At 39.7% G+C, this 125,471-nt stretch overlaps 6 protein-coding genes and 3 pseudogenes across 6 annotated transcripts; all 9 read right to left on the minus strand.

Moving 5' to 3' along the window:
- Positions 1-7,694: 7,694 nt before the first annotated feature.
- odad1 (outer dynein arm docking complex subunit 1) lies at positions 7,695-13,353 on the minus strand. Its single transcript, XM_063474543.1, has 14 exons — positions 13,287-13,353; positions 13,103-13,199; positions 12,830-13,019; positions 12,625-12,750; positions 12,398-12,511; positions 12,192-12,259; positions 11,914-12,101; positions 10,410-10,544; positions 10,075-10,157; positions 9,623-9,791; positions 9,145-9,308; positions 8,977-9,062; positions 7,923-8,013; positions 7,695-7,805 (listed from the first exon to the last, which is right to left on the minus strand). The coding sequence occupies exons 1-14, from the start codon at positions 13,351-13,353 to the stop codon at positions 7,695-7,697; spliced, it is 1,689 nt and encodes a 562-aa protein (XP_063330613.1).
- Positions 13,354-15,220: 1,867 nt separating this feature from the next.
- Positions 15,221-19,079, minus strand: LOC134627999 (taste receptor type 1 member 3-like; annotated as a pseudogene).
- A 5,190-nt stretch (positions 19,080-24,269) lies between these two features.
- On the minus strand, positions 24,270-28,592 carry LOC134628001 (taste receptor type 1 member 3-like). Its single transcript, XM_063474569.1, has 8 exons — positions 28,390-28,592; positions 27,979-28,279; positions 27,350-27,706; positions 26,835-27,251; positions 26,540-26,743; positions 26,311-26,431; positions 25,289-25,659; positions 24,270-24,872 (listed from the first exon to the last, which is right to left on the minus strand). Exons 1-8 carry the CDS (start codon positions 28,590-28,592, stop codon positions 24,270-24,272), a joined length of 2,577 nt encoding a protein of 858 aa, XP_063330639.1.
- Positions 28,593-35,393: 6,801 nt separating this feature from the next.
- Positions 35,394-40,558, minus strand: LOC134627068 (taste receptor type 1 member 3-like). The gene is made up of 8 exons (XM_063472992.1): positions 40,356-40,558; positions 39,944-40,244; positions 39,466-39,822; positions 38,952-39,368; positions 38,660-38,863; positions 38,429-38,549; positions 36,791-37,161; positions 35,394-35,996 (listed from the first exon to the last, which is right to left on the minus strand). Exons 1-8 carry the CDS (start codon positions 40,556-40,558, stop codon positions 35,394-35,396), a joined length of 2,577 nt encoding a protein of 858 aa, XP_063329062.1.
- Positions 40,559-46,874: 6,316 nt separating this feature from the next.
- On the minus strand, positions 46,875-48,100 carry LOC134628002 (general transcription factor II-I repeat domain-containing protein 2-like; annotated as a pseudogene).
- A 1,097-nt stretch (positions 48,101-49,197) lies between these two features.
- Positions 49,198-54,776, minus strand: LOC134627069 (taste receptor type 1 member 3-like). Its single transcript, XM_063472993.1, has 8 exons — positions 54,574-54,776; positions 54,162-54,462; positions 53,670-54,026; positions 53,156-53,572; positions 52,864-53,067; positions 52,633-52,753; positions 50,671-51,041; positions 49,198-49,800 (listed from the first exon to the last, which is right to left on the minus strand). Exons 1-8 carry the CDS (start codon positions 54,774-54,776, stop codon positions 49,198-49,200), a joined length of 2,577 nt encoding a protein of 858 aa, XP_063329063.1.
- Positions 54,777-66,881: 12,105 nt separating this feature from the next.
- Positions 66,882-71,166, minus strand: LOC134628006 (taste receptor type 1 member 3-like; annotated as a pseudogene).
- Positions 71,167-76,205: 5,039 nt separating this feature from the next.
- LOC134627070 (taste receptor type 1 member 3-like) lies at positions 76,206-88,133 on the minus strand. Its single transcript, XM_063472994.1, has 8 exons — positions 87,931-88,133; positions 85,780-86,080; positions 85,159-85,515; positions 84,649-85,065; positions 84,356-84,559; positions 82,401-82,521; positions 79,617-79,987; positions 76,206-76,808 (listed from the first exon to the last, which is right to left on the minus strand). The coding sequence occupies exons 1-8, from the start codon at positions 88,131-88,133 to the stop codon at positions 76,206-76,208; spliced, it is 2,577 nt and encodes an 858-aa protein (XP_063329064.1).
- A 5,086-nt stretch (positions 88,134-93,219) lies between these two features.
- Positions 93,220-97,722, minus strand: LOC134627072 (taste receptor type 1 member 3-like). Its single transcript, XM_063472995.1, has 8 exons — positions 97,520-97,722; positions 97,119-97,419; positions 96,504-96,860; positions 95,989-96,405; positions 95,677-95,880; positions 95,453-95,573; positions 94,277-94,647; positions 93,220-93,822 (listed from the first exon to the last, which is right to left on the minus strand). Exons 1-8 carry the CDS (start codon positions 97,720-97,722, stop codon positions 93,220-93,222), a joined length of 2,577 nt encoding a protein of 858 aa, XP_063329065.1.
- Between the last annotated feature and the right edge of the window lie 27,749 nt (positions 97,723-125,471).

Genomic DNA, 125,471 nt, shown 5'->3' on the forward strand with positions numbered 1-125,471 from the left:
TTAATGTGTGAAAGATGGACATTTAGATGGTATAAATATTAAACAAGGTATCGGATGATTGCATTGATAGAGCATTAATTTTTACGACGAGGTTGAAAATTCATGCGCAAAGCTGCAAAAAAAAAAGAAGAAAAAAAAAAGGCATTCATCACACCAGTGTCCTTGGATTTGGGAAATGAATGACCACGGAGAAGAGAATCCAGCGCACTGAAGCAGGAATCCACAATGTAATGAGCTCAGTGTGTGCAAAAGCTAGTGTGAATCCATGGCAGGAACAGTGGAGCAGACTGAAAAGCAGCAGAAGGCATTACTCACTCTGTTTCTGCAACTGGAAAATGGGAGCAATCAGAGAGAGGGGAGGTGTTTGTGAGATCATTTCCTGTCTTTTTTTTTTTCCTCATTTGCCTACCCCGACATGTTTCCATGTGCCAACAATATGCTAGAGAGAGAAAAAAAAAATCTATCTATGGGTAGCTTGTGCTTTCTGCAGGTAAAAGAAAAGACCAGCCTGGAGCTCAAAGAGGACAGTCAGGCATAAAACTAAAACAGAGATGCAGTAATTTTCATAAACCTCTTATTTGCCATGAACGGTGTTTACCATACTTTCCACAGGCGCAGGAAAACTTTTTATGGCACTGAAAATTATTGAGACCACAGAAAGTAATACTGCATAAAAGCTTCTTTGTGTTCACTGTGACTCATGTTTGAAAATAAATTAGATATTTTGCACCCGTTCAGCCTTGCCTGGGGAAACATTCGTTCGAGTGCTAAGCTGTTACCTGCTGGGGTTGGAGGTTGTAAGATAAAAGATGGGAAGTCGCCCAGGTTAATTCAGGTTAGTTCAGCCCGGTAATTTTGTGTGGACAAAGGACAGACCTGACTTGTGGAATGTCAGCACTTGAGAGAAGAACAAACTGGGGTTCATCATGGAGCAGAGCTCAGGATCAGGCGGGGGGAAGGGTCCTGATAATTGGAGAAATTGGTGGGGGCAAACTGAGCTCTTTTGTTTTGTGTCCCGCATGGGCTGGCTGCTGATTTCTGATTCTCGGGCAAGTCTTGCAGAATATAGAGACAACATAAAGTTGACTTCTCACTGGGAGTCAAGTGCCCAGTCATGGAACAAGTGTGAGAAAATGTGGTCTTTAATTAACAGCATATACACTGACCACTGACAAAAATAACAACCTGTACACTTGTAGTTTTGCCAAAAGATTTCTGGAAACTATCTCTCATCGGTGGTGCATAGGCCACTGACAACACTCCTCCAGCACACTCATCTCCGATCTTCTCCTAAAATCCACACAGGGGCGTCTGCTCTGGATTTTGGTTTTAGCACCTTACACCATATATTCTCTTTCTCTCTTCACCTGTGCATTCCAGGTTAAAGCCCGCCTAGTGATGTTATTGATAGGCTTCCTAAGGGTGTGGCGAAACCAGCTCCACATTCTTCTCAGGATATGTGTGGCTGTTGGTTCCTGCTTTGTTCTCGTCCACAGTTTGTCATTGGTAATCCTCTCTGGTCACTGGATAAGACGGTACAAGCTGTAGTTGTCTTGGATGTCAGAAAGCGGGTCAGCTTTGTAACTTCCATGAGGCGTTCGCTGCAACATGTCATACTCCATTACAGGAAAAATCCTTCCACGCCCAAATCTATTTGTTTTGAGTTTGCGATCAGTGTTTCTGAAACAGTTGTGCTTTTCCAGTATAATATGTTCTCTTTACCCGTTCACCTGTGAGCATGGGCGTCCCTAACAGAAGCTAATGTTCCCTGTAGTATAGGTCTCTGAGTTATTGAAGCACCAGCCAGCACACCGTGATTAGAGATGGACCAAGTGGTGGAAAAACTCATACTGTATTTTGTAATAATAACTGCAGGCATCCTTCTTAAGTAGCTACTGTCTAAGCCACAGTTGAGGACTGTAACCTGTATGATAACATCTGTCAAGTAGCCTTACCCAAAGATACTTGACATACAGGTTAGGGGAGACAGGAATTAAACCCCACTACAATAATGTTTTTTATTGTAGCAATACCTTAACATCCAGTGCAGTGTGTATTAATAAATGTCTAAAAAAACCAGAGCTTACAATCAGTTTGCTCTAAGTACAGAATAATTATATGAAAGCTGGGGCACAGAAAAGCCAGAGCTTCAGCTGGATATTCTCAGGGTTCTCTTTATTTATTTCTTTTTGCATTAGTCTGTGGAGACTTCAAACATTTGGAAAAAGGCAGATGTAGAGTTTTTTTTTTCTTTGGTCTTTCATGTGAAGCAGTGTTTGTCATTAATTCAACATAATTCAGATAATGAATGTCTCCATCCCTTTGTGTGATGATTATGATGCAGTGATGTTCTGCTATTAAAAAAACCCCCACTTCATGTTACAAACACTGTTGCTATTGAAATAATATGTAATGAAAAACTGTGCAGTACATGAAATAAGAATTAGGTTCTCCTAAACTGAGGCACACATTTTTATTGTTCAGTAAAAGGTGTCTTATCCCATTCAGGTGAGGGGAAAAACAGCTACCACAGAGAGGATTAAATGGTTTAGAGGCTCATTATTAATGAATGAGATTAGGAAATACTGTGATCAGACATTTGGGCAAAATAAGCCCTCAAAGAGGTGGTAACTACTGTTAAAAGAGTGTACTGTAAACAGAACCATGATTGTTTCTTTAAACCTAATCAGCTAGTTTTGTTGTTGCATGGCCTGAAAGTAAAACCAGAGAACTACATCTCCCAGCTAGCACGGCTGGTGAACGTGCTTAAGAAAGCTGATGGGCAAAAAAAGATCACCTGGGGTACGCTAATGGTTATGGTGTGCATCTGACGCCTAAAAGCACTCAAAAAATCAATGAGTGAACAAATGTACGACTAATATGATGTGCAGATGTACTGTAATAATGGTACAGAGGCCAGGACACTGTGCTCTGTTTATCAGGAACTCGTCATGTAAGTCATCTGTCTGCAAACATGTCTCTGTTTGCTGTGTAATCGTCCACAGTTTCCTGTTGCTTTCTTTTCCAAATAATTATCAGAAACTGAACATAGGAGCCATTTTTGAGAAATTACTATTCCAGTGAAGAAGCAGCAGGACATGCTGGCACATTTTCTCTCAGTGCAGTACTAAACAAAAAGGATGCATGACAGAACAAGCATTATAAGAAAGAATGCAAACATCTGTTTACATCTGTTATGAGATCGTACACATAAAACAGGAAACCGTGCTGCAGGTTAAGTTAAAACAACTGAGAGCACTGGTATACGATGAAGATCTACAAAAATGCATATTGGGCTTCCTAAACATAACATCTAACAGTGGAAGGTGGAGGACATGCTTTCCTCCAGCCTCACCACTTGAGTTTAACTCATACTCTTCTACCTTATTTATTTCACCTCTGTAGCTCCACCCATGTAACTGTCGCCAGAGAAAAGTGGAAATTTCCAGTAATTCCTGCTGCTTTGCAAGTAATGCTCCTCCTCCTTCTAGTTTCCCGCCTTTTACTCTACCTGCTCTTTACTGCTTCACACTGGCCTCGAGACCTCATGGCTCTGTTGCTCAACCTTGCGGTGCCCGGCAGTTTAAAAAAATTTTTTTTTCTTTGCACACTGAACAACTTGGCGATTTCTTGCACAGATTTTGTTTTATACTTCTGGTGTAACCTGCATCCAATACAATGCTTTACATTATCATTATAGATACCTCATGTTTCTCTAAAGATGTCAAAGATTAGAATGGTTAATCTCCTTTTTATTCTGAGGGATTAGCAGATTAGCAGTTGAAAAATCCCTTTTCAAAGGTGCTGTTTGCACTTATCTTTCTGTGAGAGCTTGCCCCACTGTTTCTTAGTTTACTCTTCTGAAAACAAAGTATCTTATTGTCTCTATATTACTGGTAAAAACCGTGTGTAACTATTACATTAGGTCTTGAGTGATGAACACGGGGTAGTTTGGGATCACAGAGCAGATGGTAGATTTGCATTTCTATTTCTCTGGCTGATCTGATATTCTGGTGTCTGGTTTGTCTCAGAGATCCTCCAAAAGCAAGCACGACTAAAACTGACACGTCATTTAAGATTCATCAAATGTGAGGAGCACTATGGTGATTACATAGAGGACCTCGGTGTAGTGCAGTTACAGCAAACGAGATCATAACGGCTCACGTGTTCGCAGACTGGGATGTCCATGCTATCTCTAAGCTACATGTGTGGTTTTATGACTTCCTCTTTATTAAAGAACACAATATAACAGTTTACATGATGATGTGTGCTAGAAAATCAGCTCGGACGAACTGCAAATAAAGCCACGAGACAGCTGGAGTGAAGAAGTTTTGAGTGTGTGGATGGCAAGAAGCACACTGACCTTAGACCCATTGTAAAGCACCAACAAAGAGCCATCTGCACGGCAACCAAAGCTGAGATGAGGGACTTGCACACAGGGGGACAGGAAGGGGGGGCTGGAGAGTAATAAAAGGCAAAACAAATCAGTGATAACGAGAAAAAAAATTAGACTTGATCAGTTGAATGATGTGTAAAACATTAAAACAGCCAGAGGTTTGCACACATGGGGAACAAGAAACACAGATCTCTCCACTGCTGGTAAAGTGGAAGACGAGAGCTGCAGGCCTAATCACTCAAGAGCACATTTCCTGCCTTCTGCATGATGAGATGAAGCCAACTGAAACTGTCAAAGGCTAATATTTAACCCGAAGCTCATTCATTTTCAGCAGAAAACACGCAGGGTTTATCTGCACACACATCCGAACTGCAACAATATCCCGGCCTGGCGGGTTAAAATCTCGGATGTTGAGCAGCTCTTTATTGTGCGGTTATAGGTGTGCTTTGCAAAAATGGTGATAACAAAGACAAAATGGTGTCAGGGACATCTGTAAAAAAAAGAAAAAAAAAAAGAAATCACAAATGTTTCACAGGTAAGGTATGAGAATCAGGATTGCTTAGCAACAGCAGTACAAAAAAAAAAAAAGACTCGCTCATGTGTGGTAAGCAGAGAACCGGCCGTGCTGCCACCTAGCGGTGGCCTGACGGCACTTGCAGGAGGGGCACCGGCACTTAAAAGCTCAGTCCTCAGAGGCATACATGCGCAGTAAGAAGAAGCTGCAGCTATCGTGCAACGTGTGAACCACGTGAATGAAGAAGGGCTTTATTTTAAAAGGTGATATCATCTTCGTTTCCTCGACGCTTTGAAATATAGGCTCAAGTGATTTGATTGGCTAGAAAATGCACCGGCTCTCATGGTGGCTGGTTGCTTAGCAACGTCACTGGTGGGGAGGGGAGGGTGAGTGAGAAGGGTGCTTCGATGGGGGAGGGAGTATTGTGGGTGCAGACAGACTGACTGACTGGGGAAATACCTGGCAAAGTTCCCAAATAAACAAATAAGAGCGAAAAGGAGAAGGAGGTGGAGGGCAGAGCGCAGACAGAGTACAGGGGTATTTTCTGGTCCAGATAACAGTCCCGTAATAGTCGGCGGGAACAAGGCATTGTACTTCCAACACAGTTTGCCCCCAGAGCAAGAGTGAGGTCAGCGAGTAAGAGCAGATTTTTAAAGAAAAGTTCAGTCTTTTGTGATATGAAAGTTGACCAGAACTTAAAATCCCGGTTTCTTTAAACAGTGTTTTTTGTTTTATTATTAAGAGGAACTGAGAGGAACACAATTACTGCCATAAGAGGACATCAGCTGCTGTAGACGAGGAACAGATAAAGATGGGGCCCTGGACACATACTGAAGACAGAGAAGCACGTAGCTGCCAGATGCAACTTTGGATAAATAGCACATGTACCTGCATGTTCTCGTTTGCATGACTGTGGGTGTTGTAGGTGTTTCTAGGAACAGATCTTTGAATCCAACTGAAGTTGAGTTGAATTGAATAAAATAGCCTCAACCAAAGAGTGCAAAAAAAAAAGGAAAAAAATGGAGTAAAAAAAAAGAAAAGGAGAGATGAAGAAAAATGTAAAGACCTATAAAATGGCAGTTGAGCTAAAGGAGAAGAAAAGGTGGAAAATGTGCTTATAAAGAGAGGAGGGGTAAAAAAAGAAAAAAAAAGGGAGGGCTGCGGCTGGTAGGTTGAGATCTGAAGGAGGAGGTGGGCTTTGGAAATGGCTGATGCAGGGCGGTCTCTACAGGCAATGAGGACTCTTTGTCAGGAGCAGGAAATGAGGTTTCTGTTGTGATTAAAAGGAAGGTTTCTATGGCAATGCAGAGAGCCGTGTGCACAGAGAATTTCTTGGCAGCGGAGGGGGCTAAGTGAGAGTTGAATGTCAAAGAAAGCAGCCTTCCTCCATCTCATCTCCCACCACCCCTCTGCTTTGCCACAGCACCACTTTTTATCTCTGATAATCTGTTTTCATAGACACAGTTGAGACTGCACCAGGGGGATTATCTTGAGCAAACCGAGTCACTGGTTGATCAGTCATTTATGTTTACGGAGTAACAGTTTCACTTCACCAAATCGCTACTGTCAAATTAAATAAGGAAAGAAAGGTTTAGCTGAGAGGCTAATTAAAGCAAACAAAGAAAACAAACCCCACAAAACTGAAGATGATTAACATAATGACCTGATTGTGTCTTTTCTTGTTTGTACAGACAGGTACACTTTTCTTCACTTACCCCCCTTTGCCTTGTTCAGCCCACGAAGTAAAAAAAACACAGTGCCATCAGTGTGACCTTTAAAATCTAAATATAGTAAAAAGCTTTGTTTATTGTTTCACTGAGTTAAAATATATTTCTTTAAATAAATCCCACATCCTGATTTTCTATTTTCTCCGCTGGAGGAAGTTGCTCTTTGCAGTACGTGCCATATTTGCCCCGAACACAGACTTGATGCAGGATGTTTGGATAAGGAGACATTTCAAACTCCTGGGGATCAAAGAGATTTTTTTTAATGCTGTTGATATTACCGACTCACGTGAAAATAATATGTTAATGTACCTGGTCTCCCTTCACTTCCAAACAGACTGAGTGGAAAAAGGGACTGATGTTAAATGGTTGATATGTGCGACAACAGAAAAAAAGCTAAAGAAGTCAGAGCTCAGAGTTTATTTGATGTTCTTCTGACTAATGATATCTATCTAATTTGCGCCCCCCTTCCCCTGGTTAACAAAAACATCCAGTTACCTGCATATTCTTCTCAATGATCATCATTTGTAAAATAAACAAAATAATATCTGAAAATAAACATTGTGTTTCTGTTCAAAAGAATGTATTCAAAATCCCAAAGTACATAGACGCCTTAAAAGGTCCTATAAAAAAATCACCTTTTTTATTCTCAGCATGTCAATTAGAATTACAAAGGTTCTGCTGCCCCCAACCTTTTTGTCTGAGCATGGCAGCAAGTATCATGTAATAAAGCGCTGCCAGGGAGGGAGGGCTGTGCTGGAACCGGATTGTATAGTCAAAGCCAGATGGCAAGTAACACATCAAAAGGACAGCTGGTTACTAGAGACTTTATAGCTCCTAAGCTAATTAGTCCCGACTAAGCAAATCAGAGCTACGTACAATACAGCAGACCATGCCAATGATTCATCATAAAAGATGGCAAACATACAACATAATTAGGCTTTGAAATGTTACATGTGGTAGCTGGTTCCATCAGCTATCACGGCCTTCGCTGATCTGTATTACAGTAAATGACAATGATCCTGTTTTTAAAATGTGCATCTTTACTGGACTGGTTGGGTTAGTGTTTCAGATTACTGCCTCTTCCGGTGGGTGTGATCTGACTCTGAACTGCAGACTGATCTTTGATGGTCTTGTTGCTGCCTGTCGTGCAGAACTCTTTCTCCAGAACCTGGAAATCAAATAATCCCCCCCCCAAAAAACCCCTAGATGAGCTTCAAAAACTGACCAGTGCATATATCCCAAATTATCATGTTGGGGTACATCTGGGACTTATTACTGCACTCACTCCCTTCATTATCCTTTGGCGAAGTTCCCCTTGTGAGAGTGGCCGTTCTTCTTCATCAGTAACAGGAGACTCTTCTGCATCATACGCCACGCTAATGGATCTAAGTTAGATGCACACATTCATCAACCCAATGCATTGCATTTATTTATTTGCAAATACACAGTTCTAACCCAAGGACTACAGCAAAAGTAAAAGGAAAGATTTACAAGACAGCAGAGAGACCTGCTTTGATGTATGGTTTGGAGATGGTTGCACTGATAAAAAGATAGGAGGCGCAAGAGCCGAAGATGTCAAGGTCTTCAATGAGAGTGACCAGGATGGACATGAAGAAATGAATAAGGGACAGCTCAGGGTGAGCGGTTTGGAGACAGAGTTAAAGAGGCATGGCTTAGATCAGGGGTCTCAAACTCCAGTCCTCGAGTGCCGGTGTCCTGAAATTTTTCCATGTGTCCCTGTTGCAACACACCTGAATAAAATTAGTTGGTCATTAGCAAGATCATAGAACTTGACTGCATGCTGAAGTGGCAATCCCTAACCCTACTCAAGTAAATTTAAGTAAATGTAAATGTTTGGAAAAATATATACTTCTAAAAGTACTTTTATTGCACCTTTTATTCATGAGCTGCTGTAACATGAATCAAATAGCTGAACTGCCACCTCAGTGTGCAGTCAAGTTCTATAGTCTTGCTAATGACCTACTAATTATATTCAGGTGTGTTGCAACAGGGTAACATGGAAAAGTTTCAGGACACCAGCCCTCGAGGACTGAAGTTTGAGACCCCTGGCTTAGATGGTTTGAGCATGTGCAGAGGAGGGATAGTGAATATACTGGAAAAAGGGTACTGAACATGGATCTGCCAGGGAGGAGGAAGATAACAGAGAGGATTTGTGGACGTTGAGAAGGGTTGGTGTGACCAAGGAGGATGCTAGGGATAGAGTGAGAAGGAAGCAGATGATCTGCTTCTCCTAAATGGGGAAGCTGAAAGAGAGAAGGAGGAGGAGGAGGAAGAAGTAGAAATACACAGTTTTCAAAATGAACAGATAAACAGCTGACCTGTTGACTGCAGGTTGGATGCTGATATTCTGCTGAAGTAGTTTTGGATTCTGACCCAAAGGGAAGCTCGCCGGGTCTTCTAGATCCTGTAAGAGTTTTAAATGCAGAATCTTTGTATCACAGGAAAGAAAACAATATATACATATGTTAAAAGGCCAGCCTGATTACTTTAGTACTGAGGAAAGCCTGCACAGTGAGCAGTTCGTTGGTCTTCTGCTCCACTAAGCTGAGGTAGGACATTATGTTGTTCTCAGTGATCCCACTGGAGGAGCCCAGCATATCTTCTATCGCTGAGCGGTCGCACTCTACTTTAGTGAAGATGTTGTTTACACCTGCGATAAGGAAGAGAAACCATGAACTGTTTAATTCATTTTTTTATAAATATCCAGGTGACAGCAGTAGCATGTTTTAGCTTTTTGTTTTTTAAAAAAAATTAAATACATGTATTACTACGTTATTCATTCGAACAGTCTTCATGATAGTCACTGAATTATGTGATTGCTTGTAGAGCTTTGATAATTTGCATGATTATTGGGACCTTCACTGCAAAAAAAGCCTTAAGGATGTATGGAGTTATGAGAAATTACTAGTTGTAATGATAACATTTAAATATTTAGTAAAACAGTAACTGCAAAATAAATCAAACCCGTTTTAGTCTTGTCCAGGATCTCGCTTATGATGCTGGCTCGGTTCTCGTTGGCCTTTCTTTGAGATAAAACTCCCTCTAGTTGCTTATCAATATCTTGCAACAAAGATCGGTGCTCTCGTTCCTGCTGTAAACCTTTAACCCGAAACTGCTCCATGTCTTGTTTGATCTGCCGAGAGGCAAATTCCAGCACAAACAGACATATATATACAGTGCACGTTAAAAACATAAATGAACAAACCTCCCCACCCAGCACACCCTGACACTTCCTAAACTTCATCATTAGCTTTGATCTAATTTCCTAATATTTCTTCTTCTTCCAGAGTTTTTTTTTGTTGTTGTTGTTTTTGGCTTATTTGTAAATTGTATAACAAAAGTTTGTGCATACTGCATAAATGCACTGGGAAACAATATGTCATTTTTGTGATTTAAAGGGGGAAAAACACACTTACCTTGCTAATTTCTTCCTTCAGTGCCTCAGCCTCATTGGTTTGCTCATTAACAAAATTGAAAAGTGCAAAGTTCCGGTCTTCAACTGAAGAGCAAAACAGCAACACAGCAGTGAGACACTGAGTCCAATTATCCCTGTTTTCCAAGTGGGATCTTACATATATTGAATTTTACTGTATGTAGACAATGTAAGCTAAAGTAAAAACAAAAAACACAGAGCTAAAAAAACTAATAAAATAAATAGATAGATTTGTTATAGAGCTAAAAACAACTATAAGAACTGCTAGCTTTGTCTACAGAAAACTATGTAATCTTCTGACTGGTTTGTTAGACTTACCCTGAATGTACCTGGTGACCAGCTGGTCCAGGTTCTCCTCCCCTGTAGCAATCCGAATCCTTTCAAACGCCTCCTCTAGAGCATCCAGTGACTCTTCTCCAGAGTCCATCCTGGACTGCTCTTTCGGCTCCAAAGCTATGAAACACAAAGCCCACCCCCCACCTTGTCAGTATGGACCAAACTTGTTCCTCATTTATTTAACCAAAATTAATCAACAGTGACAATCTGTACTTAACACTGTTACACCATAAATGTCCCCAAGAAATTTACACACAGTTTTCTTTTCCTTTTGAACAGTTAAGTCACTAACCAGAAATGTAACAGCGATCCTTTTGAGATCTATATTAAAGCAGCCAGGGACACACTGGCAAGACTGACTGTGCCTTCCCATTTTTACTGGTTTCTAAGCTAACAGCAAACCTGTTTTACTGAATTTTCTGCTTTGTTGCTGCACTTTTAAATATGTTATTCTATATTAACATTTAACAATTTGTTAATATTTTTGCTGCAGGAAAAATTAAATTGGCATCCATCCCAGTGTTTTGGGGACCAAAAAAAACACTGAAAAGGATTTGCCAATTTACAGGTCATAGCCATGGAGATGGAGAAGACCACATAAACATACACTATTTGGACAAAAGCAATAGGCCACACTGATTCATCTTTGAATTTAGGTGTTCTCAATCCCATTTCCATAGGTATATAAAATATACCAGTGGCAATTACTGTATAAAAGTCATTAATCCTCAGTAATGCTTAGGAAGCTTCAACCTTTCTCTTAACATCAGCACAAAAACTGTGCACCGGGAGTTTCATGGCATGGGTTTCCATTGCTAAGCAGCTCCTATAGATGTAATGTGTAGGTGTCCCAGTACTTAAGCCTGTATAGTATACTTTATCATTTGAAACATTCTTAATATTCATATTTAAGTACCATCTGTAATGTTGCTAGAGCACAGTTTCCAACTTAATAGTAAAAAAAAAGACAGCCTAAATGTATATCTCAGTTGGCTTCTCATGGTTTTTTTTTGGTGTGTTTATGGTTCAAGCCAATTCCTGTGTTGTTTTGTAATTTCTGGTCACTTCTGGTTACATTCCTGTGAGTTTATTTCCCCTCTACTCTTCTGTTTCCCAGATTACTTCAGTACAAACTACCATCAAGCTTTCTTGTATCCTTTGTGAGAATGACGCTGTGTTACGCTTACATTTTAGCTACATGTAGACTGGGTTACATACAGCACTGTACTGTACATTACTTATCTTTGTCTGAAAACTTGTTAAGCATAAGTTTAAAGTGGTCTAGTTCTATTATTATCATCAACTCTGTCACAACATACATAACATGTATTATTGATGGTTCTTTACCTTACAATAATAAGAGCCTTGAGGCAACTGCTATTGTGGTTTGGCAATATATAAATAAAACTGAATTTCATTGAATAACTTGATTAATATCATTAATATAAACAGACATAGCAGCTACAACACACTGGTTGCCTCTTACATTGTCCAGGTCCCATTTCATGCTCGTCGTCCTGCCTGCCTGCATCACTGCACTTGACGATCATGAACGTTTTCAGGGTGGACTCATGCGCAATAACCCTCTCCAGCTCCTTCAACTCAGCGCTGTACTGGTCACGGTCCTTCAGTGCCTTCTCTTTTATCATTGTCGCCTTGGAGTGAGCCTCCACCCTAAGGTGCAGATAACAATTATTGTTTTTTAAACTGAATAACATGCAGACATTTTTTTGCCCTTCATAGAAACTGAATCTCAAATTTCACCTTGTGTCATAAGCAGCAGAGGACTGGTTGATTACTTCTCCAATTTTCTTGTGTACTTCCTGCAGTTCCTATAACACAAATGTTCATGTGGAGACATGTTTTCAGTTTGCACCTGCTATTTAAGTGTAAAGAAACCCGAGTAAATAAATGCCAAATAGCAAAAATATTTGCCTCCAGATCATATTAAATGTGACGTGACCTCTGACCTTGCTTAGCCTGTTGTGTAGTTGCTGAAAACGAACACGCTCAATATAAAGAGTATGCAGCTCCTCTCTCACTTGGCTGTTTTTGGTCAACTGCTTATTTAAGCGAGTCAAGGCCTTGACAAAGAACACATGCAAACATTAATAAAATTTTGTATAACACACACCATGATATTTAACATTTAGTTCATTTTTCTGGGTATTTGGCTGTAACGTGCTTCGCGACTCACTCTGTTCAGTTTGTATTCCATAGTGCGTATGGACTTTTGGATTCGCTGTTCTGGGGAACTTTGAGCATTACTATTACTAACGGCTCCATTTCTCAACTCTGCTAGCTTCAACTCCATGCTGGAGATCTAAAAACAGCACATAAAAATCGTGGTAAGCATGAAACAATACGAGGAAGTATCAAATAATATGAAAGCTCAAATTAACCTCCTTCTGCAGCTCTTGCTGGCATTCTTTGCCTTTCTGCAGCTCTTCTTCCAGCATTTCTCTCTGCTCAAGCAGGACCTGAATAGTCTGGATGTCCTTGTTTTCCTGCTGTTGACGGGCCAAGCTGTTACAGGCACCGAGGTTTCGTTGCAGTTCCTCCTGCTCCTTCTGCAGCACCTCTATCTCCTGCCTTTATCCACATGACACAAGAGACTGAAGAGAAAAAAATACACAGACTCCTAACTATGTTGTATAGGTGTAGCTTTTACTCACTGTTGTTTGCGGATCTGTTTCCGGGTCTGCATGTTGTAGGCCTGCAGATCTCCTTCCATGATCCTGAACTGTCTCTGCAATTTGGCGATCTCTTCTACTTAAGAACAATATCATGTGCACATGATGTTACAGCTGTTTCAATCGATATATGAACAGTTAATAATACCAACACAGAAAACCTTACCTGCTCCATCAACATCAACCTCACTGTTATCTGAGCGTGCGCTTACGGCTGATCTTCCTCGAGGCATGGCTGCAATGAACTTTAGAACATCCCTGACTAATTATTTGAGGAAAAAGCATTACATTTATTATTGTATTACATCTTCTCCATGCTGTTTAGTTTCACATTCTGCTTTTAAACTTCGATTAGACGCTGAATATTTGTTCAAATAAGTCAAAACTTTAAGCAGCTTTAGCCTAAATCTTAGAGACATATGAGTCATTTTTTCTCTAATTATTTATTTACTGTTTTTTATATCATGTGGTTTGTGCACTTTGAATGACACAGTTACAGTGCGTTTACAATAAACAATAAATATATCTTCATAACTCTTGCTGTAGTTTTCTGTAACCGCAGGCTAAGTTAACAGGTTACCAAAAACACCTGCGTGTTTCATGCCAGCTGTTGTGTAATATATATAATATGTTGAGTTTAGATATTATTAGCTTGCCCCCGAATGCTACGCGAGAAGAGTGCTATGTTATTAATGACAAATACCATCTTATCTTACCTGCTGTAACGATGAGGGCCACCGAGCCCTTCACCACCTTCCGTAACAGAGGCCTGAGTTGTTAGCAACCGTTACTAGGTGTTTTGGGACAAACAGTCCCTGGGCTTAGTCTTTCAGACAGCAGGCTCTCGCCAATGAGTTGTATATAATGAGTTTATCATTTATTAAAAATTTAAAAAATTAAACACATGATCAAACAATTCTTTCATTCTTATTCAACAGTGGTTGTGGGTTTTATAAAATCTACAAATTTAGAGAAATGTATTCATATATTTTGTTTTTCCATCTTGTGTATAAAAGAAACACTCTTGAAAGCAGCTGTGATTAAATTATTTAAACAATATATAGTTGTGGATTTTCATCACACCAAAAAAAAAAAAGAAAAAAAAAAAAAGTATATACGTTTTTAAAATTATTAACATACTTTGTATTTGTGTATTATGGTGCTTACTCTGTCCCCCAGCCACAAACCTCCCTATAACAACTATTGCTCTGATCACCAAGTACACAGAAAAACTCCTAGAATTTGCATTTTGCATAGATTTACCCCTCTGATTTCCGTAGTATATTTAGTAATATACAATACTTAAATTTTATGATCTTGTACTGTATTTTCAGTTCTATTCTTGACCCCAACATAAGTATTGTATTGTAGTTCACACTCTAGTCATTAATCTGACAGCTTGCAGGTTCTGGTACAAACAAGAAAAACAGAATACAAAAAAGCAAGGTTAGAACTCCATGTTTACCAGTTTAAAAAATTAAACTCATAAAAACAATAATAAGATTCCAATAATGTCGCGTGTATTACTCTGAGGCATAACCTTATAACATAAAACACAAGTCATACCTTAAATTAACAAAACATTACACAGAACACTGTTTCATTGCATTTTAATTCACTTAATGCTGTGACTCTCAAAAGGATAAGTGAAACAACAATCCTGAAAGATAATTCTTTTTTTTAAAAAATCACGTTTTAAATCAAGTATGAATATAGTGTTGTAACAAGTAGTAAAATATTACATGCTACTACTGTATCTATACACACTGTACTCTTGTGTTATATGATGTATTTGTTACATTGAGAAAAATGCTTATATGCTTATACTTATCCCAATCTAATCTAGTGCATTTTATAGTCTACTGAACTATATGTATATATATATATATATATATATATATATATATATATATATATATATATATATATATATATATATATATATATATATATATATATATATATATTCCTTCACTTTCACAAACTGTCTAATAAATACATGTCGGTCTGTAATTCCTGTAAGTATGGATAAGAATATAATTTAAACACTGCATACTTTCTATCTGCACACTGCCATTGTGTGGCAGTGTTTCACCAGTCTTAACTCACCTGTAGTGACATGGACAGGATAATGGAGAGGGTGACAGTTTGGAAAATGGAAGTGCAGGGCAGCTGAAGACAACACACCACATTCCCTGGGCTCCCCCAGGAAGAGCAGCAGACTGAGGCAGGCTCCCATCAGGCCGAGCACAGCCACACAACTTAAGGTTCCCCCAGAAGCCTTTAACAGGGGGTTCCTCGATGCATCAGAAACATGACACCCACTGCACCCTGACATATCAGCAGCAGCATCCCGACCAGCATCATTATCACAGCATCCTGGCTGTCCCAGGTGTACAACCTAAAGATGGGGTCAGTGCAGTTCGTGCTGTGATTGTGGGACCACTGGTGGTTGGGACATTTAGTGCACTGGATGTCATATATCGGAGACAATGGTGGAAAACCACATTACCCTTATTTGCCTGGTAGGTGCCTACAGTTAAAATAGCAGGAATGGACACCTTTGACTCTGTGGTCCTGGCCTTTGCCACACATTGCTGAACAGGCAGACTCAGGAACCTGCAACTTTTGCTGTAAAAAATCTAAGAAGTCAAATAAACTGGACATTAAAGCTTTTATACAATATAAGTTGATGTACATAGTTTCAAAAGCTACCTGTTTAGTGTGCCATTGAAGGAGAGACTTATTGAGGAACAATTTTTGTTCAGTATATTCTAGCACATTTCTAAAGTCCACTCGAGATGATTTTGTCCAAACCCACTGAATCACATTGTATCCTATGTTTGGGTTGCCGTCTTTGTCAAAGTCTAGATGTGTGCCATTTATGTCAACAGAAGTGTTCTTTAAAACCTGCAACAGCTGCAAAATTCATTAATGTTATTATTGGCACCGTTGTTTGCAAATTGTGTGCAGTCATCTACAGTTAGGTCATTAATTTGTTGTAGTGTTGCCCGTGTACACAAACCACTGCCGACCAATCAGTCGATCAATATATGATCGATGTGTAAACTTTCAGGTTTAATTCCAGGAGAAAAAAAACTGCCTTTAGAAAAAATTGTATTAACTGCTTATGAATTAAAGACATTTTTATTCATGTTCCCCCACATTTAAAGGCTCAAAATTAATTGGAAATTTGTCTAACCAGCAGTTTCATGGCTGTATTTGTCATGATCTGTGTGCGCAAATGGTGTATTTGAAGAGAGGACCCAAAAGCAGACAAAACTAATCTTAAGAAAAGGCAAGCCATCTATTTAAGGCTGCACGAAATACAAAAAAGGCCAAAAGAAGAATAAGACTTTACTAACAAAAAACTAAACTGGCCAAAACTAAATGCTAAACTGGCGTTCCAACGAGGGACAAATGGGAACAGACACAATATATACACATGAAGGTGATTAAGAAAAGTGGAGACACAAATCAGGCATAATGAGACAGGGGAAGTGAAACTGAACACAATGCGAATGACACGAGGGACTGTCAAAATAAAATAGAAAGACAAGGACACCCAGCCCTGACAAAGACGGAGATACACAAACATGGAAACACACGACAGACTGGGGGAGACGAAGGATGAAACACAGGAAGAAGAACATGGAGACAGAGCACAGGGAGAGAGAGAGGGCAAGAGATATGACAGAGAGGAGGGAACGCCAAGGAACAAAACACAGAGAACAGACCAAAGGAGCGGGAACATAAACTGATAACCCTAGATTAACTTAAAACTAACCTAGAGACTTCTAAATAATATAGAAGGAAAATTACCAGGGATTACCAAACAATACAATTTCTAGTCCTCTGAATTAAACAAGAAAACCCAACATAATAAAATCTAGAAACTAGGTTCGCTTCTCAAATTCGAAATTAATTTAACAAGACTCAAAAGTGCAAAGCACAGAACATTGGGTCATGATCCCAGTTCCATAAAAAGATAAATCCTGTTCCCATAAGAAATGAACCATAATATTTGATATTCATTCTGTGTTAAATTTGAATTTTATAGTGTTTCACTGTAATTTTCATGGAAGGAAATACAGAGGGGCTTAGAACAAGGTGTAAAGAAGTGGTTATTGGATTTTCATCCAAGTATAAGTATGATAGTTTAATATAAGTATGATATTTAAAATTGTTAGTTTAATTACTTGTTAATTACTTGAACCTCTTAAAATGGCTAACTATATTTGAAAAGGAGCTTTAGGAATTTGTATTAGAATTAATGAATTGTCCTAATGATGAGAAAAAGCTGACAATCTGCATCTCGCGCACATCTTAATTGTTTGATTTAAAATACAAAATGCAGTGATGCACAAAGGCAAAATTAAATGCCTATTAAGAATTGTATTTTTGGCCTGCAAATTAAAGACCTAACTATATGTACTGGGTGAAAAAAAAATCACCTTCCAGGAATAGATTTTGCTTCCAGATCCCCACTTACAGGCAGTTGAATTGCACTCCAGCAGGTTATCCAGTGCCTGTGCTACACTGTAAACAGCAGCATACACACTGAAAGCACTGCAGGTGCTTCCACTATGCTAATGTTGTCTGGTAACAAATTCCAGCATTGTGGGCAGGGATTGTTTGGATTGTCAAGATTTGTAGTTGGAGTGGATGTCTTTGTCCGCTCTTCACTGACTTTCTTGAAGAGCCCCATTGCATAATCGGTGAACAGGCCGAGGGTGTCTGTTTTGTCAACAAATGCAATGATCGTGCCAACTGTTTTAATGATGGGCAGAGAAGTCACTCGAGTATGGATTGCCCAACTTGTGCTGCCAATCCACACAACTGTTAAATTACTCCTGATAACCTGGAAAAAATGAAATGGTTTACCGGTACTGAACAAACTCCATCCACTAATAGATAATAATAAATTTCTTAGTTGCTTTAAACTTCTGTATTAGCTTTATCATGACATCCACTTGCCATTTATCACTGGGCACCGTACGAAAGAATGACGGGTAGAGAAGTTTATCACTGAACTTGTCGTTGGTGGCCCCATAGCTAATCTGGTGTGAAAATTAAAAACAGAAAATCAGAGATACTTACCTCTACTCACTGTTGACATATAAGACCTCATTTGTGTTTATCAGGGTTAAAAAAGGTTAAATTAACTGCTGAACAAAACCAAAAACAAAAGAACAAGTTAATTTTTCTGTGATATAACCTGGCACCAATACATGGACTTTTTAAAGATTTATTTTTACATTTGAAATATTTATTGCATAATGTGTCAAATCTTTCTATCAGGGGAAACTATGCTGCAGATCTTAAAATGTATGTGTATTCAAACCTGTGGTAGCATAAAAAATCCCAGGAGTTTTCCAATAACTGACACCATTTCTGAGACAAAAGGACCAATCACTGCAACTATACTGGTCTCATAGTCGGTGTAATTACACTGCACAGATAGTTCTTGGTTGGATTTTTCAGTGAGGAAGGACAGAGTAGGGTTTATAATAATTAAAGATTGTCTGCATGTGTCATAGATTTCATAACCTAACTTGATGCCAGGGAGGAGAGTCTGATTTCCGTTGATTTCATCCGCTACATATTTCATGGCTATAGCAAGTCCCAGTGTGCGTAGATTTAAACTGTTCAGCCACAAGCAGAAAACAGTAGAAGTCGTTGTAAGTCAGGGTTAGCATACACAGTTATTTTGAATCTCATATTATTAAGAAATGGTTGTTCATAACCATCCTTAGCTTTTAGAGCTTATCTGGTTGGTCTCTGTTATGTCACTGAGATTACTGGTGACATCGTTAATGGGAAAGAGCCCTCCGAGCATAATGTCCCCAGACAAACTGAAGAGGTTGGTAGAAATGTTGCTGACCCATTCAGGCAAACTCTCACTGCAGCTCAGTCTAAAGAAACAGCACAAAACCAGCAGAGTGAGACGTGAAGCCATATCGCCAGTAAGCCACAGCAATAACAGCAGTATATTTATATACCAGTGCATAATGATAGGTTGTTTTATGCAAATTCGCCTGTACGTTGTCATGCCCTCCCTCTTCTGGCCACCCAAACCTGACACTTCAGTAAGAGCATATCATAAAGAAAACAAATAAACAAAAAATACATGTGTAGTATAAACTTTTTAAAATCACATTAAACAAATTTTGACTACTGTTTGTGAGGATTTATTGACACAGTCTCATTTAATGTTCTTGATGGTTTTCTGAGAAAAAACATTCTCTTTGCACCTTGTGTGTATGTTTGGGTCTATGCTGTGTTGGTGGTGTTCATATTTCCGGAGTATTTTCATAGAATTTGTTTGTGGTTTGAAATTTGTTTGCCTTTGGTGTAACTATCAATGATGAGTGTAATGATTCCTGGTTTCGTCACTGAGTTTTGAGTTGCTTTGGACTCCTGTTAAGAGTTTTCTATTCTCTCTGTTGTTCTAGTATTTTTGATTATTCTTTGGTTAAGTTTTTTATTCCTGTTTAGATTTCATAATCATTCTGATATCCTAGGGTTCTTGTGGTATTTGAGTTCGAGTAGTGTTTATGAAGTTTAGGATTCATGTTTTGATTTGTTCATTAATCTAAAAGTCAGGTTGATTTCTCGCTCTCTTTTATTCAGATTAGTTACATTTTATTTGTATAGCACAAAATCACAAGGTAATACTATCCAGAGTAAGAATATGGTTAGTCAGGCAAAGTACAATAACCATGGTTTTATCTGAATTTTATCAAGATCTTTATGTTTTTAAGACATTCTTGCAGTTTAACTAATTGATGTGAGTCATCTGGCTTCATGGATAGATAAAGCTGGGTATCATCTGCATAGCAATGAAAATGTTTGCAATGCCTTCTAATGATACTGCCTAAGGGAAGCATCTATAATCTAAATAGAACTGGTCCTAGCATGGAACCCTGTGGAACTCCACGATTAATCTTAATGTGTGAAGAAGACTCTCCATTTACATAAACAAATTGGAGACAGTTAGATAGATATCATTCAAACCAGTGAAACACAGTACCTTTAATACCATGGCATGTTCTACTCTCTGTAAAAAAAAAAAAAAAAAAGCTTAAATACAGCTATATAATACAGCTTAAAGGCCTGTGGTACGTAACCCATTACCATAGATAGATTCATTTCATTTAGGATTGAAGCATTAATTAATGTTAGGACTTCTTTGAGGAGTCTGATAGGAATGGGGTTTTAAAGACACGTTGATGGTTTGGAGGAAGTGATTGGTAAAGTTGACTCAGAAGTACAACATGGATACAAAAGAATAGTCAGCTCAACAGACCTCTGACTGTTTGTTAGCCTAGCTACAGTGCTGGGGTTGAGAAATCTGGGGTTGTTCTTTTACTTCAAGGTTTTTGTTGTTGAGCTTTAGATTTGTTGTATTATGGAAGCTCTCGTCGTCACGGAGGTCTGGATTCCTGTTTAGTTTTCATGATATTTTCTCTGTCTTAAGCGTTACTTCGAGTTTTTGAGTTCCTGTTCAGTATTTATGAAGTTTTAATGCCTTTGAAAAAGACTTATTGTTCTCGTGTTTGGTTTAGATTCTTTGGTCTGTATTCCGCTTCAGGTTAGCTTTTCAGCTTGTTTTTTGCAAAGGTGTATTTTCCTCAGTGTTTCACTGCCAGTTCTTTCAGCAGTCTCTTCTTTCACCCTTATCTCTTATCTCTGTCTTCACATTTAGTGTAAGACTTGATATACCCATGTTTAGTTTTTTGTCTTTGGGATCTTTTTATTGTTTTATTTTGACAATTGGTTGCTTTTTGGTTGAGTTTTGCTTCCATTCAGTTTCCTCTTTTTCTGCACTTGTGTCCCATTCAACCAGCTGTCCTTTATCCCTAATCAGCCTTCTGTGTGTACATACTTCAGTCATCCTTGTGTGTCTATTGTTTGTCTATGTCATGAGTCCTCTGGGCTCCCTTGCATGTGTTTCCTGATTACGCCTTGCTTTTGGATGATAGTTTTGTTGTTTTATGTTTAGTTTAGGTCTTCAATCAGCCACAATAATGGGTCACTTTTTGTTTAGTATTCTGCCTGCAGTGTTCCACATTTGATTCCTCCCCTGTAAAATCCACACACTAACCATGGCAATGAAATGAACTCGTACAGTAAATTGCTGTGTCTGTTTGCTGAGATGATATGAAACCAAAACCTTGTATCTTGAGTGTTTTGCTTAACTTGCCATTTTTGTGAAAACCTATGCCCCTTTTTTTTTATCTGTTAACCCATGAGAAGTATTAATAGCCTGACAATGATCATATTGATAACAATATTAATGGTAATCATTTTAATGCACACTTTAAAGCACTGGTACAATGCTTTGAATAAAACATACATTAATGAATTTTACAAACACACAGTCAAACATACAGTCATCCATTTGCTCATACGTAACTCATATTACATTATATGTGAACTATAGCCTGAAATATTGGGTGAAATATTAAGGAATAGCTAATCTTTAAAAATTAGCTTTCAGCAGCTGTTTAAAACAAAACACAGATTCAGTCAACCTGAGAGACTGAAGAAGATTTCCTGAGTTTCAGTGCAACAACCTAAAAAGAGTGGTCCCTTTTGAATTTAAAGTAAGAATGTGGAACAGTTAAAAGACCCCCATTAGATGACTGGAGAAGCGGATTCAGGTGTGATATGTAAACAAGGGCTTGGCCATGTATAGGTTTAAAGTAATTGATGAATTAACAAAATCTTTAAATGAATTTCGCTAGTTTTTGTGCATTCTGGTTCAGCTGAAGATAAGTTACAGAAGACTGAGAGATATGTGTGAAAAGTGAGTTACAATAATTGAGGTGAGACAAAGTTCTACATTTATAGAATTTTTAGGACATTACATCTAAAAATTCTTTGTCTCAAAGAAAATTTGAGTCAAAAGGAAATTACTAAAAATAATGAAGCATTCACTGAGGTAAGAGACTTTTGAGGTTTGTTAGGCTTACCTGAAAAGTACAGCTGTGAATTGTCTGCAATGCAAGGACATGACTTTAAAGCTGTTTAGTAGATAACTCAGCAGATAACATATATAGGGAAAACGTATATACATTATATACATTTGTATTAAGATCTATGTTTATCCATTTTAACTTTTATGTTTTGTATTCACCTCACTGATGGTTTTGCATGTTTATTTGCATGTAATGTTGCTCATGCACAAAAGCAAATTTAGATATTTCCTCCCAAGATATTTGCATAAAACTACAGCAGGCATGCAAGTAAGCTCTTTTTAAATATTAATTTAAACACATTTTATATCAGCTTTGAATTTTTTGTTCATATTTGCATATTTTGGATTCATATTTTCAAACAATATGAATATTTTCATGTTCATATAAATATGAAAATCTTTTGGGGAAATCTTTAGTAACAGGAGTTTGAAAAACATGTAGCCATTTAAAAAAAAATCTATATGTATCGCTTAAATATCTTATAACTACTTACAACTACTGTATGAAATGGTTGAAAAGAGAAAATTGATATTTGGTGTGCCTGATTAAATGCATTAAAAACACAGACATATTTCCAGTTGTTAAGCTGATATCTATACCAATAAAAACTTTCTGGCCACTTGATATGCCTCCTTTAATTTCCATGTAAAGCCAGTGTGAATTCAAATGAAACTAAAATGAGGTGATAGGGTGATTACTGTTCTGCTTACTGTTTATTTGAATTATTAAAATTATGACAAGCAGTAAGGCGTTGAGTTAAAAATGAAAAAGCAGCAACAACAACAAAAATACATTTGTTGAATTGATACATTCTTTAATTCTTTCTTTTAACTTAACTGGCTGCAGGTTTATTTATTTCTCTGTGATCAGGATCATAGGACCTTGAACTGTTCTTAAATGTTAAGCTGGAGTGTCGGAGTCATGTTACTTCAAGGACTCATACAGCCCAATTTGATCTCAAGTGGGTCAGATCATTAAAGCCATTTCATAATGAACTGTCAGTGTTCCTGTCTCTCCACTCTCTGCTCTCTCTTTCTCTTCTCTGTTTGTGTGCATGAGGGCGTGTGAGTGCATAATTCTGCTTCAGCATTTCAAAGGTGGAGTCTCGTTCTGGTTCCTGCTTGTTTCCCCTGCCTGTGGCACCTGGAAGCAGTCAATTACTCACCCACCCACACACACACACACACACACACACACACACACACACACACACACACACACACACACACACACACACACACACACACACACACACAATTCATGCTACAATTATTGGTAAATTTGTGTGCTAAGTAGTACATTTAGTCAAAAATAGCCTCCAGGTTTTATTGTACTAAGCATGTCAAAAACTTTGGACTCCTGTTTTAATGTATTTAGAATCCATATACAATTCAAGTACTAGTACTAAAAGAGTTATACAGCAGTAATTTGCAATACAATATTTACCAGATAAAAGGTCAAACCCAAAATTAGTCAGTGACTCAATAATAAAATTTAAATAATTTAATGTTTATTATTCTGAAGCAAAACTGTCTGCATGACGTGAGCACTGAGAGTGAGGTTATTCTCAAGCAAAATGCCATTAAATCTCTAATAGTAGGTTTCTAAACTACAACCAATAATGTTAGAGTAAAAATTTCACACTACATTGTTTAATTACAGCATTACTTTAATTCAGTAAATACTTTTGTCACCAACATCAACACAAACAAAATATGAACCTGAAAAATAATAATTTCTTAGACAAATAATCTATTATAGATTGCATGTTACTAAATAAAAATAACTTTTTTTTTTTTATTTTTTGGCATTTTTATTTGATAGGGACAGTAAAGATTGACAGGAAAGTTGAGGGAGAGAGGGGAAGACATGCAGCAAAGGGGAGGTCGGATTCAAACCTGGGCTGGCAGCCACTCGGCATATGGTTGCCTTCTCATCCCACTGAGCTAAACTGGCACCTGCAACATATTCTTTCTACACTATTTGCTGTATAATTTACATAATTGTGGCGTGATTGAGAAACAATGATTATTATATCATTATTGTATCTAATCTAGTGTATTTTGTAGAGTACAGTCTCATGGTATACATTACACAACTATTGCTGTCCTCATAGAAAGGAAATAAGTTTTCACATTCTTTGATTTACTTTATGAACAGTTTGTTTATTGCCCTTCCTGTGCTTTTGGCTGTGGCTCCTCTTCTGTTTGAGTTGGTGGGACGCCCTCTAAGAAGGTACAGAAGTACTTTGGTTTGTTTAATTCAGGTTTCCTTAACAAGAAGTAGCATTTTGGAATGTAGTAGGCTGCCAGCAGTCCAAAGTTGCTTGCCAGACTGAAATAAACATGGACAATTGACCTGTTCTTGTTATTATCTCTGTTGTTGCCTACGTAGATTGGAACAAAGATCACCCAAATGACACAGTAGATCAGGGTGGAAAAGGTGATGTCCCTGGCTAAGTTATACTGATGAAGAGGCTTCACTGCCATGAAGGTGCACATGAAGGATGCAAGGGCCATTGCATAATTGAAACCTTGCATTAAGGCAAATACAATCAAAGGTGAAACAGGACACGAGAGGAATGATTCTACAAAGTCTATTGTCATATTTGCCACATATTCAGACAACAAAGGTCCTTCTTGAAGAAACCAGCCACAGAGACCAGCCTGCACAATGCAGCAGATCAGCACAAACAGCCAGCTCACAGGGCCTCTTAACAAATGCAGGTGAGAGGCAGCCATCTCTGGGAACTCTGTCACATAGAGTATCTGTTTGAAAAGAAAGGTTGGATTCTAAGCATGCGTAAGATCTTATGGAAAGGCCTAAAATAATGTAATAAAGTTAGACATATTTAACCAACAAATGAGATTCTTATAGATCAATAGTTCATTCATGTCAGCTGTTTGTTTCAAAGTTGAATACTGCTGCAATTAAGGTACAAAATTTAAAGTACAATAGAAACTGGTCAATAAATACATACGATGTCTCTAATTGGATGTGCCATAAGCAATTATCAAAATATTTTTTCAAACTAACTTAAAAAAGGCGGGAAAGCTGAGAGAAGAATTAAAGCACTGCATGCTTTCTTTCTGCTTTCAAAAAAGCTCAAACCTTTTTTTCTAACTGATTCTGCAGTTTCTGCACACTGCCATTGTGGGGCAGTGTTTCACCATTCTTAACTCACCTGTAGTGAGATGGACAGAATAACGGAGAGGATGACAGTCTGGAAAATAGAAGTGAAGGGCAGCTGAAGACGACACACCACATCCCCTGGCTCCCCCAGGAAGAGCAGTAGACTAAGATTGGCTCCCATCAGGCCGAGCACAACCACAAAACTCAAGGGTCCCCCTGAGGCCATTACCAGGGGGGTTTCTTGGTGCATCAGGAACACGATACCCACTGACCCCTGACATACCAAAAGAACGGTACCAACCAGCACCATTATCACAGCATCCTGGCTGTCCCAGGTGAAAAACTTAAAGATGGGGTCAGTGCAGTTCATGCTGCGATCTTGGGACCACTGGCGGTAAGGACAGTTAGTACACTGGTTGTCGTCTATGACCGAGAAAGCACAAAAAATTTGGTTCCATTAAAAACGAAAAATCAACCAACCAAACAAACAACATACACACACCATTTAGGGATCCTACCACACATCAGTGACATGTTATGGATTATGCTGATTTGCAGATAAAGACAAGAAAATGATACAACTTTCTCATTTGTGTTTTTAATCTGGTATTACAGGTCACTGATTTAGCTAAATACTGCAAAGAAGATGCATTAATTGCCTGAATACAGTGAGTCTTGAAAGTCTCCTTTCAGCACAAAAAATATAATGCCTGCACATCTACTAAATACTATTTTAACTCTGTGATTATCACAGATTAAAACTAGTTACCGCATTTTAATTGTGAATTTTTACAGGTGTGACAGGTAGATTTTGTATTTGTTAGGACAGTGAAAGGCTCTTTATGTTTACCTGTTTTTATTCTATTTTAAATGAATCTGTTGACATTTATATGCTTAGATATGAGCAAGAATCTTGAATTTTGAAATGAAAATGAATTTAATCCATTCTGGAATAAGGCTGTCACATAGCAACATATTAAAGAAGCGTACCGTTGTGGATTCTTACTAGATGCACTGAATATCTTGACAAGGAAGCAAATAAGCAACATCAGATATCTGAGACTACCACATTACCCTTATTTGCCTGGTAGGTGCCTGCCAAACAGTCAATACAGTCAAAACAGCAGGAGTAGAAGCCTTTGACTCTGTGGACCTGGCCTTTGCCACACATTGCTGAACAGGTGGAGTCGGGAACCTGCAAAGTTTGTGGTAAAAAAAAATCCAAGATCTCAAACTGGATCGTGACCTGGATATTAAAGTTTTTACATAAGTTGTACATATTTTTCTGAGTTACAAAAGTTACCTGATTAGTGTGCCATTGAAAGAGGGACTTATTGAGGAACAGCTTTTGTTCAGTAAATTCTCCCACATTTCTAAAGTCCACTTGAGATGAGTTTGTCCAGATCCACTGAATCACACCATATCCTATGTTCGGGTTACCATATTGGTCAAACTCTATACGTGTGCCATTTATGTTAACAGAAGTGTTCCTTAAAGCCTCAGACAGCTGTAAAAAAAATGTAATTTAACTCCTTTTGTTATTGTTGATAAGCTTGATTCTAAATACAATGGTCTATAAATTAGAAAAAATAAATCACCTTCCAGGGATAGATTTTGCTTCCAGATCCCCACTTACAGGCAGTTGAATTGCATTCTAGCAGGTTATGCAGTGCCTGTGCTACACTGTAAACTGCAGCATACACACTAAAACTTGATGTCTGCACGGCTGGTGCTTCCACTATGCTAATGTTGTCTGGTGACAAATTCAAGCATTGTGGGCAGCGATCATTTGGATTGTCAGGATTTATAGTTGGAGTGGATGTCTTTGCCCGCTCTTCACTGACTTTCTTGAAGAGCTCCATTGCATAATCGGTGAACAGGCCGAGGATGTCTGTTTTGTCAACAAATCCAATGACGGTTCCAATTGTTTCAATGTTGGGCAGAGAAGTCACTTGACTATTGATGGCCCAACTTGTGCTGCCAATCCACACAACCGTTAAATTACTCCTGATAACCTGGAAAAAATTAAACGATTGACTGGTACTGAACAAATTCCTTGCACTAATAGAAATTAATACAGTTCTTAGCTGCTTTAAATCTCTGATTCACCAACCTCTTTAAAAAAGATTTCACTTTGATCTGGAAGAGAAAACACCACTACCACTCCAACATTGGTCATTTGTATATTGTTTATGATGGTTTTGATTGTTGGTTCGGGGTCAGTGTACACTGGAATCAGGCCCTGATAGGCCACACAGACAGATGTGTTTTCTGCCAATTTGGTGAACATCTGCACACCTTGTTGCCCGTATGCCTCGTCACTGCCCACAATTGCAACCCAGTTCCACCCAAATTCCTCTATTAGCTTTATCATGACATCCACTTGCCATTTGTCACTGGCCACAGTACGAAAGAATGACGGGTAGAGAAGATTATCACTGAACTTGTCACTGGTGGCCCCATAGCTAATCTGGTGTGAAAATTAAAAACAGAAAATCAGAGATAACTCTAATCACTGTTGACATGTAAGACCTAATATATCATTTTCAAGGTAAAATTAAAAAAAATATATTATCTAAAGATCAGGCAATAAAAGAACAAGTTAATTTTTCTGTGATATAACCTGGCACAAATCCTTTGATCGACTTGTAAGAGTTACCTTTACATTTGAAATATTTATTGTCAAATCTTTGCATTAATAGAAACTATGTTTCAAATCTTAAGATGGATGTGTATTCAAACCTGTGGCATCAAAAAGAATCCCAGGAGTTTTCCAATGACTGACACCATTTCTGAGCTAAGAGGACCAATCACTGCAACTGTATTGGTCTCATAGTCGGTGTAATTACACTGCACAGGTAGTTCTTGGTTGGATTTTTCATTTAGGAAAGACAGAGTGGGGTTTATAATAATTAAAGATTGTGTGCAAGTGTCATAGATTTCATAACCTAACTTGATGCCAGGGAGGAGAGTCTGATTTCCATTGATTTCATCCACTGCGTATTTCATGGCTATAGCAAGTCCCAGTCCAAGGTTATTTACACTGTTTACCCACAAGCAGAAAACAGTAAATAAGTAAGTAAGTCAGGGTTAGCATACACGATTATCTAGAGTCTCATATTATTATTAAGGGTTGTTCACAACCATCCTTACCTTTCACATCTTATCTGGTTGGGCTCTGTTATGCCACTGAGGTTGCTGGTGACATCGTTAATGGGAAAGAGCCCTCCGAGCATAATGTCCCCAGACAAACTGAAGAGGTTGGTAGAAATGTTGCTGACCCATTCAGGCAAACTCTCACTGCAGCTCAGTCTAAAGAAACAGCACAAAACCAGCAGAGTGAGACATGAAGCCATGACACTGATAAGCAAGCGAATGAAGCCACAGCAATGACAGCAGTGTATTTTTATGTCAGTGCATCATGTAGGTGGTTTTATGCAAATTCACCTGTGTTCTCCCACTTCTGGCCATCACACAGACATATTTAAAACCTTGATGGTTTTCTGAGAAAAAAGATTCACTTTGCACTTTTGTGTGTTTGTGTGTATGCTGTGTCTGCAGTGTTCATCTTTCCGGAGTATTTTCATAGAATTTGTTTGTGGTTTGAAATTTGTTTGTCTTTGGCATAACTATCTATCATGAGTATCATGATTCCTGGTTTGGATCTCTGAGTTTTGAGTTGCTTTGGACTTTTAGGGCTCCCATTAAGAGATTTCTATTCTCTCTGCTGTTCTAGTGCTTTTTAATTTTTGCTTTTTTTTAGATTTCATAATCATTCTGGTATTCTAGAGTTCTTGTGGTATTTGGTTTGGGTAGTATTTATTAAATTTAGGATTCTTATTTGAATTTCTTTAATATTCTAAAAGTGAGACTTATTTCTCGTGCTATTGCTGAACTCTGTTTTTATTTCAAGGTTTTCTGTTGAGCTTTTTTACTGTTGTATTGTGTGAGTTCTGGTCTTTGTGGAGCTCTTGATGCGTGCTCAATCATCCAGGTAAGTAAATCTCCAAAAGTTGATTCTTTTCATCTGGACGTGACTTCTTCAGTCTCAGCTGACTGCAGGTTTCCCCAATCTTATAAACAGTACATTTGCATAATGACTGAAACCAGCCCAGCAATCACAGCATTGTACAATGGCGAAAGATGTACCCTTAGGCCCCCTCCCCGATTTAGAGATGGTCTTTCCCTTTTCACGTAAATGGTCTCCTTGACTCCGCGCTCAAACCAGCGTTCCTCCCTGTCCAGGATGTGTACATCCTCATCATTGAAAGAGTGTCCACTCGCCTGTAGGTGTGAATAGACTGCAGAGTCCTGGCCTGACGAGGTGGCTCTTCTGTGTTGTGCCATCTGCTTCGCCAGAGGTTGTTTGGTTTCCCCGATGTATAAATTCTGGCAATCCTCCTGGCACTTAACAGCGTACACTGTTACTCTGTTTGTGTTGGGGGACTCGATCCTGGGGTGGACCAATTTATGGCGCAGCATGTTTTGGGGTTTAAAAGCCACAGAGACGCGGTGTTTAGAAAAAATGCGTCTCAACTGTTCCAATACTCCTGACACATACGGGATCACTACAGGTTTTCGCTTAGGCAGCGGTTGTCCTTCTCTCCTGGATCGGCTGGAGCTTTCTTTTGGTGCCTTCCCAGCTTTGACAAATGTCCAGCTGGAACAGCTGCATCTAAATGACAAAGGTCACTCTTTCGAGGATGCCAATGTTCACATTTTGGACAGAGAAGACAGATGGTTTGAAAGAGGAGTGAAAGAAGCCATTTATGTCCACTGTGAGCATCCATCTTTGAACAGAGGTGGTGGCTTACGACACCAACTGTCTGCCATCTATAATCCAGTTTTGAGATCCCTTCCCAGACGCCTTAACGCCCACTCACACCCTGGGCCATCTGACCTCAGGAAATCACATGATAGGGTGGGGCTCGGTTTCACAATGAGCTCACCCAAAACCCTGGCTGATTGTGACCCACACCTGTTTTCACACCTTGGCTCATGTGATTAGGTAGAGGATCATCAGGGGGTCCTTTTGTCCCTCTTTGGGGGGATACTCCCACGGGGTTTAAATCTGGGACTCTCCACCATTTGACTCTTTGAACTGAAGAAGCTTCTCGGATGAGAGGTGAAACGTCTTCAAGCAACTTAAAGAAGTCCAGACACTTTTCTTTCCAAGCTCCTTAGACTACGATGACCTGGATGACTGAGAACCTTCACAGACATATTCCTCTTTCAGTGTTTATGTCTTCCTTATCTCCGTCTTCATTTTCATGTAAGACTTCTTACAGTCATATTTCCTGTTTTACTTTAATGGTAGGTACTTGGTAGGTGGTTGCTTTTATGCTGAGTTTACCTTCCTTTCAGTTTCCTCTTTGTCTGCACCTGTGGTTCATCCCCCCAGCTATCCTTTATCCTTAATCAGCCTTGTTTGTGTACATACTGCAGTCATCCTTGTGTCCAATGCCATGTTGTCTGTTATGCTCCCCTTTCATTTGAAAAGGTCTGGGACTTTTTGTTAAGTATTCTGCCTGCAGTGTTCAGAATTTTGGTTTTCCCCTCTTCAATCCACATACAAACAATGACACTTAAACAATCTCACACATTAAATTCCATTATGCCTCCTTGCTAAGACGCTATTAAACCAAAACCTTGTATCTTGAGTGTTTTTGATTAACTTTTCAGTTTTTTCAACCCCTGAAAACCTGACTATCCAGAGTTGGGTCCAGTAAGCAGAGTTGCAGTCTTACCCACCTCTCTGGAGGTTCTCTCCTCCTCTCACCGCTGAACCCAAACCCCTAGTCATACTAACTGTCAATATCCTCAAATCACAGGCAAAGTAGAAATCTTTCACTCCAGCTTATTAATCAGCAGTAGACCCAGAATTTTAATTAATTTGAAAGTTTTAGCCTTTTAAACCCTAATTGAACTTTAGGGTATACAACCATTCCTTTGAAAGTGCTCAAAGAAGTTCTACCATTAATTACTGTTTCACTTACTAAAAAGGCATCACTTGTCCCAGCTGCCTTAGCTTATTGTAGGCCAATCTCCAACCTTCTTTTAATCTCAAAAATGCTTGATAGAGTAGTTGTAAAACAGGTAACTGACCATCTGCAGAGGTAGGGTTTTTGAAGAGTCAGTCAGGTTTTAGAACTCATCACAGTACAGAAACAGAAGGTTACAAATAAGCTTCGTATGACCTCTGAAAGTGGATTAATCTCTATGCTTGTCCTGCTAGACCTCAGTGAAGTGTTCAGTTCTGTTAACCACAATATTTTATTACAGAGATTAGAGCGTAATGTAGAAAGTAAATGTACTATGCTGCAGTGGTTTGAATCAAATCTATCCAACTCCAATTTGTTCATGTAAATGGGAAGTCTTCTTTACACACAAAGATTAATTATGGAGTTCCACAGGGTCCCGTTCTATTACCATTTCTGGTTATATCATACATGCTTCCGTTAGACAGTATCATTTAAAGGCAGATCATACATTTTCATTGCTATGCAGATGATACCCAGCTCAATTTGTCAATGAAGCCAGATGACACACACTCTTATTTAAACTGCAGGAATAAAGATATAAAAACCAGGATGACCTATAATTTCCTGCTTCTAAATACAGATACAACTGAGATTATAATAATTGGCCCTAAAAATCTTAGAAATGTGGTGTCAAACCAGATACTCTGGATGGCATTGCCTTTGCCCCCAGTAACATTGTGAGGAATCTTGAAGTCATTATTGACCAGGATATATCCTTCAGTACAGATTCTTTCTGTTTTCATGATTAGACTTAAACATGTTCTTTTTGATAAAGCATATCGTTAGGGCTGAATCAGGTGACCCTGAATCCTCCCTTTATTATGCTGCAAAAGCCTTAGGCTGCTAGGGGAATGTTTCTACTTCATTCACCTTTTTCACTCACAGTGTTTCAATATGTGCTTGAGGTGACTGTTGTTGTAAGTTGGTGTTATATAAATATACAACATATAAATAATATTTTTATGAATTGAATTAACATATATAGTGAAAACTTTTATAAAGATCTATTTTTTCACATTGTTTTGAAATATCATGTCATATATTTCCCTCACTGTTGGCTTGGGATGTTTATTTGCATGCAATGTTGCTCATCCACAAAGCAAATTAAATATTTCCTACCAAGATATTTGCATAAACCTTCAGCAGACTTACAAAGTAAGCTCCTTTTAAATGTCCATTTAAACACATTTTAAATCAGCTTTGAAGTTTTTTTTTTTCTTTTTTGCCTTCTTTTACTATTACAGGAAATCTTTGGTAACAGGGGTTTGAAAAAACACAAGCCATTGTTTTTTATCATAAGGTATCTCATAAAGAACTTATAACTACTTACAAGTGCTAAATGAAAAGGTGTAAATCAGAAAAGCAATATTCGGTAATTAAACGCATTGAACACCACAGCCATAATTTTAGTTGTTAAGCTGATATCTATTACAACATCATTCAAGAATTCAAATTACACTATGGGCCTACAGAAAGATGGGCATTGCGTGACTACCAAAACTAGCAATTAGGACATGGAATGTTACCTCTCTTGTGGGGAAGGAGGCTGAGTTAGTGCTTAAGGTTGAGAGTTACCGGCTAGATATAGTTGGGCTCACCTCAAAGCACAGCTTGGGCACTGCAACCAGAGGGTTTGTTCCCAGCACCTTTGGGTCAGGGAATGTGTCCTGTCTGTCTTCTGTGCTTATGCACTGAACAACGTTCAGAGTACCCAGCCTTCTTGGAGTCCATAGGCGGGGTGGTTGAGGGTGCTCTGGGAACACCTGGCAGAGGCCCTGGTCTGAGAGATCTTCAACTCACACCTCCGGCAGAGCTTCAAGAGCATTCCAAAGGAGACTGGGAACACTGGGTCCGAATGGTACCTGTCCTGGTGGTAACCCCCAAACCAAATGGTGGACACCAGGGGTGAAGGGAGCCACCAGGGTAAAGAAGGAGTCCTATCAGGCTTGGTTAGCCTGTGGTACTCCTTGGTGGTAGGGCCCCTTGGGTGGATGCGGTTCGCCCTGAGTTCCTTAAGGAGGCTTTCTTGGTTGACACGCCTCTACAATGTTGTGTAGAGATCAGGGGCAGTACCTCTGGATTGGCAGACCGGGGTGGTGGACTGAAGCATGTGTTCTAACTATAGGGGGATCACACTCCTCAGCCTCCGTGGGAAAGTCTATACCAGGGCGCTGGAAAGCAGAGCCGGTCAGTTAGTTTAACCTCAGATACAGGAGGAACAATGCGGTTTTCGACCTGGTTGAGAAACACTGGACCAGCTCTCTATCCTCTTGAGGATACTTGAGAGTGGGAGTTTTCCCAAGCAGTCTACATGTGCTTTGTGGACTTGGAGAAGGTATTGACTGTGTCCCTTGGAGTGTCCTGTGGGAGGTGCTTCTGGAGTATGGGGTGTCTGGACCATTGCTAAGGCCATTTGATCCTTATAGAACTGTTGCAAGAGCTTGGTCTGCATAGCCGGCAATAAGTTGGACTTATTGGACTCCGCCTGGGCTGCCCTTCATCACCGATTCTGTTCGTAATTTTTATGGACAGAATTTCTAGGCATAGCCAAGTGGCGGAGGGCTTTCACTTGGATGGTCTCAGAGTTTCATCTCTGATTTTCACATATGATGTGGTTCTGTTGGCTTCATTGGGGGATGCCCTCCAGCTTGCACTGAAACGGTTTGCAGGCAAGTGTGAAGCGGTGGAAATGAGAATCAGAACCTTCTAATCTGAGGTCATGGTCCTCAGTTGGAAAAGAGTGGAGTACCCACTCCAGGTCAGGAACGAGTTCCTGCCCCAAGTGGAAGAGTTTAAGTATCTTGGGGTCTTGTTCACAAGTGATGGGAGCGGGAGACTGACAGACAGATTGGCGCTGCGGCTGCAGTAATGCAGATGCTGTACCGCCTTTACGTGATGTTGACTCCTCAGTCTACAGCCATAGCACTGCCATGGATGAGCAGTCACATGATATCACACATTGAAGGGATTACAAAATGTAGTATAATACACAAATATATGTTTCTAATAAATATATTGAGAATATTAATATAGATAATGACAATTAGTTTTCCTTGGTCAGTGATACAGATGGAAGCTTGAGTGTGAGAAGTGTTTAGGCTAAGTACAACTCAGCATTGCGGATCTTGTGGATATATGTTTGAAAGTTATGGCCTCAAAGCTTTTCTTGCCTGTGGCACCTGGAAGTGGTTGGATACACACTTACTCACCTGTGTGCACTCTGATGACTATTCAGCCATGATATGACACTGCAGAGTTCCTCAGTTTCTCCCTCTGTGGTCTTAAAGATTTGCTTCTCATGCACACACACGCACACACACACACACACACACACACACACACACACACACACACACACACACACACACACACACACACACACACACACACACACACACACACACAAAATATGGCAGCTACATTTAGTCATAAATAGCCCTCAGGTTTTGTTGTACTGAGCATGTCAAATACTTTTGACTAGTATTTTAATGTATTTAAGATGAAAATACACTGCAAGTACAATAGTGTACAACACATTCTATATTATTTATGAAGTTTACCAGTGAAAAGATTAAACCCAAACTTAGTCAGTGTATCAAGATTTTGATAATTTAATGTGTATTACTCTGAGGCAGAATTGTGTGCATAACAATTTTACTTTTAGATAACTTGAGAGTATTTTAAAGAGAAAAGCAATTATTATATTTTTAAACTACAAACATTGTAGGTTAAAAATCCAGTGTTAGAGATAAAAAACTGACACAGTACAGTATGTCTAATTGCTTCATTATTTTCATCCAGTTCATGCAACTGCACTAACACAAACAAAAGAAATATAAAAAACATTCTTGAATAAAATAGTCTACAGGTACAAATCTATTTTAAACTCTTTTTGCAGACTACACGTTATTATATAAATGCAATGCACTTTCTGTGTTATTTGCTGTATGTATTACGTGATTGTAGAGTAATTCAGAAACAACGATTTTTATAATATTGTCTAGTTTCTTTTGTGGTGTACTGAACTATGCTGCAAATTACTCAATCATTCCTATCCTTGTAGAAAGCAAAAGCTGTGGAATTTTGAGATTCTTTGATTTTCTTAATAAGAAGCTTTTATTGCCCTTCCTCTGCTTTTGGCTGTTGCTCTTCCTGAGTTTGAGTTATTGGGACGCCCTCTAAGAAGGTACAGAAGTACTTTGCTGTGTTTAAGTCAGGCTTCCTTAACAACAAATAGCATTTTGGAAAGTAGTAGGCTGCCAACAGTCCAAAGTTGCTTGCCAGGCTGAAATAAACATGGACAATTGACCGGATCTTGTTATTATCACTGTTGTTGCCTACGTAGATAGGAATAAAGATCACCCAAATGACACAGTAGATCAGGGTGGAAAAGGTGATGTCCCTGGCTAAGTTATACTGATGAAGAGGCTCCACTGCCATGAAGGTGCACATGAATGATGCAAGTGCCATTGCACCATTGAAAACTTGCATTAAAGCAAATCCAGTCAAAGGTGAAACAGGACACGAGAGGAAGAATTCTACAAAGTCTATTGTCATATTTGCCACATATTCAGACAATGAAGGTCCTTCTTGAAGAAACCAGCCACAGAGACCAGCCTGCACAATGCAGCAGATCAGCACAAACAGCCAGCTCACAGGGCCTCTTAACATATGCAGGTGAGAGGCAGCCATCTCTGGGAACTCTGTCACGCAAATTATCTGTTAAAATAAAAAAAGTTATCATCCTGATTATATGTTTACTTTTTATTTTTCTTGCATTACATCATGTGTTTTGTCCGAAAACGCTTGTGCTTTTATGCGTTTTCACTAAAAACAACTTCTGAATTTTTTTGAGAAATCTAAAGTAGATTACACTTGTATGCCTCCACAAACATGTCAAGTTACAGTTTACGCTGAAAATAAGGTAAAAATTCTAAAATGTAGAAACAGTGCAATGACCTTTTATATGTAAAATGCCACCTTTTTACAATTTATGATCATTTTTTTGCTGTTGGTGTATTATTTGTAAAGTTCTTACTGAAATACCTTTTCTTGACACCACAGTGATCATGATTGAAGTTTTTACTATGTTTTACACAATTTGGTGGGGTTTTATTTAAACTGCATGTATTAAATTGAAAATGTAGATTTTCTTTTATTGATGGGAGTATATACATATTAATAGCTCTTGAACTGTTTTGTTTCTGTGTCATGCTAAATATCTGGTCTGTCTTGCAAAAGTAAAAGTTCCTTGAAAACTGGCCAATAAATACATGTGATATCTCTAATTTGTGTAAGTATGTGTCAGTAGCAATTATCAAATTAAAGTAAAAAAAAAAAAACTTATTGAAGACTGGAAAGCTTAGGGAAGACGGAAAATTAACACACTGCATATCTTCTATCTGTATATTATTGAGCCTCCTAGGTGGGAAAGCTCAAGCCTGTTCTTTAACTGATTCTGTAGTTTCTGCACACTGCCATTGTGGGGCAGTATTTCACCAGTCTTTCCTCACCTGTAGTGACATGGACAGGATAACGGAGAGGGTGACAGTCTGGAAAATAGAAGTGAAGGGCAGCTGAAGACGGCAGACCACATCCCTGGGCTCCCCCAGGAAGAGCAGCAGACTGAGACATGCTCCCATCAGGCCGAGCACAGCCACAAAACTCAAGGGTCCCCCAGAAGCCTTAACCAGGGGGGTTCCTCGGTGCATCAGGAACATTACACCCACCGACCCCTGACATATCAGCAGCAGCACACCAACCAGCATCATTATTACAGCATCCTGGCTGTCCCAGGTGAAAAACCTAAAGATGGGGTCAGTGCAGTTCGTGCTGCGGTGCTGGGACCACTGACCGCCGGGACATTTAGTACACTGGTTGTCATCTATGATTGAGAAAGCACAAAAATATGGCTTAATTAAAAAGCAAAATAAAACATCACAACAGTACACACACACACCATTTAGAGATCCTATCTTGCACGGGCTACATGTATGACTTACTTACCTTCTTACACAGAAAGAGATAAGAAAATCGTTCCCCTGATTTGAACAGGAGAAATTTATTGCCCTAATTAATAAAACTTAATGCAGCTCAAGTTTTTCCAATTATAAAATGAAAAATAAAATAAAAATATAACACACAACACTTTTTGCCATAGCACTCAAATTTGAGCTCAGGTACATCCTGTTTCAACTGATCACCTGTCAGATGTTTCTACAGCTTGATTGGAGTCTACCTGTGGTAAATTCAGTTGATTGGCCATGATTTGGAAAGGCACACATCTGTCTATATAAGGTTCCATAGTTGCAGTGTATGTGAGAGCAACAACCATGCCTACAACACTTCACCGATCAGGCTTGAAGGGTAGACTCGCAAGAGAGAAGCCACTCCACAAGAATAGGCACATAGCAGCCTGCCTGGAGTTTCTCAAAAAGGTACTTGAAGAACTCTCAGACCACGAGAAACAAAATTCTCTGGTCTGATAAAACAAAGATTGAACTGTTTGACATTAATTCCAAGTGTCATGTCTGGAGGCAACCAGTGCTCTGGATCTCTGATTCATCAGGTTCAGGTTCAGGTTCATCTTCTAAAAGAACAACAACCCTAAGCACACAGGCATCATAACAAAGGAGTGGCTTCGGGACCACTCTGAATATCCTTAATGGGCCTAGCCAAAGCCCACACTTGAATCCAATTGAATATTTCTGGAGAGATCTGAAAATGGGTGTGCACTTACACTCTCCATCAAACCCGATGGAGTTTCAGAGGTTCTGCAAGGAAGAATGGGAGAAACTGCCCAAAACCAGGAATGCCAAGAATGTAGCATCATACTGGCTGTAATTGCTACCAAAGGTGCTTTAACAAAATATGGAGCAAAGGCTGTGAACACTTCTGTACAGTTTATATTTATTTTATAGAATTAAGAATGTCAAACATAGATTTTTTTCACTTTACCAACATGAAGTATTATGTGTAAAAGTTTGAGGTGAAAATGAATTTAATCCATTCTGGATGGGCTATCACATAATAAAATATTGAAGAAGTGAAACACTGTGGATTCTTACTGGTTGCTCTGTATGAGCATGAATCTCATAAGTCTCTTGACAAGAATGCAAACAAGCAACGTCACATATCTGAGACAACATCACCTTCATTTGCCTGATAGGTGCCTGCCAAACAGTCGATGCAGTCAAAACAGCAGGAATAGAAGCCTTTGACTCTGAGGACCTGGCCTTTGTCACATTTTGCTGAACAGGTGGACACAGGAATCTGTGAAGGTTGCGGTACAAAATTTAAGATCTTAAAATAGATCATGAACTGGACATGAAAGCTTTTACATGCTATAAGTTGTAATGATTTTTCTGAGTTACAAGCGTTACCTGTTTAGTGTGCCACTGAAAGAGGGACTTGTTGAGGAACAGCTTTTGTTCAGTATATTCTCCCACATTTCTAAAGTCCACTTGAGATGAGTTTGTCCAGATCCACTGAATCACATTGTATCCTATGTTCGGATTGCCATCATTGTCAAAGTCTAGATGTGTGCCATTTATGTTAACAGAAGTGTTCTTTAAAACCTGCAAGAGCTGCAAAATGCAATTATTGTTGTTACTGATAAGCTCGATTCCAAACTTTGTATATCGTCTCATATAGTAGAAAAATAAAATAAATCACCTTCCAGGGATAGATTTTGCTTCCAGATCCCCACTTACAGGCAGTTGAATTGCACTCCAGCAGGTTATCCAGTGCCTGTGCTACACTGTAAACGGCAGCATACACACTGAAAGCTGCTGTCTGGACTGCAGGTGCTTCCACTATGCTAATGTTGTCTGGTGACAAATTCCAGCATTGTGGGCAGGGATTGTTTGGACTGTCAGGATTTATGGTTGGAGTGGATGTCTTTGTCCGCTCTTCACTGAGTTTCTTGAAAAGCTCCATTGCATAATCTGTGAACAGGCCGAGGGTGTCTGTTTTGTCAAGGAATGCAATGATTGTGCCAACTGTTTCAATGTTGGGCAGAGAAGTCACTAGATAGTGGGTTGCCCAACTTGTGCAACCAATCCACACAGCTGTTAAATTACTCCTGATAACCTGGAATAAATTGCATTGGTTGACTGGTACTGAACAAACTGTCCATTAGCAGAAAATAATACATTTGTGAATCACTTTAAATCTCTGTTTCACTAACCTCTCTAAAAAGGTATTCAGCTTGCTCTGCGAGAGAAAACACCACTACCACTCTGACATTGGTCGTTTGGATATTGTTTATGATGGTTTTGATCGCTGGTTTAGGGTCAGTGTACACTGGAATCAGGCCCTGATAGGCCACACAGACAGATGTGTTTACTGTCATTTTAGTGAACAGCTGCACACCTTGTTGCCCGTATGCCTCGTCACTGCCCACAATTGCCACCCAGTTCCAGCCAAATTCCTGTATTAGCTTTATCATGACATCCACTTGCCATTTATCACTTGGCACAGTACGAAAGAATGACGGGTAGAGAAGTTTATCACTGAATTTGTCGCTGGTGGCCCCATAGCTAATCTGGTGTGAAAATGTAAAACAGAAATGATTTACTTTTACATTTAAAATATTTTTGCACGTCTCAAATTTGTAAATCAAGAGAAAAAATTTTGATAACTACAAAATGTATGTGTATTCAAACCTGTGGTAGCATAAAAAATCCCAGGAGTTTTCCAATAACTGACACCATTTCTGATTCAAAAGGACCAATCACTGCAACTATACTGGGCTCATAGTCGGTGTAATTACACTGCACAGGTAGTTCTTGGCTGGATTTTTCAGTTAGGAGAGACAGAATAGGGTTTATAATTACTGAAGACTGTCTGCATGTGTCATAGATTTCATAACCTAACTTGATGCCAGGGAGGAGAGTCTGGTTTCCATTTATTTCATCCACTGCGTATTTCATTGCTATAGCAAGTCCCAGTACACGTTTGTTTACACTGTTCAGCAGCAAGCAGAAAACAGTAGAAGTCATGGTAAGTCAGGGTTAGCATACACGGTTATTTTGAATCTCATGTTGTCAAGAAAGGGTTGTTCATAACCATCCTTACCTTTCACATCTTATCTGGTTGGGCTCTGTTATGTCACTGAGGCTGCTGGTGACATCGTTAATGGGAAAGAGCCCTCCGAGCATAATGTCCCCAGATAAACTGAAGAGGTTGGTAGAAATGTTGCTGACCCATTCAGGCAAACTCTCACTGCAGCTCAGTCTAAAGAAACAGCAGAAAGCCATCAGAGTGAAACATGAAGCCATAACGCCAATAAGAGGGAGACTGAAGCCACAGCAATAAGAGCAGAGTGCTTATGTCAGTGTTTCGGAAATTATTGTTTTATACAAATTCACCTGGAAGTCCTCATCATGCCTTCCCTCACTTGGCCAACCAAACCTGACACATTAACAAAGCAAATGCAAATCATACACATAACAAATCGAATTTGAATACACGTGAACCTTTTGACATGATTAATCTTTTTTTTCAATCATACCAAAAAGATTTTTTAATTTGGAATATCGTGGGAGCAAGAAATGATGCAGTCTCCTCTACCTTAATGTTTTTCACATGGTTAGGATAATGTATTTATAACATGTTGCTCGAGCAACGACTCGCTTCGCACACTGTGTACAGATATGTTTGCTTATGCTGTTCCAGTGGTGTTATCTAACCAGGGTAATTTCCTGAAATTTGTTGATATTTGTTTGTGGTGTGAAATTTGTTTCTCTTTCGTCTAACTATATCTCATAAGTGTCATGATTCGTGGTTTCTCGTGTTTGAATTGTGTTGGAGTATGTGGGTTCTCATTATGTGTTTTCTGTGTATTCTCACTTTTATTCTACTAAATTGCGGACAGATCATACTGTGGCGGAGAAGGGTGGAGTGCCCACTCCAGGTCATGGACAAGTTGCTAAGTTACTGATATTGTTACACTACTGATATTATTACTCCTGCTCTGCCTGTAGCCCCTAATTCTTCAAATGAAGACTTTCTTTCTAGAAAAAATTAGTAATGTAAGAAAACTTTTTTCCCCATCAGCATCTGCATTGTCAGTTCCTACTTCAGCTCAGCCTGTTATTTTAGATAGTTTTTCACCAGTTTCACTACCCGAGCTGGTAAAATTAGTTAATTCAATGAAATCATCCTCCTGTTGACTCAAGGCAGGGTCTACAATAATGCAGGTGTTGTACTGGTTTATTGTGGAGAAGAGAGAGATCAGTGTAAAATGGCTGTGTAGCTTCTTAGTCATCCCGGTTATGGTAATATAAGGAGTTGAAAAGAAAAGTGACTGGACTTCTTTAAGTTTCTTGAAGTGGTTTCACTTCTCATCTGAGAAGTGTCACGGTACTGGGTCGTGTGACCCAGCTTGTGGGTTTTAATGTATCATTTTGTATTCATTTGTGTTCTAGTTTCAGTTTAGCTCATCTAGTTGATTTATAGGTTGCTGTTTAGTCCTTTGTTTCTTAGTTCCTTTTATCACCTTCCCCTGTACTAAGCCTCCCTGGTTCGTGTGTCTACCTGTCATGTTTCATGTCTGTGTGGTTCTTGTTGTCCAGTTTCTGTCATGTCTAAGTCTCCATGTTTCCTGTTTTAGTTTGAAAGATTCCGGTGTTCCTTGTTCATTGTATTTAGTTTCATTTCCCCTGTTCATGTAGGTTCATGTGTGTCAGCTATTCTCCCTCATGTGTTTCCACTTCCCCTAATCATCCCTGTGGGTATTTAGTCTCTGTGTTTCATTCAGTCTGTGTCGCGTCGTCTGGGTAACCTTCCCAATTATGTCTCGCCATAGTCGTCGCAGTTCTCATAATCACAGTCATAGAATTAGTCTTCAAAGTGTCATAGCTTTATCATAGTTTCATAGTCTGGTATAGTGTTCAGTATCATAGGTTTTCATAGTCTGTTTTCCAGTTTAGTTGTCTAAACTGGAAAAGTCTTGGAAAACAAGTTTTCCAAGACTATAACATTTATTGGCACAGATCATTGTTAGAACAAAGAAATAATCAACCAAAAACAAATGTACTTTTTGTGCCAAGTTTTTATGAAACCATACCGTAGTGGTTCACAGCCAAGAATGAAAGATGGGGATGAAAATTAGCACCTCCAAGTCTGAGGCTATGGTTCTCAGCCAGAAAAGGGTGGAGTGCCCACTCCAGGTCATGGACAAGTTGCTAAGTTACTGATATTGTTACACTACTGATATTATTACTCCTGCTCTGCCTGTAGCCCCTAATTCTTCAAATGAAGACTTTCTTTCTAGAAAAAATTAGTAATGTAAGAAAATTTTTTTCCCCATCAGCATCTGCATTGTCAGTTCCTACTTCAGCTCAGCCTGTTATTTTAGATAGTTTTTCACCAGTTTCACTACCCGAGCTGGTAAAATTAGTTAATTCAATGAAATCATCCTCCTGTTGACTTTTTACCTGCATCGTTACTCAAAAATGTCTTCCAGTCTATTGGTCCCTGTGTGCTCACCATAATTAACACTTCACTGGTGTCTTCACTGGTCCCTGCTTATTTTGAAAATGCTGCTATACACCCTCCTTTAAAAAAAAAAACCCAAGTTAGACCCTTCTCTTACTAGCAGGTACAGGCCAATCTCAAAATTACCATTAATTTCAAAGATTTTAGAAAAGGCTGTGGCTAAGCAGCTTACAGCAGTTTTGTACAAACACATCCTTCATGGCAATTTTCAGACTGGCTTTCGTAGAGCTCATTCTACTGAAACAGCCCTTCTCAGAGTATCCAGTGACATTCTGATGCACAACAATGCAGGAAAATGTTCTGTTCTGCTAATTTTGGTCTTCGCGTCAGCCTTTGATACAGTTGACCACATTCTGCTTGAAAGGCTGAAATATTGGGTTGGTGTATCTGGATCTGCCTTGGAGTAGTTCTCCTCATATTTGTATGAACGAGGTTTTTGTGATAGTTTCTAAGAACAAGGCTCTGTATTGGGGTCATTATTGTTTTTAATATATCTACTTTCTCTCCAGCATATTTTGAGCCCCTTTGAGGACATTTGCTATCACATCCAGTTATACATTTTTTTTAAGCCCCAAGATATTTCTAAGCTGCAAATTCTGAATGAGTGCTTAGAATCCGTTAAAGGTTGGATGGCTGACAACTTCCTCCAACTTAATGAAGGAAAAACTGAAGTCCTTGTATGTGCTCCTGACAGATTTGTACCTAAGATAATGAATGCTCTTGGTCTTCTTTCGACATTTGTGAAATCGTCTATCAGGAACCGAGGGGTAACTTTTGACCCGGCTCTCACATTGGATGCTCATGTCAAATCTCTGGTTCGGTCTTGCTTTTATCACTTAAGAAACATTGCTAAATCAAGCCCTACCGTATCTCGCACTGAACTGGAGATTGTTATACATGCATTCATTTCATCACGGTTGGACGATTATAATTCACTGTTTACATGTCTAAGCAAATACTCCTTGGAACTTCTGGAGGCTGTTCAAAACGCTGCAGCAAGGCTTCTGACCAAATCCTCAAAGTACTCACATGTGACAGCATTGCTAATACAGTTGCATGGGCTCCTAACTGAATTTAGAGTCCATTTTAAGATTCTGGTTCTGACTTTTAGAGCTCTTCATGGACAAGCACCGGCTTACATTATTGAACTTCTACAGCACTATGTCCCTAGCACAGGGGTGGGCAACTCCAGGCCTTGAGGGCCGGTGTCCTGCACTGTTTTAGATGTGTCCTTGATCCGACACAGCTGATTCAAATGGCTAAATGTCCTCCTCAACATGTCCTGAAGTTCTCCAGAGGCTTGGTAACAAACTAATCATGTGATTCAGGTGTGTTGACCCAGGGTGATATCTAAAACCTGCAGGACACCAGCCCTCAAGGCCTGGAGTTACCCACCCCTGCCCTAGCAGATCCCTGAGGTCATGTGATCAGGGCCTACTTGTTATACAGCATACAAAGCTGAGAACTAAGGGAGACAGATCTTTTGCCACTGTGGCCACCAGACTGTGGAGCTCTCTCCCTCTGAGCTTAAGATCTGTGGACTCAGAAGTCTCTTTTAAAAAACAACTAAAAACTCATCTTTTTAGAATTGCATTTGGTTAACTTTTTGTCTGTTTTTGTTTTATACCTTATTATCTCAGTATCTTACTTACTCAGTGAAGAAGTTGAAGCATTCTGGAGACTTTTTCCCAAGTCAGGGGAGGGAGAAATTGACAGATAAATTCAGGCAGGGTCTACAATAATGCAGGTGTTGTACTGGTTTATTGTGGAGAAGAGAGAGATCAGTGTAAAATGGCTGTGTAGCTTCTTAGTCATCCCGGTTATGGTAATATAAGGAGTTGAAAAGAAAAGTGACTGGACTTCTTTAAGTTTCTTGAAGTGGTTTCACTTCTCATCTGAGAAGTGTCACGGTACTGGGTCGTGTGACCCAGCTTGTGGGTTTTAATGTATCATTTTGTATTCATTTGTGTTCTAGTTTCAGTTTAGCTCATCTAGTTGATTTATAGGTTGCTGTTTAGTCCTTTGTTTCTTAGTTCCTTTTATCACCTTCCCCTGTACTAAGCCTCCCTGGTTCGTGTGTCTACCTGTCATGTTTCATGTCTGTGTGGTTCTTGTTGTCCAGTTTCTGTCATGTCTAAGTCTCCATGTTTCCTGTTTTAGTTTGAAAGATTCCGGTGTTCCTTGTTCATTGTATTTAGTTTCATTTCCCCTGTTCATGTAGGTTCATGTGTGTCAGCTATTCTCCCTCATGTGTTTCCACTTCCCCTAATCATCCCTGTGGGTATTTAGTCTCTGTGTTTCATTCAGTCTGTGTCGCGTCGTCTGGGTAACCTTCCCAATTATGTCTCGCCATAGTCGTCGCAGTTCTCATAATCACAGTCATAGAATTAGTCTTCAAAGTGTCATAGCTTTATCATAGTTTCATAGTCTGGTATAGTGTTCAGTATCATAGGTTTTCATAGTCTGTTTTCCAGTTTAGTTGTCTTGCCTGCACTCGTCTTAGCTCTTGTTTTGCCTTCTGTCATCAGCCATAATAAAGGCTTGCTTTTTGTTAAAGTCACGTCACGTTAAAGCACCCAGGAAGGGATCTCAAAACAACATTGTAACTGACAGACAGCTGGTGTTGTAAGGCACCCCCTCTGTTCAAGGATGGTCGTTCACAGTGGACATAGATGGCTTCTTTCAGTCCTCTTTCAAACCATCTCCCTTCTCTGTCCAAAATGTGAACATTGGCATTCTTGAAAGAGTGACCATTATCCTTTAGATGCAGTTGTACAGCTGAGTCTTCTCCTGTCGAGGTGGCTCTTCTATGTTGTGCCATGCATTTATAGAGTGGCTGTTTGGTTTCTCCAAATGTAGAGGTCTGACAACTCCTCACTCCACTGCACAATTGAGAGCCCAATTGGGATAACCACGTGTTTTAAGAGTTTTCTTTACGTGTGTTCCTTTTCTTTTCTTTTCTTTCTAGCTTAGAGTTATCGTTTTTAGTTGCAGGGTCCTGATTACTCCAAGTTTGTGTTCCAGAGGGTGGTGGGAGTCTTCCCTAATCAAATGAATGTATCTATCCACCGAGTTGATATGAACAGTGAAGGCTTCTACTTCTTGGGCTTTGATTTTGACCCTGGTGTCATTTATGTATCTGTACCAGTGGCTGGGTGCTGTCCCTTTGAAAGAGCCAAGAGCTTTACTTTACACTTCCTACATGTAGAGGCTGGCTACAATGGGTGAAACTGGGGAGCCCAATCGCACATCCTTGTTTCTGCCTTTAGAAACCCTTGCTGTATTTAAAATATGTGGCAGAGGTCTAACATTGTGCAAATCTGATCAGGGGTAAAGCTGGTTCTGTTTCCTAAGAAGCTGTCCTGCTGTAGTATTTTTTGACCATTTCCACAGCCTGTATTATAGGTATGCAAGTGAAGAGTGAGACTACATCAACGGATCCTGTGGTTTCATCTGGATCCAGTTTAAGTTTCTGCACCTTGTTGGTGAAGTCAGTAGAGTTTAGGGATGGGTATTGATAAGATTTTCACGATTCCGATTCCATTTTCGATTCTGTATAACGATTCGATTCTTTATCGATTCTCTTATCGATTCCTTTTTTTTTTTTTTTTTTTTTAAAAGGAGAACACTAAGGTCGATTAGCTTAGAACTTTGTTTTATATCTTCTCTTTGAACAAGATAGAAATTTAGGTGTAACATGGCCTTACAAACCCAACAGTGAGATCTTAAGAGATCCACAGCCTATGGCTCTTCAATGGGGTGTCACAGGGTCCCCGGGGAAAAAATTGTAAATGTAAAATAAAATAAATATTCTTCTGTAGCAATAACAAAGTATAACATAAATTATTCTGTAGCAATTACACAAGAATATCCAGTAATCTCCCTGCCTACAATTAAACACATTCACTTACCGAAAATCGGGGGCATCTGGTCTGGCAAATGCCTTTTAACAGTTAACTTTTTCCACAGGCTAATAATAAATGTAAAAATAAAATAAAAAATAAACCAATTAACTAATAAAAGTATCATTGAACGTGAAACCATTCAAGCCCATGTCTGGGAGTGGTAAGAAAAAGTTAATTATAGCTCAGTTTGCTACACACTGATACCATCTGTGATGATACGCTCCCGTCCCTGAAGCTGCAGGTTCAGCGCATCGAGATGGCTCATGATGTCACACAAAAAGGCCAGCTGACACAGAGACTCTTGCTTCCTGAGCTCAGCTGTGTCTTGCCCTTTGCTTTCCAGAAACTGAAATATTTCCTCACTTAGCTCAAAACACCTGTTCAGTACTTTTCCTCGGCTTAACCATCTCACCTCTGTGTAATACGGCACGTCTGCGTATTCCGAACCACACTCCTCAAGAAAAGATTTGAACTGGCGGTGATTCAGACCTTTGGCTCTTATAAAGTTAACCACTCGTGTTACTGCGGTCATAACATGTTCCATCTTTAGGGCTTTGCCACGCAGTGATTCTTGATGTATGATGCAGTGATAAACAGTTAGCTCACCTGCACAGTTCTCCGCTCGCATCTTCTCCCGTACCCTGCCCACCAGTCCACTCCTTTGACCGCACATCGCTGGTGCATCATCTGTCGTCAACCCCACAAGTTTTTCCCATGGCAACTTCATTTCAGTAAGACATTTGGAAACCTCTTCAAATATTTCCTTCCCTGTGGTTGTGCCATGCATTGATTTTAATCCTAGAAGTTCCTCCGTAACACAGAGATTTGAGTAAACCACACGGATGAAGACTGAAAGCTGGGCAGTATCAGAGGCGTCGCTGCTCTCATCCATAGCGAGGGAGGATGCAACGAAATTGTTTCCCTTCTCCATCAGCTGGTTATATAGATTGGTGGCAAGTTCACATGTGCGATCAGCTACTGTGTTTCTACTCAGGCTGACATTTGAAAATGCTTGCTTTTTCTCTGGGCACACAACATCGCAAACTTTGATCATACGCCTTTTCACAAACTCTCCCTCACTAAAGGGCCAGGCTGATTTTGCGACCTCTGCTGCCACAATAAAACTAGGCTTTACAGCAGCCTCACTTTGTGATATGGCTTTTTTTTAAACATAGTCTGTTGTGAAACAAAACTTCTTTTCATCTCTTCTGCTTTCCGACACCTTTGAATCATGTCCAGGTCCTTGTACTTCTCTTGGTGTTTCGTTTCATAGTGTCGTCTAATGTTGTACTCCTTGGTTATAGCCACATTAGCTCCACATACAAGACAAATAGGTCTGTCTTTTACATAAGTAAACAGATATTCTGTCTCCCACCTTTCCAGAAAGCTCCTGTGTTCTGCCTTTCTTTTCGCCATTTTGGGAGAGGTAGCATGGCAGTATTCGCACGGTTGCTATGACTATGGTCAACAGAGGAGAGGGCGTTAATGGGTCGTGACTGATGCGCCAAAACACCAACAGAGCATTCTGGGATTTGTAGTATTAGCGGTACATGCGCTGTATAATACCGGCGGGCCAGCTCTAATAGTAATTTGCTATGGCTTCGCAGGCCAAATGTAATTAGGCTGCGGGCCAAATTTGGCCCGCGGGCCAGAGTTTGACACCTATGCTTTGCATATATGAACTTCCGAAGATCCACAAAGGAGGAGGACCACTCAGACCCATTGTTAGCAGTATAAACAGCCACCTACAACATTTCCAAGCATCTCGCCATCATTCTAGCTCCCCATGTGGGGAATATACCTCAACACATCAAAAACTCTACTGACTGATGAGTCTTCATGTGAGCTTGTGCAACGTAATTTCCTTCCACATTGCGTCTTTGAGGTAGTGCTAAATGAAAAATAAAGCAAATTAAATCTTCTCTGAAGGATGACTGGCCTTTAGGAATAGGATTTTCCCCCAGATGAGCTAGAGGAAGAGGAAGTGACTGGGACGCGGGAGGTCTAGGCAACTGGGATACTGAGGTTGTTGATCCAACAACCCAGATGTGAATAAGTGGCAGAAAATGGATAGATGGATGCACGGAGTGCAGAATTTCTATTTCTAACGATTTTCTATTTCTAACACTGTCAAAATATATACGTATCATATATTCAAATAAAATACCTCACAGTACACTTTTGTCACACCGTATGTTTAATTGCATCATTATTTTTATTCAGTTCATGCTGTTGTGACCAACATTACCATAAACAAAACAACATTCCTGACAAATAATTCTTTCATAAAGCTCATGTACAAGTAAGAACGTATTGTAGACTACATGTTGCTAAATAAACACACAGTATTCTTATATACAGTTATTTGCTGTATGTATTACATGATTGCAGAGTAACTGAGAAACAGTGATTATTATAATCTAGTGCATTTTGTAGAGTACAGGCCCATGATCTACATTACACAACCAATGTTTTTCAGATTCTTTGATTTTCTTAATAAACGGTTTGATTGTCTATTGCCCTTCCTGTGCTTTTGGCTGTGGTTCCTCTTCTGTTTGAGTTGGTGGGACGCCCTCTAAGAAGGTACAGAAGTACTTTGGTGTGTTTACGTCAGGCTTCCTTAACAACAAATAACATTTTGGAAAGTAGTAGGCTGCCAGTAGTCCAAAGTTGCTTGCCAGGCTGAAATAAACATGGACAATTGACCTGATCTTGTTATTTTCACTGTTGCTGCCAATGTAGATAGGAATAAAGGTCACCCAAATGACACAGTAGATCAGGGTGGAAAAGGTGATGTCCCTGGCTAAGTTATACTGATGAAGAGGCTCCACTGCCATGAAGGTGCACATGAATGATGCAAGTGCCATTGCACCATTGAAAACTTGCATTAAAGCAAATCCAGTCAAAGGTGAAACAGGACACGAGAGGAAGAATTCTACAAAGTCTATTGTCATATTTGCCACATATTCAGACAATGAAGGTCCTTCTTGAACAAACCAGCCACAGAGACCAGCCTGCACAGCACAGCAGATCAGCACAACCAGCCAGCTCACAGGGCCTCTTAACAAATGCAGGTGAGAGGCAGCCATGTCTGGGAACTCTGTCACGCAAATTATCTGTTAAAATAAAAAAGGTTATCATCCTAATTATATGTTAATTTTTTATTTTTCTTGCATTACATCATGTGTTTTGTCCGACAATGCTTGTGTTTTTATGCATTGTCATTAAAAACAACTTCTGAATTTTTTTGAGAAATCTAAAGTAGAATTAAGCCCTTACACTTGTATGCCTCCACAAACCTGTCAAGTTACAGTTCATGCTGAAAATAAGGTACAAATTCTAAAATGTGGAAACACCGCACCGAATATGAAGCTGAGCATCTAGCCAAATGGTTACAACTGCCTCGTAGATATTAGACAGAAAAATGTTTTTCCAAAATACTGAGATGTAGAAGTTGACCTTTGACCTTTTATATGTAAAATGCCACCTTTTTACAAGTAATTTAATTATTTACGCCACAGTGATCATGATTGATCTTTTTACTTGATTTAAATGATTTGGTGTTTCTTTTTTTTTTTAAAACTGCATGTATTAAATTGAAATTTTTTACTTTTTTATTGATGGGAGTATATACATATTAATAGCTCTTGAACTGTTTTGTTTCTGTGTCATGCTAAATATCTGGTCTGTCTTGCAAAAGTAAAAGTTCCTTGAAAACTGGCCAATAAATGCATGCGATATCTCTAATTTGTGTAAGTATGTGTCAGTAGTAATAATCAAAATAAAGTAAAAAACAAAAACAAAAAAAAAACAACCTTTTTGAAGACTGGAAACCTTAGGGAAGACAGAAAATTAACACACTGCATATCTTCTATCTGTATTTTATTGAGCCTCCTAGGTGGGAAAGCTCAAGCCTGTTCTTTAACTGATTCTGTAGTTTCTGCACACTGTCATTGTGGGGCAGTATTTCACCAGTCTTTCCTCACCTGTAGTGACATGGACAGGATAACGGAGAGGGTGACAGTCTGGAAAATGGAAGTGAAGGGCAGCTGAAGACGGCAGACCACATCCCCGGGCTCCCCCAGGAAGAGCAGCAGACTGAGACATGCTCCCATCAGGCCGAGCACAGCCACAAAACTCAAGGGTCCCCCAGAAGCCTTTACCAGGGGGGTTTCTTGGTGCATCAGGAACACGACACCCACCGACCCCTGACATACTACCAGCAGCACACCAACCAGCATCATTATCACAGCATCCTGGCTGTCCCAGGTGAAAAACCTAAAGATGGGGTCAGTGCAGTTCGTGCTGCGATGCTGGGACCATTGGCGGTCGGGACACTTAGTACACTGGGTGTCGTCTATGATTGAGAAAGCACAAAAATGTGACTTTATTAAAAAGCAAAATAAAACATCACAACAGTACACACACACACCATTTAGAGATCCTATCTTGCACAGGCTACAAGTTATGTATGACTTACTTCATTTTTATGCCTTCTTACACAGAAAGAGATAAGAAAATCCTTCCCCTGATTTGAAGAGGAGAAGAAGATTTGAACAGGAGAAATTTATTGCCCTAATTAATGAAACTTAATGCAGCTCAAGTTTTTCAAATATAAAACACAAAATAAATTAAAATTGTAACACACAAGTCTTTTGCCATAGCATTCAAATTTGAGCTCAGGTACATCCTGTTTCCACTGATCACCTGTCAGATGTTTCTACAGCTTGATTGGAGTCTACCTGTGGTAAATTCCGTTAATTGGCCATGATTTGGAAAGGCACACATCTGTCTATATAAGGTTCCATAGTTGCAGTGTATGTGAGAGCAACAACCATGCCATGAAGTCGAAGGGATTTTTTGCAGACCTCTGAGACAGGATTGTTTTGAGGCACAAGACTGGAGAAGGGTACATAAAGATTTCTGCAGCATTAAAGTTCCCAGTGAGCACAGTGGCCTTGTTTATCTGTAAATGGATGAAATTTGTAACCACTGTTAGTCTTCCTAGAGATGGCTGCCAGGCCAACCTGAGCAATCGGGGTAGAAAAGCCTTAGTCAGGGTGGAGACCACTCTGATGGACCTCAAGTGTTGCTCACTGGAGAGAGGAGAACCTTCCTGAAGGACAACCATGCCTACAACACTTCACCAATCAGGCTTGAAGGGTAGACTCACAAGACAGAAGCCACTCCACAAGAATAGGCACATAGCAGCCTGCCTGGAGTTTCTCAAAAAGGTACTTGAAGGACTCTCAGACCACGAGAAACAAAATTCTCTGGTCTGATAAAACAAAGATTGAACTGTTTGACATTAATTCCAAGTGTCATGTCTAGAGGCAACCAGTGCTCTGGACCTCTGATTCATCAGGTTCAGGTTCAGGTTCATCTTCTAAAAGAACAACAACCCTAAGCACACAGGCATCATAACAAAGGAGTGGCTTCGGGACCACTCTGAATATCCTTAATGGGCCTAGCCAAAGCCCACACTTGAATCCAATTGAATATTTCTGGAGAGATATGAAAATGGCCGTGCAATTACACTCTCCATCAAACCTGATGGAATTTTTAGAGGTTCTGCAAGGAAGAATGGGAGAAACTGCCCAAAAACAGGAATGTCAAGAATGTAGCATCATACTGGCTGTAATTGCTACCAAAGGTGCTTTAACAAAGTATTGAGCAAAGGCTGTGAACACTTATGTACAGTTTATATTTATTTTGTAGAATTAAGAATGTCAAACACATTTTTTTCACTTTGCCAACATGAAGTATTCTGTGTAAAATTTTGAGGTGAAAATGAATTTAATCCATTCTGGAATAAGGCGGTCACATAACAAACTAATTAGAGGTGAAACACTGTGGATTCTTACTGGTTGCTCTGTATGAGCATGAATCTCATAAGTCTCTTGACAAGAATGCAAACAAGCAACGTCACATATCTGAGACAACATCACCTTCATTTGCCTGGTAGGTGCCTGCCAAACAGTCGATGCAGTCAAAACAGCAGGAATAGAAGCCTTTGACTCTGTGGACCTGGCCTTTGTCACATTTTGCTGAACAGGTGGACACAGGAATCTGTGAAGATTGCGGTACAAAATTTAAGATCTTAAAATAGATCATGAACTGGACATTAAAGCTTTTACATGCTATACGTTGTAAAGATTTTTCTGAGTTACAAGCGTTACCTGTTTAGTGTGCCACTGAAAGAGGGACTTGTTGAGGAACAGCTTTTGTTCAGTATATTCTCCCACATTTCTAAAGTCCACTTGAGATGAGTTTGTCCAGATCCACTGAATCACATTGTATCCTATGTTCGGATTGCCATCATTGTCAAAGTCTAGATGTGTGCCATTTATGTTAACAGAAGTGTTCTTTAAAACCTGCAAGAGCTGCAAAATGCAATTATTGTTGTTACTGATAAGCTCGATTCCAAACTTTGTATATCGTCTCATATACTAGAAAAATAAAATAAATCACCTTCCAGGGATAGATTTTGCTTCCAGATCCCCACTTACAGGCAGTTGAATTGCACTCCAGCAGGTAATGCAGTGCCTGTGCTACACTGTAAACGGCAGCATACACACTGAAAGCTGCTGTCTGCACTGCAGGTGCTTCCACTATGCTAATGTTGTCTGGTGACAAATTCCAGCATTTTGGGCAGGGATTGTTTGGACTGTCAGGACTTGTGGTTGGAGTGGATGTCTTTGTCCGCTCTTCACTGAGTTTCTTGAAGAGCTCCATTGCATAATCTGTGAACAGGCCGAGGGTGTCTGTTTTGTCAAGGAATGCAATGATTGTGCCAACTGTTTCAATGTTGGGCAGAGAAGTCACTAGATAGTGGGTTGCCCAACTTGTGCAACCAATCCACACAGCTGTTAAATTACTCTTGATAACCTGGAATAAATTGCATTGGTTGACTGGTACTGAACAAACTGTCCATTAGTAGAAAATAATACATTTGTGAATCACTTTAAATCTCTGCTTCACCAACCTCTTTAAAAAAGTATTCAGCTTGCTCTGCGACAGAAAACACCACTACCACTCTGACATTGGTCGTTTGGATATTGTTTATGATGGTTTTGATCGCTGGTTCGGGGTCAGTGTACACTGGAATCAGGCCCTGATAGGCCACACAGACAGATGTGTTTACTGTCATTTTAGTGAACAGCTGCACACCTTGTTGCCCGTACTCCTCATCGCTGCCCACAATTGCCACCCAGTTCCAGCCAAATTCCTGTATTAGCTTTATCATGACATCCACTTGCCATTTATCACTGGGCACCGTACGAAAGAATGACGGGTAGAGAACTTTATCACTGAATTTGTCGCTGGTGGCCCCATAGCTAATCTGGTGTGAAAATTAAAAACAGAAATTATTTACTTTGAAGATTTACTTTTACATTTAAAATATTTTTGCAAGTCTCAAATTTGTAAATCAAAAGAAAAAAATTTTGATAACTACAAAATGTATGTGTATTCAAACCTGTGGTAGCATAAAAAATCCCAGGAGTTTTCCAATAACTGACACCATTTCTGAGGCAAAAGGACCAATCACTGCAACTATACTGGTCTCATAGTCGGTGTAATTACACTGCACAGGTAGTTCTTGGCTGGATTTTTCAGTGAGGAAAGACAGAGTAGGGTTTATAATAATTGAAGACTGTCTGCATGTGTCATAGATTTCATAACCTAACTTGATGCCAGGGAGGAGAGTCTGGTTTCCGTTGATTTCATCCACTGCGTATTTCATTGCTATAGCAAGTCCCAGTACACGTTCATTTACACTGTTCAGCAGCAAGCAGAAAACAGTAGAAGTCATGGTAAGTCAGGGTTAGCATACATGGTTATTTTGAATCTCATGTTGTCAAGAAAGGGTTGTTCATAACCATCCTTACCTTTCACATCTTATCTGGTTGGGCTCCGTTATGTCACTGAGGCTGCTGGTGACATCGTTAATGGGAAAGAGCCCTCCGAGCATAATGTCCCCAGACAAACTGAAGAGGTTGGTAGAAATGTTGCTGACCCATTCAGGCAAACTCTCACTGCAGCTCAGTCTAAAGAAACAGCAGAAAGCCATCAGAGTGAAACATGAAGCCATAACGCCAATAAGAGGGAGACTGAAGCCACAGCAATAAGAGCAGGGTGCTTATGTCAGTGTTTCGGAAATTATTGTTTTATACAAATTCACCTGGAAGTCCTCATCATGCCTTCCCTCACTTGGCCAACCAAACCTGACACATTAACAAAAGCAAATGCAAATCATACACATAACAAATTGAATTTGAATACACGTGAACCTTTTCACATGATTAATCTTTTTTTCAATCATACCAAAAAGATTTTTTAATTTGGAATATCGTGGGAGCAAGAAATGATGCAGTCTCCTATACCTTAATGTTTTTCACATGGTTAGGATAATGTATTTATAACATGTTGCTCGAGCAACGACTCACTTCGCACACTGTGTACAGATATGTTTGCTTATGCTGTTCCAGTGGTGTTATCTAACCAGGGTAATTTCCTGAAATTTGTTGATATTTGTTTGTGGTGTGAAATTTGTTTCTCTTTCGTCTAACTATATCTCATAAGTGTCATGATTGGTGGTTTCTCGTGTTTGAATTGTGTTGGAGTATGTGGGTTCTCATTATGTGTTTTCTGTGTATTCTTACTTTTATTCTACTAAATTGCAGACAGATCATACTGTGGTGGAGTTTTGTCTACGGCTCTTCTGCAGAGGAAGGGTGGTGCAATAGATTCAAAAGCTCGAGAGTGGAAATCACTGTAAATAAAAGATCACTTGCCTGCAATGCTGTCTGTGTGTCTTGCTGGGGTCCCAGAACTGGTGTGTGTCACAGAAATCCAGCCCAGGCATGTTGGAGACACAGCCTGCACAGCCAGTCTTATTGCTGGTGCATATGGTGGTGAAAGTTGTGGTATATCAGCAAGATATATGTGGCAATGTGGCAAGTGCAACTGGAGAACCTTTAGGACCAGGCTGAGCGCCTGACATAGGTTATGTAGAGACTGGTTCCTCACTGGTGCCTCCGCTACACTCTTTGTGCCCGATGCTGAGGCTGGACTGGATGTGGGTGGAGACCATCCTCAGGCCTTCCTAGAGATGTTCAAAGTGACAGCAAAGGATTGCCATTGGCACATACAGTAAACATGAACAGGAATATGAATAAAGCCTTTATTTGTCACTTGAAGTTGCCTACCAGCGAAATTTATGGAAGGCCGGTTCCGCCACTAAAAAAAAAAAAGGTATCCATAACTTGAAATTTTGAGTTACTGTTCTCGAAAAAAACCCTCAAAATTTCAAGTTAGCACTGCCAATCAGTAATCTACGTGAATGATGTCAATTCCTCATTCCTTGTGGGGTTTTGCACAGCTGTAACCGCTTTTCTTCTATTTCCGATAAGACAGGGCCAAGCCAGCTCCGATCAGCAAGAACCCCATTATCATGGTTCCAAATAGGTAGATGTCTTCGATGTCCTCAATAGGCCCAGATGGTGGCAGTGCTGCCAGTGTTGTGAGGATGCTTTGCCAAAATCTCCAAGGTATGTGAAATTTAATACATCCTGGACCTGAGACCAAAGCTACACACATTGGGAAGGTTATCACGGGATAATTTGCTCCAGACTCAGGAATATCAACTATATACTTGAATATCTTCTTTGGCAAGGTGAACACATCTTTTTCACTCCCTCATCTTTCCTGCTTGGCTCTTTGTCTACTATCGTCTAATTCTTACCCTCAAAGACTCTCTCAGTCTTGTTCTCTAAAATCTAAGGAATTATGGATTTGATCAATTGGTCTCTTAATGAAACTGACACCTTCTTCTTGATGAGATGCCTGGGCTCTGTTTGCTGCCAGACACATGACAGCTGGGAGAAGTGGAGTGTCGTGTGCCTGGCAACACTCTCAGTGGAGGACGTTTGAAAGACATCCACCTATTTAAAACCACGATAATGGGGTACTTGCTGATTGGAGTTGGCTTGACCCTGGCTTATTGAACAATAAAGAAGCGATACAGCTGCTCAAAATCCCACAAGGGCTGGCCGGCGATGCGATGGGCAAGGCTGTGAGTACTCAGACTTTGCTTGAACACAACATGGATAAGATCTTAGACTAAGGAGCTTGGAAAGAAAAGCATTTGGACTTCTTTAAGTTGCTTGAAGACGTTTCACCTCTCATTTTTCAAGTTTCAGTTTAGCTCATCTAGTTGATTTCTAGGTTGCTGTTTAGTCCTTTGTTTCTTAGTTCCTTTTGTCATCTTCCCCTGTACTAAGCCTCCCTGGTTCGTGTGTCTACCTGTCATGTTTCATGTCTGTGTGGTTCTTGTTGTCCAGTTTGTGTCATGTCTAAGTCTCCATGTTTCCTGTTTTACTTTGAAAGAGTCCGGTGTTCCTTGTTCATTGTATTTAGTTTCACTTCCCCTGTCCTGTCATTAGGTTCATGTGTGTCAGCTGTTCTCCCTCATGTGTTTCCACTTCCCCTAATCATCCCTGTGGGTATTTAGTCTCTGTGTTTCATTCAGTCTGTGTCGCGTCGTCTGTGTAACCTTCCCAGTTATGTCTCACCATAGTCGTCACAGTTCTCACAGTCATAGAATTAGTCTTCAAAGTGTCATACAATTTCATAGTCTGGTATAGTGTTCAGTATCATAGGTTTTCATGGACTGTTTTCCAGTTTAGTTGTCTTGCCTGCACTCATCTTAGCTCTTGTTTTGCCTTCTGTCATCAGCCATAATAAAGGCTTGCTTTTTGTTAAAGTCACGTCACGTCTGCTCGCCTGTGTCTCCTCTTGGGTCCTGCTCTAACACGCCAGCTCACCCTGCTGTGATAAGAAGCTTCTTCAGTTTGTTACGGACGAGCTCCCAATTTATGTTACGTCCCCTGGCTAGTCTAGGGCGTTTGAAGGGACTAACATAAAGGTAAATAGTGAAGGAGGAGCCAAGATGGTAATTTTCAAATGTTTATTTCATGCTAGCGCTGAAATCATGGTTCAGACTGAGGGAATAACTTCAGGGAGAGCCAAGGCCAACATAACAAACAAAACATCCCTGATATGAAAATAAAAGAAACTTACCTAACTCCAAAGAAAACAAACTATACAACCTATAACCATAACCTACCTAACAACACATAAACAGGAGAAAACAGGGTGTCAAAATAAAAGGCAGCTCTCCCCTACAGGCAGTCTGAACATGAAAACACAAAAATGCACATACAAGTCACAAAGGCATGCAAGCCTGCACAGATATGGCAATCAAAATGGCCAGAGGGCCCAGAAACACAGTTCCACAGGCCTTAAGTAGCTATCTGCTGATTGACAATTAGCTGGATATCTGTGAGTAGCATCCAATCAGGACAGAGGAGGTGGAGCCTAGACAGAACATAAGGAGTTAGTTGAAAGAAGAAAACCAACATCCTCCTGGGGGATGTAACAAGTTTTAAGACCAAATGGTGGAGAGTCCCAGATATTTAAACCCTAGTGGGAGTTACCCCTTCATAGGGTCTTTGACCCACTATTAAAATCATGTGTCTCATCACATGAGCCAAGGTGTCAAAAAGGGGTGTGGGTCATTATTAGCAGAGGTTTCGGGTGAACCATTGTGAGTCCTTGCCTCAACCTGTATGTGAGCTTTTGAGGTCACCTGACGCAAGATGTGAGTGGGGGTTAAAGAACCTGAGAAGGGATCTCAAAACTGTTAACTTGTTATTTTCTGTTATATCGCGAGAGTACTGTTGCCCGCGAAGAGTTTTAGTTGTGAGTGAGCGGAAAAACATGGTGTAAGGAATAAAGTGTTTGGATGAGACTACGCCGTCGTGTCTTTTGATTTAACATTGGTAGCAGAGGATGGTTTCCAATTATAAAGTACCACCAAAGCTTGATGAAGCCAGGCCATACGAGTACTGGAAGAATGAAGTCAATATTTGGAGACGAGTTACGGAGCTGGATAAAAAGAAGCAGGCACTCGCGGTGGCACTGGGGCTCGAGGGAAGAGCCAGAGAAACGGCCATGGAGATACCCGCGGAAGATTTGAACAAAGATGACGGTATGGAAACACTACTTGCAAAACTGGACGCGGTTTTTCAGAGAGAGGAGAAAGACCGCGCCTATGAAGCTTATTCGTGTTTTGACTCTATTGCAAAGAGCCACAGCGTGTCCATGGCAGACTACATTATAGACTTTGAACAGCGTTATAACCGGATGAAAAAGTACAACATGACGCTGCCTGACGCTGTGTTAGCTTTTAAGCTTCTAGATACAGCTTGTCTTGATGAGAAAAGTCGACAGCTTGCACTGACAGCGTGCACGGACTTAACGTTTGCGTCTATGAAGTCTGCACTGAAACGGATTTTCGGAGGGAAAGTAGCCGGAGTTTTCAGCGGAATTCAACTGAACCAAGATGCAGTTTTCCTTATGGAGCAAAAAGGTCCCAAATACAAACGAAACAACGGTACTTCGTCGCGGAGTGGACAGTGACAACCACTACAAGGTACCAGCCCACTTGACAAATTTGGCAAGCGAACAAGATGTGCTATTTGTCAGAGCACTTACCACTGGGCTAAAGACTGTCCTCATCGGAATGGTGACCAAGTAAAGCTAACTGAAGATGGGAAAGTGGAGGAGTGTAACATTACTTTGTACACTAAAGCCTCAATGACAGACTCTGAAATCTTCCTGACTGAAGCACTGGGGTCAGCCATTATTGATACTGCATGTACATGTACAGTTTGTGGTCAGACGTGGCTAGATAGTTACATGCGTGACCTCAGCCAAGGCCAAGTAAACAAGTTGCTGCAATCAGAAACCCCTAGCTCCAGACCATTTCGCTTTGGGGATGGTACTGTAGTGTATTCCAGCAGAAAAGTGAAACTTCCAGCCAAAATTGGACAAACGAAATGTGACATTGAAAGTGAAGTAGTTCCTGTTGACATTCCACTACTACTGAGCAAAACGTCTCTCAAGAAAGCAGGGACTGTTCTAGACATGGAGAATGACAGTGTTGTCATGTTCAAGCAGCCTGTTCCCCTAGAGCTCACTAGTTCGGGACACTATTGTGTGGACATTAGAGATGAAAATATTACAGAAAGCTGCAATGAAAATGAAGTTCTCATGGTAACTGCTGAAATGTCTACAAAAGAGAAACAGAAAGTTCTTGTGAAGCTTCATAAGCAGTTTGGTCATGCATCTGCAGAGAGCTTATTGAGGCTCATCCAAAGCTCTGGCAATACAGACCAACAATGTGCAGTTATTCTACAAGAGATAGTTCGTGACTGTGACATTTGTCAGAGATATTGCAAAACCAAGCCAAGACCTGCTGTTGGTCTACCCCTGGCTTCTGAGTATAATGAGACAGTAGCGATGGATCTACATGAGCTGGAGCCCAATGTGTGGTACCTTCACATCATCGACCACTTCACACGCTTCAGCGCCGGCAGCATTGTAAAGACAAAGAAAGCTGCAGAGATCGTCACCTCCTTCATTCACACCTGGATAAGCATTCACGGTGCCCCCAGACGGCTCTACACGGATAATGGCGGAGAGTTCAACAACACGGAGATTCGGGACATGGCTGAAAACTTCAACATTGAGGTAAAGACAACGGTGGGGTATAGTCCCTGGAGCAACGGACTACTGGAGAGACATAACATGACACTTACAGAAATCCTCCTGAAGGTAAAAAAGGAACGAGGATGTGACTGGCACACTGCGTTAGACTGGGCCCTTATGGCAAAAAACAGTATGCTTAATGTACATGGTTATAGTCCACATCAACTTGTGTTTGGCCAAAACCCCAACCTTCCTTCTGTGTTGATGGATAAGCCACCTGCCTTAGAGGGCACAACTGTAAGTACAAGAGTAGGTGAACATATATCAGCATTGCATGCGTCCAGGAAAGCATTTACTGAGGCAGAGTGTTCAGAAAGGATCAGGAGAGCACTACGCAAGCAACTTAGGCCTACAGATGACAAACATGATGCAGGAGATAAAGTATACTACAAACGAGTCGACTGTAAAGAGTGGAAGGGTCCAGGTGTAGTTATTGGGCAGGATGGAGCTGTTGTATTTGTAAGACATGGGGGGACTCTTGTAAGAGTACACCAGTCAAGGTTGAGTAAAGTGGATGCACAGAGTGGAGATAAACAAATACCACACAGTACTACTGATGATGACACTGACAACAAAGACACAATTGAAAATGATGAGACAGAAGCACCCGATGGTGAACAGAGTATTAGTGAGGAAGAAGACATCACTATTGACAGAGAAACTAACGTTACAGAAAACATGTCTGTCACACAAACTGCAAATGAGCCCTCTACATACACTGATCCTGTCTCCTCTGCAGACGTAAAGTTAAGGGCAGGACAGCTGACCACTTTTACTTGCAGAGACAGCAGTGTTCTATTGGCAGAATGAACAATCTGAGATTACAGGAGTGCTTGCATGTCACGTTGATGATTTCCTTTGGGCTGGTTCAAGTCACTTTGCAACTCATGTCATTCCTGTACTGAAATCTACCTTTCTTGTGGGCCGTGAAGAACATGACAGCTTTTCTTATGTTGGTATGGATATTTGTACAGTTAATGATGTAATAGAGGTACATCAACAACTTTACATTGACAACCTACAACCGGTTCAGTTACAAGCAGCACGGGCTGTACAGAGGGATGCTTCCTTAAGTGAAACAGAACGTGAGCAACTCAGGTCAAAAATAGGACAGATTTTGTGGGTTGCCAAACAAACGAGGCCAGATGTTATGTTTGACACATGCAGCCTTGGATCTAATATCAAAGATGCAACTGTGCAGTCTATTCATGAAGTGAACAACGTTATCCGTAAACTTAAGGCAGAGAAAGTGACTCTTAAGTTTCAGCATTTGGGTAACAGTGAGGATTTGGCATTGGTTGTTTTCAGTGACGCTTCATTTGGCAACCTTCCTGATGGCGGTACTCAAGGAGGGGCATGAATCGTCCTTATGGGTAAAGGAGGAAAGTTTTGTCCTCTCTTTTGGCAGTCTAAAAAAATCAGGCGTGTGGTCAGAAGTACACTGGCAGGAGAAACTCTTGCCATGTCAGATGGAATAGACAGTGCTGTCTTCCTGGCAACACTTTTTTCTGAGCTTACAACTGGTAACACTGGTCTGAACGCTCTTCCTTTGATCTGTGTGACTGACATCCTTGTTTGATGCACTCAAGTCTATGAAGCAGGTTACAGAGAAGAGACTGAGGCTAGAAATGAGCAGCATTAAAGAGCTCATACAAGCCAAGAAAATCAAACAGGTTTGTTGGTCAGATTCAAAATCCCAACTTGCTGATTGTCTGACAAAAAAGGGAGTTTCACCTTTAACCCTTCTAAAGGCACTAGATGAAGGACTCTGGATACTGTAATCCTTTGTTTACAAAGTTGTCTTTGCATTAAAATGCACTATTGTTTACTGTGTGCAATGATAGTATGCTTTAAGCATTTTTTTTGTTTATATAAATATATGTACACAAATGTTTACAGGGGTGTGTTTATACTTTTATTTTATTTTTTATTTTTCTAAAAGAAAGAGGGAGATTGTTAACTTGTTATTTTCTGTTATATCGCAAGAGTACTGTTGCCCGCGAGGAGTTTTAGTTGTGAGTGAGCGGAAAAACATGGCGTAAGGAATAAAGCGTTTGGATGAGACTACGCCGTCGTGTCTTTTGATTTAACAAAAACAACATTGTAACTGACAGACAACTGATGTCGTAAGGCACCTCCTCTTTTCAAGTATGGGCGATCACAGTGGACATAGATGGCTTCTTTCAGTCCTCTTTCAAACCATCTTCCTTCTCTGTTCAAAATGTGAACATTGGCATTCTTGAAAGAGTGACCATTATCCTTTAGATGCAGTTGTACAGCTGAGTTTTCTCCTGTCGAGGTGGCTCTTCTATGTTGTGCCATGCATTTATAGAGTGGCTGTTTGGTTTCTCCAAATGTAGAGGTCTGAGCACTCCTCGCTCCACTGCACAATTGAATTTTTGTGCCACTGTCTGTACCCAGGGGATACTATACTTTGCATATATGAACGTCCGAAGATCCACAAAGGAGAAGGCCCGCTCAGACCCACTGTTAGCAGTATAAACAGCCACCTACAACATTTCCAAGTACCTCGCCACCATTCTAGCTCCCCATGTGGGGAATATACCTCAGCACATCAAAAACTCTACTGACTGATGAATCTTCATGTGAGCTTGTGCAAAGTAATTGCCTTCCACATTGCGTCTTTGAGGTAGTGCTAAATGAAAATAAAGCAAATTAAATCTTTTCTGAAGGATGACTGGCCTTTAGGAATAGGATTTTCCCCCAGATGAGCTAGAGGAAGAGGAAGTGACTGGGACACGGGAGGTCTAGGCATCTGGGGCTACGTCCACACGTACCCGGGTATTTTTGAAAACGCAGATTTTTCTATGCGTTTGCACCTTTCGTCCACATGTAAACGGCGTTTTCGGTCACTGAAAACAGAGATTTTTAAAAACGCCTGCCAGGGTGGATATTTTCGAAAACTCAGTTTTTGCATTTACGTGTGGACGAGGAAAACGGAGAAAACGCAGCGTCAAAGGTGTGCGCCATTTTTGACGTCACACTGTGCGCCACGTTATTGTTTCGGTGAAATGAATTTCTATAATACTGTTACTGTTAATTGTACTCTCTGCAGTGTTTAAATGCTTACATATACACACACAGTTACTGTCCCTCCACACATAGGACTCGGTTCTGCTTCTATGCCCCATCTTTGTTTACTATTTCCCACCGAGGCTCCTAGACTTCTGATTGGCCAACATTTCTACACGGTTAGGAATATATCGCCACCTGTTGCTTTGGCATGTTCCTAGCAGCGTTTTCCTTCATTTCTGCGTTTACGTGTGGACGGGATTATTTTTTAAAACAAAAACGGAAAATCTCCGTTTTCAAAAATACCCGTGTACGTGTGGACGTAGCCTGGGATGCTGAGGTTGTTGATCCAACAACCCAGATGTAAATAAGTGGCAGAAAATGGATGGATGGATGCACTGAGTGCAGAATTTCTATTTCTAACGATGAATTTCTACACTGTGAAAATATATACGTATCATATATTTGTAACGCATAGTTATTTAAGGGCTAGTTTTATTGCAATGGGTGAGTTTACTGACTGATGCGCAGAAGAAATAGTTCTTTATGGAGCCTAGATGGTGTGAATGACGAGACCAAAGACTGCAATATCTTGTACCAAAAAAAATATATTGAATAAATGGGGGAAAGGGGAAATGGAACAAAATAATTAATACAACACACAACATAAATAAATGCCCACAATTAAATAAGAAATCAATGTGATTTTTCAGTGCAAGAGTCCTTTTTGTTAAGAGTCCTTTTGGTCCTTTGTTAAAGTTTCTTTTTATAGTTCACTTTTAAGGTATTCCTCCTTAGGGTCCAGCTTCATACAATGGGGAAAAATATGTCCGTAATCCAAAGACGGCAAAGCGGGGGAAAAGAGGGGAAAAAACAAAGAATGGTCCTACCGGCTCGCCACTTCAATATGAAGAAGATCAGTTCAAAAGGGGGAAAAAAAAAACCTGACCACTGAGGTGATACAATTTTATAGACGAATTGAGGGGAGAAAACGCTTTGTTTTCCAACGCCGTTCTAAACGCCATAAGCTTACAGCCACAGCAGGAGTCGAACCCGGAAGTATCCCTCCACAGCCGGTTTTCATAGTACTGCGACGTGGAAGGAGCAAATCAGGAGAGGGACCTCAAATCAGCTGACGTGGGTCATGTGACAGGGTGTAGTTGATATGGGTTACATATTCAAATAAAATACCTCATAGTACACTTTTGTCACACCGTATGTTTAATTGCAGTTATTCAGTTCATGCTGTTATGACAAACAAAACAACATTCCTGACAAATAATTCTTTCATAAAAGCTCATGTACAAGTAAGAACGTATTGTAGACTAAGTGTTGCTAAATAAACGCAAAGCATTCTTTCTATGTTATTTGCTGTATGTATTACATGATTGCAGAGTAACTGAGAAACAATGATTATTATAATCTAGTGCATTTTGTAGAGTACAGGCCCATGATCTACATCACAGGTGTAGTACCACAGATGTCAGCAGGTTGAGGGCACTAATTATACAGGAATAAAAGGGAATATAAGAACAAAGTTACTAAGAACAGATATAACTAAAAGATAAAGTACATAGATAAAAAATTGAGCCAAATATAAAATAGGGACACTAACTAGATGGAAAAGCTAGGTTAAATAAGTGAGTTTTTAAACGGGATTTAAAAGATAAAATGGAATCTGACGGATGGATAGCGATGGGAAGGTTGTTCCACAGGTTAGGTGCAACCAGGGCAAAAGCACGGTCACCCCTAGATTTAAGTCTAGGCTACGTCCACATGTACACGGGTATTTTTGAAAACGGAGATTTTCCGATTTTGTTTTTAAAAAAAATCCTGTCCACACGTAAACGCAACAATGAAGGTACACTCTGCTAGGAACATGCCAAAACAACAGGTGGCGATATATTCCTAACCGTGTAGAAATGTTGGCCAATCAGAAGTCTAGAAGCCTGGGTGGGAAAGAGTAAAAAAAGATGTGTGTGTATATGTAAGCATTTAAACACTGCAGAGAGTAACAGTAACAGTATTTTGTGTAAGTCCGCCATTGTAGAAATTCATTTCACCGAAACAATAACGTGGCGCACAGTGTGATGTCAAAAAATGCGCACACCTTTGATGCTGCGTTTTCTCCGTTTTCCTCGTCCACACGTAAATGCAAAAACTGAGTTTTCGAAAATATCCACCCTGGCAGGCGTTTTTAAAAATCTCTGTTTTCAGTGACCGAAAACGCCGTTTACGTGTGTATGAAAGGTGTAAACACATAGAAAAATCTGCGTTTTCAAAAATACCCGGGTACGTGTGGACGTAGCCTAGATCTAGACTGAGCCAAGAGTAATTGGGCTGAAGACCTGAGGGCTCGCTCAGGGACATATGGACTAAGGAGATCGACAAGATAGCTAGGGGCTAAATTATTTATAATTTTAAACTTGAGCAACCATATTTTAAATTCGATACGATATTTTATGGGTAACCAATGCAAATCAGCAAGAACGCGGATGATAGAGGCATGCTTTCTAGTACCAATCAGGAGGTGAGGATATGGTTGCCAAACACCACAATTTAAGTTTTCTTTTCATTCAGGATAAAGGAGTGCATGAAGCCATTCTCTGACTTCATGCACTCTAGGAAGCAGTGCAACGATGGAGCAATGTCGTCATCATTTAATTGAAAATATATTTGTATGTCGTCGGCATAGCAGTGATAAGAAATGTTATATTTTTCAAAGATTAAGCCTAGGGTTAGCATGTATAATGAGAATAACATTGGGCCAAGCACAGAGCCTTGGGGCACACCACAGCATAAGGATGCAGTTGAGGAAGAATAAGTACCCAAGGTAACAGAGAAAGACCTGTTCAAAAGGTATGATTTGAACCAGTTAAGGGCTTCACCCTGAATGCCCACAGTGCGTTCTAACCTCGTTAATAAAATATTATGGTCGACCATATCAAAAGCTGAGGACAAATCCAATAAGACTAATACAGCAGAATGCCCTGAATCAGTAATTAAGAGAAGATCATTAAGGACTCTTCGCAAAGCTGTTTCGGTGCTGTGGTGTGGTTTAAAACCAGATTGAAATTTATTTCAATGTCATGCGCATCCAGGTAAGCCTGGAGTTGCGAGAGAACTATCTTCTCTAAGATTATGGAGAGGAACGGAAGTTTGGATATCGGCCTATAATTAACGAGGTCACAATGCTCAAGGCACCTTTTTTTAAGAGCGGGTTGCACTATAGCATGTTTAAAAACAGAGGGAACATAGCCAGAAGACAATGATGAGTTCATTAAAAATAAGATACTGGGCCCAATTACATCAAAGCCATCCTTCACAATGCGAGGCGGAAGAGTATCATGTGCAGAACTAGTATTTTTCAGTTGCTCGACAATTTGCTTAAGTGTACAGAGTGACACTGGCTCAAACTGATGAAAAGTTGAAGCACATTTCCCAGTGAGAGCAGGGCTCAACACTGGGGGGAGTGAGGATTTGAGAGATTTTATCAGTGAAGTAGTTTAGAAATTGTTCACAGAGAGCTGATGGGACCATCGGCACATATTCAGACAACGAAGGCACTTTTGGAACAAACCAGCCACAGAGACCAGCCTGCACAGCGCAGCAGATCTCTGCCTTTCATATGCAGGTGAGGGGCAGCCATCTCTGGGAACTCTGTCACGTAGAGTATCTGTTTGAAAAGAAAAGCTAACATCCAAACTGCAGTATGTCCTAAAAGTCTTAACTTCAGCAGTCTTCTAAAATGTTTCATTATCTCTTGATAGTAATGATTTTTTTTAATTGTTTTAGTTTTTATTTTTACTTTGTTATTATTATTATTGTTATTAGTATTATTATTACTACTACTACTACTACTACCACTAATAATAATCTTTCCTTAGTGTCCAGCCTTCCACACAGCTCACTATAAACATTTTCCTTTGCCTTTTTCGCATTTCTCTTTGCCATGCACGAAGCCTAAGAGTACTCCTGTCTACTTTCTTCATGTTCCTGACTGTCCCACTTTTTCTTTGCCTTCGTCTTCTTTCAGGTATGTTCTTTCTTATTCCACCACCAAGTCTCTGTGTTTTCTAGAAGGTGCACCAGACACAATCTTAGCAGTTTCCACTTAAGAGTCCAGAGTGCTAACCACTACACCATATTTATGATATATATCTCCTAAAATTACAAAAACAAAACAGATGAAAAAATCATAAGAACATAGAATTAAAAAACTTTCACACTTTCAGACTGTTATATACTTTATTATATTATGCCTCTCAGCTGGGACAGTTCAAACTTTTTTCTCTCAGTAAAGCTGATTCTGTAGTTTCTGCACACTGCACATTGTGGGGCAGTATTTCACAAATGTTTCCTCACCTGTAGTGAGATGGACAGAATAATGGAGAAAGTGGCAGTTTGGAAAATGAAAGTGAAGGGCAGCTGAAGATGACACACCAAATCCCTGGGCTCCCCCAGGAAAAGCAGCAGACTGAGGCATGCTCCCATCAGGCCAAGCACAGCAACAAAACTCAAGGGACCCCCAGAAGCCTTTACCAGGGGGGTTCCTCGGTGCATCAGGAACACGACACCCACCGCATCCTGACAGCAGCAGTGTCACGGCCAACATCATTATCACAGCATCCTGGCTGTGCCACTCAAAAAACTTAAAGATGGGGTCAGTGCAGTTTGTGCTGCGATGCTGGGACCACTGACGGTCGGGACACTTAGTACACTGGATATCATCTATGAGTGAGAAAGCACAAAAATATGGCTTAACAGAGATTGAAAATGTGACGTCATTTCCGGGGTAAAACCGCAAAGGATTGTAGGTACGAGTGGCAAGCGGTACTAGCGCACACAGGCTTTCACATGAAAACAGTCACACAGCGATAAAAAGAAACACAAAGAATGGCAAGAAGTTGTTGTATTATTAACTGCAATAGCCGGTCGCATGACATCCATGGGAAGACAACGGGTAAAGAGATCGGTTTTTATCAGATTACGTCGTGGAAGAGAAATTGTTCAAGCCATGTTTCCGATGTAACACAGAGCCGATGGATGGCCTGGATTGCAGCCATTCGAAGACCAAATATAACGTCCCAGAACACTCCAGCTCACATGTTAGTCTGCTCCAAGCATTTCCACAAAGGCAAGTCTTCTGTTGTAGTTATTACGTAATTTATCATAACATAATTGTTGATGTAGGTAGGTTACAAATAAGCCTTATATTGATTTGAATTGAATTCGTTGCGCTATGCTGCTTTGTTCACTGTGGCTTTGCGGGCTAATGTTTGTTGTGTTTTGTAGGAAAACCAGCCTACAAAATGCTGGAATGCGATCCAGACTGGGCACCCTCTATCAACCTGGGTCATACAGAGTTTAAAGCTGCTACCACAGCGAGATTTGATCGGTTAAGAGAGAGAGCGATATCAAAACAGCCACGAAAAGTCCCGCATATATGTGCCCAAGGGTTGTATTGAAGTAATCAAGTGATGAATAACTGTTTTCCAGTATGTTATTTTGCAATGTTTTTTTTTTTGCATTGTTGATTTGTTTTTCACCGAAGCAGCTAATAAAGCATAATGGAATAGCATTTTCCTGCTCCCTTCTCCCATCACTCACGAACAAGACCCCGTGATACTTGACGGATTGGTGCTGCGGCTGCAGTGATGCGGACGCTGCACCGGTCCGTTGTGGTGAAGAGAGAGCTGAGTGTAAAAGCGAAGCTCTCAATTTACCGGTCGATCTACGTCCCTACCCTCACCTATGGCCACGAGCTGTGGGTAATGACCGAAAGAACGAGATCGCGGATACAAGCGGCGGAAATGAGCTTCCTCCGAAGGGTGGCTGGCCTCTCCCTTAGAGATAGGGTGAGAAGTTCAGCCATCCGGGAGGGGCTCAGAGTAGAGCCGCTGCTCCTCCACATCGAAAGGAGCCAGCTGAGGTGGTTCGGGCATCTGACAAGGATGCCTCCTGGGCGCCTCCTAGGTGAGGTGTTCCGGGCATGTCCCACCGGGAGGAGGCCCGGGACACCTCCTCCCAGTGGGACAGACCCAGGACACGCTGGAGAGATTATATCTCTCGGCTGGCCTGGGAACGCCTTGGTGTTCCCCCGGATAAGCTAGAGGAGGTGGCTGGGGAGAGGGAGGTCGGGGCTTCTCTGCTTAGGCTGCTGCCCCCGTGACCCGGCCCCGGATAAAGCGGAAGAAGATGGATGGATGGATGGATGGAATACCATTTTGCCTCTTTCTTGTAAGATTCTATAATAGAATGAAACAATAATGCCAATTATAAATAAAGACAATACATTGAATGAATTACGAAACACTTATTTTATTTCTATTAGATCTGAAAATGTTGTGTAATACTACAACCTGAAACGACAAATAGATTGCGTTGGCCTGTACAGGAGATAAAGGAAAAAAATGTAACAACAGCTGTGAAATGGAATAGTCCAAATCACCAAAGTAAACTAGACCTGGGCTTGTTGCAGGGATCTGAAGTTAGTAAACATTTTGTGAGTGTATGCACTCACACTTAGGACCATATAATAATAAATATGTGCGTGATGAAAGTTGGGCAGCACGCTAACGTCCTTACTCCACTCTGTATTCTGGTATGGGTCTAACCCTTTCACTCCTTTGATTTTTTCCTCGTACTTTTTTTTTTTTTTGCCTTTTCGTCAAGTCTGTCTTTGTACGGACCTGCTGTGTTCTCTGTCGTTTTGTACATAACTGTTTTGGGGGCAAATAAAATGCAAGTAGGGATTAAACCCGCAGAATTAATGATTACCGGTGCTGGAAATGCTAGCGCTTGATGCAGTGTTTTGATTTTGTTGCCACTCGTACCCACAATGCAATGTGTGAAAGTCACGTGGTCTGTCAATCTCTATTAAAAAATATATTAAAATTAGCGATAGTATATTAATATATTATGCTACATGGACTCTAGAGGTGCTGGCAAGTAGATTTTTACTAAGCCAGAAACAGATTTATTATATTTCCTTTTTCAAATGCTATATTAAATTAACCTGCTGGCTTAATATATTTAAATAACAGCTTGACATGAATCTTTTATCTATCCTTTGACAACGATGCAAATATGCAAGGTCACATATCTCTGACAAGAGTGGACAACCACTTTACCCTCATTTGCCTGGTAAGTTCCTGCCAAACAGTCAATGCAGTCAAAACAGCAGGACTGGAAGCCTTTGACCCTGCGGACCTGGCCTATGTCACAGCTGGCAGAACAGGTGGACACAGGAACCTGCAAATTGGGGTAAAAAAGAAAAAGAAAGAACACTAATTTAAACTTAAGATTAAGTTTAAAACTTTCCTTTTTGCTAAAGCATACCGTTAGGGCTGGAGCAGGTGACCCTGAATCTTTAATTAGTTATGCTGCAATAGGTGTAGGCCATGATGCATTGAATATTTCTTCTTCAATCACCTCTCTCACTCACTATGTGTTAATAGACCTCTCTGCATTGAATCATACTTGTTATTAATCTCTGGCTGGCTTCCACAGCATGCCTTTTGTCAAAAGCAGTAACACGTGTGCATTACCATATCTTCTGCACTATAAGGTGCACCTAAAATCGCCTTATAATCCGGTGCGCCATATGTATGAATTCTGGTTGTGCTCACTGACCTCGAACCGATTTTATGTGGTACAGCACATTGTGTGGGCCAGATCCGGGCCATACCAATTTTGCTATGTGGGATTGTGTAAGTGACGAAGCCGCACCGCGTGATGGATTGTCGGATCATTATGGCTACCGACGTCAGGAGCCTCGCAGAGTAATCTGGGTCCAAAACTCCGTCCGCTTCAGGTCCAAAACACTGCGGCATCACTGAGAGTTAAAAACTGTCTGAATTCTTTATCTTTAATGAAATGATCAGCGTTGCTGTTTTACCAGGTGTAACAATAAAATTTAACATTCAGGCATCCATGAAAACAGAATTTATTAAATTTAGAAGTTAGCAGGAAGTTAGCTCGCTAGTTACCTAAGCATGATATAGCATGTTCTGACTGAGAGATTTCTGAAAAAATTTAATTGTACAGCTCTGCTATCACTTCAGACATAAATGAAGACAGAAAATTAAACAGCAGTGATATTTGTAGGGTTACTGAAGTTGGACTAACTGGTATATAATGATGTGCTACGTGATCACTAGTGACACAGCCATGTTAGGATACAATAAACACAGTGAAGCTGGGGGACGAACGCTAACTTTTTTCCACTCAACAAGAGTTAAGGTGAGGGTTCTCAATGGTTGGGAACAAATGCAATCGCATGGCAGGATGCTGTAAACGGACCAAACTTCAATCAGGAGAACAACTGAGATAATCCATCCACAATACGACATTAGTCATTAATATACTGCAACAACATGGGAATAGAGCAACTGCGAGAGAATTCAACATTAATGACTCAATGGTATGGAAGTGGAGGAAGCAAGGAGAATGAGTTGAGTAAAGTTTGACTTATCTGACTGTTTTGTTTCGCTTAATGCGCCTTATAATCCGGTGCGCCTTATGTATGAAAACAGACCCGTTCATCGACAGTGCGCCTTATAATCTGGTGCGCCTTATTGGAGCCTTATTGAGTCACTGACTATAATTTGCTTTTAATCTTTTAACAGCAGATTTCATGTTGTATAACTGACAGGTTTTTTTTTCTTTGTTGTATTCATACTTGCAAGTTGTGAAATTAAATATTGGACAATGAACTACATTGTGCGATATTTGACTGTTTTGTTTCGCTTAGTGCGCCTTATAATCCGGTGTGCCTTACGGTCCGAAAAATACGGTATACTGATTTCCTTACTATTGTTATTTCCTACATTTACAATTCTAAGACCAGAAGAAAATATTTGTATTTGTTGAATTCATTTATCAAGTATGAGTGTTACATCTATTTTATATTACACCACCATGAAGTAAACAGTTTATATGTAACTATATAATTATAAACAGACCAAATTTGTAATAACATCTAAACAATCTATAAGTATCTTTTTCACCTTGTTTTTTTAATTCATTTCTTCTACTCCAGTTTCTTTTTCTTTGTCCATTGGGCCCAACCAAGTGCACCCCAAAGTACCAATATGAACTCAGCTATTACTTTGATACTTAATGTGTAAATACTTACTTTTTCATTATTTCTCTTTTCTTTATCCTCTCTATTATTATCTAATCATTATCAAGCTGTAATGCAACCAATATTTTACTTCATTACAAAAGTTACCTCTGCGGTATGCCATACAAAGAGATTCATGCAGATGTGCAGTTCTTGGTCAGAATATTCTCCCACAGTTCTGAAATCCACTTGAGATGAGTTTGTCCAGACCCACTGAATCACATCATATCCTATGTTCGGGTTGCTATGTTGGTCAAACTCTTTACGTGTGCCATTGATGTTAACAGAAGTGTTCCTTAAAGCCTCAGACAGCTGTAAATATGTAAATTATTTTTATTATTATTTATAACCTTGATTCTGAATTGTGTACTATGGTCTATAAATTAGAAAAAAATAAATTACCTTCCAGGATAGATTTTGCTTCCAGATCCCCACTTAAAGGCAGTTGAACTGCATTCCAGCAGGTTTAAAGAAACAGCACAAAGCCAGCAGAATAAAATGTGAAGCCATGATGCCGATAAGCAGGAGACAGAACCCAGAAAGCGTCAATGTGCTTATATGTCAGCGCATCATGGGCGATGGTTTTAGGCAAATTCACCTGTAAATCATATGTCCTCCTTTGCCTGACCGCCCACCCTGACACTTTAGGAAGAGCAAGTCATAAACAAAACCAAAAATGTACATATGGATATGGATATGACAGTTTTAAAATTATTAAATGAAACATTTTCAATCGTGTTGGACATTTTAAAATTCAGACTATTATATGTGGAAATTGCGTAACACACTTTTATTGACCTCAACAGTTTTCATATAGTTAAACTATTGCATTTTATCAACATGTAACTAGAAGTAAAGGCTGACTTTGCACATTTCGTGTGTGTGTGTGTGTGCCGTGTTGGTGGTATTCATCTTTCCGGAGAATTTTCCAGACATTTGTTTGTGGTTTAAAATTTGTTTCTCTTTGGCATCCATCATCACATAAGCACTTATGCCTTCCCACCTGCTTACTGAGATCAAAACCTTGCCTGTTGATGTTGTTTTTGCTTTTGCTAACTTTAGCCATTTTTGAGGAAATTTATACTTATTGTTTTTCTGTTGTTGATGCCATTTTTAACCAAAGAAATGCATTAATAACTGGTCGCGCTAATATGGGTGATGTTGATAATAACCATTATATTAAGATCTTTTTTCATACATATCACTTTACCTCCCTATTGGCTTCAGATGTTGTTTTGTTTTGTTTTGCATGCAATGTTGCTCATCCACAAAAGGCAACCGACATAATGGCCCCCACTATAGCTGCAGAATCCTGCAGTGGACATACAACTCAGCCTTCAGTTTAATGAGTTTTAGCTAATTTTTTTTAGGTTTAGAAAAAAATGTATATATTTGAATTATTAACTCACGCCATGATTTCATTTTTGATATGCCATGATTTCCCAGACTACCTCAGTACAAATTAATGTGAACAACTAGTGTGTTCTCGTTTAAATGACACATTGTGCTGTGCTTACATTTGTGCTGAATGTAGATGTAGTTTTTTTCTTCTATATTTCAAAGTCAAATATCGCACAATGTAGTTCATTCTCCAATATTTAATTTCACAACTTGCAAGTATGAATACAACAAAGAAAAAAAAACCTGTCAGTTATACAACATGAAATCTGCTGTTAAAAGATTAAAAGCAAATTATAGTCAGTGACTCAATAAGGCTCCAATAAGGCGCACCAGATTATAAGGCGCACTGTCGATGAACGGGTCTGTTTTCATACATAAGGCGCACCGGATTATAAGGCGCATTAAGCGAAACAAAACAGTCAGATAAGTCAAACTTTACTCAACTCATTCTTCTTGCTTCCTCCACTTCCGTACCATTGAGTCATTAATGATGAATTCTCTTGCAGTTGCTCTATTCCCATGTTGTTGCAGTATATTAATGACTAACATCATATTGTGGATGGATTATCTCAGTTGTTCTTCTGATTGAAGTTTGGTCCGTTTACAGCATCCTGCCATGCGATTGCATTTGTTCCCAACCATTGGGAACCCTCACCTTAACTCGTGTTGAGTGGAAAAAAGTTAGCGTTCATCCCCCAGCTTCACTGTGTTTATTGTATCCTAACATGACTGTGTCACTAGTGATCACGTAGCACATCATTATATACCAGTTAGTCCAACTTCCAACTTCCAACACCACTCTGTGGTGGCCTCAGCCATCTTTTATGGTGTGGTCTGCTGGGGCGGCAGCATCTCTGCTGGGGACAGGAAGAGACTGAACAGGCTGATCCGCAGGGCCAGCTCTGTTCTAGGATGCCCTCTGGACCCAGTGGAGGTGGTGAGTGACAGGAGAATGGTGGCTAAGCTGTCATCCCTGTTGGACAACATCTCCCACCCCATGCATGAGACTGTGACAGCACTGAGCGGCTCCTTCAGTGGGAGACTGCGGCACCCACGGTGTGGGATGGAGAGATTTCGCAGGTCTTTCCTCCCCACTGCTGTCAGACTGCACAACAAAGACTCCAACTGATCAACACACACATCCACACATGTGCAATAACACTAATGTGCAATAATCTTTTCTGGCATCGTTGTATTTTTACTGAGTTGTATATAACATTTGTATTCTATTTTTATCTTATTGCATAGTTTATTCTATTTTATTCTACTGTATATAGTATTTTATTTTATTCTATTCTGTACAGTTGTACACTGTATTTATTCTTATTTTATTTTATTCTAATTTTTGCTTCATAACTTTTGCACTGTCCACTTCCTGCTGTGACAAAACAAATTTCCCACGTGTGGGACTAATAAAGGTTATCTTATCTTATCTTATCTTAGTAACCCTACAAACATCACTGCTGTTTAGTTTTCTGTCTTCATTTATGTCTGAAGTGACAGCAGAGTTGTGTTTTAATTTTTTCAGAAATCTGTCAGTCAGAACATGCTATATCATTTTTAGATGGAAACTAGCGAGCTAACTTCCTGCTAACATCTAACTCCGTTAAATTTAATAATTTTTTTTTCATGGATGCCTGGATATTAAACTTAATTGTTACACCTGGTAAAGCAAGAACGCTGATCATTTTATTAAAGATGAAAGAATTTAGACAGTTTTTAACTCTCAGTGATGCCGCAGTGTTTTGGACCTGAAGGGGATGGAGTTTTGGACCTAGATTACTCTGCGAGGCTCCTGACGTCGGTAGCCGTAATGCTCCGACAATCCATCAAGCGGTGCGGCTTCGTCACTTACCAAAGTCGTACTAATACATTTTTTGACAGATTTTTTAGCGCTGTGTACCACATAAAATCGGTTCGAGGTCAGTAAGCACAACCAGAATTCATACATAAGGCACACTGTTGATTTTTCAGAAAATTAAAGGATTTTAAGTGCGCCTTATAGTGCGGAAAATACAGTATATTAAAATAACACAGCTCACAGTTACCTACTTTTAGCTACAGTTTTGTGACTAACATTAATCCAAGCAAAACAATAATCCCTTCATAAAAAAATTCAACTAAAAGACTGTATGTTCATAAATAAGCACAAAGCACTCTTTCTGTGTTATGTATATACCTCACATTTTCGAGTAACTCAGAAACAATGCGTCATATAATCTAATGCGATGGTACAATTTATAATATGCTAAGCTATGGTATATATAACAACCATTGTCTGTGATGAAAGAAAATAAATGTAAGTTTTTGAGGTTCTTTGATTTACTTTATAAACAGTTTAATTGTCTATTGCCCTTCCTGTGCTTTTGGCTGTGGCTCCTCTTCTGTTTGAGTTGGTGGGACGCCCTCTAAGAAGGTACAGAAGTACTTTGCTGTGTTTAAGTCAGGCTTCCTTAACAACAAATAGCATTTTGGAAAGTAGTAGGCTGCCAACAGTCCAAAGTTGCTTGCCAGGCTGAAATAAACATGGACAACTGACCTGTTCTTGTTAGCTGAACTATTGTTTCCTACATAGATAGGAATAAAGGTCACCCAAATGACACAGTAGATCAGGGTGGAAAAGGTGATGTCCCTGGCTAGATTATACTGATGAAGAGGCTTCACTGCCATGAAGGTGCACATGAAGGATGCAAGGGCCATTGCACCATTGAAACCTTGCATTAAGGCAAATCCAATCAAAGGTGAAACAGGACACGAGAGGAATGATTCTACAAAGTCTATTGTCATATTTGCCACATGTCCAGACAATGAAGGTCCTTCTTGAACAAACCAGCCACAGAGACCAGCCTGCACAACACAGCAGATCAGCACAAACAGCCAGCTCACAGGGCCTCTTAACATATGCAGGTGAGAGGCAGCCATCTCTGGGAACTCTGTCACATAGAGTATCTGTTTGAAGAGAAAGGTTACCATCTTGATTATAATGTGTACTTTTTTATTTTATCCTACAATAAATGATTTATTCTGTCATAAAAGTCTTAAGTTTGGTATCAATACATATAATTCCCAATTTACAAGGTTCTGAAATTTCTTGAGAAATTTAAACTAGAAAACCTGTCAAGCTGCAATTTACATTTGTCTGTCCAAGCAGGTATGTGATCTGATAGAGAGACTATGACAAAACAAAATGAAATCTGAAATATAGACATATTACACAAAAAAGCTGAATATATTATAACAGAGGTCCTGGGCCAGCATCCAAAAACAAATGTTGAAAATAAGGTACAATTTTTTAAGTGTGGATGCTTCATTTAGAAACAAAGAGAAAATTTGAAGTGATTTTTGGGTAAATTTCTTGAAATTGTATATAGAGAAAAGACAGTTCATGTTTTTTATTAATGTCAGTGTATTATACATATTAATAGTACCTGGACAGACAGAAACTCAGCTCAAGTATGATTTTGCTGTAATACCAATCATCAAGTAAGAGTTTATGAGGCCTCATATTTTCACCACCTTCACTACCTCTATGTCTTGCATCTTCACTTTTTTACCCACCTGCATCTAATTCACACACATATATTCTGATTGTTTCTGTAGACATTTACTTAAAAAAAACATTGTCAAACCTCTTGTAGACAAACAAAAAAAAAAAGCTATCTGGACTCCATGGATAATTTTAGATCAATCTCCAGGCTTTCTTTTCTTTCAATTTTTTTTTTTTTTTTAGAAAAGCTTAATCCTAAACAAACCTAATGACATTCACATGCTCAACACACTCTATGACTGTATCCAACATATTAAATCATAGATGCCCCAGAACTTCCTTAAGCTAAATAAAGACTGAAGTAGTCATTGCTAACCATTGCTAGTGATGTGTGGATCGATACTGAAATATCGATTCCGCCGATACCAGTCATTTATGTTCTAGAATCGATTCTCATATTAAAATATCGATATTTTAGTAATTTAGGAAAGGAAATCAGTGGTATTGCACATCACTAACCATTGCACAATATACATCGATCAGGCAAAACATTATGACTACTAACAGGTTCTGATAGAAAAGTGTCAGAATACACAGTGCTTCACAATTTTTTGCATCCGGGCCTGCATAGCTGCAGATCCGTCAGGGTAAACTTGCTGAGCTCTGTCCACTGCCGAAAGCACCAACAATGGGCACATGAACTGGACCATGGAGCAATAGGAAAAGGTGGCCTGGTCTGAATAATATTTTCTTTTACATCCCGTGGATGCCCAGGATCATGTGTGTTACTTACCTGGGGATCATCTGGCACCAGGATACACTATGGGAAAAAAGCAGCCTGGTGGAGACAAGGCAATGTTCTGCTGGTCCCATCATCCAAGTGGATGTTACATTGACACCTACCTAAATATTGCTGCAGACCATATACCCTTTCATGGAAGCAATATTCCAAGATGGCTGTGGCCTCTTTCAGCAGGATAGCGTGTACTGCCACAAAGCAAATGTGGTTCAGGAGTGGCTTGAGGAGTCTCAATCCAAGTGAGATCGAAGGAAATGTTGCTAACATCTTGGTGCTAGATACCACTGCCCTAGTGGAGTCCATGCCTCCATGGGTTAACCCTGCTTTAGCAGTACAGTGGTCCCTCGTCATAACGCAGTTCACCTCTGCTGGCCTCACTGTTTCGCTGATTTTTTTGTGTGCAATTTTGCATGCTTTTTTGGGGGGCAGTTTGTTGTTGTTGTTTTTTTTTACAGCGCATTGTGTTCTGCGCCCTGATCGGCTGTAGACCATTATCAATCAGTCTCCTTCGTGCTGTGTCTCCTGTACAGTACAGAATGCGTTCAGCTTGTCAAACATAAATCTTCGATCGCTAGCAGTTTGACTCTGAAGTGCTGTACTGTATGTTTGTAAGTTTTCTCCCCAATAAACACAACAATGTCGACGAAACATTTTGCACCGTCAAAGGCACCTGTGGTAGCACCCAAAAGGCAGAGGCAGATGCTAACCAACGCACAATAAGTTGGTCTTCTGGACGAAGCTCTACCTTTTCGGAGGAAGGTAGAAGTTACCGTATTTTTCCGACTATAAGGCGCACTGGATGTAAGGCGCATTAACCAAAACAAAACAGTCAGATAAGTCAAACTATACTCAGCTCATTCTTCTCGCTTTCTCTACTTCCACACCATTAATTCATTAATGTTGAATTCTCTGGCAGCTGCTCTACTCCCATGTTCTGGACCTGAAAACAGGGTTTGATCTTTGTTTTCTTTCTATAATATTGGACTTATTTTTCTAGGAAGGTTTGAACTTTGAGAGTGTTTAAACAAGAGAGAAATGTGTGAAAATGGTCATGCCTGTCTAAGAAAAGTATATTAAGTGTGTAGTGAGGGGTTTAATGGCCTTAAAACATCTGTAATAATTGTAAAAAATAAAGCTGGCTACTTTCATTTCACCTATCGCGGATTATTTGTAGAACATAACTCCCGTGATAAATGAGGGACCACTGTAAAAGGAGGACCAGCATGATAGTGGGCAGGTGTCCATAATGTTATGCCTGATCATTGTATAATGTCTATAAGTGATATTTGTGTAGGTTCTAAGTAATTATTAGAATAACACAATTTCTTAATACAAACAGAAACATTACACACTTTTAATCTGCTTTACAATCCCAGCTGGGAAATTTCTTTTTTTTTTCTCTCACTAAAGCTGATTCTGTAGTTTCTCCACACTGCCATCGGGAGGCGGCATTTCACCAGTCTTAACTCACCTGTAGTGAGAATGAAAGGATAATGGAGAGGGTGAGCGTCTGGAAAATGGAGGTGAAGGGCAGCTGAAGATGACACACCACATCCCTGGGCTCCCCCAGGAAGAGCAGCAGACTGAGGCATGCTCCCATCAGGCCGAGCACAGCCACAAAACTCAAGGGACCCCCCGAGGCCGTTACCAGGGTGGTTCCTCGGTGCATCAGGAACATGACACCCACTGACCCCTGACATATCAGCAGGAGCGTACCAACCAGCATCATTATCACAGCATCCTGGCTGTCCCAGGTAAAAAACTTAAAGATGGGGTCAGTGCAGTTTGTGCTGCGATGCTGGGACCACTGACGGTTGGGACACTTAGTACACTGGGTGTCATCTATGAGTGAGAAAGCACAAAAATATGGCTTGATTAAAAAATATGCTATTTCATAATAATCAGATTAACTCAATACTGTATTTTATGTATAATTTACTGAATCTGTAAACCTCAAATTTATGGTGTATTGCAAAGAAGCAGTTAAAAAGATCAATATGCCTTTCTCATCTGTGTTTTAAATCTATAGTTATGATTAGTTAATGTTTTAGATTAGGTTTTTACAGGGGCTTTGTGTGGGATTATTCCTTGGTTGCATATTGTGACTCTTTGAAGCTACAACTACCACAATATATTAAAACTAGCTGTATGTTATTCTATGAACTAGAGATGCTAGACTATAGAATTTTAATAAGGCAGGGAAAGGCTCTTTTTACATTGCCTGGTTTTATGTCATATAAAATTACCTGCTAGCTTAAAAAAATAAAAAATATACATATAGAAAATTCCCCTCTCGCCCTTACGAGCGGTCTGTATTCTTCAAGCTCATCTACCAGAGGCCTGGGAGCTTGAGGGTCCTGTGCAGTATGTTAGCTGTCCCTAGGACTGTGCTCTTCTAGGCAGAGATCTTGGATGTTGTTCCTGGGATCTGCTGGAGCCACTCGCCTAGCTTGTGGGTCACTGCACCGAGTAGTTCAATTACCACTGGGACCACTGTTACCTTAACCCTCCACATCTTCTTCAGCTCTTCTCTGAGCCCTTGGTACTTCTCCAGCTTCTTGTGTTCCTTCTTCCTGATGTTGCTGTCATTCGGTATCGCTACGTTGATCACTAGGGCCATCTTCTTCTGCTTGTCTACCACCACTATATCTGGTTGGTTAGCCACCACCATTTTGTCCGTCTGTATCTGTAAGTCCTACCACATCTTAGCTCGGTCATTCTCCACCACCCTAGGGGGCGTCTCCCATTTTGACCTCGAGACTTCCAGGCCGTACTTGGCACAGATGTTTCTGTATACTATGCCAGCCACTTGGTTATGGTGTTTCATGTATGCCCTGCCCACTAGCATCTTGCACCTTGCTGTTATTTGCTGGATTGTCTCAAGGGCATCTTTACACAGCCTGCACCTGGGTAGCCCATATCACGATAAGTCAGCCTTTATGGATCTTGTACTTAGAGATTGCTCCTGGGCTGCCATGATTACATGATTAGTGCCTCTGTGCTGTCTTTCAGTCCAGCTTTGTCAAGCCACTGGTAGGTAGGATATATATATATTAGGGGTGCAACAATACTCGTATCGATATTGAACCGTTCGATACAGTGCTTTCGGTTCGGTACGCGTATATATCGAACAATACAAAATTTTTTATTTATTTTATCAACTTTTCTTCTGACGATGCTGTCTGTGTTGAGCGCTCACTGGATCTGCGTTCGACTACTCCGCCTAGGCTGCACTGTCGAGTGCAGATCCACTGAGCGCAGCGCAAGCTAGCAAGACAGAAGCTAAGCTCGTTGCAACATGGCAACTGCCTCAACGCTACCCGAAATTGAACCTCCCCCACCCTCATTCAGATCTGGCGTTTGGAACTATCTTGGTTTTTATGTGAAGTATGACCCTGATGGTAAGCGCGTCATGGACAAAAGTAAAACAGTATGTCGGATGTGCCACGCAATGCTCAATTGGTGGGAACTAGTGCGTTAGCGCAGTTAGCTTGTTAACGTGTTGACGCCGTCCAGCCCCACGCACGGGGCGATCCGCAATAACTCGTTAACGCAGATTTGCCGCGTTATGGCGTTAATGTCATTTTAACGAGATTAACGCTGACAGCACTAGTGGGAACACAATGAATATGACTGCACATTTACGCCGACATCATCCTAGTGCAAAGACAAGTGGAAGCAGACAAAAACAACAAGCATGCATGCTACAACCTTTTCCCGAGTCATTTAGACAGCCGTTAGCACATGATTCTTCTTATGGGGACCTGATATGTTTAATATGCTGCTGAGAATATAGCCCAGAAGAAGGGTATAGTATAGCTTTTATTTTGGAAAGAGCCATTTCTCTGTAATAAACTCTCTTTTCCAAAGATGAGTGATTTCTCGATCAGATAGATTTATTTTTTTAATTATTTTGTTGTTTCAGCAACATTAAATTTAAAAACTGTACTTTTGAGTTAAAATACATATTTATAATTTTAATAAATGACAAATTAAAAAGGCATGAACATTTTTTTGTATCGAAAAAATATCGAACCGTGACACCAAAGTATCGAACCGAACCGAACCGAACCGTGAATTTTGTATATCGTTGCACCCCTAATATATATATATATATATATATATATATATATATATATATATATATATATATATATATATATATAACACGTAAATCCTTTTTTAATCTCTTGACAAGGATGCAAATAAGCAAATAAGGTCACATATCTCAGATAAGAGTGGACAAACACTTTACCCTTATTTGCCTGGTAGGTGCCTGCCAAACAGTCAATACAGTCAAAGCAGCAGGAATGGAAGCCTTTGACTCTGTGGACCTGGCCTTTACCACAATTTGCTGAACAAGTGGATGTAGGAACCTGCAAAAGTTGTTTTAAAAAAAAGGGAAAGGAAAAAGAGAGAACAAAAAAACACAGTATCTCAAATTCCATGATGATTGGGATAAACTGGATGACAAATCTTTTGCATAATATAACTTACTATAAAAGACTTTGACAGACTGGGTCAGCTAAACCCCAGAACCCTGAATTAAATATCAGAAGAAATTGAGTGGACGCAGATGTAAATATTTAAGTACCCATTCTATTATAGCTTGCTAATAAGGATGTAGTAATAAATAACAGAGATAATAATAAGATGGGAAAAGGAAGGTAATAATATAGAAATAGGAAGTTATTTAATTAGCATAATAATATACAATTACCACATAATATGGATTATCACTATTACACTGACATGTAGAGTAATATTACACTGAAATATATGTAATAATACACTGATAAAAAAAATACTACAACCTGCTAGCAATAAAATACTAACACTTGTGCATTAAATTTTTATTTTTTTTTACATATGTGTAATGATGAAAACTCAGGGCTGCAAAATAAAAATGGCTTCTTTCTTTATAATTCTGTCTTTATAATCTATTAAAGCAAACTTCACCATGATAATTACATTGAAGACTTGTTCATGATTGTGAATGATTTTAACATCCATGTTGATGCAAAAAATGACAGCCTCAACATGGCATTTGATCTGTTATTGGACTCAACTGGCTTCTCTCAAAATATTTATAAGATAAAATCCATAAAACTAGAACATCGTACTCTTCAGCACTGTAGCCAGGCTGACAAAAATTCAGAGCGCTGTTGAGTCAGCCAGTCCACATCACTGCAGGCGCTGCACCAATTCGCCTGTTGATCTCCCACTCCATTCTCCCCTAACTCTTAAACAAGGCCCCAAGATACTTAAAGTCTTCCACTTGGGGTATGAACTCTTCCCTGAGCTGGAGTGGGTATGCCACCCTTTTCCGGCTTCACACTTCACTGCAAACTGCTCCAGAGTGAGCTAGAAGCAGTCACCTGATGAAGCCAACAGAGTCAGAACACCTGCAAAAAGCAGACATGAGCACATAGCACCATCCAAGTCTTCCGCCACTTGGCTACGCCTGGAAATTCTATCCATAAAAATTATGAACAGAATCAGTGATAAAGGGCAGCCCTGGCGGAATTCAGGACTGCCCTGGAAATGAGTCCGACTTATTCCCAGCTATGCGGACCAAGTTCTTGCAATGGTTGTATAAAGATTAAAGCACTCGTAGCAATGGGCCAGACACCCCTTACTCCTGAACCACCTCCCACAGGACAAGGTTGAATGCCTATTCCAAGTCCACAAAACACGCTGGTTGGGCAAACTCACATGATCCCACGAGTATCTTCAAGAGACTAAAGAACTGGTCAAGTGTTCCACAACCGGGACGAAAACCATATTGTTCCTCCTGTATCCGAGCTTGAACTAACAGATGGCAGCACCCTGGCATAGATTTGGCCAGGGAGGCTGAGGAGCGTGATCCCCCTATAGTTGAAGCACAGCCCCCCGGTCCCCTTTATCAAAGATGGGAACCACCACCCCAGTCTGCCAATCCAAAGGTACTGCCCCTGATCTCCATGCAACATTGTAGAGGTGTGACAACTGAGACAGACCTGCAACATCCAGAGCGTTCAGGAACTTAGGGCAAAACTCGTCCACCAAGTCTGCCCAGCATCCTCCCTTGCCACCTGATCAAACTCACCACATTGAAAATTAATGGGTAATAACTTGCTATTTCCAGATTGTTCCCTTCTGTTTCCACCACAATATTACTGAGCTGTGATATAATGTGCAACCAATATTTTACCTAATTACAAATGTTACCTCTGCTGTATGCCATTCAAAGTGGTTATTGGAGATGTACAGTTCTTGCTCAGAATATTCTCCCACAGTTCTGAAATCCACTTGAGATGAGTTTGTCCAGACCCACTGAATGACATCGTATCCGATGTTCGGGTTGCCATATTGGTCGAACTCCAGATGTGTGCCATTTATGTTAACAGAAGTGTTCCTTAAAGCTTCCAACAGCTGCAAAATGTAATGATTGTTGGTATTATTGATAAGTTTGATTCTAAATTGTGTACAGTGGTTTTTATAATAGAAAAAAATGAAATCACCTTCCAGGAATAGATTTTGCTTCCAGATCCCCACTGACAGGCAGTTAAATTACACTCCAGCAGGTTATGCAGTGCCTGTGCTACACTGTAAACAGCGATATACACACTGAAAGCTGATGTCTGCACTGCAGGTGCTTCTACCAGGGTAATATTATCTGGTGACAAGTTCCAGCATTGTGGGCAGGGATTGTTAGTATTGTAAAGATTTGTGGCTGGAGTGGATGTGTTTGTCCGCTCTTCACTGAGTTTCTTGAAAAGCTCCATTGCATAATCGGTGAACAGACTGAGGGCGTCTGTTTTGTCAACGAATGCAATGATTGTACCAACTGTTTCAATGTTGGGCAGAGAAGTCACTTGAGCATCGATGGCCCAACTTGTGCTGCCAATCCATACAGCTGTTAAATTACTCCTGATAACCTGGAATAAATTGGATTTGTTTACCAGTACTGAACAAACACTAATAGAAATGAATAGAAATGAATACATTTCTGAAATCTCTGTTTCACCAACCTCTCTAAAAAAGATTTCACTTTGCTCTGGGAGAGAAAACACCACTACCACTCCAACATTGGTCATTTGGATATTGTGAATGATGGTTTTGACCGTTGGCACAGGGTCAGTGTACACTGGAATCAGGCCCTGATAGGCCACACAGATAGATGTGTTGTCTGCCAATTTGGTGAACATCTGCACACCTTGTTGCCCGTACTCCTCGTCACTGCCCACAATTGCCACCCAGTTCCAGCCAAATTCCTCTATTAGCTTTATCATGACATCCACTTGCAATTTGTCACTGGGCACCGTACGAAAGAATGACGGGTAGGAAACATCATCACTGAATTTGTCACTGGTGGCCCCATAGCTAATCTGGTGTGACAATTAAAAACAGAATATGTGTTAGTTACCTTTGCTTATTGTTGACATATAAGACTTGATATATTTTTATCAATTAAAAAAAATGACAATAATATTAATTAAAGACTGATTTTGTTTTTTGTGACACGTGACATAACCATATGGATCAAGATTTCGATTACTGCACATTATTTAATGCATGCATTGCATGCATTCTCAAATATGTGCAGCAAGAGAAAATATCCTGCAAATTATAAGAAATATGTGTATTCAAACCTGTGGCATCAGAAAGAATCCCAGGAGTTTTCCAATGACTGACACCATTTCTGAGGTATAAGGACCAATCACTGCAGCTACGCTGGTCTCATAGTCGGTGTAATTACACCGCACAGATAGTTCTTTGCTGGATTTTTCAGTGAGAAAGGACAGGGTGGGCTTTACAATAATGGTCGACTGGCTGCATGTGTCATAGATTTCATAACCTAACTTGATGCCAGGGAGGAGAGTCTGGTTTCCGTTGATTTCATCCACTGCATATTTCATGGCTATTGCAAGTCCCAGTCCAAGATCATTTACACTGTTGAGTCCCAAGTTGAAAACAATAAAAAACTTTTTTAGTCAGGGTCAGTATACACAGTGATTTAGAATCTGAAATGTTAGATATAAAAATATATATTAGATTTAAAAAAAAAAGTGATATAATGAGTATAAGGAAATGTGAAATTAATGCAATAGAGGTGGGAGATCATGTTATAAGAACAATAACAGTAGAATTGTGATCTTTGGAACAATTAAAATGAAGAAAAATATCTATTATAGGAGGCAGCAAATGCATTGATGAGAAAGTACAGCAAAATATTAGTTATACAATACAACAATTTTTACATTGGTTAAAACATAGTCAAAAAGAGTGTGCTGTTATCTGTAACGTAAGAGGGGAAATTATTACACTGAAAAAACATACGTTGGAGATAATATCAAATACTTAAATGAAAAGAAAATAATTTGAATTTAAAAAGTATATAAATACAATTAATCTATTGCATATAATGCACAACTAACAAAACTAATAACTGAGGAAGCAATTAAATTAGATATACAAAAGAGTAACAAGGATTGTGGGAAATGATGGATATGGTAATGAAGGCTTTTACAACACCTTTAAGGATATCTTAAGTTAATTTATGTCCAGAGTTTTAAGTTGATTTTTCGGAAAGAAGAATGCTTGACATGAAATTATTATTATGTTTGTCATACCAAAGCAAGACAAGGACCATATTGAGTGCAGTACTTATTTCTATTTCTTATTTACTTAACACAAATAATGAACAGCAATCATAGCAGACATTTTAAAAAATAACCCCACATTTATAAAATTATATACCGTGATACTGGTTTTGATCATTAAGTACCTGTGCTGTTTATAAGTCTGGGGAAACCTGCAGTCAGATAATGAAACATTTCTCCCATGCAAAACATTTTAAACTGAATCCTAATGTATCATCACCCAATGTAATGCATCCAGGTATTTCCTTACTTGGATTATTGAGCACACATGAAGACAAAACTTCACCAGTATTAATGAATAAGTTGAAAAACATAGCACTTTGCTACTGGTTTTTTAAATAATTAATTTATAACCATGACAATTTAAGAAGAGAAAATATATTTCAATGGAAATGCACTCAAAAGTAATACATAAATAATGCTGAGAAGAAAATTCCATTTACATGAAAAACATTCGCTGACTTAAAACATGAAGAAGGATTTGTAAATTTTATAACATAATGAATAAAGAAGCAATTCCACCCAGATTTATAAACAGATATCTTAGATATTGTCTTCTAATACTTTAATTCTTTAGCTAAAACAGGGCTGGTAAGATTTTGGAAGATCTTCACTGAAACGGATTCCTTTGAAAATACTTCTAAATATTCTCCATCCATCCATTCTCTTCCACTTATCCTTATCAAGGTCATGGCGGTACTGGAGCTTATCCCAGCTATCACAGGGCGAGATGTGGGGTACACCGGGGCTGGCGGGCCTATTCAAACCTGCCTGGTCCCCTAAGACTAATAACTGGTTGTGCCACCCTTGGCAGCAAAAGATGCAATTAAACAACTCTCCCATGCACCCTATTTTTTTCCTTTAATAAATAAAGACTGCATTTTGTATTTAGTCGAGTTATTTTTCTCCAATATTAACATTTATTTGATTATCTAAATCATGTTTGACAAAAATGCAGCCCCCCCCCCCCCCCCCCCCCCAAAAAAAAACCCAAAACAAAAATCCTTTGTTTTTTTTTTGGTTTTTTTTGTTCAGATATGTGCATGTATGTATATATTATATTTTGTTCTTTTCCCCCTCCTGTTAAAAAATAAAGATAGAATCTCAGTTTTTTAAAGAGTCTTTCATAACCGTCCTTACCTGTCACAGCTTATCTGGTTTGGCTCTGTTATGTCACTGATGTTGCTGTTGAGGTCATTAATGGGAAAGAGCCCGCCAAGCATAATGTCCCCAGATAAACTGAAGAGGTTGGCAGAAATGTTGCTGAACCATTCAGGAAAACTCTCACTGCAGCTCACTCTAAAGAAACAGCACAAAGCCAGTAGAGTGAAATGTAAAGCCATGATGCCAATAAGCAGGAGACTGAACCCAGAAAGTTTCAGTGTGCTTTTATGTCAGTGCATCATGTTTTTATGCAGATGGTTTTATGCAAATTCAGTCCTCATGTCCTCCTTCTCCTGACCACCCAACCTGACACTTTAGAGCAAATGGTAAACAAAACAGAAAATTTACATGTGTGGTATGAACGGATATGAACTTTTAAAAATGATTAAATTAAAACTTTTTCATCATAATGAAAAGACAAAAAAAATTAAAACTCTTGTGTATGAAGATTGAATGGCACAGTCTCATTTAATGACCTTAATGGTTTTCACATAATTAGGACACTGCATTTAATTAACATGTAACTAGAGGTAAAGACTTTGCACATGTTATGTGTGTTTGTGTGTATGCTGTGTCAGTTGTGTTCATCTTTCCGGAGAATTTTCCTAACATTTGTTTGTGGCTTGAAATTTGCTTCTCTTTGGTGTCTGCCATGAGATGAGCAATTCCTTTCCGCCTACTTACCCAGAGTAATCCTTGCACATCGAATGTTAGTTTTTGGAAGGTTTTCACTTCACTGACTTTATAACATAACTTTTGTGATAAATTATACTTATTTTACCCTATTATTGATGCAATTCTGAGCCACGAAAGGGCATTAATAGGTGTTTGTCCTGAAATTGGTGATTGGTTGATAATAACCTTTATATTGAGATGTGTTTTCATGGAGCTTTGTACTCACCACACTATTGACTTTGCATGTTTTTGCATCCAATGTTGCTAATCCACAAAAACCAACTGAAATATTAGCTCTCATGACATCTACATAATTCTGAAGTGGACATGTATTATCTATCGTTGGGTGAGAAGTTTACATACACTAATCATGGGTATTAATGTCATGGTAATTTAATGTGTTCTTTAAATTGTTCTTGTGGAATAATTGCACAGCATACATATTAATGACTTAAAGAAAACAAGAATTGTGTGTGCACGTTTGACTAATAAACAGCACAATGGGCAAGACAAAGGAACTCAGAAAGGATCTAAGAAGGAGAATTATACATTTCCACAAATTAGGAAGGTCTCTTGGAGCCATTTCTAAACAAATGCAGATTTCAACATTTATCAGTTCCACTTTGCCAAAGTCAGAAAGAAGGCTCAAACGGTCAGCCACGGATGGGAGGAAATTGTTTAGGGTATTAAGGAACAACCCAGGAACCACCAAGACTCAAGCCTGCCATGAACTAGAAATTGTTGGAACAGCAGCTTAACTGTCCACAGTGAAATGGGTTTTACAACACCATGGATGGTAAGGGTGCCAACCAAGAAGGAAACCTCTGCTCCAAAACTCACATCTTCATTCTCAAATGAAATGCATACACATACAAGCCAAATGCCTTCTGGAGAAAAGTTTTTTGGTCAGACGAGACAAAGATTATTTAGTCACAATGTCAAGTTGTATTCTTGGAGGAGCAAAGGTGATACTTTCTAACCTAAGAATACTCTGGCAGCTGCTGGTGGCAGCGTCATACTCTTAGGCTGTTTTGCTGACATTTGTATTGGTACATTGCAGAACATGTATGGAATAATGAAGAAGGAGGACCGCCTCAAATCAATAGCTAGATGGCTGAAACTTGGACAATTTAATGTTTAATGTTCCAACAGGACAATGATCCCAAACACACATCAAAACTGGTTTTGGAAAATATAAAGCTCATGCCAGGAAACCAAGCATTTTAAATGAACTCTACTAATTCTGCCAAGGAGAGTGGTCAAATATCCAGGAAGATACAACAGCATCGTCATGTGTTGCCAAACAAACAAAAAAGAACAAAAAATGAATCAAAAGAGAACAAAAACACTTGGCTTGCTACATGTTTATCTTTTCTTGAACGATTCTCAAATGTTAAGCCAGGAGTGTCTGATTTTACTACATGGATTCAGTTTCATCTGAAATGTTATAGAAAGCAGTTTTTTCCTCTTTCTTTTAGTGTCAAGAAGTGCATGCATATTGTAAAACACTCATGATGATGAACAGCCAGTTTTCCACAATATGCCAGTGTCTTTCCATATTTAATAAGTCTGTTATCTTTATTTGTGCTTACAGTTCAGAATCACAAAATCTTCACATGGTGATAAGTTTGTCTTGGTAATAAAAAAACCCCCCCACACAAGCAGGTTTTTTTTAATGATTTGAGCAAGTGGTTAAATCATTTTCTTATTCAAAATTAGAATTACCAGTAATTCTACTAAGTTTTATATTTGCAAAGTCAATCATTGTATAGCATTTGACCTTCTGGTTGGATGAATCTGGCCTGTAGTGTATCTGTAAGCCTTGTATTTGCCCTTTCAAATATTTTTACATTCATGAAAAAAAAAAAAAAATTTTTTTAAAAAATACCACCACCCACCAACAAATAGCTTTAAACACACATCATTGGGTCAATAATTATGATCCAGTAATTCCAGCAAATCCAGTTCTCCATAGTATTCTGAAAAGTGGGATGCTACATCATGTGTTTACTTTGGTACTTTGATCATAAAACTAAAACAATATCAAGTTACTGTAGTATGGTTAAACATTTTACATCCGTAAAAAGCCCACTGTGCAGCTCCACTTTTTGTGTAACAAATCTGTAACAGATCACAGGTACAGACTCACCATCATGTCCAATTTTTTGTATACAAATTGTAAACCTTTTTTCTGATTAAATATTCTAATTAAAACCGTTAAAATGTGATGGCCTACAAACATAAGAGGAGAAACATGAGTAAAAGAAAACCACATTAATGATTTCTAGGGTTTAAGTTAGAAACATTCAATATGCATCACTGTAAAACACATTAACCGACATACTATAGAGGAAGATCCTAAAGACAGAAATGAAATGGAGAGCGATTCATTGTAATGTTACTATAAGGAAGAGTTGCATTTTCTAGTCCTGATTCTCTAGTTGACATTTGGAGCATGCAAGGAGGAAGTGGTTTCCAGTTTGCTCCACAGGCATTCTTACGAATCACATTTCACTGAGAAATACTCACAGCAACAGCAGAGAAAGTCAAGGTGCAAAGCAGCTGCTACAAACAGATTATGAAAATGTGTAGTTTTAACAGTCATCTCAATTTATTTCAATTGAATTCAATTTTATTTATACAGCATCAAATCCCAACAATCACCTCGAGGTGCTTTATATTACAATATATATTTTGAGAGCATCTTGCCTCTGGCTGCTCTCTTTCCTTCCTGTAGGGACAACCCACAGGAGTGTACCCTCACCTGTTCCTGCTGAATCATATGCTGGCACACCTGCATTTTATCAGATCATTTCCTGCACATGAAAGAACTGCTTCTCATTCCTTCTCGATTCATCACCAGATCGTTATAGTTATCAAAGCGGTAAGAGACTTTGAATGCTCAGATATACCCTCCACTGATCCAGTCTGCTTTTGCTCAACCACAAAAACATACACTACCTGTTGGAAATACTTCTCAGGTAAGAATCCTCTGAAAAGATGTTTACCTGTGACTGGTCGGAAACTACAGTATAGAAATTTGCAAAATTCACTTTTGTTTAGCATTAAAAACATGTTGAGCACACTTCTGCAAGTTCTTGCATTATATGTGAATAAAACGTCATCAATCATTTTTTCAATGTATCTTTTGACATGAGTAAGCTTGACTTTAGGACAAAGGGTTTGCCGTGGGAATAAAGGAAGTCTTCTGCTATCTTGTCATCTTGACGTAAGAAGGTCAGTGTTAGTTTGCTCTAATACAGCTTGTCTGCTCCTGTCTACTTACCCTCACCCTTTTAACACAAGCTGGCATGCAAGGTTTAATCCTCTCTGTGAATGGTCAGGATCTCTTTATTTGCAGAAACATTTAAAGATGCTTACATGTCTCTGACTGGATCTTGTGTGCGGGCGGGTTCAGTATTTGTGCATACAGTGCATGCAAGATTAACATCTTGTTTATGTCAGAGCAGCTTTCTTCCTCAAGCATGAAATCACCTCCTACCCTTTTGTGTTTTGTAGCTAAGGAGACCTTTTATTGATAATCTGGGCCAACATCACACACATGCGAAGAGTTGCCTGTTTTGTTTCATACACAGTGATAAATCAGTGCGGTACTAAGACAAAGGAAAAAGTAAAAAAATATATTAACATGACTGCAAAACCTATAACCACGGCTGTTAGTTGTCTTCTCATAATGATTCCTATGAATGCTGTAAACAGTTTTCTCTTGACAAAGTAGCACAAAATCTTTCTGCTTGGCTGGATGCCATTAGATGTTAGGATGGGAATTGTTTCACACACTGTGCAACTATGAAAAGGGATCCCTACTGTAGTGGTTCAAAAATGTTCTTGACACAAGAAATTTTAAAGGTTTCAAGACCAGGAGAAGACACAAATTAGAAAAGGCATCTGGTGTAAAATTGGTGGCAAAGGTAACATCTGTCTGTTTTGGTGACCCCTTGGGAAGTAAGGGAGCAGCTGAAAGTACCTACAGTTTATGGACTTTGATTTATTTTGAATCCAACCAAGTGGCCACTTCAGGAAGTGCAGGTTTTCTGCACTTCCTGAAACTCAAACTCAGTGATTCAAATAACATAAAGTGTATTATTCAGAAGCAGAATTGTCTGCATGACAATTTTACTTTTGTTCAACTAGACAATACTTGAAAGCCAACTGTATTGCGTGCATGACTTGCATCTCTAACAGTGTATTTCAAAACTGCAAACATGCATATTAAAAAAAACCAAACATTTTGCAGTACATTAAGTTTAGTTCCTTAATTATTTTTATTCAGTTAATGCTTTTGTGACTAACATTAATACAAGCAAAACAATATTCCTGGAAAATAATCAGCGACAAATTTGAACCCATAGACTTCATGTTACTAAACAAACACAATGCACTCTTTGTTATTTGCTGTATGGATTACATGCTTGCAGAGTATTAGGATAGAATGCTTATTATAACCTAATCTAGTGTATTTTATAGTCTACTAGCCTTTGTTATATATTACACAACCATAAATATAATGTAATGTTTGGTTTTTAGAATACACGATTCTTTGATTTACTTTATAAACAGTTTAATTGTCTATTGTCCTTCCTGTGCTTTTGGCTGTGACTCCTCTTCTGTTTGAGTTGGTGGGACGCCCTCTAAGAAGGTACAGAAGTACTTTGGTGTGTTTAATTGAGGTTTCCTTAACAGCAAGTAGCATTTTGGAATGTAGTAGGCTGCCAACAGTCCAAAGTTGCTTGCCAGGCTGAAATAAACATGGACAACTGACCTGTTCTTGTTATTATCTCTGTTGTTTTCTGTGTAGATAGGAATAAAGATCACCCAAATGACACAGTAGATCAGGGTGGAAAAGGTGATGTCTCTGGCTAGGTTATACTGATGAAGAGGCTTCACTGCCATGAAGGTGCACATGAAGGATGCAAGGGCCATTGCACCATTGAAACCTTGCATTAAGGCAAATCCAATCAAAGGTGAAACAGGACACGAGAGGAATGATTCTACAAAATCTATTGTCATATTTGCCACATGTCCAGACAATGAAGGTCCTTCTTGAACAAACCAGCCACAGAGACCAGCCTGCACAGTGCAGCAGATCAGCACAACCAGCCAGCTCACAGGGCCTCTTAACATATGCAGGTGAGAGGCAGCCATCTCTGGGAACTCTGTCACATAGAGTATCTGTTTGAAAAGAAAGGTTATCATCAGTCTTGTACTGTGTACATCGGTTCCACAGTATATTATGCACTCTCCCACATAGGGAATAATTACACAAATGTTTGGGGTTGTATCAAGTCACAGTTAGGTGGTTAGAAATTCATATTCTACAAAACTAAATTAGAAAGCAACTATATCAGTCATTAAAAGGCTAGTTTTGTAGACCTCAGAAGCTGCCATTTCATGTTTTTACTTAAGTGCATTTGAAGTGATTTGTTGGCAGTATTTTTGAATACACTAAAGTTGTTAATTATATTTTTTAATGATGTTAATATAAATATAATTTGTACTTTGACAATTTTCATTTCTATACTATGCTGAACTTTTGAAAGTTCAAACCATTATCTTTATGTCTAACCAATTCTGTAGTTTCTGCACACTGCCAGTGTGTGGCAGTGTTTCACAACTCTTTCCTCACCTGTAGTGAGATGGAAACTATAATGGAGAGGGTGACAGTCTGGAAAAAGGAGGTGAAGGGCAGCTGAAGACGACACACCACATCCCCTGGCTCCCCCAGGAAAAACAGCAGACTGAGGCATGCTCCCATCAGGCCAAGCACAGCCACAAAACTCAAGGGACCCCCAGAAGCCGTTACCAGGGGGGTTCCTCGGTGCATCAGGAACATGACACCTACTGACCCCTGACATACCAAAAGCACGGTACCAACCAGCATCATTATCACAACATCCTGGCTGTGCCACTCAAAAAACTTAAAGATGGGGTCAGTGCAGTTCGTGCTGCGATGCTGGGACCACTGACGGTCGGGACACTTAGTACACTGGGTGTCGTCTGTGAGTGAGAAAGCACAAAAAACACACACAGCTCCTCTATTAATCAAGAGCATAGATAGGACTCATAGAAATGTAACTTAATGTGTTTAGTTGAATACTTTATTATTACTTCATTGAAGTACTTAATTTGAAGTACTTGTACTTTATTTAAGCCTTTTTATGTTATGCTACTTCTGCTTCTACTCCACTATTATTTACAAATATTTCACTTTCTACTTCATACTAAGTCATTTATTTTAACATTTTTTTAACTTATTATTTTACAGATAAATTACATTATTGAAGATCTGCCAGTTATTGAATCTATCAGTAATATTTAGGTAAATAAAATAATCAACTTCAGTGACCAAGTATCACAATCTATATGATTTCACATAACATGTATATAAAAATAACAAAAAATTGCTCACTCAACACAGCTTTGTGTGGGATAGTATTACACAATTTATCATTTGATGAGAGACAGGCCTGAACATCAGCCTGAAAATTGTGCCCAGTTTTTCTATGGCATTTTATACTGAGTTTAATTTATGATTAAATATTCTGAGTTCCCAAGTTTTTGCCTTTGCCTGTTTCCTGGCTATTAAATTAAATAAGTCCTAGAAACACCCCCGATTATAATAGCATCACTCTGACAACTTTAGCAGCGCTGGCAGGTAGAGGAACTCTCATTATGGTTGTTTTTTAGGTTATACTAAATTAACCTGCAGGTTTATTTTATGAGAAATGCGTGTATCTATCTCTGACAAGAATTCAAATAAGCAAGGTCCGATATGTGAGACAAGAATGAACAAATACACTACCATTTTTTGCCTGGTAAGTGCCAGCAAGACAGTCAATGCAGTCAAAACAACAGGAATGGAAGCCTTTGACTCTGTGGACCTGACCTGCGTCACATTTTGCTGAACAGTTTGATGTAGGAACCTGCAAAAGTTGCGGTAAATAATTCAGGAATTCAAACTGGGTCATGATTTGACTAAATTGGTTGAAATACCTTTTACACAATAAATTTTTTTAAGAAGGTTACCTTGTTAGCTGACCAATTAAAGAGGGCCTCATTGAGGAACAGTTTCTCTTCGGTATAATTTCCCACAGTTTTAAAATTCACTTTCGATGGGTCTTTCCAGTCCCACTGAATGACATTGTAACCCATGTTTGGGTTGCCATTATCGTCAAACTCTATACGTGTGCCATTTATGTTAACAGAAGTGTTCCTTAAAGTCTCCGACAGCTGCAAAATGATGATTTTTTTTTAATGATTTGATTATTGTTGTTATTGAAAAACTTGATTGCAAATTTTGTGCAGTCACCCATATACTAGAAAAATAAAATAAATCACCTTCCAGGGATAGATTTTGCTTCCAGATCCCCACTTACAGGCAGCTGAATTGCACCCCAGCAGGTTATGCAGTGCCTGTGCTACACTGTAAACAGCAGCATACACACTGAAAGCTGCTGTCTGCACTGTAGGTGCTTCCACTATGCTAATGTTGTCTGGTGACAAATTCCAGCAGTGTGGGCAGCGATTGTTTGGATGATTAAGATTTATAGTTGGAGTGGATGTCTTTGCCCGCTCTTCACTGAGTTTCTTGAAGAGCTCCATTGCATAATCGGTGAACAGGCCGAGGGTGTCTGTTTTGTCAACAAATCCAATGACGGTTCCAATTGTTTCAATGTTGGGCAGAGAAGTCACTCGACTATCGATGGCCCAACTTGCGGTGCCAATCCACACAACTGTTAAATTACTCCTGATAACCTGGAATAAATTAAATGATTGACTGGTACTGAACAAATTCTGACCACTAATAGAAAATAATAAATTTCTTAGTTGCTTTAGATATCTGATTCACCAACCTCTTTAAAAAAGATTTCACTTTGCTCTGCAAGAGTGAACACCACCACCACTCCAACTTTAGTCTCTTTTATATTGCCTATAATGGTTTCGATTGCTGGTTCGGGGTCAGTGTACACTGGAATCAGGCCCTGATAGGCCACACAGATAGATGCATTGTCTGCCAGTTTGATGAACATCTGCACACCTTGTTGTCCGTACTCCTCGTCACTGCCCACAATTGCCACCCAGTTCCAGCCAAATTTCTCTATTAGCTTTATTATGACATCCACTTGCAATTTGTCACTGGGCACCGTACGAAAGAATGACGGGTAGGAAACATTATCACTGAACTTGTCACTGGTGGCCCCATAGCTAATCTGGTGCAAGTATAAAAAACAGAAAATCAGTGTTATTTACCCGTACTCACTGTTGACATACTGCATAATACCTAATATATCATGGTAAAAAATGTTAAATTAACTAAACAGGAAAGAATTAATTTTACTGTGATATAACCTGGCACAAATCCTTAGATCTACCTGTAAGAGTTACCTTTACATTTGAAATATTTATTGTCAGATCTTTGCATTAATAGAAACTATGCTGCAGATCTTAAGATGTATGTGTATTCAAACCTGTGGCATCAAAAAGAATCCCAGGAGTTTTCCAATGACTGACACCATTTCTGAGACAAAAGGACCAATCACTGCAACTGTACTGGTCTCATAATCGGTGTAATTACACTGCACAGGTAGTTCTTGGCTGGATTTTGCAGTGAGAAAGGACAGAGTGGGCTTTATAATGACTGATGCTTGTGTGCATGTGTCATAGATTTCATAACCTAACTTGATGCCAGGGAGGAGAGTCTGGTTTCCGTTGATTTCATCCACTACATATTTCATGGCTATAGCAAGTCCCAGTCCAAGATCATTTAAACTGTTCAGCCACAAGCAGAAAACGGTAGAAGTCATGGTAAGTTAGTTTTAGCGTACACTGTCATTTATATATGTGATGAATTTTTCTTAACCATCCTTACCTTTCACAGCTTATCTGGTTGGGCTCTGTTATGTTACTGAGGTTGCTGGTGATGTCGTTAATGGGAAAGAGCCCTCCGAGCATAATGTCCCCAGACAAACTGAAGAGGTTGGTAGAAATGTTGCTGACCCATTCAGGCAAACTCTCACTGCAGCTCAGTGTAAAGAAACAGCACAAAACCAGCAGAGTGAAACATGAAGCCATGATCCCAATAAGTGTTAGACTGAAGGCACAGCACTGACATTAGTGTACTTTCTTGTCAGTGCATCATGACAGATGGTTTTATGCAAATTCACCCATAAGTCCATATGCCCTCCCTCGCCTGTCTGACCAAACCTGACAGTTTAGGAAGAGCACATCGCAAATAAAAACAAATACATGTGTAGTATGACCTGATATGAATCTTTTCATACAATCTTTTTAGAAAATTTTTTTGATGATGTTAAAAAGACTCTAATGATTTTCACACAGTTAAGATATTGCATTTAATTGTCACGCTCCTAGATGAAAAGACTCACCATAGAGACACTATGTTATTACTCTATGTTAGCATGTATGCTGCACATTTGTTTGTGGTTTGGAATTTGTCTTTTTTTCTTTGTGGGTTTTTCCTTTCTTTTTGGTGTATCAGTCTTTCATGAGATGAGCACACACAGTAAACTCCTATGTGTCAACTGAGATGTTATCACAGCAACACCTTGCGTGTCCAATGTTATGGTTTTGCAAGTTGGTTACTTTTGATCATTTACGTGAAAATATATAGTGACAAACCCAAGAGGCCACAAAAACTACTCACATGTTTAAAGTTGTGGTGATGTTGAACATTATATTGTGATCTGTTTTTGTTCATTTTTTTTTAAATTTACCTCACTGTTGGCTTTGCATGTGTATTTGCATGTAATGTTGCACAAAGCAGGTTCATGCAAAAGATATTTGAATAAACCTACAGCAGACATATAAGTAAGCTCTTTTAAATGTTCATTTAAAAATATCCTGTACAAACTTTGAAGGTTTTGTTCATAATTCAGTTGATTTAAAAAATATTACAGGTTCAGATTATCTGTATTTTAAAAATATTTGGTAACATATTTTTAAAAAAACATATGGCCATTCCTGTTTTAACGTGCATGTATTCCATAAAAAATCTGTAACTTCTATGAACTACAGTCTGAAATGGTGCAAATGTGTAAAGAGACATCTTGCAGTTTTACACACCACAGACATATTTTCAGTTGATAATTGGCTGACTGGTATTTGTACCAACAAACAGCATAAAAACTTCCCATGTACTTGATTTGCATCCCTGAGTTTCTACAGAAAGGAGGTGTGGATTCACATGAAGCCAAAGTGAACTGACAGGCTAAGTGTTGTTTTCTTTAGTGTGCATGTTATTTGGTAAAACTGGAATCAATATTAAGACACTGAGCTAAAAACAAGCCCAACTAAGTCATTATATTATTAACTAATCAACATTAAAAAATAAATAAATGAATAAACTTGGCTTGCTTCAAGTTTATTTTCTTTCCTGAAGTTATTAACACAAGGCCTTGAATTGTTCTCAAATGTGTTCATGGACCACAAACAGTTCAGGTTAGGCTAAAGTAAGCCAGACGTGTTAAACCCTTCCATAATAATCAGCTTTAAGAAAGCATTTCCTGTGCTTTCTCTTTCTTGTAGTGTAAACGAGTAGAAGCACAGTACTGTGAAAAAGCCATCCCTCTTTTCATTATGTTGAAATAGGTGCAGTGACTTGTTAAAAATTTGCAAACATAAACAGAAATACAGGATATAAGGCAAAAGCACAGTTTGTATTCTTCATAGAGGATGAGTTATTCAAAGTTCTTCTTTGAATATTGGCATTGCATTTTTTCCATCCTCTGTAAAGATATCACACTTCTTCAATAATGTTGAGGTCCAGGATATTGGGAGGTCAATCCATAACTGATATTGTGCATTTTCTATCCAGTGTTTGGGATCATTGTCATGCTGAAAAGTGAAGCTGTTGGCAATGGAACGAGGAGGCTAAAAATCTGATTGTGCTTTGTTGTGTTTATAATTCCATCTATTTTCACGAGCTCTTGTACCTCTCTGGACAATCTCTGATGACGATTTGAAATAAAATTTTCAAATTTGGACTCATCACTCTATGAGACCTGTTGCTACTGATTTTCAGTCCAGTTATTATCTAATCTGGAATAGTTCAGCCTTTTCTCCCTGTTTTCCACCCTTAAAAATGCAGATGCTCCTCTTTAATCCTGTGTAAGGTTTTTGTAATTTTTTTTCTTTTTCCTAATGAACAGACACTGTTCATCTACTATAGATACTTTTTTCTTGCCACGTATTAACAGAAGTAGCAAAGGACCTGAAGATACAATTTAAAATTGGCTCTTTTCTAGCGTATCTTTGACTTGTGGACACAAAACTGGTTAAAAAAAAGATCCCTCTGAAAATGGTCAGGTTCAAGGACCGGACTGAAAACGAGTGAGACAGCCAATTTCCAAAGAAAATTTTTGAAAGGCCTTCAGAAAACCTGGAGAACTGTTGTTTAAGACCATTTAAAACATTATGAGAAACTCTGGCTCCTTGGAAGCAAAATATAAAGCAATGAGTTGTGCTTGAGACTTTTGGACAGCTCTGTATTTTGTGAAATGATTATTTTTAATGAACCATCTATTTAAGTTTACTGGCTGATAATGAAAAGTCTGTTTTAATATTTCTGCGGTATTCCACAATCAACAAATCTGCTGTTGTTCTGGGTGCTTTTATATTGCACACATCAAAGCCCAAAACCTTCACATATAGTTAGTTTGAATTCTATCTGATTTGAGCAATTTGTTTTGAAAATTTTAATAAAAACTTTGAGTTTCTCTTCTATTTTTACACCTTGTGAAGTGATCATTGTGTCAGATTTAACCCTGTGGTTGTCTGATTCAGGCCTGTAGACTGTGTGTTTGCTGTTAGCCTTTTTTTCTCTTCTATATACCAAACAAATATTTACTCATGTAATCATTTGCCCTTTCAAATATCTTAAAATAACCAATCGTTCAATTGCTGTTTGTTATGGGTTTGGTCACAAAAGTCCTGAAGTATTTTTAACAGGAAAATATTCCAACATCCTTTTTATTTTATTTTAATGTTAATCCCTTCGTGTATTCTCAACTATCTTTTTTACATAGTCTGTACTATAAACAAGGAAGCATTTGAGAATGTGACAGAAGGCAAAAATAAAAGGGAAACAGATTTGTAGTATAATACTATAAGGAAGAGTTGATTTTTTTTCTCTTTGATGTCTGCATATTCACTTTATGAAAAAGTCCTGAAGAGAAGCAGTGGAGGAAGTGGTTTCCAATTTGCCCTACTACTAAAACCATTTTTCAAAATCACATTCCCATTTGATTAGTCACTAAACAGGGCAGAGAAAGCCACATAGAGACACTGCAATAATATTTCAAATTGAATAAGGTGAAATTTGGTTTTTGACCACTTATATAAAACTGTAGTAATTTTGCTCTGCAGGATAACACATTAAGCATTTCTTCAGCATTACAAACTGAAACATTTACTGCCCACTGCTTAGGTTCTTGCATTATATGCAGATCAAACGTCACCATTTTTTGTTGTGTACACTTATCTTTTGACCTGAACAGGCCTGATTTGAAGACGTTTCAGTTACAGGAAGTCATTGTTCAAGAACATAAAGGAGGAGTTTTGCTGCCTATCTTGTTTGTCATCTTGACGTAAGAAGAGCAATGATGAAATGTTTTCTTTAGTACAGCCTGTCTGCGCCTGTCTGCTAACCTTTTAACACTCTTTTAACACAAGCTGGCATTCAAACTTTTATCCTTCCTGCGAATCATCAGGATCACTTTATTTGCAGAAACATTTAAAGATGCTTACATGTCTCTGACTGGATCTTGTGTAAGGGCGGGTTCAGTGTTTCTGGCCTTGTGCGCATGAAGCGCATGCAGATTAACATCTTGTTTGTGTTTGAGCAGCTTTCTTCCTCAAGCATAAATTCGCCTCCGACCTTGTTGTGTTTTGTAGCTAAGGAAAACCTTTACTGATGATGTGGGCCAACATCACACGTATGCAAACTGTTCCCTGTTTTATGTCAAGCACAGTACTAAGTGAGTGGGGAAGAAGAAAAAGAATACATAAAAAGTCTAACAGCAACAAGGCTTCAGAAGCAGTGCCTCAATCTCATGACTTTCAGTTGTTTTTACTTGCTATTGGTTCTTATGTGTTTATAAGAAACAATGTTCTTGTGACAAAGTAGGAACAAACTTTCTGTATGGCCAGATGCCACTAGAGGTTAGTATTTTTCACGCACTGTCTCTCTAAAGATCTGCATGACTCTAAACACTCTATACAAATATATATAAGTAAATATAAAAACTATAAAGTGTGTATTCTTGTATGCATCTTGTTTTGTGCATGCTACACCTGAATTTACATAGCTCAGCCACTAGATGTCAGATGTGTGTATTCTACTGGCTTTACCACACACACTCACAAAGTCTGCCTTGTCAGGTGGACAGTAGATCTGACACTGTCTAATAAATGGAGGACAGTTGTGCTATTAAAAAAAAAAAGAAAAGAAAAAGAAAAGTCTAAGTTGATCAAATTCAGATTAAGATGCATCGCTTTGTTGGCCATGAAGTCTAGAAGGTGTCAGCAGCTGTGTGGGCAGCAGGTACACTGTGTAGCAAGCTGCTGTTTGAACAACTGATAACAGATGGGAGTCAACCTGTTTAAATGTTGAATCTAAGAAGAAAAGTGTTTTGTCCTGGAAGTCTGACGCTACATTTCCTGTTTGTCTGTACATTTCCACGGGTGCACTGCAAAGAAGGGAACACTCTTGCACAACACCTCTGAGAAACAATCTATAAGGTGTTCTTTGCATCAGGGGAACACCATGTACATGTTGATGTGAAGAAATAGATACTTCTGAACACATTTTTCTGCCCTTGTGCCAGCATTAATGCACTGTGGCTGGCAGTGATAATATGCCAATAGTGCCCCTTGTGTCTGTCCCAAGTGACTGTGACTGTTGCAAAACACTGTCTGAGCTGCACTCCCTCCCTTAGTGAAAGTCAGGAAAACGACTTGCTCTCCCTCGCTTCCTTTGTCCCTCCTTCCCTCGCTGTTCCCCCTCCTCTTTGCCTGCAGAGTGGCCGGATCAGCCTCACTCTCTAATCTTCATTGCTGGCTTGAGAAACACTGGGCCCGTTGTTGACATGTTGGCCTCATACCCCACAGGGGCTGACAAATTATTAGCCAGCCTCTCTGTGCAGAGTGAGGACAACCAGCTAGCCAGGGAGTCTGTGCAGCCGGGCAGCAGAATAATAAACTGTACCAGTGGACATGAGAGCTGTCCTGATCACTGATAGTAGAAGAAACCTGGGGCAACGATGAGCCACCGCCTGTTGCATGACTGCAGGGGCAATTGGTCAGGACTGAACCATATGTGGTGTCGCAATCCAAACACGCACATGCAGTGCTTTTACCTCACCTTGAAGAGTTAAATAAAGGATTCATCCTCCCCCATGTCAGCAGTAAAACTTGTTCTTCTTCGTGTCTTTAGGCTGTGTGTAAGTGTCTGCGTGCGTGTGCACCTCAGAGTTGTGTTGCAACCTCTATTTGTACATGGATCCACATGTGCAGTTATACAGTATATAAACAATGAAACATATTCGTGTGTATTGTTTTATTACATTTACAACCAGTTGACGGCAAGATTTGCCTAGTTAAGTATTATGCAAATACTTAATACTTAAAAAGCTACCACACTGTTCTGTGGAGGTTTATCATCCAGGCACAGCCTACAGGAGTAGCTTGATAAAAATCAAGAAAAACTACACACAATTTAACTCAGTTCTTAGAATTGGGTTAGCCCTGTCCAAATTTAGAGTACAAACAGCGGAACAACAGTGTTTGCACTCTAAACTCACTTACCTTCAGGTCAAGGCAAAAAGGTCTTTTCATGCTTGGTGCGGAAAACTATTTCCAATAAGGCACAACAGCGTTTGGGTGCATCTCTGGATCATGACTGATTTACGACAGCCTGTGGGGCTGAAGCAGTTTATGAGTTTGTTGAATTATAAGAGTACACAGAAAAAGTGTTACATCACATGTTGGGAGCTTGTAGTGAGTTATGAGCTGAAAAAAGGCATTGCCAAAGAGCTGATTTGAAAATCCCCCACACAAAAAATGTGTTTCTATTTTATGTGTTGGGAATACTGTGAAGGGCAGAAAGTCAAAGAGACATCACCTGAACAACTGTTCGGTTATCTATCTGTTTGTCCACATGTACGCTGTTGTCACAGCTGTGCAAACTCTGGTGACATTATGGACCAAGGCAATGAAGAACAGTACAACTTGTCTGACCTGTGCTGTACAAACAATTCCAGATCTGCACACAGCTACAGCTGGCCATGTGGACATATTGCATTTGCAGAAAAAATAAAAACAAATTTAAAAAACGGGACATTTTTACTCTGTGTGCTGTGTTTGGTTGAGAAATATCTTTCTTTTTTCTTCTTCACACATCACACTCTGTTGTACATCATAATGTTTCACTTTACGAATTTCAAATAAACATTCAAAATCAGAAGGCGCTTCTTTATCTGATTTGATGTGTGTCACGTTTCACTGTGTGTGCCTAAGTTTATGCGTGTGTGTCACTGTCACTGTGTGTTTGTGTCTCTGCGGTGTCACGTTACATCCCAAAGCTAACTGATAGGTCTAATCTGTCATCCTACAGTCTGTGACTCATCTGGCAAATTATCTACAATCTTTCTGTTTCCCTCCTGTGGTTTTAACCTGCTGGAACTGGTGATATGAGCTATTTCCTCCAGTAAAATAAAAGCAGAAGGACATTCAAAGAGCAAAGGAACATCAAGGCCCTATGTTGCAATGTCAAGGAAAGTGGTCTAGATCTGTGCCAGAATGTAATAGCTTTTTTTTTTACTGCCCATATCCCATAGCTCCAATAAAATTTGCTTTGCTAGTTTTTATATCATGCTGACAAACGGGCAGCCTGCCTCATGTCACTCTCGGGACAGCTGTTCAATACTGAAAATGGTTTGTGGTGGAATGGCTTTTGGAGTGGGGATAAAAGTGTCCAAATATATTAAAGTGATCTTTTTATGAATGCCATGTATCAGATGACAATTTGAAAACAATATGAACACATGAAAGGATGAATTACCACATGAATGTAAATACCTCTTCCTTTATAGAGCATTATAGCAAGCTTTCAGCTCTTTGTCAGCTCTTTGTCTAGCTGTCTAGCTGTGTCGCTGTTTTGAAAGGCACATGTATTCCTAGAAAAAACCAGTAACCCCTGTGTTCACTACCTGCTTGACAACAAATCGCAACCAGGATTAGTTCTAGCTGGTGAACATAATGGCACAATTACTAGCTAAAATAGCAGATATGCTGCAGAAATTGGTTGATTCCGAGAATGGGCGTTATATAGATTGAACTTTAGTCCATCAGGAGGGCAGCTTTTTGTTCATTGCTGCTCCACAAATTTAAAAAACAAGATAAAAGGTGTAGCCTCCATGACGTAAAACTGATTATTGTTAAGCAAATTAAACTAGAGTACATCTGCGATAATCAAATACAGGTTCTAATCTTTCCTAAAAGGAATCAGTGGCAGGAATCAAGAGACGGTCCATGCAGGAGGCACGGCCACGCACAACAATGACAGTGTTTTCATATGATGGAATCTCATAAAGGTTTAGACTCTCCTTCATTCATTCGAGCCTCATTTCAAGTGAGGTAGCCTGTTTGTGAGCAGCTGGAAAAACATCTGACGAGTAGGCGGCTGTATCTGTACACTAAGAAATTGGGATGAAACACTCGGAAGTTAGAATCAGGGCGTACGCAGGTACTATGGAATTTTACCGGATCAAACTTATGTAAGAGGCTGATCTGACAGAGGATACCAGTCATTCACTGAGTCAGACAGAGAAAGAAAAAGAAAGGAGAGCGGTAGCCGAGACATTAACAGGAGGTAAAGGTGTCAGACAGCAGTACTCAAATGCAGAAGGCAAATGGTGTTTATGGGAAGATAAATGAGGGGGAATGAAAGCTCGGGATGTCTGGTGCCTGAGGCTCTGTCTTGACTGCATGAGTCCTGTTGCTCTTAAGTCCTCTAATTCAGTTCTCTCCCTGTCATTGTTGAACCTTTTCACTCTGCATTTCCATCCGACGTGTGAGTCACGCACCAAGGTTGTCAGTCATCAGATGATTTGATGTGGCTTTATTAAAAAGAGGTGCGTCTGTCCCTCTGACTCAATAATTGCTTCCTTCTGAAGACAGACAGAGATCAGCATCTGCTGCGAGGAAGGCAGAGGAGGCGGAGGAGGAGGAGGCGGAGGAGGCGGAAGGGGTGAGAAGGGGGGCTGCTTGTTTTAGAAACATACCAGCTGCCACAGTCTGACCCTCTGGGTGTCTGTCTTCCTCAGCACAGGTTAGGGGCTGCCCTATGCAGCCACACCACATGCCCACTCATGTCCAGGGACTCCTGCTCTGTCTCCACTCATGCTTCTCAACACACTGAGGCATGATGTCATGAGTCATTGAGCTTGTGCTTTTTATTGTAGTTTGCTGCTAAAACCCCCTCAGTTTTCATTCTTAAAACAGTGAAATAAAGTGATAATGCTATACACCTGAAGGAATTAGAGTGGGAAAATGTATGTTCTTCCACTGATTTCAGTGGTTTTCTGAGAATACCGCAAGATAAATAAAATTAGATAAATTCAAAAAAATGATATCTGGGTTTTGTCATTTCTTTACTGGACATGAAAGAACAGCATCTGTATTTGAACTGAAACGTGGGCTGCGAGTTAGGTGCTGACTAGTAGGTAGTGTTAACCTGGGAAACTGTTTAGCAAGAGCAGCCTCCACCATCACTCCAAATTTTTCCAGCCATCACTGATGAGCATGAAGGCTTTAATTCAGTAGTTTCAGCTGCTCATTAAGGCAGCCTGACATTGTATCAATATTTATATTCCTTTTAGTGCAGACAGCCCAAGGGAGGGCACGTGTATGAGAGGAAAGAATGAGAAAGAACAGATTAAGAAGAATAAGAATCTAGAAATGGGTCAGATTGGGGATAAAGTTCAGGTGGTAGATTTACTCTGTCAGAGACATCAGTCTGTTATGAGGGCCAGTTGTATTACTTTGACCACTAAGCTGAGTTTTTTCCACACTCTGGGACCAGGCTGCAAATAGCACCCTGACATGAAGTCACATTTATGTTGGCAAATCTCAGGAAATTGAATAGCAAACAGAACTCATTCAGTGGAAACAGAGTTTGGATTCAGAATAGGTGTGTCCACCTTTAAGCACTGCTGTAACAATATTACTTACTGTCACTTTATTGGATCTGTTCCCTTTTATTAAGTCTGTCTAAAAATAATACTCGCCTTCTTCTTTAATATATACACAATGAAAAAATAATGCCACTGTAATTGTTCCTGCTCACTGGCCATGCAAAGGGATGTCTTCACTAGAAGTGACATTGGAGTTTTAAATGTAATGTCCCTCATTGGAAGAGACAGGGTACCACAGCTCAGCTCTTGTTCTAATGCAAAGATGCATTCTGCTGTTTTGCTAAAGCTAAAATCAGCTCCCGGATGTCCGAGTTAGTCTAAATAAGTTAATATCTTAAAAGACGTAGAGTCATTTGAGTCTGAAATTGTGTTACCAAAAAAAAAAAAAAAAAATCACTCTGTAAGATACCCATGAGGATTCTTTAGTGCTGCACAGAATGAGGACAATAGACCTTTTAAAGTGGCATTAATAAGGAGGGAGGTTTTGTTATTCCTGTTAGAGTAGAAATAATGACAATAAGTTTCTTTCTTTTGTTGTTGTTTTTTTAACCCTATCAAGTCCCAGTGCTCTCTCCATTGAATGAGGGTGAATACAAGGTTGTCTCTGATTTAACTTTCAGTTTCTGTTGCTCACCCTTTTCAAAGCTTTTTGGCTTCTCTGACAAGTCGACTCCTTTTCTTTGCCAGGTAGAGTTTACATAGTTACTCTGGGTTGTTTTTGTCTATTTCTGCTATGGCAGAAAGCTCTAGATACTGGGTAAACTGGTGCACAGAAGTACATAATGAAAGTAAAGTTATACAAGAAACTAATCCAGACGCAACTGGTGTCGCTATTTCTGCGCCACTACATTATTAACATTTCATATTGATATTTAAAGGAAAAATCTTGTTCTGTTAAGATGAGAGGAAGGCATTTTATGTTTGTGTTGTTTAAGACTGAACTGTAAGACTGAACCTTCTTCTTAAAGCTGCCCTTGCCTTGCCCTCCTCACTCAAATACAAACTTGGCATATTGTTAATTAATCGGTATCACTTCATCTGTGTCGTGGGAGTAAAATTGGAAATACGTATGGTGAGGTCTTGGAAACTCCTCTTAGAAATGACAAACTAGTTTGTGTTTGAAGGACCTCTTTGCTACAGGTTACAGCCCAGGCCGCTGCACGAAATTCTTGCACGACAAACTAAAAACCAAAAAAAGTACAACAGTTTGCAAACCGTGAGAAAGAGTGCTGCCGTGCTATGCTCAGTGAACAACACTATTGATGCAAATCTGTTTCAAAATCATGGTTTTAAAAAAAACACACACGCCTGACATGTGTTACTTACTCTGTGTAGCCTGTATTTTATTTGGATAGATGACTTAGTTTGTGCTCTTAAGACACGGCTTTTGCGTCACTCCGGTGACCTTACAGGAAAATCCACATTGCATTACTCCAGGCAAGTGACAATACCAGTCATCACCATTATCATGCACTGGCAATAGCTGTCTAAATGAGAAACTAGCACTGTGATACAGAGATGGGCTCCGGGTTGTACTGAAGCCCCTGGACTCTGTTTAAACTCTCCCAGCCTAAAGTAGGTATAATGTACTGTAGGTCTTCAGAGAGACCTTGATGTCTTCTGTTTATCTTGTCTGAAGACCTGATTTAACCTCTCTGACTCTCTAATTGGATTCAACTTTAATTTGTAGCTGTTATCCACAACCATAGTAAGTGCAAACCCCCACGAGAGAGATCACTCACATCCCTAGCCTGGTCTAAATCTGTCAGCATGTAAACACAGACGCTCCAGCTGCAGACCCTCCGACTGTCTCCAGTGTGATGAATGATAACCTGTGCGCTGTGGCTCCTCCTGACTGACAGTAGGCTTGCGTGTGAAGATGTATACATAAAAAAAAAAAAGTGGCATTAGAGGCCTTCCTTAAATTGCAAAACACCTGCATCTGACTCACAGAGTTAATCACACACCTTTACAACACTGTTCCACATCGAGACAAGAGAAAGAGAAATCAGTATGAAGGATATTAAGTGATTTTTTTTGCTCATTGAAGACTGATTTAAAGACATATATGAGAGGCGTTTTAATGAATCTCTGTACACAAAGTTTATTAACACCCAGCTTTTTAACTTTTACTGACTTGTGCTGACTGCATTTTCATCTCACATTTTTATGATATATTGGTCAGGTTCGATGAGCTAACATCAGTGCTTGGCAGACATGAAAAATTGTCTTGTGACTGAACAAATCCCCACAGCTGAGCTCTAAAATCCTGTGAAAAGCCTTCCCGGAAGAGTGAAGACTGCTACAGCTGCGCATTAATTGGCCAGGACTCTGAAACAAAATGTCATGCGCATATATGTTGGCATGCATAAGAATCCCATACAGCATATTATGGTGATGTTAGTACTTTTTGTCATCATAAGCTTTATTTAAAAAAAATAAAAAATTCCTGATGGACAAAACTGTATTTACTGGCAAGCTGTCGTGATAAAGCAGGCTGACAGCTTGAGCATGTGAGCAGATGACTCAGGTCAGCCCAGGATTCATACAGCTATTAGCAGCAACACAGAGCCTGCTATACTTTCAATGTGCACAGAGAGATGCACAGAGCTCAGTCCTGGGTGGCTGCCAGAGGTGATCAGCGGACCTCTCCTGCCTACCACTGCATGATCGGTGTTGGTCAGGGTGTGAGGGTGCAGGGGCACAACAGTGTGAGCCACCCAGCTATTTACCATCAGATAGCTTTCTTGGTAACTGGATAAAGCAGAGAGAAACAGAGAGAAAAGACAGAAAAAGGGACCGGTTATGCAGTATGAAAGGCAAGGGATGGGCTGCTTTCTGTAAATAAAAGCTTTGAAACTTCATATCTTTCCATTAAGATAGTAATAATAACATGGAGATGCAATCTTAGAGAATGATGTGCAAGACGGACTTTCATATATGGTTTGGATTTGTGTAAAGGTAAGTTATTTTGCCAGGCTGTAGAGAACAATACACCTGTATAGTGTGCAGTATGCGTGTTGGGGCAAAGGAAAAACAGAATATTAAGGTGAATCGTGTTTGTGTGTGTGTGTGTGTGTGTGTGTGTGTGTGTGTGTGTGTGTGTGTGTGTGTGTGTGTGTGTGTGTGTGTGTGTGTGTGTGTGTGTGCGCGCGGAGGGTAAAGTGGATGGTTGACTCCACTGGAATGTGGCGCTGACTCAGTCCGTCTGTCAGCCACGGCCACGTTTGCTCTGTGGACTTATTCACACTCTGCGACCCTTTCAGGGGGACAGCATGTTGCCTCATGTTGGATTTCCGGCAGGACTCTTGGAATTTCAGGGAAGTTCTGGAAAATGGGAATTGTTTTTGTTAAGATTTTCCCATCCTTTCATGAATACAACATATCTATTGTTTTTATTTATGGGAGAAATACTTAAAGATCGGTGCTATGCGTCTTTTACTGTTGGTTGGACAGTTTGCATCCTGGTAAATAGTTTTAAACACTGCATGTAGGATATAAGAGTGATTAAAATAGCTGCATTGAAATCCAGCTGCTTCACACAAACATCATCTCCAAAGTGATGATGGAAACACTGTCACTAGGATGTCCTTGCCTTTATAAATAGAACAGAGCTTCACTTTTTAACCAGTTGTTTGGTTTGGTTTTTACTTGATTAGCACACCACTGGCAATCCCGAGCTCCCAGAAAGCAAGGCTGCTTTTATTTTAAAACCTACTCTAAAGATTTCACTAATGTTCCTGTGATGATGTAAAGACTAGACAGTTTTTTCTTCCAGTGGGACAATGAACAAACACCGTGCTAGTTTTGTACAGGTCTCATTAACAACAAGGTAAAATTTATTGTTGCACAGACACAGAGTTTAAGACTTTAATAACTAGCTGACACAAGTCTAACGTTTTTTCTGTGCTTTCCAAAAAAAAAAAAGGCACAATACATATGAGTTGTTAAAAGGACAAAGTATGACTATGAATGAGTATGAAGCTTAAAATGGTGACATTAACATGTTCCTAATATAAATTGCTATATGTTTCACACTAAACTATTATGCATGTTAGTGATAGCTATGTAGCAATGCTAAATGGTAATTTTTTAAAATGACATTTTCATTATAAATTAGCATGCATAATTGAAATAAATTTGAATTTTGTGGCAAAAATGAGTAAGTTGGGTTTCAACACTCATGTTTCACTCAATCTACCTGCATCAGTCGTACTTGAACGTTTAAATGGAAAATCACACCTTCAAAGTGGAATTGATGTCACTGATGAATAACTTGCACAGCTCATGTAATCAGAGGGAAAGGAGAAAATGTTTTGTGTTACAGGCCCACAAATCCCTGGTCTCACTCTCTCCAGGAAGGCAAAGATCTGATGCCCGTGTCTTCATCTGTGGGCTGATCAGACTGATCCAGCCTACTCTACATGCTGGTCAGGGAATACGATAAAACCAGCACAGGGTCTTATCTTCTTCTCCTCAACTAATCTATTCAGCGAAACAGCCTGGAGGAAATCCTCCTTTCTTATGCAATGTGCCTATCAAGTGTTACCTTTGAAGCTGTTTGGTTAAATTTTCATGTAAGTTTTTGCATTAGCAGTTTCTGGATTATTGAAGCAGTGAAGTGCACTTGCTTAAGTTTTGTGTTGAACTATACTTTGTGAACTATTTTATAAAAGCTATTTTAAGTTTAATCATGTCTTGTCAAATTGATTACTTTTAAAATTCACTTGTTAAAACATACTTCTGTAGTGTGTTTTTCTCTGCCTCTGGTAGAGTTCAGCTGGATTTGTTTTACCAGCCAAACTGTGTTGAATTTCTCACACTATAGTGCTGAACTGACTGCCTTCACTTCCGCTGGTGTGCTCAAGTGTCAAGTGCACAGAGACTAAATCAACCAGATAGACTTAAAATATGTCCATCTGCAATTGATCCCAAGGGATCAGTGTCCACCCCCAAGCAAACAGCAGTTTCTCATAGCGCTCACTTCCACCAGCAGCCAACCAGCACTGTTGATAGTATGTGCGGACACAGCCACATTAATCACGCTACTGTGTAACTTGTCCTTTTAAAGCTCTGTATTTCACATACAGTGAAATACAGAGCTTTACAAATGTAAGGTGCACACTCACACACACATTTACACAGCTTGTGTGTGTGTGTGTGTGTGTGTGTACCTCTAGCTGTCGCCAGTACAGAACTATGTGGCAACAGTTCTCCTCTAACAGAATGTAGTTTGTGGCATGAAAGACAAACAGCTCACACACACACGCACGCGCGCGCACACACACACACACACACACGCACACCCACACACACACACCCACACACACAGACACACACACAATTCAACACTACTTGAACCCTGGGGCAGAATGCCAAAGAGCTGGAGGAATGCGACCTGGTGACCTTGGCTTGCAGACTTCCACATGGAGACCGGACGCTGGGATGGTGTGCATTGGAAGAGGTGTTCAGAATAGCTTCGGTGTCCAGTAACTAGAGGGAGACCTTGTTTGTAAACCGTGGCCATATGACATACTCACACACAAGGCTTCTTGCATATGCACAGACATGCAGGTGATGGATCCACATGTACACATGTTTTGATGGGTGTTGGGTGATGATGGGTGACATGAAGGGGTTGGGGCGATGGGTGTGTGTGTGTGGGGGGGGGGGGGGCATAGGTTGAAATAATTTTGCATAATTTCTCTTATACAACACTGGGTTAACCTTGCAGCCACACATTTTTCTGCTCTCATAAATCCTGACTTTCCTGTTTGACCTTTCACGTTTTTTTTTCTTTTAAATTTTCTTTAAAATGATACCAAGAGGCCAAGAGCGACTCATTAATACTTCAATCTCCAAAATCAACACTAAAACCAAATGTGAAACATGAAGACACAAAAACACTAATGCACATACTGCACACATACTGCATACTTGGTGCAATCTTTACATATGGTTCTGCACACATCCCTAACACGACATGACGCACTCCACTCTTAGTGCCAAATAGTTGCACAATATGCTGACCTGTTTTTTTTTTCTTCCTCCAGTGAGTGCATGCAGTGGGGATCCAAGTCATGCATCAAAAGATGGTGAAGATAAAGCGTACCACAGCTGTCAGAAATAAATCTGACACTCTTAATAAACTAAACACTGTGTATTGTCATAGCATCACAGTAAGAGTCAGACCACTGACATATGAAGTATCAGGTTAAATAATTTCACTCCTTATACATTTTATACAATTGATGAACTAAATGGAAGTAACTTAATCAATTTTTAAAACAATATGCTTTTATAGAGAAAGACGAAAAAAGGAGAGAAACTGTTCAACTATATGGACAGAGGTGCTTAGTGCTATCCTTTTTTTTTAAACTCTACACAGACAGGCCATTTTAAACCCCACCCTCTTTGCTCAACAAGAGGACAGAGATACATGTGACAGATCAGGTCCAACCAGTCACAGATGGCAAACCTTCAGCGTTGTTCCACGATTATCTGGCAAAGTGTTTGAGTTCTCTGCAAGTCATTGTCTTTGATTTCATGATAATGCAACCAACTTTTTTTCAGTCTAAGAGTTTCTTCTCCTTTTAATATGAATCAAATTAGATTCATGTCTCGTTAATAAGACAGTTCCCTGCAAAATTCATGAATCATTGTTTTAGAATCAAACGCGAGCGTCTGTAATTTCGTAATGAACTTCCTTGCAAATGTTAATGTTCATCTTGCGAGAACAATAGCGAGCTTACTGGTGTTTTAAAGGTGAGACTGCATTGTCTGGATTGATCCCATTCCCCACTTTGCACTTACTCATAAAGTACCTGGCTACTCTGACTCAGGAGACAGTCAGCTTTGAAGCTTAGGAGTCTGTCTGCAGACCTGTGTGTAGTTAGTGCCAGTCATATTGAACACACAGGTGCAGATCTTACCTGATACAGACGGCCTGGTGCCAGTGGGTTGTAAAGCAATTATACGGCAGTAACATCCCTCCACCTATCAAACAGCTAACAAAGTAAAAAAAAACAAAAAAAACTAACAGTGCAGAAACAAACAGCATTCAACAACCACTCCTTCCCAGTTGGCCTAGGATGATCTGCTTTAGTCAGGCAGACTCGCATGATCCACTCGACACTTGGTAGAGTTACCAATCAAACACTCAGCACTGGCACTGGCCTAATTTTGACCTTAATTATGGGAAAGGTCTTGCTGGAGACAAAGCTTTGTCAACAGCAGTGCTGAAAGTGTATATATGCAGCTGCCAGTAAATCTTAACAAAGATGACACTGTATACTTAGGCTACCATGAGTAAACAAGCCCAGCATGATTTATTTCTATAGTAGACTACATATCTGATTAATTAATAGTCCCATATGTTTACAGAAGCGAAGACAATAAAGCTGTGCCCCGTGCTGCGCTCACAACATCTATTCAGGCCAACTACTGAGAGATGCCACTATCACCAGGGCAACAAGTAAAACAAACAATGTGTGGGTTTTGTATGCGTATGAAATACTAGACTCAAATCAGTGAGCCACACAAAATGGAGTTAGTGGGAACAGAGGAAGGTCTGGGCCCTGCTCAAGCTGTATTTTCAACCACGTCCTGACTTTACGAGACAGTGTGGGTGGTGGGAGTTTAAAAGCTGTCTGACTTTTGTAAAAATCCGTGTTTACCGCAATGGGAAGCTCTGTAAACACGTGGGTTTGCCACAACATTATTCCAACAAGCCAACACGCTTAGATCCATGGCTCACTGAGGTCTTTCCAAAGGGGAGCTGATTGGACTCTTGGATGAGCTGGCTCTGAACTGTTTAACTTTTCCCAGGCTTTTGGGGCACAGAACAATGACCTGGCATAATATTTTTGGGACAATGTTAGAGTAATCGTCTTCACTTTTCAGTCTTTTTTAGCCTTTTGCTCAGGTGTTTAAACTGAAATGTCACTCTTGTATAGTTCTTGTTGAGTTTATAGTTTCTGGCATCCAGCCAACTGTCTGAATACTAAAGTTTTAATCTGCTCTTATTTCAATATAGTGGTGGTAGCGAACACTAGTTGATCTTCATGCTACTGAGAAACCATGTCAAACAGCCTGCACTCCAGGAAGGTTTTTACACTTTGAGCCACTCTAAGGCTTCCTTTGCAAAAAAAAAAAAGAAAAAAAAAGAAGAGCATATCGAATCAGGAAGCACCCTTAAGTCTCAGGAGAGCTGGTAATAACAGGTTTATACGTGCCACTGTTATGTACATAAAGAGTGCAAAGTAAGTATTCTACCTGTCATTATCACTGTCTCTTATCTCCCAGAGGAGGGAGGGTTTTATCAGCTTGGAAATACAAACTGGAGGGAGACAGAGTGTACACTGAAGGGCCAGGGACACTGTGACATGAAAACAGGAACGAGAAGCAAGGAGCGAGGGAAAAAAAACAAACAAATGAAACATCAGGTGTTACATGCAGCATGATTACAACCAGTCGGTTTTCTGCTTGCAAGAACAATAAATACTCAGAAGGCTGATTGCACCACAGTTTGCTCAAAACTTCTCTCTGAGTTCTTGGTGTTTGAAAGAAAGTGATATCCCTGTCTAAAATAACTTCTCCCTCTGACCCTGTTATGCAACATGAAAATAAGAGATTGCAGGAAAAGAGTATTAACAAGCACACACAATGCAAACAAACTATATAGTAGTTATATAAAACTACAAGACAACCAAAGAACAGCTGTGTGCAAGGAATAATGGTGAACATCAATGCTGGATGCCCTTCAGGCACTCAGAGGGCACTGCATTAAAAACAGATATGATTCTATCATGTAAATGACTGCATGGGCTCAGAAATGCTCCCAGAAATTACTGTAGGTGAGAACAGTTCACTCAGACTCAGACATTGATCCAGCAAAAAAACTACATCTCTGGAGTGGCACCAGCAATGCCGAAAGGTATTTACAGGTTTTAGAGCAACATAATATGACAAGTTTTTCAGGGAAGGCTTTTCTTTTATCAAGATGATGCTAAATAGCACTGTACTGCATCTACAAAAAAATCATTGCTTCTTAGAAGAGTTTAGATGCTCTTCTAAGAAGAGTACCAAAAGGCATATGTCCTTGGAGTAACATGTTATTCATCACTTTTTCAAATGTAAAGTACATTTTAGATGTGAAATGATCAGAAACAGAAGTATTGCAGAGCACATGTTCACTGGAATAATAGTGTGGTCTGTGCAGGGTGAGGTGTTAAAATTAAAGACAGTTAGCTGTTCTCTAATCAGCCAGCAGTTACTGTGGCTCCAAGGTAAACGGTCTGGGGCGCTCCTGTCTGCTCTCCCGCTCTGGCTCAGGGACAGGGAGGACATCCTGCAGAGGAGATCCAGTATAATGTCCTTGTCCCACAGCCGTGTGCCCAGCAAACCTCGTGAGTCAAGGCTTTGTGGTAAGTGTGGGTGGCTTCTCTCCTGTGACTACTCCCTGACCAAATTTCTCTCATACCCCCTCACACACTCTTCCTCTGTAACTCCCTCTTTCCATGTGAATCATCCAGCAAATTTGATGAAGTTTATCCCCACAAATGCCATTTCACTTCCTGACCACGGTTTGACTGAAGGTGCAAATATCACTAATACTACATCAGTTTGGGAAAAACATGACACAAGCTCTGTTTGCCAACTTGCTGCCCTGTCACATGAGGATTGTGTATTACATCATGTGGACGCAAGCCTGTGCAAACAGAAAAAGGCCAGCAGACTGCAAAGAGTAGTGCTCTTGCTGTTGTGCTAGTAAGGTGCTTGGAAAAGTTCAGCAGGTCCACCAGACTTAAGTCATTCCTATTAAAAAACCCATTCCCTTTCTGTGTCTGCTGTTGATGTGAGTAACAGTCAACTGGGGACTAGGAAAACACATCTAGTGTCATGTCTGCTTCTTCTCACGCCGAGTGCCAACATCAGCCTGCGCTCTGAGCTCTGCTCTTCATCCCATGATGACTGCATTTGTCCAACTCTTGCTTTCTGCGTTCACTGATGCAAGCCCAAGTGCATGTGAATATACTGTACCTGCATGTGAAAAGTCAGAAACACAAAGTCAACATTCATAAATTTCCAAACGTCCTCTTAGTTGTGTTTCCCAACACAGGAAAAAAGCCGGAGGAAGCAGAGCCGTTCTTGTCTCTTTCGGCCGGGTGCTTCCTGTCCTGATAGAGGCCAAGTAGAGATATCCCTGAAAGGAGCTGTTGGAACAGGGAAGGAAGAGCTGGGTGTTTTGGCCCCTGTTCAATGACTCGCAATCTTATCTGACCTGAGTTTGGTATGCATCCACTAGTCAGAGCTGAGAAAGGTTTTGGAGAATGTGTTTCCCCTCTCTAGTACAAATAGTAAATAATTGGCAGGCTGCTGATAGCAGCACTTCTGCGGACTCTCATATGAAACACCTTTACATCCTGAATTCTATCCTACTTTCTCACCACACACACTACAGACACTCATTTAAACCAGTGCTTGTTTGACTCTTAATCTGAAAAGACAAGGACTGAAAGATTTAATTGGGATTTGTTTGGTCTTTCCAGCATTCCAGACAGTCTTCAAAGGAGCTACTTTCACTTGCACTTTAATGAGCATGAACTTAATTAACGGGTCCTGGTGGGAACTCTTTGCAAGCTCACATCAAAAACAGACAGCAGTCATGAAGGATACGCTTAAAGCACGCTCCCATTGTACAGCAGCAAGTTGCTTTATACAAACAAGAGTCTTCATCTGCCTTAAAGTTCCTGCTTTTTCATAGAAACTATAATAATATGTGATAGGTGATCACTTGTTGGCAAAGACAAACATTTTTGGAATGCTGACTTTCAATTCGAACGCAAATCTGAGTAATCATTTAAAGGCAAGCTGCTTCTCCATCTGCCCAGTCTCTTTCTCGCTGCATGTTATTCTCCTGCGTGTTTATAACACCACAGTAGCCATAGAAGCTCAGTCTTTGGAAAAACACAATCATAAGTTTGTGGCGAGACTAATGTCAACAATAAGCTCCTCTTCCTCCTCATCCTGTCAGCAGATGAGGGTTACCGAAGTACACACAAATAAATAATGAGCTGAGGAGAAGATGGTCCCTGGCTGACACTGGTGGCTAGAATAGCTGAGCTTATTCTTGTCAAGGAAACATGACTGGCAATTAGATGGTCAGATACTGTCACCTACAAATGAAGGACAAAGGGACTCATGACACTGAAGTCACATGCTCATGGAAAGGTCTCCACATTTTAATCTAAAGCTCTGTGCTCAAGTGTGTTCTGAGTTATTCCAGGGTATTTTAAAGCAGGGGAAGGCTTATTATCAGGCTGCAATTAGTCAAAGAGAGAGATAATTCTGATCTGCAGTAACCACATAATGGAAACTTTGTACGAGCTTTGGATGTTTTCTCTGTATTTCTCTGTTAAATTGTGTTCATTGTGTGCATAAGTATAATTAAATATGGTATTAATAAGGGAAAACAAGCTTCAAAAATGACTTCTAAAGAAACACACCAGGGCTCGAATGAGACTTGGATGCTACCAGATGGTCACATGTGTCTTAAGCACTTTGACCTGGCCAAAGAATCTGTCTTCCTGTGCTGTGACCCTTCTTCAGTGAAGACGATTCAGAGGCGACGCCAAATGATGGAGTAATTACGTCAGGAGCGTCTCAGTAAACACATTTTTAGTGGACGATTTGTGTGTAAAGGACTTCAAATACAGACTGTTGCTCTCAAGGTTTTGTTTGGAGTATAGAAAAAAATATGAAAATGTTTTGGTTAAGCACCAAATAAGAATGTCTGTTTCTCTGTCTGTTTGTCTGTTGCCCAAGTGTAAACTCGGATACGTGCAGACATCTTTCTATACTCAATTTTTTTTGCATGAGTCAATGTGAATTCATGTCCACATCTGTGAGTATAGCAAAGTCTGTTTTTTTACTCTCTTTACAAGGAAGTAACAAGCACAGTGTGCCCCATGAGCTCGGCGCACACCTCCCACACGCCTTCAGGCTCCAGAGGCCCTTGCAGTGTTTGGTCTGAGGCGGCTCCTCGGCTGATTTACTTCCTGTCAGGGACCACAGCGGTGTGGGGAGGACAGCGTCTTCAGGGTTAGCCGGAAGGTGGAATGAAGACATAAACTGACATGTTTGTTGAATGTTAAAACACAACAACTGTTAACTGTACATTTCGTCCCCTCTTCAAAGAGAAGCTGTCCGTTTTACTGAATCGGCTACTGTATGCAGGAAAACTCAAAGGATGATCTAGGTTCGAGATTCAGAGTCAGTCTGGCTTTTATTACACTGCTGTGGCAACCTCAAAAAACTCGAGCTTCACTTGTTACATGATTTAAAAATAAGTTGTGCAGTAGGGATAACCTATTATTTTTCTGCAGAGCTGAGAATAATCGGCTGGCTCCGAGATAATTACAGCCCTTATTTAAATAGACTTTGAATGTTCTTTCCATTCAGAGCTAAAAAAGCAACATGGTATAGAGACTCCATTGAAGCTCTGTTTTTGACTTCTGTTTTGCGTTAGTCTCAGGATCATAGCAGAGAATAACCCATTTTCCATTGTGTTTATTGCTTTAGGAGTAAGTACACAATAGATATGAAATCTAAAGCATGATATAGCATTTGGGGTTTCAGCTTCATTGTAGCTTGTAAACTCTGAATTCTGTTGCTCATAGACATACCTAATTAATATGAGTGTATGAAAGATGCAATATAAATAAAGTCAACACACTCGTTTTCTTTTTGTTTCTACAATTCAAGGTTGCAAGAGAACTGTGGCCTGTCCCTGGTATCATAGGGCAAGAGGCAGAGATTGCAGAGATAAAGCAGTGAGACGGACAGCTATTCATACATATAGTCAGGTTAGAAGCACAAGCTAACCTAACTTGCATGTCTTGGACTGCAGAAGAAAGCTGGGGTACCCATGCCATGTGTTCAGAGGCAGAAATATGTCAGACTGCAATTTAATACATATGTTTTTACATTTCAATCAAACTCTGCTCGTTCCCTTAAAGGGTATTTATTTTGTTTTTCCTTCTTTCATGTATATAGTTACTGTATACCATTACAATGGTGCATTTTCATACTAAATATGCTGAAAGTCTGAAATAATGGGGTGTGTGCACAAGCTGTATGATTAGAAGAAAACTGGCTTAAAGGGAGCCGGGGGGAACTGTGAATCATGCAAACCTACTCTGGTAGCATTCATTAAAAACAAAAACTGGAAAAAAGAATAATAGGCTTCCTTTAATGGAATCGAGTTTTGGTGACTGAAAAGCCATGAAGAGAGTAAAAACTCCTATTTCCAGAGGGGACACATGCTGCAGTCTCTTGGTTGATAAACATATATTTTATACATAGGTTATATTCTAAAATTATAAAAAGGAAACATTTCTATACTATGTATGACGAGGAAGGTGTTAAAATGTGTTGGTGAAGCTAGACCTGACCATAATCCCCTCTTTTCCAGTTTAATCCCAAAGTGTGACTTTGCATGAACCCTTAAGAAGGGGAACAATTGAATTTGTGCTTAAAATAAGACAGCAGTTTAGTTATTCATTTGGTTTAGTTTTCACCACATAGCCTCAAGGCTGTTATTGTGCCCTTACTGTTGAGTTTAGCACAAGACCGTACAAGGTTTTTTTTCCCTGAAGCACTACATTGGGTGCCTAACATATGCGTCTGCACAGCCAACCTGCTTGTAATGTATGGAAAATGGGACATGGAGCTCAACTTTATTCTCCTGAACCCGATCATTAAGAGGCTTGTGTGAGCAGTGATCCAGAGCTTTACTGTTGTGAGGAATTAATGCGGCTGCTGCCCACAGCAGCTCAGGTAGTCTGGCTGATTTCATCAGGCATCCTAAATCCACGTGTGAATGAAACAAAAGACACACTCACAAAGCGCATACTCTGCCCTGAATGACTCAGTCCCTGTCATCCAGTTCTGTTATGCAGACATTCATACACAATCACTGACACACACACACACACACAAATGAAAAAATAGGATTTATTGAGCTCAGTGACTGTAGCCCATGTTTGGACTGCATCCTCCATTGCACATGTGTTTTTCTGTCCTCTTGGTATACCTAGAGAGCAATGCTTTCTTAACCCTGTGGCTATAGATTTATGCCTCATTCATTACATGTGCCCGCCCTTTCATGGTAAACCTTCTGATCTCCTTGGTGGACGACATCTGAAATCTTTATCAGAAAACTGGGGAGCCTTAGGTCCCCCTGTGCACTGTGCTTTAATATCTCCCAAGAGTGAACCTGAAGCAGGAAATCGTGGAAAGACAAAACTCCCCAAGCTATCAGTTGTTACTTAAGATTAATAGATTGCTACACCAAGTGAAGCTTAAACATTCTCCTCTTTACAGAAACACAGGAAACCTGGGATACTCGTCGGCTTAATGCCAGAAACGTCTGTTCAAAAGACAATACAGGTGTTACATTACAGGATACTGGTCATGTATTTCCTTGTAGGAACCTTGAGGATTCCCAAATACAGTCAGAGCAAAAAATGAAAATGTAGGAAAAAGATTGGTGATGCACAATGAGTGTTGGTTGTGATACATAAAGCAGGGCGTACTGGGAGATACTTTCAATCTGTGTCAGCCAGTCCTGCTGAATTCCAGTGGAGGTGACTGTGAGCAGAATTGGCCTTGATTCAGTGGCTGGAGAGCAAGTCAAACTAGCGTGACATCCTCCATCATACCACAGCTGTCGTTTTCACAGCTTCTCCCTAAAACATCAGACACAAATCAGGCTGTTTGCGTGGGTTTCTGCGAATGAGATTATGTGTGAAAGCAGTTGAAAAGAATGTTCCCACATCTTAATACTGCCCAATATGTATATTTACCATAATAATAATTATTAACAGGACTTTGATTCAGTCATAGGATGAGCTTGCCAGCAACTCCCCCGGTCTCTGTCTAAATTGATCCTCAAATCCTGAAGACTAAACACACCCTGTCATCATCAAGGAGGCGGACTGGCTTGCTCCACCCATTAGTAACAGCAGGCTGTGGGTGCACTTGAACCACTCAACATAACAATGTTGAGGAGTGAGGCAATAATGACTCGTTATTGCTGCTTCAGATTACGTTGCACGCTGAAATAGAAAATACCTGTGAGTGACTCAGTTGAAACAAAAAGCCCTTTATTTCCCAGAAGTCTTTCTACCAATACAGGAAGTGATTAATGACTCAAGCAGCTGGATGACCCTAAGGAGTTTGGTACAGTTAATAAGAAGAAGTGCTATAATATGGTTTTATTTACATTGCAGTGATAAATGACAGCCCGTTGCCTGGGGATTTGTGTTTCGTTTCCACGGCATGAGCCAAGTGTGTGTGAGTCTGCCAGACCAAACCGCGATCCAGCAGTATACACAGTGATGTGTCAGCCATGTGCTTTGGCTGTGGCGCTCACAGCTGCACTGACTGAAGGCACTTCTGATCTCCAGTATGAAAAGTGAGGGGAAGATACAGTCAGGCTGAAATTAAAAGAGCATTTTTTTTCTCACTTTGCTCTGTGTACAACTAAGCATTAACTGAACTCATTAAAACAAAACAAAACAATCTTATAACCTGATGGTAGCAACAGCACTAACCACCAGAACATTTTATTCACTGCTTTTGGTCTTTATACTGTGATAAGCTAATGCCGTTAGCTTGAAAACGTGAGAAGAATTGTCCAAGATAATTCCCTTAATAGAAAATAGCAAAGAGGAACATTGTCAGGGATTTTATTTGTTTGCTTATGTTTTTATGATAACTATGATAAGTGATTAATGTTAAGATATATAACTGTGGCTAGAAGGTTTACATATACTCATCATAGGCATGACTCTCATGGTAATTTGGGGGCTTTTAAGTGTGTCTTAAAACTATTCTTTTTTCATGCTGGAATTGTACAGCATAAATCTTTAATGACTGATGCTTAACTGGTTAAAAGACAAAAATTGGGCCCAAAAAGACACAAGGTCAAAATATACATACAGGTTCATATATATAGATACAATCCACTATTATTTAGTTAAATGTTCCTTATCAAGTTGCGCCTCGATCAGATGCTTTAGGTAGCTATAAACAAGGTTCTTGCATAAATCTGGCTGTATATTTAGCCATTCTTCTTGGCAGAATTGGTAGAGTTCATTTAAATTGGTTTGTTTCTATGTTATCCATTCCCGAACCAGTTTTGATATATGCGTTGGGACACCCAACTGTGTCCCGGTTTCAGCAATCTAGCTATTGATCTGAGATGAAGTTGAAGATATTGGAGATAGCTCTCCTTTTTCATTATTCAATCCACTTTGTGCAATATATCAGTACCACTAGAAGCAAAACAGCCCCTTAGCATGATGCTGCCACCGCCATGCTTGACAACTGGCTCAGTGTTCTTAGGTTTGAAAGCCTCATCTTTGCTTCTCTAAACATACAACTTGTCATTGAGGCCAAATAGCTCAATTTTGTCTCATCTGACCATAAGGCTTTTCTCCAGCAGGCACTTTGCTTGTCTCTGTGGACAGTTTCAAATGTACATGGCAAACTCTTTGTAATCTGAAATGCTCACAAAATTACCACAGAAGTCAAAAGTTGCAGACCTTCCTTGCTTCTTCTTTAAATGCTTGGTAAAGCTTAAATTTTAGTCTAGAGCAGCACCTGGAATCTACTACACATTTACAAGCTTGATGTCACCACAACAATAAAGCTTGTTGCTGCTGTGTTTATATCAGTGCGAACTTTGGATTCTGTCTGGATATAGACGTAATTGAATTACCTCAGCAGGCAGGGGCAATCAATGCTGTGACCTCCACGCTGAATAAATCATTTACAGTAATATGCTTTTTGTTTTTTTGTTGTTGTTTTTTTAACTCGTCTCCAACCACACTTAACTCTTCCTGTTAGTGAGCCACTGAAATCAGCTGAGGGAGCATAACTGACTTTTAAAATATACCCTTGTACTGGAACTGAGCCACACAGGGAAATTCATTTCTTTTACAAAAGCATCTGAAAGGAAAATGAGCCAAAAGTGCTACTTTTTGAGGGGGAGATTACTGATTCTGGTGATTAAACTCAGTGTGAGTCATGGGGCTAAGTGAAAAGCTGTGTAATATTTCCTGAGAAGTATATTCTCTATGACACAAGTTCTTTCATCTGCTGTCTCTGCCTGCTTATCTTCCACCCCGACTTAGTTTTTTTTTTCCCCCTCTCCCTCTATAACTTTATATGGCACTTCCTGTGGGTGATGACATCATGATGTGGCTCACAGGCAGAGAGAGGAAGGAGGGCTGAAGTGGGAGGAGAGAAGTTTTCGGTGAAGTCTATTTATCCCAATGAATGTGTCTCTTTTGTGGAACATGGAAAGGCAGATTGAGCGCACTCGAGCTGAAATACACACAGGCGCTTTTAACTTTGCTTGATTATTTTTATGCATCTTTCAACTCTTCATTTTTAGTCTTATCTTTTACATATGAGTATTTCCTGCAACATCTATCAATATATAGTTTGCATTTGAAATCTTTTAATCCAAACTCTGGTGTTTAAGTAATTAATTCACCTTGCAAAACATTCTCTTTTCCCTGCTGGTCACAACTGGTCCAGAGGAATCTCAAAACTGCACCTAAAATTCTAAAAGGGGGATTAGGGAGGATCTGGTCCTTTTAAGGGGCATATCTGTAACTAAAATCCTTTTGGGCCTCTCAGACTGAAAGCAAGCAGTAAAGAATTCACAATTTCAAGCAAAAGAACAGTGTGTTCTCTCCACACACGCACACACCTCTGCTTTCTGTCACATATTGAGTCAACATACACGCTGTCTGTAGCTATTGTATCATTGTGTTTGGTTAGTGTGCATGTCAGTGTTAAGTTTGTTTAGCCCAGTTAGGTTTGGTCACAGTTAATGCAACACCACCTAAGATCTAAATAGGCTAAGCAGCTGGTAATTGGAGGTGTGAGGGACTGCATATTCAAGATTACTCATGTATTTCCATAACAAGAAAAACTGTAGAATATTGAACTTGTTGCCTTTCCTCAGCGACTGATGGGAGCATTATCTCAGGTAAATAGAGAACAGGTCCTGCTGAACGAAAATGCCCAGGGTGATCTGATAAATGAGTAGCTAAACCATCTGAGCCCCATTCAGCTGGCAGGAGAATTACTGCAGAGATAAGAGGGGTTCTGGCTTTGTTTCTTTGCCTACTGTTTGTGTTATCCACTCTGAAGCCATCCCTATTACTGCCTCTGTCTTCGTGCAGATCTGCACAGCTTACTTTTGGCGCAGTCTATTGTTTATGAAACAGCAAAGATGACACCTTTTATAGTACGGTATAACACAGGTCATTGAACTGAAAGTTTTAAAAGGCAGAACTTGCAAGATGGCATTTTAGTCTGGCACCAGTAAGTTTACGGCTTTAACTTTAGTTTATGTATACTTTTTCTAAACGTTCTGGGGAAAATGTATCATTAACTGAACCATGGTTGCATTTATTCATTGTGTGATAAATGTGTCCCAGTGGGACAGTTTATCACCTGACTTCACCTTGATTTCAAACCTGCTCTGTCCAGAGATATATGGAGCCCTGCAGACTTTCACTGCATCAC

This window comes from Pelmatolapia mariae, linkage group LG5 (genome assembly GCF_036321145.2).
Source record: "Pelmatolapia mariae isolate MD_Pm_ZW linkage group LG5, Pm_UMD_F_2, whole genome shotgun sequence".
In the NCBI taxonomy this organism is placed as follows: Eukaryota; Metazoa; Chordata; class Actinopteri; order Cichliformes; family Cichlidae; genus Pelmatolapia; species Pelmatolapia mariae.

Excerpts from the sequence above, each read along its gene's own strand:
- LOC134628001 (XM_063474569.1), bottom strand. The coding sequence starts at position 28,592 with ATGGCTTCATGTCTCACTCTGCTGGTTTTGTGCTGTTTCTTTAGACTG. Across the intron at positions 27,707-27,978 it reads GATTCTTTTTGATGCCACAG|ATTAGCTATGGGGCCACCAG; the intron begins GTTTGAATACAC and ends TTTTCACACCAG. Across the intron at positions 27,252-27,349 it reads GTGAAATCTTTTTTAAAGAG|GTTATCAGGAGTAATTTAAC; the intron begins GTTGGTGAATCA and ends AATTTTTTCCAG.
- LOC134627072 (XM_063472995.1), bottom strand. The coding sequence starts at position 97,722 with ATGGCTTCATGTTTCACTCTGCTGGTTTTGTGCTGTTTCTTTACACTG. Across the intron at positions 96,406-96,503 it reads GTGAAATCTTTTTTAAAGAG|GTTATCAGGAGTAATTTAAC; the intron begins GTTGGTGAATCA and ends AATTTATTCCAG. Across the intron at positions 95,574-95,676 it reads TTAATTGGTCAGCTAACAAG|GTTCCTACATCAAACTGTTC; the intron begins GTAACCTTCTTA and ends CAACTTTTGCAG.
- LOC134627070 (XM_063472994.1), bottom strand. The coding sequence starts at position 88,133 with ATGGCTTTACATTTCACTCTACTGGCTTTGTGCTGTTTCTTTAGAGTG. Across the intron at positions 84,560-84,648 it reads GCAAAATCTATTCCTGGAAG|CTGTTGGAAGCTTTAAGGAA; the intron begins GTGATTTCATTT and ends TACATTTTGCAG. Across the intron at positions 82,522-84,355 it reads TTGAATGGCATACAGCAGAG|GTTCCTACATCCACTTGTTC; the intron begins GTAACATTTGTA and ends CAACTTTTGCAG.
- odad1 (XM_063474543.1), bottom strand. The coding sequence starts at position 13,353 with ATGCCTCGAGGAAGATCAGCCGTAAGCGCACGCTCAGATAACAGTGAG. Across the intron at positions 12,260-12,397 it reads TACACAACAGGCTAAGCAAG|GAACTGCAGGAAGTACACAA; the intron begins GTCAGAGGTCAC and ends TTTGTGTTATAG. Across the intron at positions 10,158-10,409 it reads GGTCACCAGGTACATTCAGG|TTGAAGACCGGAACTTTGCA; the intron begins GTAAGTCTAACA and ends TTTGCTCTTCAG.
- LOC134627068 (XM_063472992.1), bottom strand. The coding sequence starts at position 40,558 with ATGGCTTCATGTTTCACTCTGATGGCTTTCTGCTGTTTCTTTAGACTG. Across the intron at positions 40,245-40,355 it reads AACCAGATAAGATGTGAAAG|TGTAAACAAACGTGTACTGG; the intron begins GTAAGGATGGTT and ends GCTGCTGAACAG. Across the intron at positions 38,550-38,659 it reads TTCAGTGGCACACTAAACAG|ATTCCTGTGTCCACCTGTTC; the intron begins GTAACGCTTGTA and ends CAACCTTCACAG.
- LOC134627069 (XM_063472993.1), bottom strand. The coding sequence starts at position 54,776 with ATGGCTTCATGTTTCACTCTGATGGCTTTCTGCTGTTTCTTTAGACTG. Across the intron at positions 54,027-54,161 it reads GATTTTTTATGCTACCACAG|ATTAGCTATGGGGCCACCAG; the intron begins GTTTGAATACAC and ends TTTTCACACCAG. Across the intron at positions 52,754-52,863 it reads TTCAGTGGCACACTAAACAG|ATTCCTGTGTCCACCTGTTC; the intron begins GTAACGCTTGTA and ends CAATCTTCACAG.